At 32.5% G+C, this 144,179-nt stretch overlaps 2 protein-coding genes and 1 long non-coding RNA gene across 4 annotated transcripts; 1 reads left to right on the forward strand and 2 right to left on the reverse strand.

Annotated features, from left to right (window-relative positions):
* The first annotated feature begins 20,514 nt into the window (after nucleotides 1-20,514).
* Nucleotides 20,515-46,945, forward strand: LOC129219661 (four-jointed box protein 1-like). 2 transcript variants are annotated; one of them, XM_054853938.1, is made up of 7 exons: nucleotides 20,515-20,651; nucleotides 29,918-30,038; nucleotides 30,821-31,505; nucleotides 33,971-34,147; nucleotides 36,580-36,769; nucleotides 38,319-38,477; nucleotides 45,022-46,945. In XM_054853938.1, the coding sequence occupies exons 2-7, from the start codon at nucleotides 30,024-30,026 to the stop codon at nucleotides 45,443-45,445; spliced, it is 1,650 nt and encodes a 549-aa protein (XP_054709913.1). In that variant the 5' UTR covers nucleotides 20,515-20,651; nucleotides 29,918-30,023; the 3' UTR covers nucleotides 45,446-46,945. The 2 variants fall into 2 exon arrangements, with proteins under 2 accessions (XP_054709913.1, XP_054709914.1); XM_054853939.1 differs by having other exon boundaries at nucleotides 20,521-20,641.
* Nucleotides 46,946-47,077: 132 nt separating this feature from the next.
* LOC129220926 (N-acetylglucosamine-6-sulfatase-like) lies at nucleotides 47,078-90,355 on the reverse strand. Its single transcript, XM_054855361.1, has 12 exons — nucleotides 90,203-90,355; nucleotides 84,689-84,748; nucleotides 82,359-82,562; nucleotides 82,206-82,271; nucleotides 79,419-79,517; nucleotides 73,884-74,051; nucleotides 67,989-68,071; nucleotides 60,850-60,968; nucleotides 54,218-54,321; nucleotides 51,106-51,312; nucleotides 50,870-50,980; nucleotides 47,078-48,832 (listed from the first exon to the last, which is right to left on the reverse strand). Exons 1-12 carry the CDS (start codon nucleotides 90,353-90,355, stop codon nucleotides 48,728-48,730), a joined length of 1,479 nt encoding a protein of 492 aa, XP_054711336.1. The 3' UTR covers nucleotides 47,078-48,727.
* A 7,461-nt stretch (nucleotides 90,356-97,816) lies between these two features.
* LOC129220356 (uncharacterized) lies at nucleotides 97,817-99,745 on the reverse strand. Its single transcript, XR_008580463.1, has 3 exons — nucleotides 99,667-99,745; nucleotides 98,805-99,003; nucleotides 97,817-97,941 (listed from the first exon to the last, which is right to left on the reverse strand). It is a non-coding gene; the product is annotated as an uncharacterized LOC129220356 (long non-coding RNA).
* Nucleotides 99,746-144,179: the final 44,434 nt, after the last annotated feature.

Raw genomic sequence — 144,179 nt, forward strand, 5'->3', positions numbered from 1 at the left:
TTACTTTGATGTAAGTTTCCCAAATACATAATAACCAGCTTTAGCAGTTTTTGTAGCTGAACTATTAATTCCCACAAACTCATCACAGTTGTCTTGATACAAATATTTAATCATAGTTAATTTTGATTTTAAAATTCTCATTATTATAGAGGGACCCACAAACCCAATAGTAAGGGGACCCACTTACCTCTTATAGGGTAAGTGTGACCCCTCCTCTTAAACACTTACTAATAATATTTTATACAAAAATTCTTGTTGCAGTATGAACTTTAAGTTAAACTATACATGAAAAGTTGATCGTAAAAAAATGATAAAACTAACCTGGAAACAATTCTTTGTAAAATGTTGCTTAAACTCGCAAAAGAAATATTTTTCAGATTTTTTTTTTTTTTTTTTTTTTTTTTTTTTTTGACTAAAAGTTATGACTTAGAAAAAAAAATCCACGAAACCCAAATATATGCAGAAACAATCACTGTGATGAAATTTAACAGGATCAGTGTAAAAAAAGTTTGAAAACTTTATCCATATATCAGTTTTAGAGGGGTGGAAACTCACTCACCCCAGTGACCGACTTCCCCCAACCAACCCCGATAAATGATTTACAAGAAGTTTTCAGGTATTTTAATGTAAACTATTTCACCAACGTGGTACTTTTATTTACAAATAGTGAGACTTTAGTAATCCTTTTAAAAGCTTTTATGAGAGAAAAAAATAGAAAACGTCTTTCCGTTTGATTCAAGATAAAACTTGGACATGGTAACAATTTTATTACAATCATTATTTAAATTCATACTTTCTGAAATGCAATATTTCCTCCTCCTCTTCCTTTTAACCTAAACAGAAAGTGTTTAAAAAAGCTTTTAAAATATTTATAAACTCACTCTTTTTTTCATATCTTAGAAGAAGTATGTCAGTTGATAACAGTCATTTCACATCACACGCTGAAGGAAAAAGCTATTAATTCCCCCAAAAGGTTCCCCATGTGTCTGTTGTTTATTAAACAAGACGCACCACCTGAAAGCTCTTCAGGAGTAATAAGAGCTAGTGAGAACTTTCCTCGTCCGTTCATTTATGACGCATAGAAACAATTTCAGAAAATCTTTTAAAGTCACTTGTTTCTTAAGAACAGTATTTAAACGAATGAAATAAACTACATTTTTAAAAGGAAGTGTAAGTACTGGAGATGTGAGTTTAAAGTTATGATTGAAATTACAACGTCGATGCACGAGGATCAATTACGCAGAGAGCAATTAGTTTTGGTGCTCATTTGTTTCGCTTTGAGAGATTATACAATAAGAATTGAGCAGAAATAATATCTTTTTAAATGGAAACAGAATGATAATAAGAAAAATAAAATATTTAAAAAATATTTTTACATTTTGCATAAAAACATATTGCAATAAAAAACTTCGGAATACTTTAATTTTCACACATTACGGTCTGATTGGTTTACATGAATTAGCCATGAACTAAAAAAAATGAATTGCTTACAAACGATATTGATTTAAATGGGCACATAGTAAATTATCTTATATTTGCCATGAGCCTAATTCAAGAAGAGAAATATCTGACTTAAAGTGTATGCTGTTTCCAAAATATCTGTAACAACATGAAAGCAAGGCGGGATATCATGAAAATATACTGCCCCTCCCCCAAGAGCAATGGGGCACCCTTTCAAAATGCCATGGAACCCCCGAAGAATGAGACTCCCCCCTTTAAAAAAAAGCATAAAACCTCCTTAACCTCACTAAAATTTCAATTGTACACTCTGTGCTATAAACCCCCACCCTCCCGTGCACATCTTCCGATAAAATGGACAACCCTTTTCTGAAAATCATGCAAAATTCTCAAAAGCGTCACAAAACAACGAATATGGAAAGAATATTGAGAATACATTTCCCGTTTTGGTGTTATCATTTCAAAATAAATTTAAATGAATAAATAGTTTTACCTGAAATATCAGTTAAAATTAGATTTTCTGTGAATATCTTCCGCCTCCGCAACTTAACAAAATTATGATTAAGAAAATCAATAAAGAAAGAGTGGCGGTTGAATCCATCAAGAAAAAACATTTAGGGTAATATTACGTTTTTTTTTCTTTTTTTCTTTTTTGAAAAGGACGTTTTAGAGAAATTTTGTCTTGCCGCTTCATTATAGTAAAAGATGCGGGAATAAAATAAGTATTTCTTTGACATATAGTTTGCATTTTCCATTTTCTTTTAATTCTTGTCAGTGCAAAAATGTAGAAAATATAGGACTTTAGTTTAAAAAAAAGAAAAAAAAAGCGAAAATTTGTAATATAAATGAGCATTTTCGTGTTCAAAACGAAATGAATTATCTAATTATCTAACATGTTTCATTAAACATTTTCTGAAATTAATTTTCGCTTTCTTTACGTATTTTATTTTGGCCTTTTTATCGTTTTCTTTTTTTTTTTTTTAGTTTGGGCATTGTCACCAGGGATGGAAAATTCTTTAGAACCATTCCTTTTCGAAATCCTGGTCACGAGCCTGTAATACAACTAAGTTCGTCACAACTTGTACGGTACGTGCATATAGTGCTACGATAATTCGCACAAGTCTGCAAAGTTATGAGTGAGTACTACGCAAATAGTTCTCTGGAAATAAACGAAAAAATTATCATTAAAATGAAAACCAGAACTCCTTTTACTTTCTCAACCGAAGCCGTTCAGCTGAGTTGGAAGGGCCTTTATGATAAGCAAAACGACCCTTCGCGTATATTTTATTTGCCCAGCCCCCATCTCCTTGAATACCACGTTTGATATTGCTCTTCTGCAGCCCCATCTCATGAATATGGAATTGCCCGAGGCGAGGTTCAAGAGTCAAGGCTAGTGGGCGAGAAACGCCGGCGCCTGGGCTTGTCGTTAAACATATTGTTGTTATTAATTGCTCAGGTAAGATTCCGTTTAAAAAAATCTCACGCAATCGCCACACATTTTATGGCTTATGGAAATATCTGCGGGATCGCGTTTGTAAACTACCGCGATTAATGATGCCACCGGGACTGGGAAAAAATAATTTATCATTAGCATGCTTTTATTGTTGTCAGCCAATTTTGTCGGCCTAAACAGTTTAATTGTTTGTATTGATATGGCATTTAATTACTTTTAAAAAAAAGAATTAAAAAAAGATAAAACCCAGAGATTTTCATCTTCTGGGGTGACACTTTTTTCATTCGGACGGCCTTTCTTGTTTTTTTAATTGCGTAATAGTAATGCGTTCAGTGCAAATGGATATCCCAAATCTTAAAACATGATCAAGGACGCGATTCGGAAAATTTAATAAGAGAACAAATATTAAGATTTTGTAAAATATGAACTTTTTTTTTGTTTGATTTAAGCTTACTGTGGTTGACCATAGATATCGACAAGAAATGCACGTCCTATTATAATGGCATCGGTATAATTTCTTCATATTTTTTGGAAAACAAAAGGTAAAATGAGGTAGTGAGAAGCAAAGGAATGTAAGTGCCAAAATTGAAAATTTGGAGACAATCAGCACAAATGGTAGGGGAATGAATCTCTTCTTTATTTTGAGGCAAGAGATAGTACAATAAAACCTGTAAAGTTGACCACCTTTGTAAGTTGGTTTTTCAGGCACAGAATTAGATCTATATCATATACTTCAACCTCTATATAAGTTGACCACCTGTTTAAGTTGACCACTAAAGTAGTACACCGCAAGTGGTCAACTTATACAGGTTTCACTGTAATAGTAGCCTTGGTAAGTAATGCGATACAGAACGATTTAGAAAAAAAATCGATTAAATCCGACCTAGAACCGTAACTTCGAACGCGTTTTGCTCAAAATTTGACAATGTCCACTTACATCCCTTTGCTTCTCACTGTCTCAAATAACTACTTATTTCTCCCAAAATTTCGCAGTTCCGCATAATATATTTTAGAACAACTTTTTCCGAGTAGGAAATAATACCACTAAAATGTATGAAAAAATGTCCAGTTTCAAGTTCCTGCGTAGTGCTACGATCATTTTGCTTTTCCAAAATTGGGAAATACTTTCTAAAGTGTGTTACTTTGAAGCTATTTCAACTCAGTTCAGTTTGATGGAACCAAACTGCCTCAAAATTAGGTCACTATCACCCTTCTAGTGTATGAGCTCGGAAGGAATTAATCAGTTTTATTGTGGTTTAAGAGGCTGTTAGTAATTAAGTCGTTTGCTAATTCGGATTCTACCTTCTCAATAACTCTGAACAATATAACTAAAAATGTCCAATGCAGGACACAAGTAAATGTGTATGGACCATTACATGTCCGTTAAACCGACATCATAAACAGCATAAAATTACATGGAATGAACAGGGGCGCCTCGAACTTTAACTTTTGGGAGGGAGGAAATTCTCAATTTGAAGAGGTTTGGTAAAAGACGATAATTTTGCCGAATAGAACTCAATTTTGACGAATTTGGCCGAATCGTCTGACAAAATTTGCCGAATAAGGAAATTTTTGAAAGGACACAGTGACCTCCCGTGACCTCCCATCAGGGCACCCCTAAAAATGAATTGAATGGCTCACATGGTTTGGAAAAGGTAAGGTAATGAAGCAAAAGAATGTTGCAGTTGAAACAAATCTCCTTGAACTACAAAATGAGGTAGCTTGCTAATAAGATGAGTTCACACAAAAAGAAATCTAATGAACTCAAATGCACTGCTTATAATTGAAATCTATTTTTTCTTTCTTGATTTTTCTCATAACCACGTTTTCAAAGATTTTACGAAGGCCAAGTGCTCTAGCAGAAAATGTATTAATTGAAATTTTGTAAAAATAGAAATCGAATATATTACTGTGATATAAACTTCTAAAAGCTAACGTGCGTGCAATGTGGGATTTTGAAGCAATCGAGTAAAGTTCGGAGACAAAAACCACGTTTTTCAGGAGGAATTTTCAAACATTTACCCATAAAACTTGTTTTTAGGTATCTAGCGAAGAGTTAGACACAAAAAGTTTTTAAAATTATGAAAAAGTAAATGCACTGGAAGTGTTAAAAAAATGGTAGCTTTTTGCTGGAAAAATGGCTTTTTACTAAAATACCCTTTAAATTTTTTTCCAACAAATAAATAGTCAAAATGTGTTATTTATTTAGAAAAGTGCAAGGAATATTTAAGAAAAAATACATTGAGGGTTCGTCTACCTCATTTTTTCTTTTTTTAAGTGCACAACTTTTTGATGACAATATTTCCATGGTAATTTTTTCCCCTTAAAATCTTTCATACAGAGATACAACAGTGGATCCGGTGACTGTAAGAGGTTATAAAAAGAAAATCCAACCTTATAAAAATTCCTGTTTTTACTCCTCAATCTCCTAACAGAGTTTTCGTAACAACCCAATTACGCTTCCTTTGGCGGTCATAAAGAAATGCACTAAATCACTCTTTCCTCACGGCTCTGGAGACAGAAAAAATTGAAAATTGGTAATTCGATTCCTCGTTCTCCGACACCGAGGAAGTTGGGCAGCAATTTCAATCAGCTGCCGCTGAAGCCCACAAGAAACAAGATGCCAGCAAGCAAAGAAGGGGCGGAGAAGGGAACAAAGAATAACGATCTACCAAACGGTCAGGTTCGGAACCGGCTGTTGCCAGATTTAAGGGTGCTCTTCACTGAGAGTCTGAAAGATTCGGATCTAATGTTAACCTACGGGGAAAGTTGGAGCTTGTTTTACAAATTCCTGTAAAGTTTTCGGATCCGTTTTTTTTTTCTGAGTATTTTTCAAGACCATGTCTGTTTCTTTTAGTTTTTACTTTTTTGATGTGTCCATTCTCCGATTTTTTAAAATTCGAGAAAAAATGAATTTCTTCGAAAACGAGGTACTGTTGGACATTTCGCTCTGTAAAACATCTGCAACTCGTGTTATCGAAATTTTAAGAACGCCCTGACATGCAAAATATTTCCAGCTCTCTTTTGAGATCTTGTTTGAAATAATGCGACCATTTTTTAAACAAATATCATGTTCTAACTATTGAAAAAAATTACAAAATACGTTCACTTTTTGCATTCGCTCCGCCTCCTATAAGTTAACTCCCCTTTTTGAGGGGTGAACACTAATGGGGTGTAAGATTTATTACCCTCTCATTAGTCCCCCTCAATGACCTTCGCTGGACGTCCTTTCTTCTTTCCTCTTTTCCTAAGGCTTTCTTGAAGAATCAAGTGCTTTTGAAAGTGAATCGATGTAGATGCGTGCTATTAGCTGTTAAATTAGCAACATCTGCTCTTTTTCAAATTAGTGGTTTGAAAAGAAACAGATTTGAAAGGGATATTTCTAAGTTAAATTGTTTATTAACAATATAATGAACATTGTTACAATGCTTTCGAATGCGAAAAGTTGTCATTTTTCCCTTCCAGTAGAAAAATATTTTTATATATAGATTAAATCGTATTCCAGATACTAGGTATTTTGCATCGTTTTACATGTGTTTTATGTTACTACAAATGTACACACATAAAGTGCTTTCCACAGCTCAACAAACATTTTTGAAAATAATTTGTGTCTTTAAGAGCCAGACTCATCAAATTTCTTTAGAAGGTAGATATACATTGAACATGTAATTCATAATATACAGTAAAATCCATCGAATTTCGGAATCGGGATTGGAAATTTATTTGGTTGAAACAAGTATTTCGTTGCATTAGTATGCGTTGTAATAGGATTTTACTGTATTTCTCTTTAGAAAATTCCTAAGGAGGAAAACGATGTATAATTTGACCCCAAATAGAATCGTGAAACGTTTCTTATGGGGTCGCAATATTACTCCTTCTTTTAAGACATGTACGATATTATACCGTTTTTAAAACATTACGTGAGAAACAAAATAGCATAATTTTTATTTTCCAGCGCAGCAATGCGAACCGTGGTTAATTTTATTTTTATTAAAGACTATTTCCTAGCTTACATTTTGTGTCATAATTCCTGCGTTTTACCCCAAATTTTTATTTATTGCCAGAAACAATGAAAAAAAAAAGTTAAAACACTTATTTTTAATTAGCTGTTTTGGAAATAGCTTAAACATATGGATATTGTGATTAACTGCAGGTTTTGAGTGTTTTAATCAAGCAATCATGTACTTGTGTTATTCCATACTTTTCAGAGCGAATCAAGCTTGTACAAATAGTATTTACAATTTAAAAACATGTTTTATATTTTTTGAAGTACGTTGCTTAAATATTATTTCTCCAACAGTGCTATCATTTTTGGAAAACTACTAAAATTCAGGACAATATTTATTCTTCCAGAAAAAAATAAGTTTCTTTTTTTTTTCTTTTGAGCAATTGCGAATGCTTATTATCCTTACTTGAACAAAGCTGATGTTGCTCTGATTTTTCAGATTGTCATGATGACAAGAATAACTCTAGCTCGTTGTTTTAATATTTACTAAGAAGTCAAATTTTCGTCGCCATGGTTACTAATCGTTTGTGTTCATTCAATGTTTAACTTAAGTAGATTTTACTTTTAAAAGGGGGGGGGGGGGTGTAAAATTACATTTCAGGAAAAAAACATCAATGTGGATGAAATTAAAAAGCAAAATTTCATCCAAATACAAAATTTCCAGATTACTAATACCGACATTCAAGACTGACAAGAAAACAAAAATACAGAAGGCTTTCTGATGTCTTCAGAAAGTTTTCACAATAGAAATAGTTTTTTTTTTTTTTTTTTAAACTTTATAAGAATTTGGAAGCTGTATTTTTGGAGAATAAAAATACTTTTCAAAAACATTTATTCAGTTGCGGAAAACATTCCTTACACCAACATACTCATTAAATACATAGAAAATCATGAAAAACATATTAGCAATTTAATATGATTCGGTTAATATAAAAAAACACACCGTGGTAGAATTATTGAGCATTGTATGTATTAGTTTTAATGACGTTTTCAGCCTTATGTTGCTGACAAAGCTAACTAAGATGTGAACAATATAGAATGAAGGTTACAAGTTTTCACTGTTTTCTATTTTCATTCTCAGAAGCTAGATCAGCATTTTAATACAATGTAGAAAAAATTAATTACAGGCATAAAGGTTTTCAGGTCACATAAGCACCCCCCCCCCCCCCTTCAAAAAACATCATTAAAGATCGTCTTAAATTTCGTTTTTATGGCTTTAATTTCAAAAAATTTCGGGAAGGGAGTTTCTGAAAAGTCCTTCTTTGACCATAAAAAAAAAGTCGTCTAAAATTGCATTTTTGGAACTTTGATTTCAAAAACCTGAATGTCCCCAACGTTACTAAAAATGGCCTACAATCATGTTTATAACACTTTGAAAATTTTGCCTCCCCCCAACATCACACTAAGACTGCGTTTTTCGACTATTTCGAAAAATTCCGGGGAAAGCTTCCGAACTCCCCGTTTCCTAACATAATTGAAGAACCTGAAATTGTGTTTTTGGCGTTTCAAGTTCAAAAATTTGCTGGTGGAAGATCACAGGACCTCTTACTTACTTCCAAATACTACCAGAGTTCGTCTAAAAGTGCATTTTGAAAATTTTATTTTCGTGAAAATTAAAAGGCATAGCCCCCAAACAGAGTGCTTGGGAAAATAGGGAGTATTTCTGAGTAAATAGTATGCTTACGATAAAGATCATGTTAATTAAATATAGAAATGGTTCCCTCTCCTAAACAAGAAGCTAAATCCTTTCTCTCGCTGTATTTACATATTATTAGGAATTAGGAGTCAATAGAATAGAAAATGTGGGATCTCAAAAAAGATTTTTGTTCTATACGAATGAAAGTTACTTGATAATCATTTGATTAGAACATTCATTTTATTCTGTGACTGAAGACACGATACGATAATTTTTCGGCACAGAAGTGCGTAACACAGAACTTAAAAAGAAAAAGTTTGTCTTGATTTTTTTTTTCTTTTTAAATTGTGAACCCTTACTTGTACTTATAATTGCTTTCCTAAATGTAAGCTGTTCATTTTCATTTTTGTTTTAACTTTATGTATTTCCTGCAAATCTGTTTCTTGCCCTTTTTTTATTTTTTATTATTGATTCATTAAATGCAAGATGCATGAAAACGAGGCAGAGCGATAAAAACTTTAAAATCTGGCAGAGGGAGGCGTTGAGATTTTTTTTCACCTAAGTATTTCGAGTTTTTATTATTATTTTTTTTTTTTTTTTTCAGGCAGATATACATGTAGGTAATATTTTCGTGCCTCCTGAGAAAAAGGACAACCCTTAATATTTATTATGACAACTAACGAGGATCAGACACTCACAAGACTTATTAGGAAATTTTAATAAAAACTCAATGTGTTGAAGTAGAAGCACTATATAAACTATATGACCAAAGCATTGGGACACTTTCAAAAATTCACATTTTTAGGGATTTCTCGAGAAATAATAGACCAATTGCTCTATAATTTGTTTCGCATAAAATGTATACTCTAGTTGTCATTTTCCAATAAAAATTAAGTCTGCTATTCATTTAGGGGACCGACAACAAATTGAGGAAAAAAGTTTTTTGATCATTTTTCATTGCAAATTGCTGGGAATAAGCTATAATTTTCAGAAATGAGTTAAAAATCTATCAAAAACTTATTTTTATATTTTTGTGAAAATATCTCTTATACCCATGGAAATATAAGCATTTCTTCCGAAAATGCAAAAAAATTTTGACGGTTTTCGCCTCATATTACGCAGAGTATTTCGTCAAACGTTACTAAACTGTTAGAATATTTGACAGCATTTTAGAGAAACATAATAATAAAATTTGAAGTTAAAATATTGAAAATTTGATGAAATATGAACAATTAAAGCTATTAATTTTTCACTGCGCATGCACGAAAGATAGCAATTTATAACGTTCATAATTCAAAGCTCAGATACATCCTACAATCCATGAAAAAAATTCCACCGCAATTTCTTTTTAAATTTTAAAAAGTTATCAGCGATCTAATGAGCCGAATTTCTATAATTCTAGGATAGGCGACGAATGGTAAGGGATTGTTAGCAAACTGGCAACACTTTCCTGCCACCGTTACAGAGTGATTCATGATAAGAACGGATTATTTGTTGCTGGTCCCCTAAATGAATAGCAGACTTAATTGTTATTGGATTTGACGTCTGGAGTATACTTTTCATGAGAAAAAAAATTACAGAGCAGAGAGCAATTGGTCTTTTATTTCTCGAGAAATCCGTAAAATTGTGAATTTTTGAAAGTGTCCCAATACTTTTGGTCATATAGTGTATGTAATACCTCATGTATTTTGCCGAATTTAGTAAACTGGGAATCTGAAACTCTAAAAGTGCTAGGTTTAGTTTTATTCTAAAATTTCAACGCAAGATAGTTTACAAACATTGAGAGTGGGGGAAGGAATGATTTTTGCCTTTGAGCTTGGAGCAGGGTGAGCACCCCTGCATACAAACAAAGATCACAGAAAAATCTTTAATTTTTCAAATTCAGGAAATCCTTATCCGTAGCCGTCCGCGACTTTGCCGTTGTTATGCTCAATTTGAAAGAACTTTCACCATAACCAACCCCCTTGAGAAATGCTATCGTAGCCTTCTCATCTGCATATAGTACTTAGATAAATAAATAAATATTTTTTTCAAAAAGAAAAGGATTCAAAGATAAAGATTAGGGGAATTTTCTGGTCACCAGTGGTGAGAAAAGGCAATTATAGTAGCCACATTTTTTTCTATTCGCCACTGCATTTGTAAAACAGATAACTAACCAACAAAGTAGTATTTAATTTAGCACTAAAATATAAATATTATCAGTTCAAATAAAGGTTAATGTAACTAATTAGTGGCATTAATGTTTATTGTACAATCAAGTATTAACTATGCAAAGAGGATCTAGTTTCATTTTTAAGGAAGAATGTTTTCTGGCAACTTGGATGGGGTTGGGGAGAGTGGCAAACAGGCAGAGGAAGCGAAAAAATTTCGCCAACCGATAACTAGTTAGTCCCCAGTTTTATTCGGCACTCGATTTTTCAAATATATTAAGTAGGATCATCCATTTTTAAAGAATATTTTTTGGTTAGAATTTGGAGTTCATTTCGTTAAAATTCAGTGTGGTCATGCAGGCTATCTTTTTTTTCCTTCCTTTTTTGAAATCATCAATTTTCAATAACGAACATTTTTCTAAAAATAAAACGAATTTATGAATTTATTTATTGCAAATATTCATTCATTCGTTAATTTTTCCTAGATGAGATCTGAAACCGTATTAATGGGGGAAAAAATCTTTGTTTCAAAATTAATTTTAGCGCGAATACAAATAAATTAATATCACAAGTAGGATTGCAAAATGCGCGGCAATGTAAAATTTCGCGCCTTTTACATTGAGTTATTTTTCTTTTACTTATGTAGTCAAGACTCAAGAGGGAAAGAACTAGAATTTCCTTGGAAGGGTCTGTAAAAAGCTGCGGTTTCATTTCGCCGACAGCTATACCTCCCTTGACTTGCACAGCAGGGGGAGCGTCCGGTCTGTCCCCCTGCAAAATGTGACAGGTCACATGATCCACACTCTCATCGGCCACCGCTCGTTCTATTGGTTGTTGAAGTGTCAATCACTTCACTGATGTACACTGCTTTCGTTTAAAGAAAATGCCCATTTTCAAGCGACATCGTTTTTCTTCCCCACTGAAGAGCAGCCTTAAGGCCTCGTAAAGTGCCTCAGCCCCTTTTTAAGATGGTGGGTTTTATTTTTCGAGGCGCTTCAACTTGCTGCCATTCTTGCTCATCCCCCCTCTGGTTTCAGTAAATCAAACTGAAAGTTCGGAGAAGTTGATGTTGCTTTTGTGGTCGGTCTGTGGGCGAACCAAGTTGGGGTGAAAGACGAGACCTAGTAAACAGAAATGCAAGGCTCAGTCCGACTACATTTTGGAGTACATATTTGTGGGCCATTATTGAGACTACTAATGCTTCTAAAATTAATAGCATTAATAATTAGTTATTAGTATTTGCAGCATCGGAGCTTTACTAATGCTGCAAAAACTAGAATCTTTGTTTTAAGGACCAAAATATTAATAGTGAACACCAGGGCCTGAATACTGAATACTCCCACTAGGCCGTGGCCTGGGGCCTCCGATTTTTAGAGAGCCCTAAATTGCTAAAAATACTTTAGACAATGACTACAACTGTAAGACCCGACTGTACGGCCCCCGACAAAGCATTTGGCCTAAGGCCACCTGAAGTCTTAATCAGGCCCTGGTAAACTCTTAATTTACTGCTTTAATCATAAGTTGTTAATGTATGTAATTTCCTGCTGCAGGTTAAAGTTTGAGCTCCATAAAATAAACAAACATGACTAAAATCTTTATATAAAAAAAATGGAAAAAATTTATTTATAGCGATCCAATTCTTAACACGTAGAATGTACCTGTAGCTCGTTTAGCTGTCACTTATGGAACAAGTGATGACAGACAACGTTTGCATAAATTGGGTTAAATATCTATAAACATGTCCCAGCATGTAAGAAAACTTCATAAATTTCATCGTGAATGCTATAATATTTAATGGGTAAGGTTATTTATTAACCAATTGTGAATTCATTTCACAATAGACGTAACATTTTATTAAAGAAATTTGTATGGATTTTTCTGCACTTAAACTATATTTTGGGTTAGAAACACTTCAAAAATATAGAAATAAATAAACAAGTAAACAACGTATCATTTCATAACCATCACGTTTTTGAGACACGTAATTTCCTTTCAGAGCAGTTAATAGTTAGGAGCTGCCTGATATTCATTAAAATTTCGGTGAGAGATTATTTAGTTTTAATTAATCTCGTATTAAATAATCTACCTCATTTAGGAGTTTAAAAAGGTCACATTCATTTCATGTCAACCAAGTGAGATGGTAAAAAAGTAATAACTCACGCAAAGAGATGGTTTTTAAGTTATGACTCAAACTGGAAACTTAGTTTTGACTTCTAAAAACTAAAAAGCCTTTTCGAAACAATAAAAACCGATTGCTATTTGCCTTTTTTTTTCTACGGGCTAAGCTCAAAAACTCTTTTATTTCACAGCTTTTACTTCGTGCGCACATTAATTGAAGCATTGACTTTCAATACTATGAACTTTCACAGTGTATATCGCCGCCTCAGAGCAACATTAAGATATCTTAGTATTATTTCTGTGATTAGATATCTTAATGTTGCTCTGAGGTGACGATATATACAGTAAACTAATGATAATCCGCAGAATTGGGTGGAACGGCAACGGCGAATGAGTGAATTCTGCGGTTAATCTGTAAAATAGCTGTCAAGGGGCAGAAAACAATGCTCAAACGCAAAAGTCGTCTTCATAATTCCATGCTTACATGTTGCGTTAATTTCTTAATTTTTATTTTGAAATTATAATGATAGTTAAGAAAAAACTATATACATATAATTATAATTATTATTTTTAACCATATAAATGTAGTTGTTTCTTAGTTATTATTAGTATTTCTGTTTTTGATATCTTACATTTCTACAAAAAGATATGTTAATTGTTTTTGTTTTATCCACCATTCGGTTTTTTGTAACAACACCTATATATTTAGTGATTAGTCATCCTGCTCTTCTATATATTATTTACACATAATATATCTACTTTGTAAATCTTAAACAGTGTTTGTAGTGTTGCTCATAATGGAGAGTTTATTGAGTGTTTAAATGGAAATTTAAAGTTTTTTTTTTTTTGCTTTCAGCGTAACTCGTAAAAATTATTTCAAAAGTATTAAAGGGAATATCCCTTTTTCGGTCAGTATTTCAAATACTTCTCACCACTTTACATCAAATTACTTCTTTTAACTACTTATACAAAAAAAAAAAAAAAAAAAAAAACTATTACTCAGAGGGGACAGCTCGTTTTCTTAGTTAAATTAATGAATAGTGGTCTGTTCTTCATATTTTTATAGCCTCACTAATTATTAGTTTTTGAGTTATCTTCGAAAAAATTAATTTCGAATAAAGAAAATCGAATGGGGCGCAAGTTTATCGTTAGCCCCGAGACATTTTACTTATCATAGAATTTTACTCTCCAAAAAACAATTTCAGGTTTTCAATTTTTTTTATTTCTGCTAAATAATAATTTAGTTTGCTTCATTTTTGCCCAGTAGTAAAAATATGTTACAAACTTTCTCAAAATGGTAGTATGAACATCTTAAAAATGTTACTTTCAAAAGTTAATTCTTTAGAAAAGTAGATTTTACCGAAACCATTACATTTAAGAAGCTTTATGTCAGAAATCCCAAAAGCATTTCATTTTAAAAAGGGCACAGTACTATTCATGTCCGCTTCATATAAATATGATGCCCAAACATGGCTGACATAAAATAGTTTGAGAACCTAAGTTTTCTTCGGAATGGATACTGCAGGAATGAAAAGTGAGGGGAAAAGCACAGTAGGAGGGAAGGATTTCAAGATGTTTTGGAGGGAAAAAACATTGTTGAGGGGATCGGAGGTCAAGCTCTTTGAGACGGGATCGTCTGGCACTTCGGGGGTCTCGTGATTATTTAGCTAGTGGAATTCCTTTCGAGTTACTTTAATGGTAAACTTTAACCACATGAAAAGATATAAAAAGTAAGATATCCTGTTTCGTAGGAATGTTTATTTATTTTTTTTTCTAAAATAAATTTCTACAGCAAACTTCAAGACGAATTTATTCATCCTTTATGAAAAGGGAAAATTGCTTTTACGAAATTCTTTAACTAGGGATTAAACATAATTCGTTACATCGTCAAAAAATTTCATTAATTCCGGTTTTGCCTCTTAACGCAGCGAAGATGGTAGACGTAGGATGGAAGACGTAGCATGGTTAACGAAATCAATAGAATTTGTTTGATGGTAACGTAATATGGTTAATTAAATCAATATAATTTGAATTCTTATTGATTTAGTTAATGGTAAGTTTTGCTTAGCAATTGCATGATTCCATTTGAGTTGGTTGCTAACGAGATCTGTGTGTGTGAGATGAAAAAAAAAAGTTTCAAGTATTTTTATCCCTTTCAATTGAGTTATTTATTTAGAGAACAAAATATTCCACGTACATGTACATCCCGCATTTAATTCAACTGTCGCATCTAAGATTTGATGTAGTTACTAAAAAGAAGTACTTTTGACTAGAGAAAAAATGAGAAGGAGAGAAAGAGTAAAGAAATGCATGGTAAATTTGAAGTTACTAAGACATTTAAGCAAATAAGTAATGATTTTTACAATCTAGCGGTAATTATATTGCTATTCAGTTTTATATTTATTTGTTTCTAAGTGTAAGTTGATGCATAGAAGCACCGTGCATAAACGTCAGGAAATTGTTTTTAAAAAAAGAAAAAAAAAAGAATGTTTTAAGAAATTGTTTTTTTTTATGTTTTTTTATGTTAGGAAATTGTTTTTAAAAAAATTAGAAAATGGTTTAAAAAAAAAATAATGTTTGGAATTTACTAATAAAACAAATACGCTTAAGACGATCAAGAGAAAAAATTGAACCTAGTTTTCACATTAAGTTTGCAATTCATATAAGATGAGAAATTACGTGTGATGTATGAGATAACTGATGAAAATATTATTGAAGTAATTTGCAGCGAAGCCTAGTGATAACTTATATTCGAAAAATGGATGTTGATACACGATCTATTTTGTTTTGGATTATTGATTAATTTATTTAGTTTTGAGTTTATTTATTTATTTTTTCCATGCTGCAGCATCCATACCCTTTGCATACGATTGGATTAGAGCTCCAGATAACACATAGTCTAATCATTATTCTTAAGAATAACACGAAACATTTTATTTATTAATTGAATTCATCAGCATTAGTGACGAAAGAAGTGGTAAGAGGTTCATTAAAAGCAGAAGCTGCTTGTGGTTATCTTCCGAATCAAAATCTAGCTTAAGTATTCAATTGAAAAAAAATCGGTAGAGAAAACTATGGTTCGTTCGTTTTTCAATGAAAAAACGTGCAAGACTTTCGACGTACAAAATATCATTGGTATCCGTAAAAGAACGGAAAATATGGTAGGCTCAGTGTAGGATTGCAAATTTTCTATCGAAAAAATAAATATTCACTCGTATTTCTCCGAAAAGCACCAAGTGGCAAAAAATGTGTAAGACTCTTGACATGCAATGTGATTGATAACCGTAAGAGAAAGGAAAGTAGGTGGTATAAATATTCCAGTTAAGTGTACAAAAGCAAATGTTCTATCAAGAAAATTAATATTCACTCGTATTTCTAAGAAAAGCACCAAGTGGAAAAAAAATATGCGAGACTCTTGATGTACTGATATCCATAAAAAAAAATAGTAGGTGGTAGAAATACCCTAGACAAGTGTACAACAGCAAATGTTATTTTGAGAAATTTAATATTTACTTGTATTTCTCCGAAAAGCACCAAGTGGCAAAAAGTGTCAAAGACTCTTGATGTACAATGTGATTGATATCCGTAAAAGAAAGGGAAGTAGGTGGTAGAAATCTTAGCCAAGTGTGCAACAGCAAATGTTCCATAGAGAAAATTAATATTCACTTATATTCTAATTAATATTCTTTCTCCGAAAAGCACCAAGTGGCAAAAAAATGTGCAAGACTCTTTATTTATAATGTGACTGACATCCGTAAAAGAATGAAAAAGTAGTTAAAAATATATCGGTGAAGGAAAAGAAATCCAGCAATGTGGTAATTTTTTTCCCTTCAATTTCTGTTTTGACATCACGTTTCAACCACGTTTCTATAAAAAAAAACGTTCTTCATGTCTCTATTCGTTTCCTCTCTAACAGAATTTCATATAAATAAGAAGATATATTCTTATCTCGTACAGAACAGTTATTGCGTGCATAAAGCAAATGTGAAGATAGGAGCAGGAGCAACTATTCTATCATCACGGGTCCTCAAGCGCTACCTAATGTGGGCCCCTTTTGCAAGTTTGTTCATCTTCACTTAACGAAGCCCATAAACACAAATCTACGTGCAAGTCAGAGGCTATTAAACTATCATAAATGCGGCTTCAAATGCGCAAAACTGGTTTAAAATACGAAAACTAGCCGAAAATGGTAAGAAAGGTATATATAATTGCTGTAGTTCAGAAACTCCCGAACACATTCTTCCAAATTGAAAAGAACAAAGAGACGGAAGTGTGTGGAACACAAGTAAAATGACTTATTATTTGAAATAACTACTTATTATTCGATGATAATTTAGTTTTCGTGTTTTAATAGAAGTATGTATGTATAAGTATCGTCAATAATGTTTTTCGAAATTTTTTGCTTACTTTTCAGTTAGCGGAATGTCAGCTTTATAAAAGCGGAATTTCTTTTTTTTTTTTTGCCTTAAACATTCTTCTTTTGACAAAAAATAAATAAATAAATAAATAAAAATAAAAATAAATAAATAATTTAGTGTTGTTCAAAATATATTGATCTTTGGTAGAATTATAACTGGACTGATTTTAACTGGACTTTGTAACAAAATTACATAGCATTGTTGCCCGCAAACGCTTCATCATTTATTGTTCAACTGCAGTGGTGTCGGACTGACTCTCCAAACACGCCATATTGTTTGTTAGATAACTATAATTTACTGCACGACCTATATGTAAGAGTTGTGTATTTAATCAAAATAAAGAGCGAATATTTTGCACATTTATTGTTCCGTTCTGCTATCATAATTTAGAATTATTATTTTAGAGTATTCTTTTAATTCCAAATTTGATCCGCTTAATCCGGAGAACTAAACGTATTGTGTCAGGAGTTTAATATCAAAACCAGCTTAATCCCATTTTTTTAAATTTACAGTTGAGGCAGAAAGCATTGCCGTGTTAAACTGTTTTTCAAAGAAAACCGACTTTTGCCAGCAGTTTTCGACCGATTGAGCAGGATACTCTTCAAATCACTCTGTAAGTAAGGCTCGGCTATTATACACTTAGATGGGACTTTTCTACCACCTACTTTAGAAAGAATGTCAGGGCTTTCTTTCTAACAAAAGAAGAGCTAGAGCCTGGAGCCCTTTAGTCTTTAGAACTTACGTTCATACATAAATAGCCGAAATTCCATCTAACGAAAGAAAAATTCTAAAAAATTGAAAAATATGCAGGAGCTTAACCAGGATTAAGGTGGGCCTCTTGTCAGTTTGGCCATCAGGCCCCTTTTTCGACAGAAAACTTACATTATTCCGATTCTTAGCTGCCCCCTCCCCCAGTACTGGGCACCTAGTTTCCGACTAGGTTGCCATGACCACCGAGACGCTCTGAACTGAGTCCTAGATGGTATCCAGCGGGAAGTACGGAACTAGTTCTTTTTTTTTTATTGCCAATGGCAAGCTGCGATTAAAACAAAATAAGAACACAAACAATAGAAATAAGAACGAAAAACAAAGAAGGTCACAAAGAAACTTTAAGGGGTACTGGTCTCCCAGTAACGTTGGACTGTACCGAACTATTATATTATGCAATTATTGAAAGTTCATGGATGCAGCAGTTTGATAATTGCCTAAAATAATTTTTTGAAGAAAAGAGAGAAGAGGGAGATAGAATTAAATGGGGGATATGCTGCAGTAAAAAAAGAAACACTGGCAGAAATAGGATCATGATTTTACCCTGCAATCATTCCATTCTTATTCGGAACTTAATTCCGGACAACTAGTTCCTGTGTTGTCCAAAGCTGCAATCCTCCACGTCTGCTCAGAAGTGTTCAAGATGTCAAATTGGAGAGTCGGCACATGTGATGGAGCGGCGTAGACGAAACCATGTGTTGTTCGGAATCTTGTGACAGGAACTATTCATAGTACCCGACTCCCAACAAATGGGAACAAGAAAAACGGGCCCTGTCACTGTCTATCACAGAGAGAAACCTCTTTTAAAACCCGCCTCGCGTGCAAAAAGGGAAGGGAGGGACGGAGCGAAAGAGAAGTTTCTCTCTTTTCTGTTCCGAAATCGTAGTAAAAGTATTCCAAGGGACCAGCTCTCAGTGAAAATGTGGAATTTTCGGGAAGCATTCCATAAAAAATATTTTCAAAATTAAATGGTATATTTGGTGAAAGACTAAAGCATATATATCCTGGTATGGTTTTTAGAAATTTCTTCAAATTTCTTTCAAGTACTCAGCGCAAGTGTCGGTTTCTGATTTCAAAACCTCTATCCAATGGCACCGAGAATGTTGTCATTTTAGAAGCCGCTATTTTAGCTGATGATAGCTCAATTTTTTGTCCATTGATCACATTTTTGAGCAATCGCTAAAACTTGGTAATCTTTTCAGCACAGTGTAGTCAAGTCGCAATTTTATTTAGAGCAGGAAGAAAAAGAAAACAATAATAATAATAATTTAAAAACGAAAATGCAGTATCTGATATGACTTTTTTATTTTTTACATGTGTGCTATTCAAAATATGAAGAGTTAGTTGATCGAGGTTTAGTTTAATTTCCTCTAATTTGATGATAAATATTTGAACCATTTTAACTTCTTGGACATCCTTTACATCAAAATTTAAATTTATATTCATTAAGGAAAATATAAATGTTGATTGTTCTTAGTCAAGTATTCAGATTAACATTGCTTACACGCACTTATAATTTTTACTTTAAAATCGTATTGACGAAATGTTAAAGCATTGAACAAAGCTGGTCGTAGATTTCTCCACTCTCCAGGTGCAAATTGATTAGGTCTTTGTAACCAATTAAATGTGTGTATAAAACATTAAGTTTATGGTGAAAAAAAGCTTTAAAAAACTTTTAAACTGATAACTTGAATGAAGAAAAGCCCCGAAAACTTGTAATATTTGAAAATTTTCAAACTCAAAAACCCAAATCTGCTTGTAATCACACATGTGGGTTTTAAAGTAGGAATTTAAACATGCTTAAGTTTCAGTCTTGAATTTGTTAACTTAATTAAAATTAACTGGTCGCCTTGTCTAGTAGTCAGAGAAGTCTGACTGCGACGGGGAGGTAACGGGTTCAAATCCTGGCCCGGACATTTATGTACTTTCTCTCTATTGTCCTTGTCTTTTCTTTGTGTGCATATGTTGTTGTGTTATGAATGTTTTCCTATCCTATGTATGGGTCTTTAAGGTTTGTGTGTATGTGTGCTGTGGAAATCAAACTTCACACCAGATTACGACACATTTGGAAAAGTGAAGCAGCGCACCCCAAAATTGCCAACCTAGCTGGCACCAATTAACAATTAATTCCTTTATTACCAATAGTATTTTTTTTTTGGCACCGATTAAAAACCCACCCACCAACGACAGAGTAAATTTAATAAAAGTTAATAATAAAAAGAAAAAAGAAAGAAATGAATAAATCAGACGAAAAGCAGACTTTTCCCTCTCTCGGTTCACAATGAAGAAGAAAAAAGGCTTTACCAGACTTTTTTTTTTCAATGGCTATATGCTTCTCCCCAGAAAACAGGGGGCGCATTTTCCATTTTCCGAGTGAGGGGCAAAAGAAAGGGGGGGCAAGCAAAAACAACCCTCCTATCAGGGAGAGCTTTCCACTAAATGGCGGGAGGGGATACGCGGGAGTATCTGTGTTCGGTGGAGTGTTCCTCGTCACGTTCTACGTTATCAGGAAGCAGATAGTTAAGCATCGTGAACACCTCTTCGTAATCGACTGCTTCGGAGGGCCTCTTCGTCACTTGCGTCGAACGAGCAAAGGAACACAGTGATAATGGAACGCTTCCGAGCTCTAGAAGGGTAATGCAGGGTAATGATTGTTTGGTGCTTTTTATTCTAACGACCGTAATAACTGGTTTTAGATAAATTTTATAGTCTGGGAGTTTGTTTCTTTTGTGTTTTAACTGTATGTTCTTTTTTCCGAGTTTCATTCAATACGCATTGTTTTATTTTTGTGACTGTTTTAATTCATTTATTTCTTAGTTTTTTTAATATAAATTATTCATTTTATTTTATTAATTACTAAGCAGATTCAAAAAAAAAAAATAAATAAATAAATAAATAAATAATTTAAATAAGCTAAAATATTTTGCTAATTAATATAATTCTAACAACCGTAATAACTGGTTTTAGATAAGTTTTATAGTCTGGAAGTTTTTTCTTTGGTGATTTAATTGTGTGTTCTCTCCGAGTTTTTTTCACTCTTTTCATTAATTTGTATTATTCCTTAGTTTATTTAAATAATTCATTTCATTTTATTAATTAATAAGTAGATTAATAAAATTAAATTCTTTCAATAATTACTGTGATACGAACGGCCATAATGTGGTTTTAAGTGAATTTTATAATCTAGAAGTTTTTTCTTTGGTTTAACTGTATATTCTCATCTCCGAGTTTGTTTCAATAGGGTTTTCTTTGTTTTATTACTCTTTTTTTTTATCGTTTTGTTCTTTAGTTCAGATAAATTATTTATTTTTGATTAAACGCTTTAACTTTATGTTCTAATTTCCGAGTTTCTTTCAACACACATTTTTATTTTGTCACTCTTTTCATTGTTTTGAAATTGTTATTCAATTTTTAAAATATTAATAAAATAAATAAAAAAATTATGCAAACTGGAATCTTTTATTAATTAATGTGATGGTATCGACCATAATAAGTGGATTTACGTCCGTTTTATATTCTAGGAGTTTTTCTTTAGTGGTGTAACTGCATATTCTCCTCTCTGAGTTTGTTTTACGTTTGTCACTTTAAATTTTTTTGCTCCTTAGCTTACATAAATACACTTTATCTTACTTTAATTATATAAACTAAACTATTTTATTAGTTGATGTAATTCAAATGGCCATAATACCTGGTTTTTGAATAGTCTGGAAATTTTCTTTCTTTCTTTTTTTTATCTTCCAAGTTTCTTTAAAAAATATTGGTTTATTTTTATCGTTATTATGATCATTGTTTCCATTACTTGTTTCCTTATTATATTCTAACGAACAAAGTAACTGATTTTAGATAAACTTTATAGTCTGGGAGTTTTTTTCTTGATTTCTTCAGTTCAGTTTTCAGTGTTTTCGTTTCCGAGTTTCTTCCAATACGCATTGTTTTACTTAATTAATTAATATATGAATTAGTAAAATAAACAATTTATGTGAACTAAAATATTTTACGAATTAAGATTAAAAAATAAATTTAAAAAATATACAAGATCTAAAATATTTTTCAATCAATGCTAAAAAAATTAAATCAATATAATTTATGTGAGTTAAAATATTTCATTTATTAATATTATACAAAAGACCATTGCGCATTGTTCTATTTCATTAATTATTATATAAATTCATAAAATAAATAACTTTTTGTAAACTAAACTATTTTATTAATAAATTTTTAACAATACAAAAAATATTTTATTAACTAATATCATTCAACTGGCCAGAATAATTGGTTTCAAATCAATTTCATGTTATTCCTTATATTTTATTAATTAATGCTGACAAAAATATTTTATTAATTTTTATCAATCTAGTTACCACGATAACTGAGTTCCGATCAATTTTATGTTATTTATTACATTTTATTAATCAATGTTTACAAAAATATTTTATTAATTAAAAACCATTCTAATGATCACAATAAGTGATTTTAGATCAATTCTATATTGCATATTATATTTTATTAGTTAATGATTGCAAAACATATTTTATTATCTGATATCATTCTAATGATTACAATAACTGGTTTTAGATCAAGTTTATGGTTTAGGAGTTTTTTCTTTAGCTTATGTTCTCTTCTCCGAGTTGCATTGTTTTATTTTCATCATGACTGCGTTCACCCTTTTCATTCTTTTGCTCTTCAGTTCACATAAATTATTTATGTTATTTTATTAAGTAATATATAAGTCTTAAGTCTATTAAGTCTTTGTTATTCATTCCTTGATTAGTATTATATTATTTCATTTAAATTATATCAAAGTCATCTTCTTCTAAAATCTTTAGAATTAATGGAAAGAAATAGAGGAATATTTTTGTTCTATGGATTATATAGCAGGACATTGTTGTAGTAATTTGAAATTGAAAAGTTTCTAAAAAGTCATGGACTTGTTAAGAATTTGCAATTAATTCATTTTGTACTTTTACAAGTGTTGTTGTAATCACTAATACTATTGATATTTTATTCTTCGTGAACTTCCACGAAATGACCTTTATCACGGATCGGAAAGACTTTGACTTGTACTTCTAAAATGATAAATGAAATTTATTTCTTTCAAAATAAATTTGCGAACTTTTATTTTAGTAACATCCATAAACTTTCCCTAAATGTAACCCCATTAACTCAAAAATTATTTTTAGTAATACGATATTGTGTACAAATTACACATTATGTTAGTTTCGTAATGCGTCAATCTGTAGTCTTTAGTACTACTCTTAAGTATATATACTTTATTATCATATATCGTACGAGAATACATCTAATTAACTAATTAAGAAAAACTATGAATGACCAATGGGGTTGTTTCCAAAATTTTAAAAGTATTTTTTTTTCTGAAAGAGCATGCTTAACAACATTGCATCTGACCATTTTTTAAATAATTTATTTAAGTTTAATATTTAAAAAAAAATTACTTAAATAGGTGCGTTTTCATTGTTTACACTTCTGTCGTGTGACAACACAAATGATGAAACGCCATTCAATGTTGCCATTCACTGAGAAAAATATTTAATTCGCATCTTTACTCACGTGTATTGGCAACGATATGGTTGGTAGCAAGCGTAGAGCGCAATTTTAATTCGCTGCTTGATTATCATAACGTGCAAACGTAGTAGATGTGCGAAATTGCATCATTTGTGAAGTCATAAAGACCACACCTTGTTTGAAAAACCGGACATTTTAAAAAAATGAATTTAAAAAAAAAAAAAACTGTTGGGAAAATAAAAGTATTTTTTGGGTCCATAGATTTTTTTTTTTTTTTTTTTTGCTCGTTCTATCCATTTTAATGAGTAAAAGTACTACTTTTGACTGAAGGAAACCACCCCATTATGATAAATCCTGGATACAGTACGGTACTTTGTACGGAAAACCGAACTTTTGTGCAATTTTTGAGATCTAAAATTCAAATAGTATGGAACTTTTGGAACCCTCTGGCGACCTTATCTGTGCACCGAAGAACATCCACACCCAATTTATTGAAGATCCGACATAAGCAGATGTAAGTATAAGGAATAAACAAACATACACTCGCACTCTTCTTTATTTGTATTCAGAATCTTCGTGAAATAAATTTAGATACATCGATGATTTTAAAGTAATCATTTTGTTTTTTCGAATTGAGGTTGAAAAACAAGATGATCAGCGCAAATCACTAAAAATAAAAAAGTTAGCTAAAACCAAGAAATTACCTACAGTAGTAAAAGAGAGTTCCTGCGATTAAGGGCCATTTCACAATGTTTTGTCCAAACGTAGAGTACGAAACATGTCAACTTTTTTTGCCATAACTTTATTTAATTTACCGTTCGATTCGCACAAAATGTTATTTTGCGTTAGTCCTACCAACACACAAACTCAAAATAAAGCAGTATGCTAATCAAACAGTAAATTAAATAGTGATGGCAAAAAAAGTCATGTTGCAGACTCTACATTTGGGAAAAATACAGTGAAATGCCTTAGAAAAACACCAAGCGAAGAATCAAGCTCTACTAGACATGGTCAAGCCTGCCTGTGTCTAGAGCTCATTTTTTTTAGCGGGAGAGAGAAATAGAAAAATCCTTGTCGTCGATTTACTGAGGGGGCAAAGAACACGTCATGATTGCGAATCGATAATCCTCAGCTGAGTCATTCTTTGGGGGATGTCCGTTACTGCATCATTTCACACTCATGGGATGGGGTCCGTCGTTATTCCACTGCATTCTACTTAATTAACTAAAGTTAGGTCTCGGGTTATCTCTGAAATTCACTACAGTTGAAATTAGTTTTCAGATGCCAATCGGAACGATTCTTCTGTGGTAAATTAAAACAAGTTAGGTTTCATTTCCATTTTTTGAACTTAGAGAAGAGTAAAGCAAGATAAAGTTATAAGAGTTCTTGCTTCATTAAATCATTACATTGACAGGTGAACAATGTACAATAACAGCTGTTCCATTTTTTTTAAATTAATTTTTTAAATATTTTTTGCACTAATTATAAAAGGCGAGGCAATGAAACTTATATCAGTCCAAATGTACTGCTCCATCATGCATAAAAAAGCAGTCCTTACAAAAATTTGGTTTCGTTCTTTTTTCACTCTTATTTTTAGTGAAACAAATTCATTTAAATTTTGGCATTTACGCAAAAAGGCCTGGCACGCTTGTAATTTTCATACCAATCGAAAGGTCCGATTTTTTTTAACGTAAGATGAATTTCGAACTTTCGAAGTTGATTAAAACGTCTGTTATTTAATGTTTAAGAATGACCAACGCACAGAGGTACTTTTTCTCTCGTTACTTTGTACTTTTTGTTCTATCTTTTTTTAACTTCTGGTTTTCCTTTCGCATTTTTTACTTTTTAAATCAATTTTCTACATCTTTATGTGTATATTTGGTTCATTTTTCATAACTGTTTCCAATTTCATTTAGTTTTTCCATCATTACACTTGAATTCCCGAAATTGTTCGCGAAATTCGTTCAGGTCTCGATGGTGTGAACCTCAGCGATTATTTCTAAAAATTAGATTTCTAATTATAAAAATTTAATTTTTAAGCAAAATTTTTCAGACGCTTCTCTATTTTGAGAAGAAAGGAAATCTCTGTTTGTAAATTTTTTGCAATCGGAAAAAAAAAATCTGATTTTTTCCTTTGTAAGTTTATTTATAGCTATTAAGTCAATCTTCGCGGTCCCCTGATAATTCGTTTATATTTTTGTTATGTAATTAAAAAAAAAAACGTCTTTGATACTCAAAAAAAGTTGGTAAAATTCTACACAGCTTATTGCATCATTCAATAATTCTGAAGTTACAGTTTTGAATCAATTTTTGTAGTTACTGAAATTGTTCCTCCTACATTGTAATATTGAATGCAATATTATGAAGCATAGAAATCTTGTGAAGTTGGGGAATGTGGGGCAAAGTGAAATAGTTAAGGGAACTTTCCTTTTCAGATTTAACAAATAAGAGTTTTGTTTTGGAAATTGCAGTACATTTGGAAAGAACAGTGTATTTTTAGCAAAACTTGCTCTGGATTTTTTTTTTTTTTTTTAGTTTTTAGCAGTAAATTTGCACTTTCAAAAAAAAAAAAAAGTTAAAATTGTTCTTTTTTTTTCATGGGGTAGATTGAAAAATGGAACACTTTTCTAATGAAATATTTTCTACTTCAAGTAATAAGTATTTAAAAGCGAATGAATGAGTAAATGAAATAATTAATGAATAAATGAAACAATAAATGAACAAATTAATTTATTAATTAATACCTGAGAAAAAAATGAGTAAGTGAATAAATAAATTATTAAATGAAGAAATGCAAGTGAATTAATGAATAAATGAATACGCAAGCGATTTAGCACTGTATCGAATAATTAAACGAAATTAACTATTTCTCTTTGCCCCATCCGCTTCGCACCGAATGCACTTGACTAGTTGTACAAAACATTTAAAATAAAAAAAAAGAGTTTAATATTAAATAAATAAACACTGCACTAAATATTAGTATGCCTTACTTTTCATTCAAAATGTTAAAAAAGAAAAAAGAAAAAAAAACTTTAGCATTTTGTAATAACGCAATTTTTTAAACTGATAACAAAATATTGCAACATATGTAGGGATCAATTTTTTAAAAAGGTTTGCATTATCATATGCTTTATAAGTAACTTATATCTTTGAAAGTAAGTTTTCCTCACTAGAACAGATTACTATATATATAAAATATTACCAAATAGTTAGCTCCCATTACGTATCTAGAAGTATATGTTGAATATTTTGTATTGCGAATAAAGCCCACGCACTAGTTTACCAGCGTAGATTTCAAACATGCTTTGAGACACAACTAGTAAGAACAGTTTATAGTTAAATTACAATGAGTATCATCAATAAAAAATAGTATTCCTATTTATTTTTAATTCACGGATGCATTCCTTTATTTTTTACGATATCACTTATTCATGGTAGTTAAGAATAGCAACTATTACGAACAACTTTTAGGAGTTTTGACAGTTCGTTTTAACCGTGTTCTACTGTAGCTATCAGGCACATAAAGTAATCTAAAACGAAACTAAAAAGAAAATGAATTTCTACAATTTATGTAATGTTATCTTTTTACGACTCTTGCCCAATTTTTACTGAGCATTAAATTTTTTCATTCTTTGTTGCAGCGTCCTTATTTTTATTGCTAAGATACTTGTTTTCCTCAACATCAAAACATTATCAGTGACTGAAAATTACTTTCGTAACTTTAAAAATAGCTTCTCCAGCAGAGAAAAAAAGAAAGCACATTCACAGAACAGGACCACCGGTTTCGTGTCTGCCTTTTCCATTTTCTCGCATCAATCAAGTTCTTTTTTTTCCCTTTTTTTGTGGTTACATGATTACAAATTCTCCAAAATGGAATGCTCATTCAAGTTCAATTTCGCTTCTCACTGCAGAGACCTTCATTTGCCAGCGAGTTCTTGACACCCTTGGAAAATTCTTTCGTTCGTAGAACAACTTGATGCTGTCAAGTTCAGGACCTTGCTCGTTTGAAGTGTTCAGCAAATTACAGTTCCAGTTAGAATGCTTTTGACAGAGATGAATGGAAATAGTGCTATCGCGTTGATCGTCTTTTTTAGCCATTAGAAATAGTTTTTTTTTTTCTTCTTAACTTTCGTTTGCACAGTGGAAATGCATTACGAACTACAAAAAGTGGCGGGTTTAACATTTTAAGATATATATATATATATATATATATATATATATATATATATATATATATATATATATATATATATATATATATATATATATATATATATATATATATATATATATATATATATATATATATATATATATATATATATATATAAAAATCGCTTGATAATGTAAGAACATTATACACATTTACCTAAAATAAATAAGGTGCCGACCTGAAATTTTATAAACAATCTAAATAAATTTTATTCATTGTACGTACTGACTTTAATTCAGTGGCGGCGATTGCGGATAAAGGGGAAGATGGCAAAAAAATGGCAACTAAAAGCCTTGGGACTTTTAGCGACAGCAAAAGATGAAAAAAAAGATAAAAAGAGTAAATTTTTGTTTGGGCTTTTTTTGAGAATATTAGAGCAGATAAGTGAAAACTGATGCCTAACAACTTTCTTTCATCGATGTGCTTTATGACAAAGCAAGAATTATGTTTTTTGAATTATTAATATTTCAACGCTTTTTTCATTACATGTATTTTCACCATTGTTCTACCAATGTAGGGAAATCAAGCAATTTTTTCTGATTTTTCCCAACTAGTTTGTTTAATTCTCTGAAGTTATGTAAAAATTTTCAGAACACACTGAACATATTTTCGAAAACTGCAATAAATGACACTTTTTAAGCTAGGGTATGCTATTTACTTGAAATTCTGATCCGCAACTTTTTTATGTGGTTGAAGCGACGTAGTTGTTTTTTAATAGCTGCCAAAAACAATAAAAAAATAATAGTTATCATAAAGTTAATTTTGTTAGTAGATTTAACAAATTAATTTCAAGGTTGAACCTAAAGCAAGCATATAATTTGTGGATTTTGGGAATTTTAAACTTCTCAAACAATGCAGGTTTTCGAAGATTTCTTTGATTTAAGTCAAGTTGATTTAAGTCATATCCACATTGCTTAAGTTCTCCCTTGAAACTTGTTTGTTAACTTTTCTTAACAAAATTAACTTAACAATTACTATTCTAGTTCATTGTTTTTATCATCAGTTAAAAAGCGTATTTCAAGTATTGTTTAGTTTTCTCGTTGTTTAGAATCTATTTACTTCATTAAACGATCTGATGTGTGCATCACATAACTTCCTTTTACTCCTATATTAATGTCATTTTCCCATTATTGGCAATTTTAATGTGATTCAATAGTTTACTCTCTAAATATCACCAACAGTGACCGAATTGAAACAAGATTTTTTGAAAAAAAAATCACCAAACTTGTCGCAAACTTGGCGACCAAAAGACTGGCGGTATATGTCTGCCAAATTATAACACCACTTGAGTATACATCGAAATTAACAATGATTTCCCCCCAAAAAGGGGGAAAAGACTCTTTTAGAAACATCCGAATGCAATCAAAAGAGGAGGTGCACAACTAGACCCCACTAGGAGTCTACGTACCAAATTTCAACTTTCTAGGACATACAGTTCTTGAGTTATGCGACATACATACGCACATCCGCACATACATATATACGGACTTCACGAGAAAAGTCGTTGTAATTAACTCGGGGAATGTCAAAATGGATAATTCGGGTGTTTATACGTTCTAAGGTACTTATAAACGTGTGATCGGGTTGAAAAAAAAAACTCATCATTAATTCGGGGGTGAGAAGAATGGAAATTAAAGCCGAATTTTGAGTGAAAATTTTGTCGCGAATACAGTACTTCCTTTTTTGTAAAAAGAAGAAAAAAAATGTTGAGAATATGCTTTAAAGTCAGGAGCAGAACAGAAGCGTGACGTGAGAGAAATCGTGCGAATGAAGTGATAATCCAGAATGTAAAAAAAAAGAAAGAAAAGTTCTACTTTGATCACAACGATCACTTCGATTACGACGACATTGTTTTTCTTTTTAAAATCTTAAATGCTAAAACCTCAGCAAAACAAGAAAAGATAAAATACAATAGAAGCAAAAAATAGATATGAACATTATAAGAAACAATATTATTAATAGTCACGCAAACTGGTCTTCAACAGCCTTTGCCAATCGCCTTTATAATAGCTTTCACTTTCTTGTTTTATTTTCTTTAACAAGAATATCTTTAAAAGGCTTAATGCCTCTGGCAGACATTTGATTCTGAATAAAACGATTTGAATTATCACCGCCTAATGCATATTGGCACTTCAGTTTTCTTTGTTTTAATAATTATATTCTTATTTCAACAGGTGATTCGTCTTCGTCTTCTGACTGATGATGACAACTTAAAATGAAGAGAGGAGACTTACCTGCTGGAGTTTCGCAGTTTTCGTGCTGCTTTAAGCGAAGGATAAGATGACGGTCTATAAAGTAAGGATTTAATTCACTTTTTTTAAATCAATTTTTCCTCTAAGTTGATGTTACAGTTTGGAGGGGGGATAGGTGATTGTTACTTATTTTTCTGCCATGAAGGCAATTGCTGGACGAATGAGAAAGCTTTATTTTTCTCTTGGGTTTCATTTACTTTTATTCATTTTCTTCAATTTGACTACAAGTGCATTTAACCTTACTGAGGCAAACATTTCAAACATTATGATAAACGAATTGCGTGAAATATATTTTTATTATTTATTGTATTTCATTTTTTTAAACTTTTAAACAAAATACGAGAAAAAAGAAGCGAAGATTGAATATTATTTATTTTTTTTACAATAGCTTGAAATGTAATATTTTATAGAAAGATTGCTAATGGATTAAAATAAAAATGCGTATCAAAAGGATTAACAAAAACAAGCAAATAAAAAAAAATAGCAATTTACTATAAAATCATTCCTGAAACTGATATATACATTTTTGTCTTGCGTACCCAGATTATATCTTACTTATTTCAGTCCCATTGACGACGAAATTTGTCACATTTTGCTTTGATTTACCCTTTTCAAGTCATTGATGTAAGCTTTAATTTTAACCTTTACATAAGCATCATCCAAAATAGCAATAACTTGCAAAAATGTTTTTGCAAATGATATAAGATTGAATGATTTTTTTTGATATAAGCTTGAATGAATTTTTTACATATTTTTCTATGTACTCAAATTTTATCTTACTTACTCAGCAACATTGGCAATAACATTTTTTTATACTTTGCTTAGGTTTACCCTCTTCGAGTCATTGCTGTGAGCTTAACCTTGGTGACTCTCTTAATATTTGTGATATTATTAACTCCGCCCCAAAAGTGCATTCAAGTATCCGTCTCAGTACAACAATGGCCACTTTCTTACCAAGTGAAGACGGGAAGAGTAGTGCAAGCATTGGAAGATGCAGGTGTGACTTCAAAATCCATTTCGAGCTCACTTTTATCCAAGATGGTAAATATCAACAACAATGCGTGGTTCAGGACTCGTCTTGTATCTTCTCCTCAGCAGAACATGCAGAAGTTATCAGATCTCGAAGAAGCAGACGATTATGTCGAATCGGACAACAATTACGATCCAGGCGATGAAGATGACGAGTACTATAACGAATTTCCTGACAACAAAAACTTTGAGGATGGAGATTTCGACTACAACGAGACGGACAAATATGGGCTCAAGTATCTTCAACCAGATTTTTCAATTGTACAGCAGATGTTTAACGACTTCAAAAAAAGTTTGAACAGTACATTATCACACATTTTTCTTCAATCTAGTCCACCAAAATCATTAAAATATGTAAGAATACTAAATAAAAGAAAGAAGGCGAAACGGAAAAACATTTACCTCATCAACGTAGAAGGTGTTCCTATTGTGGAAGATGGAATCTTTTGGTCTGAGGAGCTTGAAAAAAGAACTCCAAAAGGTGAATATATTTGTGATTATCTCATTAGAAACTATATTTTTGTGTAATCTTAAAAAAAAAAAAAAAACAGAAGAGAAAAAAAAAAAAGAAAAAGAAAAACAAGTTCTTTTACTTAGAAAAGTTCGTCGTTTTGAACAGACGTTTCTTGTGGACATTTTTAGGTAATAATCAGTAAAAATAATGTTGAAATAGGTTCTTGATAGACACAAAATATACAGTAAGTCAATAAAATTTGAAAACACAGTATTACTAGAATATGATTAAATTTTAGTAAGAGTAAATTTTAAATCATGTTTCTGTTGCTATACAGCTTGTGCTTATGCAATCTTATTTAAAACCCCACGTTTTAAAAATGGTGCACTTGCTATATTAACCGTGAAATTTAGTACCGAGGGCTTTTAAATGTTACCTGCTGTGATTTTTAAACGTGCATAGTATAATTCACTACATGAGGCTATTAATGCTGAAACATGTTTGCAGCTCTGGCTCAAACTGTCGGGATGAGCGGTTCTATTTATTTATTTATTATTTCAACGAATTAATTTTTAATTGACGACAGTTAAAATTGCAGTGTTGTTTAAGTGGTTCAAATTCACTTTTATAGTTCGCACTTTTAATTAGCTACAATATAAAACCGTAACTTAAAGTAAAAACCATTGAAATTCAAGACTGACTTATGCAAGTTTAAAAGCTCCATTGACCGTTAAATTCGTCAGAAATCATGAGAAAAATACATCCAATTAATTTGCCGAGAAAAATTACAAAAACTGAGAAATTTATTTGCACGATTCTTTCAGCATGAAAGTTGAACCGAGTAGTTTATACGTAGCATAGTTAAATAAACTTCAAATATTATTTTTGAGAAATATTATTTTATCTAAGAGCTGCTAAATCCGAGAATTTCTTTTCAAAATAGTTCAATTTCTACCATGTTCATATCATTTAATATTTCTTGAAACATGTTAAAATTAGTTACAGCGAGAAGGAAAACCATAAATTTTCCAACTTTGTTAGCATTCAAGTCCACAGCTTTCCACATCCTGCCAATAAAATACAGCTACAAGGTAAAGGTGACTGACAAGCCGCCGCTTTAGGGCTTTTGCGAAAATAATTTATTCCTAAGGTTAAAAATTGGTTACCTCCGCGTGAAGTTGCATTTCTTTCTTTAGCGTTCCTGATCCTAAAGCGATAAAATCAACAGGTAGGAATAAATTTATCAACTCCATCCTTTGGTTTTTATCTCTCAAGATTGCATAGTTTATGGTGGTCATTATCTACGAAGTGTAAAATAATTAAGTGTTGGTATTTCGTTAATGGCCATTTTGAGATAGTGAAACATGCATCAAGTACACAAATTAATTAAGCTCTTAGAGTCAGGCTTATAAATGACTTGAATAAGGTGCCTATTAAATGTATAAAGTATTTTATTTTGGGAGATCAATTTCATTGCAGCTTTATGGGGTTATTGCTATCATGTCCGATCTCGAAGAGAGAAGGGTGTAATAATTTGTAGAATCAGATAAATCTAGAAAGAATTTTGAAAATTGTAATTAGAGACTGGAAAAGACGTGGAACTTCAATGAAACATAAAACAAAAACTAGTAATTTGCCATTTTTTAAATAACAATTTAAAAACAAAAAATTGTTTTCAGATATATTTTTTTTTTATTTAAAATAAAAGAAGGTATAGTTTGCATTTTATCTGCTAAAACTGAAGCACAACATGTTTTTTCTCTACAACAATACCTTTAAGGTTCTTGTTCTAAAATATGTACAATCTAGAACAATATCTTTAACGCAACTATGTTTTCAACAACTCGGTACACTATATCTGCAGGAATGGGGAAAATTTTCACCGGATGGCATCTTTCATCATTCGTGTTCCACTTGCCTTTTTCCGTAATAGTTACCTTCAAGATTTCAATAATATTCGATGTTTTTTCAAGTACGTGAGTCAATAAAAATGCCTCTACATTTGTCAGTCAGTGAGCTATTGGACTTATGAAGTGCTAACTGTGTCTTCAATTGCATTGTTTTTGCAGAGTAAAGAGGTTATGAAATTTATACTTAGATATAGCTCAATTGAAGTAGAAGGATATATGTTCATTATGCAAGTCTATAAAAAATTATTATAAAGTTTAAACTGCACATTTCTTTAAAAATTCTTATTACTGGTCAGGGGTTTCCAAAGTGGGTGCCGGAGGCTCTCGGCGGCACTTATGATGTGAGCAAATTTAAACCTTTATTACACTTGTAATTATGTATTTTTATTTATAAAATGTAACTGACAATGGAGGTTAAAACGATTAGAATTACATTGTAGTTCTGTGACGTAATTTCAGACTTTTTTTACCATGACTTCTTCGGCTGTGCCTTTATTAAAATTCGAAACTAGTTAATTAAGAAATGTGTCAAATATTTTCTCCTATTTTACCCTTTCATCATTTCGAACTTTGTTTCTTCAGGTTCTGAAATCGTCGACGCGCAATTTGCGTTGCAAAAGTTGCGCAGTCTACGTGTTTTCAGCGTCGATCCTCCGACTTGGAACAGATGCGGCAGACCCAAAAACCAATTTGTCACCTTTGAAGATGGTTCAAAAGCTTGTGCTCGATACAGGTCTCCTCATCAGTATCTCGTTCAAGGTAACTTCCATGTTGAATTCATGTACGATGTACTTACGTTAAAAATAACTTCGATGGTCAGGCCAGAAAACATAGCCCATTTTTACCCGACTGCGCGTGCGCGACGCAAAGGAGGGTAATGTGTTTATATATTGACATTGAATGAAAGCTAAATTCATCTACTGATGGAAAGACATTTCAACATTCCGTTTTGAATTTCCTCAAAATGCCTCTTGGCCGTGTTCAGTACGAATTCAAATTGAAACTTCTTTAAGTTATTACATTTGTTTCCATAGCGTTACTGTATTTTAACAATTTTCTCATTCCTTTGACCACAACTCCCAAGTTATTTAACATTTAAGGTGTTAAAGAGTTAGATTATTTTACTGTTTTCGCTTATCTAGCTTTGAGACGGTTATGAAAGTTTGATCACTTTCATAAACAAGAAGGGCCCGATTAAAATATCGGGAGGCCATGGGACGGACACTTTTCGCCCCCCCCCCATAGTCAAGTTTTATCCATTGGCTAAAACAAATTTAACCAATCGGGGGAACCTAAAAAGCTACCCTAGGACATTGCCTAATTGACCTGTAATCAGGCGCTGCAAACAAGTGAGTTTTACAGTAAATTAAGAATGAAACGTAAGATTTATAAAATTTGAATTACCAGAAAATTTTAATCTACCTAATTCTACATCACTCCTCTTTTTCTATTCATTAGTGACATTTCGAAACTTTCTCCGCTCTTTTCCCCAAATTCTAGTTCTGTAAAGCACTTATTTTCATGAGCCGTAATTTTCGCGAAAATGAAGATATCTGGGATTTCGGGAATTTTAAATGAACAGGACTAGGACCGATTACATTTTCTAGAGTAAAATTTTCGCGATTACGACGGGCTAGTGAAAATTAAAGCCTCACGAAAAGTCGTGCGTTTACAATACTGTAAAAGCACTTCTTTCCACGAGGCTTCAACTTTCTCTACGTTGGTGAGCCCGTAGTTAGCGCGAAAATTTAAGCCTTGCAAAATATTTTTTCCGGCAGGATTTTTCAACTTTCGTTTCTGTTCATACAAAATTCGCGAAATCACCGACACTTTCATTTTCGCGAAAAGTACATTTACACAGTTAAAAACTTCTCATAATAGCAATTTTGATTTAGATTTTTTTCTTTCAGCCAGGCGCCTTATTGAATTAAGAAATGATTATATTAACAATTACAATCTATTTTATATCGCATCTCTGAAGAGCTGTCATCCTTATTAAATACTTATGAGAACAAAATGTTACAGAAAAGTCGTTTTAAGTTAGAGAAGCGAAAACGAACTTACAGCTCAGCAAAGATAGAAAAATTTCTGAATCTTTCGCACTTTTCAATAAAATAAATCTTATGCGATGACAGTTTCTGTAGTTTTCAACAAAATACCTCATGTTACTTAATTAGCTGAAGCATAGAGAAGTTATCGATTTGTTGAATAATTTAAAAATAATAGTGGTATTATTCTGTGAAAGAATGTGAATTTGCTAGTTACAACTTTATTCAAAATTTAATTTTTTATTCAGTTTGAAATTTGATCATGATTGGTTGATTAGAGCAAAAACCTTATTGAAGTTACAACTTAGTAGTATGGTCATACTTCCAACACAAATAGATAGTTATCTTATAACAAGATAAAAACGTATAAACGACAAATTTTTCGCTTTAGCAGTATCACAAGAACAAAATAGAGAATTTTTGAGGCACAGTGGCTTGGTTTAAGGCTATCATTTTTTAAAAAAAATGTTTTCACTCAATTGACAGTGGCTTTAACAACTGGCTAGAAATAAAAGGGAAAAAAAGGGTGACCCCCTCCCCCCCCCCCCCAAAAAAAAGTAACTGTGACTCAAACGGTTAAAACATTTGAATGCTTACCTAAAGACATTCTCATAAAAAAAAAGTCTTCAATTCAATTTGTTTGGTAAATGAAATTATTCAAAAAAAAAAAAAAAGAAAGAAAGAAAACAGTGACGGTAAGCTCGAAAGATATTTCACGCAAAAATTTTACACGTAGTTTATTAAACACTAGTGGTACACGCATGACTTTACCCGTAGTAGAAATTAAAAGGTCTTTTGGTTCGCCTGTATATTTACAAATAATGGATGATAAATTTCTCCCCAATTTGCTATGTTCATTTGCTCGTCTTTGTTATGGTAATTTGCTCGTCCACGTTATGATAATTTCCTTGGTAAAATGTTTTTAAAATTGGAATAAAAAAAGAACAAAATCGAATTTTCGAAAAATCGCTTCGAGGTGCTCACCCCTAAGCTATGAACTAATTTTGTACCAAATTTCATGAAAATCGTCCGAATGGTCTAAGGGCTATGCGCGTAACAGACATCCAGACTTTCAGCTTTATTAGTAAAGATTTTAACCCTACAGCTTTCTTTCAGTATATCTTATGTTTTTATTCATTTCAGGAGAAGTGATGTCGTTCTATCTCGCGCGTCTTCTTGGCATTCATAACGTCCCGGTGGTGTCCTTAGCAGCAGTGCAACCAGGTTTCGTGGGCATGTGGAGCAATGAAAATGTCAAGAAAAATCTCATCAAGTCCAACTGGGAAACTAACACTACAGTAGCACTTATTCAATGGATTGAAAATCTAGAAAGGTAACTAGAAGTTCTAATTTAAGAATGTTGCTACATTTTTCGTTAGTGTTTATAAACGCGGAATAGTCACGCCCTTCCCCATGCTCTTTTGAAAATGTGAAACCATTCAGCATAGAAGGTTGACTATTAAAATGTCTCCTCAGAACAACCTTAACTTGTCCCGAACGCAGTATAAATGATCAAAATGTTTATTACTATTCAATCGCAAACATAAAATGTAACTGAATTTTAAATTAATTTCTAATTTTATCCGCAGAAGACCACCCCAGAACGCATGGGCGTATCCAGAGGGGAAGGGGTCTTTACCGGAAATTTTTCGAAATCGATGTCTTATTAACGTGATTATAGACCATATTTGCTGACATAATGGGACATAACAGGACTCAGGGACTAAATCCAATCATCTTTCGAATTCATTTATTCTCCTACCGATGTTTCGAAATTGATTTAATGAAAGCCAAATTATAGACAATCTTTCGATGATGTTTAGAGAGCAGGACTGTTCTGTGACTCTATCTGGTCATTTTTCCCGAATTGAAAACCTAAAAATGTTTTTTTCACTATTTTTTAGACGTTCCTTAATGATGTTAAGGAAAAGAGGCTTTCTCCTTTATTATTATTTTTTTTTAAATTGTAGCTTTAAAAACGCTATTTTCGTCATTCGTTAGTGATATGAAAGGGTGCAATGTTGCAGTTGAGAGAGGAGGAGGCACTGTAGCAGGAAATATCTGGTTTTTCACTGCAAAAATAATATGCAAATGCAATATAAAATGGTTTCATACCTCTTTCCTATGGTGAGTCCCCCCTGCTCCCTAATACCAGAGCAAATTCCTCCAAATCTTTTTACCAACTACAGCACTAAAAGAAAGTAAATATGTTTGTCCCTGGAAAAAATTTCAAAATTTATGTCTTAAAAAGGCGATTGTAGTGTGTAGAACATATTTCGTTCCGTTGGAGACCAGCAATTTTTTGAAATTGAAGTTCCAAAAACGCAACTAGGTCGATCTTCCACGTTTTCGGCGAGTGAGGTGTTCAGGGGTTCTCCCCCGGAAATTTTTACGAAACCATGAAAACAACATTTGAGGGACTCTGTAACTTTTCTGGAGGGGATAGGTGCACTTCGGGGTTGTAGCATCTTGAAGACTTAATAAAAGAAATAAGCGGGAGTGGGAACGTAATTGGTGCATAAATAATCTGCACTGTAGGAAATTTTCAATTGTAAGATTTCCTTTCAAAACAATTAAGATTTTTTCCCAACATTTACTTTTCGTTTTCTGAAGATGTGCTCTTCCTTTTCGTTTCTTTAGCAAGAAAGAACATTTTTGAAAAACATTCCACTCCGCATTCTTGGGTGGGCACAAGCCTCCTCTGGTTATGCCACTGATTCAAAGATAATACCCTCTAGAAAAAATTCCTTTAGAATGCGTTTAAGAAACAGCATCTTTCATTAAAAGATTATAATATGATAAATGTCTAAGATTCAACTCCTTACAATTTTAAATAGCAGTATTATTCGATTCACACAATAATAAATTTTTGTACTTTTCAGAGACAAAATGCCATCCATGTTGTTGTCATCTTTGGTGAATAAAACTTGTCTTTCTGCAAATTCTGCTTCACTTCTCACTTTACCAGTAGATAAATTAGAAGAACTGCTACAATGGAGTGATTTGATAATTTTCGACTATATCACAGGAAATTATGATAGGTAAGTTTTGTGCACAAACTATAATTCAAATTTTCAAAAACTATTAGAATGCTGCTGAAGTATAGATCTGCACAATGCTATGAGAAATAAATGCAGGGTATCCGCTACATTTCGAGTTTTGAAATCCATGACTTTCCCCGACTTCTGCTTGACTCACCAGGATGTTATTCCCCCCCCCCCCCACCTCAAAAAAAGACATTAATTTTTCCCAAGAATATCTAAATTAGTGTTTTGTGAAAATTAAATTGCAACCATCTGATCTATGCTTTGAACATATGTTTCGAAAAATTCAAATTTAAGTGAAATGTAACCTACTATTATAACTGAAAAACAATTAATATTAATAGCGATACACATGAAATAATTACAGAGTTTTAGCTTAAATATTTTGATACCAACGACATACATTTATAAATCTAAAATTTTTGAAAACATTTTAGGATAAGCTTTAAATATTTTTAAAAATCCCAATTTTGATTTTCGCAATATTTTCGAACTTTTTAAAAATTTTACCCTTGAAAATTCTCTGTTTTCTGTATTTTATCGATGTCCTAAACGTCCTAAATTAATTTTTTAAGCAAATTTTATTTTCAAAAATCTTCATTAATTTAAGACACTGCTGAAAATTAATAATACTTTTTATGAGTCTCTTGAATCAACACGGATGCGAATGACTTAAAATTTTCGAGTCCAATGAGAGCGACAAAATTAGAAGTCTATAAGTTGTCAACTACACAATTAAGGTAAAAAAATAATGCTCATCACCTAGTTATAAATGTTCAAACGGTAAAACCACATATAGTAAAGAAGATCGAGCAAGAATTACAATCGAATTTCGAAAAGTGTAAAAAATCGGGACTGAAGCGTAAAAGCAAAACGGCAAAGATCCGTAAATTTTGCGACTAATTCGTATAATTCAATAACTATGCATGTTCTCTAACTAAAAATCCATGACCAGTTATAAGTTTCCATGATTTTTGAGCATTTTTTGCCGAAAATCATGATTTTCCATGACCATTTTCGATCATAGTCGAAATCCATGACTTTCTAGGTTGAGCGGACACCCTTTGAAAAGAATAACAAATTAAAATAATTGCATGATTTCTTATTAAAGAAAATATGTATAAAATTTGATCATAAAGGTTATTTATTTCATGTTATTGAAGTAACTAGATGAAATGCAATAAGTCAAGATTAAACTATTGAACTTTGTCAAATACTGAAAGCGAAGGCAAAACTTGTCCCTCTTCCTAAGGTTTTTAAGGTATTTTTGTATAGTAGGTTATTTTGCAACAGCTACAATAGTAGTTGATTATTATTATTGTTATTTTTTAAGAATTGCACCTAAACCATAAGCTCCCACAATCATATTTATACAACAGCCAAGCCTCATTTTTTTAAAAAATAAATTGATCTCAACTAGTTATGTTTTAAAAATCCGGTCAAGAATAGATGCAGTTTATACACTACAATTGGATTGGAATGTCTCCTAACAGGAAGCTTAACTTAGATGCCCTAAATGTAATTTACAAGACATTTTATTAAAATGTATGGTTTGTTAACGACTGCCTATTGGGAGTTGTTCATAAATCATTAATATGATGCATTCAAACTTTTGTAGAAACCTTGAGCCAAGGCAAGCTTGAGCAAAGGGAGCCATTAAAATGCTAGGATAATTCAACCCGCTCACAAAAAAAAAAAAAAAAAATCTTTGCTGCACAATTTGATGTTTTAAACTAGTATGTTGTGGCCATTACGAAACTTTCTTCTATATTTTTCTTTTTTTTCTGATCCTTCCCCATGCTTGACGAGGAAGCAATATTCCCAACAAAAACAAAATTACACATGCAAAAACTTGACGACCATTCCAATGTCTGAATTATTGCAAAAGCAAAGCAAAGAGCGAAAATTGAAAGTTATTTTAAAAGCCTTGCTTGAGTTAAATACAAATATTTTATTTGTTAACAAACATAAAATGGCAACAGTTAAAAATTTTAAATCATTGAGATAATATTTCCGATCATTTCCATACAATTAAAATCACGAGAAATACGCAGACGATAATCTATTACGATTTATCTTTCTTATTCGTAACTCCAACGAACTATAGGGGGCACTGCAGTCACTGTCTAATGGCCGACTTAAAAACTAAAACAAACGCATGTGGTAACGAAGAAAAGGCTAAAAGTGTTGTGATTTTTGTTCGTATGTATGATTTTTTCGCTTTATTCATTTGAAAAGATTTTTCAAAGTCTTTTGGTTATTCTGACCCACATAGAAAGAGATTAGAAACCAAAAAGTATTACGAAAGTAAACAATTAATGCAGAACACACAGTAAGTTGTTCTGAAGCAGCCATTTTCACGATGTTGAATTCGGAATTCATAAATTTTTGGTTCGCTTCGAACGGCATTTTCATTTTGTACCGTTTTTTCTATACATTAGTACATATTAAGTTCAGTTTCGTGACATTTCCGGCATTTGTTGACATTTTTGTCACATAGTGCACATACGTGGCAGACTGTCAAGAGTAACGTTTAACACTAGATAATTTATTTCTATGACTATATGATTGGATCATGCATTTAATTCATTCGTTATGGAAATGATTTAACTGATATGCGAAATCTTGTCAAGATACATTATTCTTTCACACAATTTTAAAACCATAACTCTATAAACAGATTTTTGGCGAACTTTTATTTTTTATTGTTCAAATTCTTAACGTTCTTTCTGGATTTTTCAATCTGTTCTGCGATAAATATTTTCAAGAAAATTTATTTGCATACTGTCTATTTCAGTAGGATACTGTAGTAACAAAGGTTATTTAAATCATTTATGTGGAATTAGGTTAAGGAAAAGTGTCCAATGTTGTTAAGTTCGTTTTTTTTTTCATCGAATTGAAAAACTGATATTTATTCAAATTCACTCAGAACAAAATAAATAAAATGTGAACTCACAGTTTATATATGGTGGTAGTTTTCTTTGCAGTTGATTGACCATTATTTCTTTTTACTTATCGAATTCTGTAATCTTACTATCATTTTATTCCACTCATGATAAAAATTAAAAATGGTTTAACTAAAAACGCGAAATCTCGCCAAGGCTACTTTGCTCGCACAATACTTACACCATAACCCTAAACAACTTTGGCGAAACCTTTCAACTGAGAATAAAAGGAATAAAGTAAATTCTTTCTCGGTTAAACATTTTTCATTTTGTTCTACGATAATAAATTCAAGAAAATATTTTGCATACTGTCCATTCCAACTAAATGCTGCTGTAAAATATGATTAGTTAAATTAATTTAAGATTAAAAAAAACTCATATTCTTACAAATTCATACAAAACAATAAAAAAAATTTATCTGGTATAACGTTATCCAATTTTGTTAATCCAGAGTTTTCTTGTTTATGCTTCCACCATTTAATACTTTTTTGAAAGAAATAAGGAAAACTAACATTATTTTGAGAAGCTCGAGAATACTACTAAGGGACGAATTAATTTCTGTAGCTGAAAGCAAACTAAGACTCATCGATTGCGTTAATAAATACTCAGAACAAACTGCCTGTGTTTTTACGTCAACAGACACACGTGGAACGCAACGTGGCAATGTTTTAGTTTCATTTGCAGTTTTGTAAATCACCGCAAGGTAGCGTATTCGAGCGCTGGAGTTCCGAATTGTTGCATTAATAAAGCTATTTTTGTTCGCAAAAAAAAAAAAAAAAAAAAAAATCAACACCTCTTGGAGCGATTGGCGTCAAAATTGAACCAAAGCCTGTTTACATATGGATTCACATATATTCCAAATTTCAACCAGAACGTAGCAATACTTCATGAGATAGGGCACTCACTATGGAAAAAAGAGAACGGGCGATTTCGCTACCCCCTTTTTAGCTGTTGACACCAAAATGAAATCAGCTTTTATACCCACTAAGGGCTACTTGCCGATAAATTTTTCTTTCATTTCGTTCATTATTTCTTGAGATACAGCAGTCACAATTGACGACAAAAAACGTTCTATAGCTCAACCCCCAATTGAGTTATTGACACCAAAATTGAATCAGCACCTGTTCCTGTTAATGGCAACATATGGACCAAATTTTGTTTAATTCCGCCAGTTACTTTCTGAGGAATAGCAAGCACGCGTAACTCAAAAAACGTCCCATTGCTCCACCCCCCTTGGAGGAATTCGCGCCAAAAACCAATGGGCACAAGTTCACATAGGGGCACATATGTGTACCAAATTTTGTTCGATTTCATGCGGTAGTTTTTGCTGTAGAGCGGCCACAAAAAACTGGTCACACACAGACGTGACACACACACATACACACACACAGACAGACAGACATTTTCCAAAAATAGTCGAAATGGACTCAGCACACCTCAAAACGTTCGAATCCGTCAAAATTCGAAATTCGAAAATTTGCACGAATCCAATACTTTCTTCTATGTATTAGATATAGACAGGGGCGGATCTAGATGGGGGCCATGGCCCCTCCCAGAGCTTTGTGATTGTAGGAATTTTTTTAAGAAAAAAAAAGAAAAAAAATATTATGAGAAGATAACAAAATTTAACACAAGTGTTTTACTGAAAAAGAAGTATAGGCCTCAATTGAGAGATAAATTATATCCCTATCCTCAAAACAAAACTTTTATTTCGAAAATTTTTCTCCATCTTCTCTACATCATTTTTTGATTCCAACTACAGACACTTGGACGATCTCTAAATGCTGCTGTTCTCAGAGTATACCTATTGTTCACAAGACCAAAGAGAGCCTAAATTTTCGTTTTTATGGCTTTAATTTCGAAACTAGGGGTAGAACCCCCCTTTTCCCATGCCCTTTCACAAATGCCCTGATAGGTAACAAAAAATTGCATTTTAAGCCTTTTATTTGGAAAAAATGTCAACGGAAACTAGCTTATCCATCCCTTATCACTTAACTTGCTTAAAAGCAACTTAAATGAAATTTTTGGGGACTTCAATTACAAACGATTTTTGATAGGACCCCCTCCCTCCCTAGTTTATATCGTGATGATAGCTTGAAAAGGATGTTTTTGGAGGAGCTCACGAATATTCTATCACTTTCTAAAATATGTATAAATATAATTAAAAATCGAATTTTTAGAGCCTCAAAGGCAAAATATTACCAGGAAGGAAAGATTCTAAGCACCTTCACACTTCCTTTAAACTAAGCAAAAATTACCTAAAGGTGCATTTTTAGGCTGGACAGCTGAAGAGCTAGAAGAGCACCCCTCCTCTTCTAACTTCTCAATGTGTAATGACATAATATTTTGGTTTCTAAGCTTTGTTTTCAAAAAGTATTTTGGGGCCAGCGCCCGAAACCTGACCTTTCTCCATACATCATTAAAAATAGACAAAATGCGTTTCTAGTTTCCTAATTTTCAAAAATTTCTCGGAAATTTGAATTTTGAAACATTTTCGAGGGATATTCCCCCTCACCTAATACCTCGCTACCCCGAAAATTGAGTTTTTAAAACTTAATTTTAATAAAATTTCTGGGGAGTTATCAGGGCCCGATCTCCCAATAGGCAGAGTAGGCAGTTGCCTAGGGCGGCAAACTTTTCAGGGGCGGCAAATTTGCTATTATAAAACACGTTTTTTGAATTAAATTGTTATTCTTGAAAGTACAATATTAGCATTCTTTCATTTTCCACAGGGACAATTTTTTTCTTTAATAACGATTACTTTCACACATCTTATGAAAGTCAAACGTTTTTTCAATAATGTATTTGCCGAATCGTCTGCAAAATTTGCCGGATAAAAAAATGTTTGGGAGATCACTGTGATCATTTCATCGGGGCGCCTCAGAATGTGAAACGCCATCATTTCTTCATAAGTTTGACAGTTTGAATCTGGGGAACACTTTTTACGTTTTTTTGAGTCAAGGAAATTTTGCTTCTTTTAGGGAGGGGGGGGGGGGGGGGCAGCAGATTTCAAATTTGCCTCGGGGCGGCATGGAGCTAAATTAGGCCCTGGAGAGTTTGTTCAAAAATTTCGGATGGCCCCTCCCAAAACAATCGGCTGGATCCGCCACTGGATATAGAAGAAAGTAAAAATGCTGTACATTTAAGTAGTTCTGGTTTTGATCTTCCTTTTTTTTTTTTGAAATAATCAATGTGTCATTTCTATATATATATATATATATATATATCTATATATATATATATATATATATATATATATATATATATATTTTTTTTTTTTTTTTTTTGTTGTTGAAACATGGGGGGCCAAAAGTAAAACCAGTAACATTTATACAATGGGGAATTGTAAATTGTGTTTTGCCGATTTTTAATGAAAAATACAGATATTCCTGACTAAGGAGTGCAGATTTTTTGATTCAGATTTGCAAGCATTTTTTCATTTGTTAACAGAAAAATTTATTAAACTAAAGATTACTTTCGAGATGTCTTTAGTATTTTATTATTAAAAACCCAACCATGCATAATCTTACCTAGGAATAACAGCTTATTCCACCTGAAATTCAAAAAACATAACTTTTTCAACCTTCTACTTTCAGAGTTGCAAGCATGCAAGATGCTGCAGACAAGGAAGGCAAGCCCTCCATTTTGCACGAGACTATCCATAATTTAGTGAGATCAAAATCAAATGGTGCTCTTTGGCTCATAGATAATGAAAGTGGACTGTTAGACAGTTACTCATTACTCTATGGACCAGCAGGACAAGATGGACGATTTCGAACTTTTCACAAGCAAATGCTCAACACTATTTGCTTGTTTAGGCGAGCAACTGTCGACAGGATAAAGTGGCTGCACCACAGTCATAAAGCAGGTGCAATATTAATGGATGTAATTGAACAATTTGAACCACTTTTTACACCGGTTGAGAAAATGGAACAAGTTTCCAAAAGACTGCAGGAGAGAATCGGTGAAGTAAATGATCATATTGAAAGATGTTTATTAAAATATTCTGAACTGTCTTGATAAAAACTTACAGAAAGCTGATATATTTCCTTGCACATTTTCATTTTTAAAAAGAATGATACATGCTTAGGGGGAGGGAGGGAATTGGGTTCGTCAGTTTCCCAAATTTAAATTTATAAAAATTTATAACTAATAATAGAATAAACTTTTATTTCTCTCATATTTAACTTTAAAATTCCTTCAATATGCATTAAATATGTTGAACATTAAAGCATTAAACAGTTAAATGCGTTTCAAAGATTTGAAAATACTAAAAAAAGGGGGGGGGGGCAAACTAAATATTTTTTATTAGTTCAGTTAACAGTCAGTTCAATTTAGTTAACAGTCAGTTGTGAGACACATTTCTCTATAAATTACGACTCTTTGAGATAGTTAACATAGGCAATGGGAAAGTCAACTGAAAATGGGTCACTTTTGCCTTCAGATACCAGTTTCCACAGACATTTGCATTTAACCTTCAAAGTTTTCGAGTTACTACTAGGTTTTAAAGCACAACCTTTTGTGTCCACCTTTTTTTCGTACTTTGGGGGAAAATGGATTAGCAGGATCCTTTAAGGTGTAGGGTAGATGGTTCAGGCTTTTCGTCAATGAAAATGCTCCTTGTGGAATAATATAAGCTGGAGGAGGGGGGGGGGGCAAATAAAATGTACCCTTTTCCAAATCAAAAGAAAAATTGAAACTTCGAAAGAAATGTGTGAATGTGAAAGTTAATATCATGACTTTACAAAAAATTTAATGCTCATTATTCATAATGTACATATTCATCATTCAAACCTTTTGTTTCATTCATATATATGTAAATAAAAATGTACATATGTATTTATTTAAAACATTTTGATACTGAAGACATATCAGACAAATCATCAAAGCATTTGTAAAAAAAAAAAATGTATGACACAAATGTTATGCTATCTTAATGTAAAGCATTAAATTCATTCAAAACATCCACTGTAAACTAGTAACTTACATTATATTAAACTTTCAATTTTGTGTTGATGGCAAAGGTATGAGTACAACATTTTGATGCACAAAATTGTCAAACATATAGCAGGTACATACTAATGTTTCTACTTTGTCTTGCCTCCCAAAATTTGCAACTTAATTGTTGAAAAAAAAAAAAAAAAAAAGAATCAATTTTGTGTATTATAACTATGTTCTCTTTCCTCTGTTGAAAAAGGTTCAAGCCAATGTACTTTAAAAATACATAACATAAAGAAGACAAGATGAAATTTTGCACTGACAAATGCATTTATTTATTAGTTGAATCAAGAATTCTAGCACTAATTCCATTGATTTTTTTTTTTTTTTCAAAATAAATGAAGTTATGAGATAAAACTTGAAAAAAATTTTATTTTTAGTTATTGCACAAATGAGCTATTTTTGTTATTGTGAAACATGCATTTATTGTAAAAAGAAAAGTCCAAAAAATGTTTAAATCAAGTATTTTTGAAGTATTTTGCATATGTTGTAATATACAAATAAATAAATTTCATGAAGCACCCTTGTTATGTTCTTTTTATATAGAATCTTTAAACTGGAGAACAACTGACTGCTTTTACCAATAATTCCTTTTACAACTTGATTCAAAGAAAGAAAATAATAATGATAAAATGAAAGACAGTGTCAGTTATGTTTTCTTAACAAAGTATTTTATTTAGTTTAACTTATCATATTTACAAAACATTTGAAACAATAAACTTTTTCGACATGATTACAAATATACATTTCACTACTTCACAATAGACTGAACAAAATACAAAGTCAAAGAAATTCATACTGTGATTTAAAATGCACTCAAGATTTATTATATATATATTTCTCAAATACATAAGTACTAAACAGTGAAATAAATTAATGGTGATTTAAAATGCACTCAAGGTTTATTATATATATATTTCTCAAATACATAAATACTAAACAGTGAAATAAATTAATGTTATAAAAGTTTGATTTGATCAAGTTCTCAAATATACTCAAAAAGCAAACTTCTACTCTTTCAACTAATAGTAATTTAATTTATAAATTTGAAACAGCACAAGTAGCATTCTGCACAACAACATGTGGAACTGAATTATTAAAATATGCAGTCCAGCAGAGCTGTATTGTAAAAGACAATGTTGAACAAATTTGGTATTGTTAAAATTTATTTCGATTGAACTTGTTCAAAATTAGTTTACAGCTAAATTGATAAATGTATCTGCAAATTTTGTTTAAAAGTTTTTAAATTTTATGAATCGTTCAAATGAGGTTCTCTTAAATATTTGAAAGGATTGCAAGATATGGAAAATCAATAAAATGTTTGCATCAAAAATGTAAATAAGATTTTTTTATGAAACGCATATAAAAGCTTGAGTACAATGCATGCATTACTTATTTTATGATACAGTTCTTCTTATAATATTTGCAGAGGTACATGTAGCTTTAGTTCAATATCTTATTAGTTATAAGCTTCTTTCTTTCTGAAAAGAAAAAGGAGGTCCTTGCAACCCTGAAATATGCACCTACAATTCTTATATTGCTATTTAGGTAATTTTAACAGAGTTATAATGTTGAAAACAAGCATGCTTTTGTTTTCAGCCAGAGGGAGGAAGTTAGAGGTGTTACAGACTTCAGAATATGAAGTGAATGGCACAGAGTTTTGAGGACAACCTCCTCAAACAATTTGAGTTAAAATTTTCCTGTTTAAGTACCTAACACTTTTTGTGATTCAGGAAAAACACTTATAGTTTTCAGCTCTTGTGCATAGGATATTGTCACTAGTTTCATGAGTCTGCTAAATAACTTATAATCTTCGATCCCTGGGCATCAAATTGAAACTAGTTATTGCAGTGATTGCAAAGGAAGTCTAAGTTCCAAGAATCACAAGAGAAGACCTTACAATAAAAAATTGACAACCTTAGGTAAGTATTATAAGCTGTTCTTCCTGTTAGAAAATTAAGTATTAGAATCAAAGTAAGATCTAGAAAGAATTAACTGAAATATTGTTGGAATTTGTACAAGAAGAAAAGATTGTTGAACAGAATAAAGTACTCCTCTTTAAGATCAGAAAAATGAACTGGTAGAAAATGCAGATGAAAGTTTTGATTCATTTAACAAAAAAACAAAATAATCACAAAAATTTTAACAAAATAAACCAAAAACTGGAGAAAATTTAAAACAAAATCAATTTTCAAACAATACAACTATGTTTTTATCAAAAAAAAAAAAAAAAAAAAAAGCCTGAAAAAAAAAGTGAATAAAATTAAATCAAAAAAATGAAAAAGAAAAAAAAACTAATCTTCCTCAGTTCTTGAGCTTTGGGTAGAAAAACGGTGAATTCTCTTGAGAACAGTACAAATTCTTCATCTGATATGGGTCTTCTGTCAAATTGTATGCTTCAACAAAATTCTGAAATGGAAAAAATGCAACTATAAATGAGGCTCACCAAAATATTTAGACTAAATAAGGCCAGAGTTGTGTCCGTTTACCTACAGTGGAGCTTTGACTTAGGCAATAGACATATTCCAAGACCCCTAGCGTAAGTCAAAACTTCACATAGTGAAAAAGGGCAAGTATATGACTTTTAGGTTAAGATACAATTGTTTTAGAAGAGTGGTTGAAAAGGGTAAACAAAAAGTGGGGGGAAGCAAAACTGTTGGTGGGAGCATCTCCCTTCCCCGATGGAAATTTTTTATTACAAGAAGAAACTAAGGTCGTTGAACATTTTTACATATTTTAATTTAACATAATATTAACTTAAATGAATGTAGTTGATAAAAAATATTTGACAGCATTTCTCAGCAAAAATCTTTTTTTAGCATTTGAAAAATTATATCAGCTGATAAAATTTATAAATGATTTTTTGGAAAAATTTTGATTGATGGATTTCTATAACCTAGAAAAAAAATTACATAATATGAAGTGACTTCTTTAAAACCTTCATGAGTAAACAATTTTGCCAGGAGTCAATTTTGAAAAAAAAAAAAAAAGCTCTTAACAGGTTTTGTAGAATGAATACTGTTAAAATTGAGTCAAATGTATGCATCAAAAAGATGATTTGAATGCATTTTACAACATTTCTTTCTGCTACATGTAAACAATGCCTACAGCTAAAAATAGATCACATTGAAAATCTGTCTATGATGCTACAAGTTAGGTATATCATTATAACTACAACCTGGATTATATGCAAATATATATGTGTATATGCATTTGCATATTTTTTGCTTCTTTCAATGTAACAGATAAATGCCTAAAAACAACAATTTTTAAAATAAAAGGAAATTGCTACATTTTTCACTTGTTTTAAATTACTTTTACTGTGAAAGATATTGAAAGCAAATATTCTGTTCTTCACAAGGAGCAAATAATCGGTTGTCCAATGACAAGTTATTGAAAGGAAATGAATACTGCCTTTCTTGGCAAAAATAAAAAACAAAAGGATTTGTGTGGAGGGTCATTAAATGACTCGAAGTAGAGTCATGCCTAGGTCACATTTAATGAGCCTCATCTGTGATTTTGAGCTGAAAAACAATAATGATAATCTTTGATTTCCAATCATGGAAAAGATTCGACTACAGACAGAAATATTTAAAAAATAATTAAAAAAAATGACTTTTGTTCCTTTTCTTCTTCAACGACTTGAAATAGAATAATATGAATTTATTAACATGTGTAGTTTAAAATGAATGTTAATGTATAGATGAATGAAAAGATACTAAAGCTGAAGCAAGAAAAATAAGTTGCAAACATAAAATAATATACAATGGAGATTTTATGTAGTATTAAAAACTAACTAAAATAAAAGCAAAAAAGCACTTAAAGGGTTCCCACTCCAAAATTTAAAAAACAAACAAACAAAAAAAAAAAAAAAAACACTTGAAAGCACCTTTTTTTTCTTCCAACTAGGGTATTTTCTTAGGATTTTTGATAAACAATAAAATTTTTCTTTACAATAATAATAATAAATAAATAAATAATAATAATAAAGTTTAATAGAATGATATACAAAAATTAGGACTACAGTGTAAAAGCATATTAAGAGCATCAATGCAAAATTTAAGCCTAATGCAGGATTACTAACCTGAAACAAACAATTTAAGAAAAATTAAAGGTGATTTGTAGAAGCATTTTGTGATTTTGCGCAGCATTTCAATCAAAAAGAGATACAGAGACAATGCGAAAAAAAAAAAAAAAAAAAGGAAAGCAAATGTAATTTTTCATTTTTTTAAATCCTTAATTTAAAAAAAACCACTTTGTCAAAATAATTTCAAATTTTTGTTCAAAATTAAGCAGTTTAAAGGGCTCTTTGTGACAGGTCACTGAAATAAAGCATTTTAAAGCACTTTCAAAAACCCATGGGAACCCTGTTCAACTATAAGTACATTTCAAATTAAAAGTTTCATATAAATTTCAAATTATAAATGCCAGAACATTTTCACTCACTTCATCATCTTTAAAATAGCATGTGACAAAATTCCTTTCAACAGATAATTCCCTTAGGCATATGTAAGTGTTATTTCGTGAATCTTCACAGATGCAGTCAACTTCACATGTCTATAATGAAACCTATTAGTTAGAGAATTAGAAAAACAATGATTCATTTAAATGTATACTAATAAATATGGATAAATATGTAATAAATATATATATCATGAAAGCATGATATATATATTTATTACGTCAACTTCCTGAGGTTGATACTGAGGGCATCCAGGAATTGGTCTAGAGCTTGATTCACCTTGATGTTCAATGATGAATTCTGTTCTGCTACTTGTATCAGAACCAAATAACAGCGGCAGAAGCGATTTACCGTCAAAGTTTTCATTGGATGTTAAATTTGCTAAGGCCAAAATTGTAGGAGCTATATCAATATTTAAAACTGATTCCTATATAAAAGACACAAAAAAGAATAATTAGTGCTCACTCAAACAATAAATTATCAAGTAGTCTATTTTGCACATTAAGTAAATATTTACTACCAAAAAAACAAAATATTTTATCATGTAATGATTAGCAAACTCAAACCATGATATCTCAAACAAGAAAAAAATAAGGTAGAGTAAAACCTCTTGTAGAAGAAATTCAAGAAAAGCGTTAATATTCCAAAAATAAACAGTAAAACTATAATTTACAATATTTTGAGGTCACGTGGAAATGTTTTCGGCATTGCCATCTGTTTTTAAAGTTTTTATCAACATATCCCAGTGCATCTGCATTTGCAGCATTAGCAGGCATTGAGTCAAAATATCGATTTAAGATGGACATTAAAAGTGATCTAAAGAGCACTTTTTCAGAAGTTACAACTTAGTATTCAAACGTTTGTCAACAGAAAATGGCAATCTTCCTATTCATGCTATAAAAGTACATGGTGCAGCATGCCAATCTCACCTAACTGAAACTTATTTCTATTTAGTTCTTTGATTTCATGTGTACCAATAAGACATGTTTAAAATAAAGTTATGTATACAAATATTAAGTTTGTTTACAAAATTATCTATACATATTTTTTGATAATTAGGTTCAGCTTTAGTTTCAAATATTTGTTAAACTCTTTTATTGAACACAAATAGTGAACTAATGCAAGGAGGGTAGTTGGAGCTGACATCAGAGTTCAAAGCCCAAAGCACGAAAAGTTGAGAACCTTTGGTACAGTGAACCCCATCAACAGCATGTTCTCTAAACGAGTATACTTTTTTATCCATGGTCTTTTTTTTTTCTTTTTATAGCATTAGCTCTATCTCTCTTGTTCATTCATTTGGCTTGAGCTTCAACTGAGTTCAAATATATCTTTTTCACAACTCATACATAACTAACGTATCTATACATATAATAAAATAAGATGTTTGTGTGTGTGTGTGTGTGGCGTGCATCCCGAGAAAACAGTAAGGCCTAGAAAGATGAAATTTGGTATACAGGTGCAGTTTTTGCTGAAGATGTGCACCTCGGGCTTCGATTTTCGATATTTTAATTAGAAAAAAAGTTATTTAATGTTTTATGTGTTTTTTTGCACTTTTTACCTCACAGAACCCGAACCAATCGCACCACACAAATATTTTTTGCACTATAAGGTAGGAGATTTAATTTTAAATATGAAAAAAAAATTGAAGATAGAGCAGTTTTTGTATTTTTAATGAATTTTTAAATATACCTTTAATTTGCATTTTTCCTGGGTTTTGTTTTTTTTAAATATCATCCTGCGAGAATTATCAAAGCCCCATATCTAAAATTTAAGTTGGTAATAGTAAAACCATTTCGCCCTCTTCGAAAGAAAAAAGTTCTTAAAAATACGCAATAGTTTTTTTAAACAATTTTTTAATGCTGAACACATTATGTCTTTCCACGTCCAGCGTTCTTCAATCTTTTATTACTTTGACGTCACTACTTGTATTTCGATTCGGTATTTACGATGGAATCTTAATCGCAAACAATGTTTATCATTTGTTTTTACTATGCAGCTTACTTCTACATTTTATGACGTGATGACCGCGTGTTTTCCGGCAGAGCTTGCTTTTTTTCTTTCCTTTTTTTTGTTTTATTTAGGGATTGCATTTATTTCTTTTTCCGTTCCCCCCCCCCCCCCAAGCTGCAACGTTTTGCTGCATCTATATTACGTTACATTTCATAGTTATGCACATTTAAATCAATAATAACAGAGATTTTTTTATTCTTACTCAAACGCTACTTTTTGCACACTATGGGGAATTTTGAAGATTTTTTTTTTTTTTTTGCTCTACTTAAATAAAAAAAAGGTGGTTTTTTGTTTTTTTGAGTGATCTTTGTTTTTATCAGGAAATGGGCGGGGAGGTTAAAATAAATAGAGATGGATAAGAAAATTTAGAGATAGATTGTAAAGGTAGATAGCCGCCGAAGGCGGCAATCTTGGCGTAAAAATGTGAATGGCACAACAAAAGATAGAGATATATTGATTAATACTGCTGCCAAATTTATTTAAACAGCCGCCGAAGTCGGCAAACTTGAAGTAAAAATTTAAATGACAAGTTAGCCAAACAGCCGCCGTAGGTGGCTGCTTGCACAGAAAGGCGAATCGCGTAAGAAAGCGGACCGGCTGGTCGCCGCAGGCGGCTAGTTTTAAATAAAAACAAAGGCGCAGCTGTGTACCTTAATACTATGTAAACCTTATAAGTTACAAGAAGATTTATATTTGAGACAAAACTTTCGGTAAACAAGTAAATATAAAGCTACTTGTAGAGAAAGATTAAAATTGGATATCAATTGATCAATAACTTTCAAAAAGTGCACTGTAAAATTTAAAAACATTTTAAAAATTACAAAACTGAACTCTAGCAAGGTTAAAGAAAACTGTTTTTAAAAGGTGGATTTCAAGCATTATAAATGCTTCAATTTAAGAATACATAAAGTGTCCAATTTTTAAATTTGTATTCAATTTTAAAAACACGGAAAACAAACTTCTTTTCAAATAGCATTTTGCATTAAAAACAAAATGCTTCAAGACAAGTCCATGAATGAAAAGAGACACACAGAATGCAGATGGAATGCAAAGCAGGCTTTAGATAAATATTTAAGTATACCTCCCTGCATCGCAATATGTCATAAACATTATGATTTTTCTTAATGCTGGGTGAGTTTAAAAAATTTAAGTCATTAAAATGAAAAAAAAAAGAAAATATTCAAGTGCAGTTCTATATATAACAGATGGTTTCAGAAAAAAATATACAAGGCTAATAATCAATTAACTACAATTCAAGGGAGTGGGATGATCATCAGACTGTCTAAGAAGTTTGCAATGTGTAAAAAATCAAATCTACAAACCTTAACTTTTGTTTTAGGCTTAATACCAGGACCACGGACAAGTAAAGGAACACGAATATCAAACTCATAAGGTTGCCGTTTGTCCCATGGAAGGGAAAACTGTCCTAATAAAAATGCATGGCATTAGATAGATAGGTAAAAAAAACAGTTCAGCACAATTTCAAAATTATGCACTGTATTCAAGTTTGCTTCCCAGCAGCTCACAAAGCAGTGGCCAATAGAATGGCCACGATGAGCTAAAAGGGTTTATTGATGCAGTGTCAGAAAAAGGTTTTAACTGTCAGCAGAATTTGAAAAGTATTAGCTGATAGATGTTCCACAACTAGTAGAATGAATCTGTGAAATCTTTACTAAATCATATGTAATATTATTTTGTTTATTGATCGAAAACACATGTTTTCATAAGAAATAAATACCTTTGGCAGAGTGCATGTCAATTCCAACAGGCAAAGAAATGTAAAGGTTAGGACTCGATGCATCGGCGCCGATGGTTCAACAATTTAACCATCGGTATCGGCGGCCGATGCTATCTTGCAGGAAACATCGGCCCATCGGCCTTAAAAAACATCGAAAAGCTGATGGAATTGGCTGATGTTTTTGAAAAAAAAAGAGGACCTTTGTTGTTTTACTTTTTAATACAAAGTAAAGGGAGTTATCAGGGGTGCCCATCCCCCCCAAGCTCAATGGCGCAAATCCCCCCCCCCCAAAAAATCATCGCTTTCGAATTGGGTTAAAACATAAGTTTTTAGTGTTTAATTTCTAGTTAAATTCGGGGGGGGGGGGGGAGGCTGGGGGTAGCCCTAACAAATACCATTTGAACTGAAATGTTGTTGGATTGTTGAACAGCCTTGCCTTCCCTAATTTTAAAACGTGAACCTTGAGTAAACAAGTTTTGGGTACCCCTGAATTTTGCTACACCTTATTTTTTTTAATTTATTTATATTTTTAAAACGTATGAATAATTACAGGGACAACTTTCTGGCTTGGGATGGATTCATTACTAGATAAATACAATATGAACCGTGAAACGGAAATTTATTGTCACTTAGATAGGGGGTCCGGGGAGTTTCTCCGCCTGAAAATTTTCGAAATTGTAATTTTAAAACCACAGTTTTACACGCTCTCTGGTGATGTTAGGGGAATAAAAGGTTTGGTGGCCCCTTCCCGGTAATTTTTCAATATTGAAACTTTAAAATCGCAGTTGTAAATAATCTACCCTTGTGTTAAGGAGGGCTTTCCTTTGTTTTCAAAATTATAGTGCTAAAAACGCAATTTTAGACTATCTGTGGTAATGTTAAGGAAAGACGAGATCCTAGGGTTCGCCCCTGGAAAATTTTCAAAATTAAAGTCTCAAAAACGCTATCTATGGTTGGGGGACAAGCCTTTTCTGATATTGAAGTTCTAAAATCGCAATTGTAGCCGATTTTTGTGACGTTAAGAAAAAGAGTTTTCGGAAGCTCTCCCAGAATTTTCTCGATATTGAAGCCCTAAAAACCAAATTCAAGACGACTTTTAAATGTTGACGAGAGTGGGGAGGAGGGAGAGGGGCGCTCCACTTAAATTTCCGAACTTGTAGCTTTAGAAACGCAGTTTCGATATATCTTGATAATGTTAGTGGAAGGTGAATTTCGGTGCCCTCCCCTCAGCAATTTTTTGAAATTGATACTCCAAAAACGCAATTCTAGGCTTGTCTTTGATCGTGTTAAGGAAGGAGGGGGGAATCAGGGGCTCTCTCCTATAAATTTTTCAAAATTGCATTACTAGAAACGCAGTTTTAGATGACTCTTGATGATAAAGAGGGTGTCATTCTGGCGTTACAGTGGGTGCGCTCTCCTGGAAGTTTTCCAAAATTGAAGTCGCAAAGCCAAAAAAGATGGATCACACACACCATGACAGATATTATTCGGAAATCCTCAAAAATGGATTCAGCTATTCTGCACGCATCGAAAATCGGAACTCGAGAATTTTAACGAATCAAATATCCTTCTATACATATCAGATATGGAAGAAAGTAAATATGATTCACGAAAAATAATTTAAACACCTTAAGAACAGACTGTTCTACTTCCATCAGCGAAAACCAACATCACTTAAAGTTAATAAAAATCATCTAATGATTAATTGAAACAATCAGTTTAAAAATGGTAGAAAAGATGGGAGTAAAGTGAAATGAAAAATTCTTCATAAGCTTAAGCTAGTTAATGAAGAAAATATATTAATTGTCGATTGGAGGGACTTCAAAACTAGTTCTTAACGATTGTCAAGGTGCACATGAATCAATGCAAGGCTAAAGCATACTGGTCAGAGTTTTTACAAACAATAAAACATTTTTGACCTCCCTCTTATCACTGTCACACGTATTTATCATGCAGAATTGTGCTACTTCCAGAAAATTTGTAAGATATTGAAAAGAAATCTAATCGTCTGATATAGCTTTGAAACGGACACATACTCCATGCCGTCTGTGATGCTCCTTTCATTGAAAAAGAGACACTGTCATTAAATTTTTTAAAGAGTATACCAGGGCCGTCACTATTTCAAAAAACTGTGGGGGAGGGGTGGGGGTACGTTTTGGCGGCCCCTTAATTTTTTCAAACGCATGTTCGAATATGCGGAGAGAGAGAAGATTTGGCTTCTGGTTTAGCAGGGATAGTCATATTACTAGACCTTAGTATTATAGCAATATAAATAATCGTAAGGATAATATTCAGTCAGAATTAGGGAATGTCGGAGGGCTAACTTCTTGCATTATTTCGCAATTTGAAGACATAAAAACGCAGTTTTAAACTATATTTTAAGTTTGGGAGGAAGGGGAGAGGAGATCCAGGATAGTCTCACCCGATAATTTTTCCAAATTTAAGTTCCCAACACAACCGTACGTTATATTTAATTATGTACAGAAGAGGGGGCCCGGGGGCTCACCCTCGGGAATTTTCAAGATTGTTATTTGAAAAACACAGTTTTATACGATCTATTGTGATGTTAACGGAGAAAGAGACTCGGGGTCATCGTTCTGTAATTTTTCAAAATGCAAACTTCAAGCACGCATTCCCAATTGTGAATTTTTTTCTGATTATAACACATAAAGGAGGGACCGGGGGTTCTCCCCCGTGAAAAATTTGAAAATTGTAGTTCGAAAAATGCAGTTTTAGACGATCTATGTTGATATTAAGGGAAAAAGAGATGCGCCCCTCACCGAAATGTTTTGAAATTTTGAAGTCTTAAAAACGTGATTATAGACTTTTTTGTTAAAATTTAGTGCACCGCCAGTTTCTTGAAATCAAAGCTCCAAAAACGTGATTTAAGCCAACCTTCGATGAAGGGGGGGGGGGGGAGTTTTGAAGAGGCTCACGACCAGAAATGTTTCGTAATTGAAGCACTAAAAGCGAAATTTAAGACATTTTTCGATGATGTTGGCGAGAGAGAGAGAGAGAGAGAGAGGCATTCTCTCGAAAAAAATTTCGATCCGTAGAAACCGCAGTTTTAGAAGATTTTTGTTAATGTTAATGGGTGGTGGAGAGATTTGGAGTCCTCCTCTGGCAAATTTTCAAAATTGAAATTCAATTAAAGCAATCGTAGATGATTTATTAATACTGTTAGAGGGGTTTTGGAGATCTCTTCCCCGAAAAATTTTCTAAATTGAAGCCTTAACAATGAAATTTTTGAGGATCTTCGGTAATATTTGGAGGACGACAGTTTCGTGACAACTTAGGGATTTTTTTTTTTTAATTCAAGTCCAAAAGACGAAATTTATTCGATCTTGAATGAGGATGAATGATTAATTGAGAGGGCATTTCTCGGAGGTTACGTTGTGAGCACTCTCATGGTTTTTCAAAATTACAGTCCAAAATACTCAGGTGTAGGCCATCTTTAATGATGTTAGGCTAAAGGATGGGGTTTGAGAACCTTTTTCCGGGATTTTTCCAAAACCTAAATTTTAAAAATTCACTTCCAGGCCAGGTTTGGGGATGTAAAAAGAAGGGTTTGGAGTTTCCCATTCTTCCTTTTAGTTTGGCTACGTCTCTTCTATCTTCATTGTCAATTTTAATTACTGATAAATATATTGTGGTAATATTTTCTTCCAATTTTCCTTCGCCAAACACGATTATTTGCTTAGATTTTCCATAGTAAAACTTTCAATTTCCCCCCTAATATTTTTGCTTTCTTGCAATACAAGCGTTTGCGGCCTCGGAAAAAGGACTTTTAACATTTTAAACTGATGTGGTAATTTTCTGCGATACCTTAGATCTCTATTCCACTTCATTTTATTTTAAATATGCCACCTGCATCTCTTGATCAAGCTGTGATTTACTTACGATTTTTACATTCAAAAATTTAGAACTTCTGGTGTGAGTATTCATTACAATACTTTGAATTTCTCTTTGCATTTAACTGTTATTAATTTATTATTATTTTTTTCTATTTCAAATTTATTTCTGTGACCCATACATTTTTCTCCACTAGCAATGATTTTCAGGACAATATTTTTCATTAAAAAAAATATGGGAATGTTTAGGCGAACCCTATCCTATACGCTGTTCTAATGAAGCTGTCCAATTTATTTATTTATTTTTATTTATTTATTTTTAACTGAAGAACCATGAAGCATAGTTTTGTGTAACCAGGGCCGCCGAGAGACAAGGCGTGTTTCATGTTAGTTTTGTCGCCTTTCCTCCCTCCCATTATGCTTATTTTACTCTATGCACAATACTTCAATTTGAGCCGAGCCCATAGTTTCAGACTAGGCAGGCATACCCACTCTGCGGCCTAGTGAAGCGTGTACTGTACTGAATACTTTTTTTTTGCGTTAATAAAAATGTTTGAAGCGTACATTAGTCACGGCCCTTACTTAGATACTCTTAATAAAAGAGAATCATGGATGTCCCTAAACTGTATTTTAAAAAATTACTATTCAAATTTTACAGAAAAAATATTTTTTGCCACTATTATTTCAATTGTTCATTTATAATTGCTATTTCAATTTTTTAAAACAAAGAAGAGTTTCCCTTTCTCTTCGTTCGTTTTCATCGCTAAAATGAAATTGGCGGCCCCACTTCTGAAAAACTGGGGGGTGTAGCACCCCCCCCCCCAACTCTTGGCGACGGCCCTGAAGAGTACGTGAAAAAAGCATTATTAATGCATCTATTTCTTGTTGAATAAGTTTAAATACTTTTTCTTTCCAAAATTCAAAAATTTCATGTTCGAAAGAAAAAAAAAGTTCTGAAAAAAAAATCCCCCCCAAAAATTTTGATGGCGCAACTTGCGCCATAATCCCCCCCTGTGGGCACCCCTGGGAGTTATTGTTTTTATATAAAATTGTTTACTTAAATTTCAGTATGAATTTCTATTTTAGTCACCCCTGAAAGAGTTTTTAATACAGCATTCTGGTACCAAACAAGTTAATAATTGCGTTGTTTCTTGCGGCTGGATGTACATATGTATCTCTCATAAGTCATAACTCAAAAATGGTAAGCTGCAGAAGGCTAAATTTTCACATGTGGCGTGTGCGTACGTTCCAGTTGTGAAATTCCCTTCTTGTTTTCGATCGGGTGTTCTAAAAAGCCTATTAACTCATTTTTTGTGGTTAACCCTACTACTTGAACATTAGCACAACTTTCTTTATAGTTTGTAAGCTCCGTATGAAAGTTTTTTTAACCCTTCCTGAAATTATTTTCTGGTTACGGCCCTGGCATTTTTCATTACTTAATCAGCATATCAGTATCTCCACTTAGGAAATTTCATCTAACCTGATGTGCATGCCATCATTTTGACAGGTGCATTTATTTTAGACAGCTATTTATTTTAGACAGTTATTTATTTTAGACAGCATTTATTATAGACAGTTGCAAAGATACAAGACATATATAATAACCAAACAGTATATAATGCAGTGATGCCAAACATTTTTTTAATTATCTAAAATTTGAAAAAAGATGTAGATCTTTAGAACCAGAAATCTTTTTACAATATATTTTGAATTTTAATCTTTCATTTAGTTCCATTTGTTTATTTGTTTGGAAAAACATAGCTAATTTTGTCTTTAAGAAAAAAATACAGCACCTAAAAATCTGCAACAAATCTGTAATTATTTTTACTCTTTTCAAGATTTTCACAAAGAATTGATGCTATTTCATAAGAAAAAATAATTAATGAAGGTTCCCCCGCCCCTTGCTTTGTTGTTGTTGCTAAGCTGTCAATTCAGGGTGAGCAGCTTCACTTTTCCAACTGTACCATAATTTAGTGTAAAGTCCGACTTCTAAGTACATGCATGCCATAAGGACCCATTTATAGGGTAGGCAACCATTCCCAGCATAACAACACATTCACACAAAGAAAGGACAATGACAGTAGAGAGAAAGTAGGTCCATATCCGAGCCGGGATTCAAACCCGCACCTTCCTGTCACAGTCAGACTTCTCCGACCACTAGACAAGGCATGCGGCTTTTCTTGCTTTCACTAACTCAAACACAATGGCTGACCTTAACAGCTTTTCATTTTGTTTCCCACATTCCCACACTACAAAAGAATTGTTCATACATAAATTATTTCACAAAACATCTTTTCATTACACTTAACTTTCCCTTTTTTTAAGAATTTTAAGAATGAAAAATGTAAAAATAAAACCTCAGTACCTAAGTGAAAGCCATTATCAGACATTAGAAAGACATAAGTATTCCTGAGCATTTTTTTCTTTTTCAAAACTTGGAAAATATTTTCAACACCCTCATCTACAGATAGTAAAGTCCGCCACCTGAAAATTTTAATAGCAAAATATAGAACTCTGTATCTTTCTCACACATCTTTAATAATATCACTTTTAAAAAGTAAGGTATAGAATACTTCATAAGAATCTGAAGATATTGTACATATTATAATTTTACTCTTATCAAATCAACTAAATAATTTTTTTGTTGCAGTTTATGCAATGAAATATTCAATTCAGTGTTTATTTTAATTGTTGTATTGATTAATTGAGAATTTACTGCATTAAACACAATTAGGGATTGCAATATTGGACGAAAAATTCAATCCTGGTATTCGGTATTTTTAAAACGTGATACCGGAATACTGGTATTAATACCGGAATTTGAAATTTCTCAAAAAATGCTTGAAAACATATAGAATTGTTGATGAAAAATGCTTTTCTTAACAATTCATGTATGAACAATTGTTTATTTAATGCATGCAACACAATGAAAATTTTTGATTTGGTCATTGCATTAGTTTTAGTTAATGTAAAAAAGAAAAAAAGGAAAAAAATAATAATAATAATTTTATAATTATTGAATAATCTTATAACTTATAAAAATGTACATGGGAATACTATGTGATATGGTTGTCTAAAACTAAATGAGCCAACTTTCCCAAGTACCAACGTATTTTTGTATGAGAAGTAAGCTACATCATTTTCTTAATTGGCTAAGGGTTCCAAATAATTAAAACATGATTGTTGATGCTTAAAATATTTCTAAAACAAAATATGTCTTTCTTACATAAAATAAAACTAACAGTTAATGTAAATATATATATATATATACAGTCAGATCTCCATAACTCAAATATTTCATTAATTCGAAGTTTTAGAGTGCTCCAAACTCTTGAGACTGTTGTGGAAACTTCCCATAACTCGAAAGTTTTAGCCAGTCCCTTGGATCCTCGAGTTATGGAGAGTTGACTGTATATATATATATATTAGGGTGTCCCAAAAAAATGAAAGTCATTTTTTTTAAACGCATACCCTCTTATTTTTTTCCTTTTACATCAAAACCGTTGTAAAAAAAGTTTCATGCAATTTGAAGCAGGATAACCCGTGCCGACTTGCGCCTAAAGGCCTAAACGTGCAAATAGCACGTGTATTCATAAGCAAGCGAACGCTGGCGACGCGATACTTTGCGAAGCTCAAAACAGCTGTAAGTAGTACACAGAAAACAAATGAAAACAGAAAAAACATATGTTTGGAGGGGGGGGGGGGCTTATCCGTGGCAATTTTCAAACCGTCAAACGTGTCAGTACGAATACATTCCGGTCAGCGAACGCAATATAGTCGTTCCATAGGGAACGAAACATGGCACTGGAGTTGTGAAGTTCGAAAAAAGAGATATTTTTAATAGGAGTCGTAAAACACCAAATTACAGGTTTGAAACTTCCCTCTAACGGACAAGTTCTGTCTGTTTTGTTTTATAACATTCGAGAAGTAAATTTAACCATCAGTGAAAGTGCAAATTTCGCTATTCCAAAATGCATCATCTTTTGGGGAAGGCACGCATTCCCACCAAATCGTTGCCAAATTGTGTGAATAACCTTAAAAATCTGTATCAAATTTGGAGAGACTTACAAAAAAATACAAAACAAAAAACTGCAAGAAGTATTCAGGCAGAGCTGTCAAAGAAGAAAACAGGCGCATGAAATATGATTCCGCTTCAACATCCTCGGAATTGTATGAACCTGTACAAGAAAATTCCTCTTCGAGCTCTAGTAAAAATATTAATTCAGAAGATTTCCCTGAAACATATAAAGCAGTACCTGGAACAAGTTTATCAGAACCTGGAACTAGTATATTAGAACCTGGAACAAGTATATCAGAACCTGGAACAAGTATTCCAGAACCTGGAACAAGAATTATCAGGACCTGGAACAAGAATTATTAGAACCTGGAACAAGAATTATCAGAACCTGGAACAAGTAAATATGTAATGAGGAACGATTTTATTACTCCGAAGTCAGTTGATGCATTGGACAGGTGTCCAAGTATACGAGATTATGTGTTTATTCTTGAAGCTACTATTGACGCACTTGGGTGTAACATTGATGAATTTCCCATAGGTATCTTTAATTCAAAGAATTTGAACTGAAAAGCGGAAGGAGCACGAGGAAAGAATAAAATTGGTTTTCAGTACGAGGTACCACATGTAGTGAATTTACCTTGGGATATGAAAATGTTGCCTGCTTTGAGCGCTCAAAAATCGAATGAATATCGGTTATCTATAGTTATTTCATAAGGATGTGAGAAACAACTCATTGCTGAGTCTAAACTGGATAATTTTACAAGAAAAGAACAAAAACAGGCTGTTTGAAAGAGTTTTATATTGGAATCTTGAAGACAAAGTTCAAAACTCTTTTGTTGTGATACTGCAGCTTCCAAAACAGGTCCTTTCAGTAGTTCTTGCGCTGTTCTTGAGCAAATATTTGATAGAGAAATGCTTTCCTTTGCTTGCCGCCATCATATATATGAACTGATCTATCCCACTAAAATACAGTGCTATGGAGGAGCTGCGGAGTTGTTCCGAATTGTACATTAACTTGGAAAATTTATTTGACTTTTACCGTGCTGAATTCGCTAATATTACGGTCAGGGATGGCTATAAAGAGTTGATAGAACTGCCTATCATATTTTTAGGTGGAGATACAGAAAATGAATTTAAAATAAGACCACCGGGAGCCATGCTCCAAGCTCGATGGACGGCTCGAGCGATTTACTCCCTTCAACTATTACTATTTAGTTCACAACTAAAATTAGATACGAAGGAAAATGAAACATTGTTATGTCTCCTTTTTTTGTAGTAACAATATACGTGAAACCATGGCTTCAATGCATTTTGGCACTCAAAGCACCCAACAAAGATTTGTGCTTTTTGAAAAAGTATACGAAAATGTGGACCCAATTATTTCAAAAGCTGCTCTACAAAAATTCATCCAGCTTTTATGGTATGGTCAATAATATTTCATTCTTTGATGTGATAAAGACTGTCTCAATGTTAAGAGCAGTAAGCGATGCAGCTGAAAAAGAGGTAAAAAAGATGCAGGACTTTCATGGTTTGCTTACAGCTGATGAGGAACAAAAACAATGTGTGTTACGTTACGTTTAAGAGCACCAGAAGCTCTATCCTGACTGCAAAAAGCAAACATTGAAATAAAAATATGTACAGTAATGTTTCTTGTAGTCTAATATTGTTGTAAATATCTGCCTTAAATAAATTAATGTCACGTGTAGTAAAGAATTATACAGTTAGCAGTATTTTCACTGTAGTCGCTGTACAGGATTTCAGGTTCAACTTTGACCTCAAGTCGGCACGGGTTCCCGTTATTTTACTGCAATAAAACTTTTTTCTCATGTTTCTGATGTGAAAAGGAAAAAATTTGGAGGGTATGCGTATTCGGTTTCACAAATTTTTTTTTCGCCATTATATCTTGGGACACCCTAATATATATTGTAACGGATTCGGTGCGACTTCCACTTTCTTGAAATGAAGACACAGTTCTTGATAAAAACACAGGAGCTTTATTTACACTATGTACAGGAAAGATCGTCAACAGCTGCTAAATTATTCATCAGCAATTAAGCAATTATCACACAACACCGTAAACTCAACGTTTACACACGTATTTACTTCCAAATACGAAAACAACACAGCGAAATGCCTCGCAATAAACAGAGCAAGTACGCTCTCAGTTCGAAATCTCAATCGAAACTCAACTTTTTATCACGCAGGACGCCTTTATAAACATCGAAGAAGTTTCCACAACATTCTTTCTGCTTCCCGAAATGCGTAGACCGTTATCAAATTTTATCAATGAAAAGAAAAGGAAATAGGGGATCGTATACTTTAGCGGAATGAAAAGGGGTTGTAAATTCATTACGGGAAACTATTTACAGGTTACGTTACTACAATAATTACTATTTACAGAATTTGTAACATTATATATATATATATATATATATATATATATATATATATATATATATATATAGCATTGCTTTAGAGCAACAGTAAGATATCCTAAGCATTATTTCTGGGATTGGATATTGTACAGCTGTTTTGAGGTGACAATATATTATTAGCTTCTTTTAAGTCATTAAATGTTATGTTTCATTGAATTGCATTATTATTTTATACTTCCATATTTAAACTATTAATTGTGCTCAATACAGTAAAATTATGGTAAATTAACACTATGTTTAAACAAACATTGACTTAACCCACTGACGGTCTATGGTCATAAGTAAGATGCGTGAAATTCTCCCCATGATTTTTTCTTTGCATAACTTACCGTGCAAATCAAGTGCCCTATCTTCTATCAATGCCTAGCTATCGTCCTGCGCGTTGCATCGTTTGACATTGAACATTTAGCATCCAAAAAATTAGTGGAAAATGCTTTTGAAACGTTCTCAGTAGGGCGTGAGAAGACGTTCAAAACCATCAGAGATTTAAATGGATATCGGTCTACTAAGTTTTCTACATCAACAAATAAAGACACTTATATATAATAACATAAGATTGTTTTTCTGCTTTTCCTTATCACAATTTTCATGTTTTCCAAGGTGGTTTCTCTCTTTGATTTTCAAATTTTGATTTAAAGGATAAAATGCAAAATTTGAGAAGATTCATTATTTTCACTAAAGGGGTTAATGAATGAAAACTGACGAGTCAAACTCCAAGCAACAGTTCTTCCATTATCTGTCTGCTATGTGCCATCTCCCTCTAAGAAATTCTTAAATAAAAAAAGATAGACCTTTAATAAACTATTTTTAACATACAGTGTGTATTCAATCATTAGATTGACCATAGTAAAGATAGGTGCTTAAGTTTGTATTCTTTCCTTTGTAAGGCTACTTCTCTCGCTTACACCAGAACTCCTGGAAATGGTGTCTTATCTGTATTGATTTTTCTCCTCTAGCTTGATTACTTGGGAAAGCAAAAACATGTGACATACACGCAAAGAAAAAAAAAGCCTTTAACTTCTAAATATAGTTTGGTAAAGTGGTGAAGGCTTATGGTCTCAGTATCAAAATACATTGCTGTAACATCAACTGCATATGCAACCTTCTTGCATTCCTATGCGCCAAGTGTCCAGTGTTGAATTTACTATGTCCCAATTGTGAGGAGTCACCACGGCCATTGGGGCACTAAAGCAAATTTAAACAAGAAGTTCCGTCCAGAACTAAATAAGCCTACTTTTCCGTATACCATACGACTTTCTAGTACCTGATCAATATTCTCAAAAATAGCTAAAATCGCAAAATTGTTTCAAACATATTTTTTTTTAATATCTTAAGCTGATTTCTAGGAAGAAAATATTCCTCACTCATCTAAAAAAAAAAAAAAAAAAAAAAAAAAACCAACAAATAAAATAGCAGCACCTTTTAAACAAAGCAGCTAATACACTTTTTTTCATAGGAAAAATTCTTTAACAGCTTTCAAAATGCAAAAATATTAATGAAAATTAGCAAGCTCATTAAAATAAATACATCATATAAAAAAAATCGTTTCTTTTTCCCCTGTTGCCAAAAATAATTTTTTAAATGAATTAATGCACTTACCAAAATAAATAAAACAATAAAATGTCAACTTAAAGAAATACTTTTCATTGTCAAAAAAAAAATCGTCTGCGCTGCAATCTTTATGTAGAAACATAAATGACTTCGAGTTTATTCGCCGAAAACTGAATACCTAAATTAAAAACTTAGAGTGAAAATAAAAACAAATCATATCCACAATAAGTATTTCACAGTTAAAACCATAGCTGCGGAGTCAGAGTCAATCTCATTTTGGGATAAAGGAGTGGGAGTCAAATATCCAAGAATCGGAGTAAGTCATTTGTCCTCCGTGTATAAATTTTTGCCAAAGCTACGAAGTCAGAGTCGAAGTCGGGGAGTCGGAGTTCGATTAATTGTCGGGCACAGGAGTCGGAGTCAGGTGCCCCTTAATTCTCGGAGTCAGAGTCTGGAGTTTGGAGTCAAGAGCTATTTCCAACAAAATTTGTTTAAAGTAAATACGCCTTCAAGTATGGAATCTACATTGACTTTCAGTTTCCCTGTAGGCGTTTGAACTGTTCAAAATTGAACGGAAAATTGTTAAAATCAAAAAGATATTTTATATACAAGTTTTTCATCAAAAGCTTTTTCCTACAAAGTTTGTTTGAAGCAAATTCGCCTCACAGTTCGGAATTGCCTTAATTTTCCCCGTATGTGATAATGTTAAGTTTTTTTGAACTGTTTAAAATTGAACAAAAATAGTTCAAATCAAAAAGTGAAATATGGGAATGAGGTGTCCTTGCCGAGATCTTTCGAACAAAAAAAAGTTTGTTCGAATCGGATTATTCATTCAAAAGTGTTTGGGGGGGGGGGGGGGGGCAGACAGACAGACATTTTCCCCCATCTTGGTACCCTACTTTCCAATTTTTAATTTTTTGATATTTATTTAATTATTTAATTTATTTTTGACTTTTATTTTGTTTTTCGCAATATTTTTAAGATGCATTAAGCCTTTTTTCATGCTTTTTTTTTCTGTTTCTGACTTTTACTAGGAAAGTAGGCTAAAAAGCACATGGTTAGTATTTTACAGTTCTGTGATAGACAAAGAGGCCCTCAAGCCATTTGCTACTGTAAGTTTCTAGAATCTAGCAGAAAAATGTGTACTAAAATATATATTTTCTTATTTAGAGAGTTTTTTCCCTTTGAGTATAAATCATTTTTTGCTTTCATTTAAACATCAGTTATTATTAATCAATATAAATGATTGTCATTTTAATACTTATCTGTATTATTCCTGATAAACTACATCTTAGGCATTAGCATACAAAAAAAAAAAAAAAAAACACATAGGTCTGCTACTTTTTAACATTATTAAGAGAAATGAAAAGTAAATTTGAAACATGAAAATCTTTAAAATGTGTCTAATATATGATACACTGTTAACTTATTTTTAAAACAAATAATTACATTGAGCAGACAACTTCAACTGTGAGGGTATAATAATAAGATTAACAATACCTATTCCTAAAAGTTTCATCAATATCCCGAATGACGTCAGTTGGTAGTGGAGATGGTGGTTGCCTCAATAACCAATGTTTATCCTAAACACATGGAGAATATTGTCTTATTACACTATTCAAACATGACATTCATGGAGAAAACACAGTTAAAATTTAAAGATCATAAATTACTCTATACAGTGCCCCCTCCCCCCCGCTTATATGAATTAAGTTTGTTTTAAACAGTTTTGATTCCATAAAGAGGCTGATTCAATAAAGTCGCTGATTCAAGGAAGCTGGATTTTATTCTGTTTTTGACAGTTTGATTCATTAAAGCGGTTGATTCAAAAAAACCAGATTCAATTAACCGACATCCACTGTATACACAAAATACAGTGAAGCACCGTTTATACGTTTCTCTTTTATACGTTTTTATCAATTATACGTTTTTAAAATTGGTCCCGCAAACTCTAATACACATTAACCTCCTATACCTATTATACGTTTTTTCGTTTGTACGCTTTTTTCATACAGTCCCTTCAAAAACGTATAAAAGGTGCTTCACTGTAGTTTATATGATAAAAAATGCATTTATCATTACAGAATGTTGAGAGTTTATTCTGGCCTCGAACATCTCAAAAAGAAGTAGGATATCTCAATCATTTAAAATACAAAAAAAAAAAATAATAATAATAATAACTATGTGTAAAACAACCCAAACTTAAAGAAAAAAAGCGATACAGTACCACTGCTGGCAGATAAACAAGAGTAAATCAATTGACCTTTCTTCAAACACAGATCCTTACCATTGCTACACACTGTATAAAGTTTTGAAGCAAAAATGAAAATGTATGCAAATTCAACTTAAATGCATGATAAATATAAAAACCTCTACATAAACAATTCTGAAATTCATGATAATCTAAGCAAAAGCTATTGCTGCATCACAAAGAAGAATATAAACCACAAACCAAAGAGCCCCTCAGTATTAAGGTTACTTAAGCTGCCGATATTGAAGCCCTATTGATCACATTCTTTTGACTGTTTAGAGAGTTCAATAACTTACATTTCTATCAAACTGGTGCTTCTCACAAATTTAATTAAACAGAGGTAATTTAATTTTGCCAACATGATATTAAGGATGCCAAATGCAGAACTTGGTGAACTTTTTAACCACACCTTCCTCTTTTATCCCGACAGTCAGTTTTTACCATGCATCCAATAAAATGTGCACTCTATGCTTATTTTAGCTCTGTGATATAAACAAAGCAGGATACTATGCTCAAATTAAAGCAGTAGGTAAAATTATGACAACATTCAATTTTTTTTATAAAACAATAAATATTTAATTTCGTTTGCTGTCAGTAAGACAGGTGTTAATTTAAAACAAGAAAGTTTGCAATTTCCTCATTTTCTCATGCATACATTTTTTTATAGGTAAAAAGCTGGTTTTTATTTCTTTAGTTAGTTATTTTTGCAAACAATTTTTCTAAAAATATGAACATTTTTAGTCAAAAGGTATGAATGGGCAATATTTACAGCTTTCAAGCTTTGATGCAATCCTAGTTGATATAGCAATATTTTTGATAGAGTAACAAATATTTTGAAGCATTTATGCACTGCATTTAATAAAATTAGAACCTAGGATCTTGAAAAATAAGGTCCAACAACTGTCCTAACATTTTTATTATTATTATTATTTATTTATTTATGTTTTTTTGGTTGAAAATCAATAATTGCATGCACGTAAATTGGGTGGAATTTATTTTACATTTTTTTCATGAGTGAAAAGCAAAGAAGCTTAAACCAAAATTGAAATTAATAAGGTGGAGAGAGGGATAATTCATTGGTTTGTTATAACCAAATCAGACTTGAATTGTGGGGTAATCAATTTAGTAATGTACAGAAAAGCCAAAATAAGACATTCATTTTAAAGAATGATTGTAGAACCAAGAAACTTTTTCCTGGATGCAATTTTAAACGTCGTTTAAGTAACGTTGTTGTTTCATGAGAAAATTAGTTAAAGTTAAATTTTTGATAAACAGTTGAGTAAAAAGATTAACTAAAATGTAGTCTGGAAAATATACTTCAAATGCTAGAAGCTTCTAAAAGCGAGGTTTTTAGATTAATTGTTATTACTTTTTAAAAGATGGGAAGTAAAATTAGTCCATGAAAGCATTGTTTCAGTTTCTAAATACTGTGAGATGTCTTCCATTTTTGCTTGGAATTAGTTGATGAGCATTCACTGCAAGGAAGAATTCTTCCCTTTTAATCTCAAACAGTAGGGGGAAGTACACAAAGAGTTGTCACAGTACTAGTTACTTATTTGTGCTACCAGTGCAGTAGTTGGAAAATATCATTTGAAAGGATGCACTTCTTTATAGGATAGGTGCCATGGTTGAAAAATTTTGCTTGGACAAAAAGCTCAGTTTAAACTACTTATGCCACCTTTAATTCAGAAAGTAGGTTCTTTGATACAGAAAAGGAGGTTTGAAACCAATGTACATTAAATTTGTATAAGTTCTGACAAAAAAGAAGTAAATATTTTGAGGGATGTCATAATATTATCCTCCCTCCCCCCGGCCAACTGCAGCATTGGTGTGGAACATAGAATATGTACATTTCAAAAGGGCTATCTGGGAGCAAAAACATGGAATCCCGCCAGCATTCTCCTTTTTTTCATTCATTCCTTCTTTTTCAATGAAAAAAATGCAGAAGATTTTGAACAGACTTCCTTCAACAGAAATGTTTAAAAACAATGCTGACAAAATAATTTAACATTCACACAAACACAAAAAAAAAACATACTTGAAAATGATGTGAAAGACAAGATACACCAATGTTTTAACAACTATCTATAATTATCAAATGAAGAGATTTAGATCCTTTTTTAAACTTTTATGAAAATGATAGCAGTGATAAAAAAAGGAAAATATTCACTTAATCACCAACATACACGTTTATGCAAAAAATGTCTCTGTATGATATAGTCAGACATGTGTCCCAAACACGATGAAAAATACTGAAATTGCATGGCTGTGTGAACTAACACAACACTGTTAGTATATTTTGCTACAGCTAAAAGCTCTCCCACATATTTTTGTATCTACATAACAGATTATTTTAATTGCATGCATGAAATTAACTGGATTGTGTTGAATTTAACTTCCAATTCTCCTTTTTTTTCGGCCTATAATATCTTGGTCTCTCAAAAAGTACTGAATTCAGTAAAAATACTGAAAAATAACATGTCTGTATAGTGAAAAAGAAGAAAATGCATCAAGTATCCAGTCCTAAGCATCCAGCTCTTGACGTTTGAATTTTGACATCTTGAATTTAAATTACATTTTTTGCCCAATCATGAATTATGATAAGACCCAACTTGTTAGGTTTCTGTTTCTACAAATGGCTCCTTTCACAACCATAATTGCGAAAAACATAAATTTGAATTCAAGACATCAAAATTCAAATGAATGCTTCGGACTAGATATTGTGTGTTAAATGCTGTTTTTGTCTTAAAATTGCTGTGCAAAGTCGAGAGGGTTGGATATAAATAAAGTCAATTCTGTAGGACATGGGTGCCACCACCTAGGAAGAGTGATATACCAACACCCTGGAGGAGCTCCCATTCACAGTGGTAAATAGTGCTGCTCACCGAGGCATCAGACTCAAAAGTAACAGGGAACATCAACTTCAACCGAGTAAGGACAATTATAAATTCGGGGCAAACAAAAAGGCGATGGTATAAAATATCCAGGATAAAGGAATGATGTAGATGAGTATGAACTGTTTTATAGTCCATAGACCAAATTCGACCAAATGTGCTGTAATAAAGAAATCACCAAAGCAATTGATGAGTTTTGATGTATTAAAAAAAAAGAGCCCAAACAAAAGATATTTTTAGCATTTCTAATACTTTTGGTCAACTAAAATATTATTTCCACAATCAGGTTGTGATTTGTATTATTTTGATATTTTTCATGATTTTTAAGTGTTTTAAAATTATAGTTTTTTCTATTAATTTAATCTCTTTTTAGATCTCTCAAATTTCATTTTTTTCAGGAAAGAAAAATCCAAAATCCAGACCTTAAAATTGCCTAACGAGTCTGGATTTTTAGGATTGTATTGTCACTATAAACCACTAAAACTATTAAGCTGAACTTATGTACCTTTTATATTAACAACTTGAATCATACAATTCAGAACATTGAAACAAGTTTTCCAAAAAAAAAAAAAAACACCTTTCTGGAAGGGATAACATGTTAAGAATTTGTGTAAATCTGATAATCGCGAGCTAATATACAGCACTGGGCTGTCCAACTGGCAGCCCGCGGGCCGCACGTGGCTTGTCAACAGATTGTGCAGCCCGCCAATTTCTTATTCAGCATATTTCTTTTTTCGAAATTTTATGGTATCAAGAAACATCCGGGACTACCATTTTTGGTCAAGTCAGGTTCCCTGAAATTTCTCTTGATCGCTCTTCTAATTCTTTCATTGTATTGGGAGAAAAAGGTACAGGACATCTACATGTTCAGGTCAAGCAGTCCTACCTTGCACACTGGTGTTCAAACGAATTTCTAGAAATACTATTGGCAAGCGGAGGGAAGAGAGAAACATTTCAGATATGCAAAACCTGCCTGCAATTGGTCAAAAATAAAGATCCTCCTCCCCACTCACTGACTCTATGGCCTGAAAAGGTCTAACAGTTCATTGTTAGACCTTCTTCGGCTGGCAACGACAAACATTGATGTTGACATTCCTGTCCTTGTAAAGAAGATGGATTGGCCTCAGTTTCCCCATTAAAGTGTAAGCACATTGTTTTATAATCCTTCTGTTTCATTGTTTTATAATTAATAATTCAACTAATTATTGTTATTGCATGAGAGGCAGAGGTTATTGTTCAACTCTTTCAAACTGCGGCCCACCAGGTGATCAGTGACCAGAATTATGGCCTGTGGGCTCTTTGCATTTGGACAGACCTGATATAGCACATAATTAGAAGTAACATTTGCAAGTAACACAATATGTATGAAAAATGATCTGAAATTCATTGTACCAAAGTATGAATAAAACTTATAATCAATGCAAATGATTATGCATTGAACTAATTGGGTAAAGCATTGCACATATTTCCCCCCGATTTTTCTTTTATTTACATTGAATATTCATTTTATAAATACAATATATACATACTTTCAAAAAAAATTAACTCAATGAGTTTCTTCGAAAATTTTGCCATACAACATTATTTTTTTTTAATTGAAAGGGTTAATGAATTACATGCCCTCTCTCAAAACATGTGATATAATAAAATATTGAAGATTTTATATTTACTTTGTTTCATTACTAATATTGATTACTTATTTCTAGTTACTTATTTGTCACAAAGAAAAAAAAAAGGTAAATGATCAAGACAATTTAAGAAATTTATGGCTTAATTTTGCAGATTAAGCAGCAGTAGATATTTTAACTCATGGAGAAAAATTTAAGCTTAACTAGAGAAACTAAGCAAGCAGTATGCTAAAATCTACCGAAATTGTCTACCATTATGGGTAGTGATACAAGTTATGACACAAAGTAGTTTAGTCTTCAAGTAGAACATAAACAACTTTACAGAAATATACAGTATAACATTGATTTCCTCAGTTTAATGATACATTTCACTGGTGCAGGTTTGACTGTATTAAGTGTCTATGCTTGTTGATTTAACGATATCCTTGATTTAGTGATAACTTTTTCCAGTCCATTGACAATTGTTAAATCGAGGTTAAACTGTACTTTTCAAAAGCATAATTTGGCACCAGATTAAAGTGTTGCTTTTAGTTAAGTACAATGTAAACAAATCATTTTTAACGTAATGTAACATGCAATTTTTAATGTAACACATTCAACAAAACCATTTTTATATACCTACTTTTCCAGCCTTAAAATTAAAATTTGGTGTTCTAGGAGCTGAAAAATTTCTGAATGCATTCTTGAACTTTGGAGATGGAGTGAAAGGTGAATGTGGAGCTGGTGGAGCTAAGAACATAAAAAATGGTGTTTCACTTTGGTTTTCCAGGAACCTCATAGCCTTTTCCATCTAAGGACAAGTCAAAATGTCATGAAGAGAAAAAAAATCATTTTTCAAAAATAACACATAATTACTATAACAAAATAACAATATTCACAATGTCATACCACAAACAATATTATCATAATCAAAATAATATAACAGTCAGGGATGAATTTAGTTCCATGCCGAATTTAGTTCCATGAAATCTGCCGCCCCCTTCCCCCCAAAAGAAGCAAAATTTCCTTGACTCAAAAACACTCAAAAATGTGTTCATGAAATTTAAACTGTCAAGCTTATGAAGAAATGATGATGTTTCACATTCAGGGGAGCCCCCATGGGAGGTCACAGTGATCTCCCTAAAAAATCCTTATTCCGCAAATTTGAAGATAATATTGCAACATAATCTTTTTTCTTTTTTAAAATTTTTAAAATTATTTTTCAATGATGGCTAACAATCCTTCTCATTAGACAATATGAATGCATGTATGATATGCGTCGTGTAAGCTCGCATTTTATCATTCGGCAAAATTAGAATTTTCCACCTCCCAAAAATTTCATGCACCTCTATATATATTATTTCACTAACAAATCAGAAAGCCCATTTGCCATTGTAAAGGAATGGCTCAAAATTTTCAATGTGAACGTTTTTGGTTGCATGTCACCAATGTTGATATCCTTGTTGGTTCGGTCCTCCTTTGTCACTTCTAAAAGCTCTTCTTCCAGTTAGTTCTGAAAGGAAAGAGCTCTGGAACCAAGTGCATAATCTGTCTTCAGTGTCCTAAGTTTGATTATTAGCACACCAAAATGCAGTTTATTACGTGTAATTTGCAATCTCAGGAGTTTGGATTTTGAAAGAGGGGAAAATATTATCTGTTTGCAATGCTGCGTTTGCGTAAAATCAAAACTCATCCTCGTAATATAAAATAAAGGTCTCAAATCTTAAACCGTATGTAATCAAAACTGCATAAAAAAACCCCAGCATAAAACGATGATCTACTGTACTTATTTGGTGCTCCTGAACATTATTTTGTCTTTTTATGTTTCTCTAAAAAAAATTCAGTCATTAAACAAGATTAACAGCCATATTAAATGCAAAACAACCTGTCAAATAAATAAATTAAGCTAATAAAATGTAAAAAAATGTAAAATAATCTGCCAGAAGAATAAAGCAAGCCATTAAATAAGATGAAAAATTCCATTAAAATGCAAAATAATGCATAAACTAAATTAAGTAACATTAAAAGCGTCATGAAATGTAAGATACAGCTCATACTCAAAATGTTAGAATAATGATATTTTTGTTCAAATTGAAAATATCGTACGGTAATGCAATATCTTTTAATGCAAATATGCAAACTACAATTTTATTAAGAACTTATTGTTGATTCAACTTATTTATCATCTTCAAATTAATATCATATTTGAAGAGATTAATGGAAAAAAAAATCTTTTGAAAAGTCAAAATATTAGAATATTTATTCAAGTGGTTCAAAATATTAGAATATTTCATATTAATGTTTCTCTAATTATTACCAATTCATAACTGGTGGCGTAATTGTTTAAATGCAGACAAATTTCTTCAAAAGTAGTGTTCTTAATATTCTTTTTGCAGATTATTTGCTTATTCGTCTTGAATCGGGCTCTGTGAATGATGTTTCTGAATCTGTTAAACTTGGTATCGTGGATTTGTATAAACACGGTAATAATCAATGTGATATTGCGAATTATTTACATTGTTTGCAATCAAGTATTCGTAAAATACAAACAGAATATTCATATAGTGGAAGTTTTCAAAATACAAGCCAAAATGGCGGCAAAAAACCAAAAAGATCTGCTAGAGATGTGAGGAAATTGAAGCGTATAGTTAAGAAAAACCATTTTGAAACTGATTCTTGTACCGAAAATGGAAAGATGAAAGAATTGAAGTTTCTATATCGACAATATTAAGACGTCTCCATGAATTCAAGATTAAATCTTGCGTACCAAAAACAAGACCTCTCATGACTGTAAAACAAAAACGCATAAGATTGAATTGGTGTAAAACAACATGTTTATGGAGCAAAGAGGATTGGAAAAAAAATATGATTTAGTGATGCAAGTATGTATTGTGCTTCACATGGTTGGAAAGTTATGCATCATCTAGGAAAAGGTTAGCTCTAAGACATATCAAGAAATATTAGAATATTACATGATTCAATCATCAGGAGATTGATTTGAAGATGATTTCATCTTTCAACAAGATTTAATGTTACCGCATACCTCAGTGTCAACTAAGAATTAGTTCTGTGAATGCAACATTAAGGTTCTTTCTTGGCTCCCAAATTCACCAGACATTTTCCCCATTGAAAACTTATGGCATACAATGAAGAAAAAACTCCGAAAAAATCCTCCTTCAAGTAAAACTGAGTTAGTGGCACATATTACAGGGTGGCGACAGGAACTGTGAAAAAAAGTTCCCTGACTTTTCCCTGATTTCCCTGATTAAGTTCACCAAATTTCCCTGATTTACGTTACCAATGATAATGGTTTTCCTTCTTTGCTTTACTTGAAATCCATTGTATGTTTGTTTAAAATGCAGTATTTTAAACGTTTTAAGTTATGTAAAGTTGTTGAACTAAAGATATATTTTTAAAAGATGCTACTTTTTTTAATAAAATGGTTTTAAAAAAAAACAAGACAATTTTTTTTTTTTTTTGGGGGGGGGGGGGGAATGACTTACAAAACAGTACATTAAATTTTTATACAATGGAAAGATTATAGAAAATTAAAAAAAAAAAAAAAAACTTTACTTCCAGAAACCACTTAGCATAAGAATTTAAGAAACTATTAAAATTACTTTTAAAAACATGTGTATTTATGATAGTTCAAAATAATTTCAATTACTTTTCAGTTCTAAGTTTTCAAACAGTATAATAATTGTTGCAAGAATAACAAGTAATAGTGAAAGAATAGAAGTAATGTAGTTATTCTTATATAACTAATTAACATATTTATGCAAAACAGATGAAACCATTTGACAACCATTCATAGGGAGCTTTTCTCTAATCATGAACATAGGTTTTAATGAATGAATACAGCATTTTAACAAAAAAGAACAAAGATATTTTCTTAAGTACACAAGTTAACTCTATTTCAAATGATTTCAGTATGTTATGAGAAAAAATCTTAGATTGCTTTTGTAACAAACAACTTTGAAATGCAAGGGAAAAAGAGGAAAAAAAAAGCAATTAGTTAATTTCAAAATATAAAAAAGAATACAACTTGGTTTTAAAATTAAGGAATCACTAAAGTCTGAAGAAAAGAAAACGTTTATAATCTGCGGTGACAACAAATACATGGTGGTAACAAAATCATGGAAAAAAAGTTCCCTGATAATTCCCTGATTTAGCTCCATAAATTTTCCTGATTTTACAATCGTGGCAAGCAGTAGATTTTAGTTTGAAAAATATGAGGTAAACAGATTTTTATATCAGAAAACAAGAAAGAAAACAGTAAGATGAAACATTCAAAGTACTTGAAGACTAAAGTTTTTAAATTAAATTTTGTCCAGTTCAACATTTAACTTGTGATATTTGAAAACTCGCACTCAAAATTATTAGAGAATTTCAATTAAACGATTCCAAATTGAGGTTTTAAAGAATGTAAACAAATTTTATCTACAAGCCTTCTAACAAAGCTTAAGAATAATCAAAAATTTAAAAAAATAAATAAATAAAATTCCAAACACAGATGCAAAAATATTGAGATCAGCTGTATGAAACAAAATATTAAAATATTAATAATTACAGATACGATCCTCAGAACTTTAAAGTATATTAAGAAAAAATGAAAAGAAGCATATCTGATTTGAGGTAGTTTTACAAATTCTTATAATTTTTTGTTGAGTTCTATCTTGAGGCTTTGCTGGTTTGTAGCAGTTAAAAATAATTTTAGAATGTGTATAAAGTTTGGTGTGGCAAAAAAAAAGAACTTTCGTGTCAAAATGAAAAGAAATATCGGGAAGGAAAACTTCAGAGGTTTGTGGTTAAAAATTATATTTTTCCCTGATATTTTGAGAAATTTTTAAAATACCCTGATAATTCCCTGATTTCCAGGTTTTTCCAGGTGTGTTACCACCCTGAAATAGTATAACGGCAAAAAACAAAGTTTTTTTAATTGAAAGTTCAATTTTAGCAATTAAATTAAAAACGCGAAGTAATAACTCTTAAGCTTTTATAGTATTAATTCAAAAACCAAAGATTTCTTCTTGAAATCGTGATTATAGTACGCTAATTACTTTGAGACAATGGAATAAAGGCAAAGGAGCTAAGGCATAATTGAAGGCTTCCTCTTTGCCTGTATGGTTGTTTATTTTATGTAGCATTGAAAGTGTAAAAGGAAATTTCAAGCTAGGTAAAATAAACAACCTAACAGACACAAAAGCAATCTTAGGAAGTTCATCCTGTGGTTAATAAGTAAGATTCAATACTTTGACAGGAAAAAAGATGCACAAATATGCGGCAGCGTATAATCGGCAGTGTATAATCGCACCTCATTAATTTTACTCTTTTTTTTTGAACAGATAATTGGCGGAAAATGCGTAGGGAATTAAGAGTACTTAATTTTGTAAAGCAAAAAAAAAAAATTTTTCTTCAAAAAAATCAATTTTCCCTGATTTTTTGTTATTTTTTCAAAATTCCCTGATATTTCCCTGACTTTTCCCTGATTAATAAAGTTCCCTGACTTTTCCCTGATCTCCCTGATCTGTCGCCACCCTGTATTAAGTCTATTTTGGCTAATATAGATCGAAATGTTTGCAAATACCTAGTATATAGTATGCCAGATCATTTGTTATATGTTATTAAAGCTAAAGGGAAAATGCTACAAAATATTAACTGCCCTTTACTTTATATTCATCAGGCAATATTGTTGAATAAAATAAAATATTCTAATATTTTGAACCAATCAAAATTTCATTCTAATACTTTAATGTGCTTTAGAAAGCTATTGCAATACCTGATTAATTGTTATTTTATATTTAGTAAATGTTAAAATGTATTTCCAGTTTTCATTTATAAGCCATTTAACTGCATTTACATAGTTTCAAAAATTAAAAAATAATTTCTTGATTAATACTTTTTCCAATTATTCTAATATTTTGAATATGAGCTGTAGTACATTAATAAATGTCATGAAGTTAAAAATCAATAAAAGTACGATTAGAATAAAATGAAGAGCGAACATGGTGGCGACGTAAACAATACTTCTTTGCTTTTGATAAGATACAAAGTTAAAAATATAATCCTTGGTTGCTTATAATGACACAGCTGCTTACATACTTAATATTTTTAACCAACAAAACATAACTATGAACTATGACTGCTATGAAAAATATGAAACAGTTAATATACTTACGATAACATCAGTAAGATAATCTTTTTGCGGGTCATTCCCATGCTTTTCAGGTATTCCATTAACAGACAATGTATAGTTATAATAACAAGAGTTTCCCACCTAGAAACACAATTAAAGACCATAAAAATTATTTTTAAAATTTAAGCATAGTCAGAGTGCTGTTGTAACTATTCAAAATGTTTTTAAATTGGTGTTACTGACTACCAATTAATTTGATTACATGTATAAAGGCCAACTATTAAGAAAACAACTCATTGTGAACACTAGCTGGCTTGATTGTTTATCGAACTTTCTGTAACAGCTACCTATGCTGCAGTCTCCTAGTTTTATATTTTAACTTTTTTTAACTGATAGCAACTGTCAGCAAACAGTTTTGGTGCCTAACATTTTTTAAGTTATCACTTTCATATAAAAATAATAATATTTTTTTACCTTGATATTAGTTATAAAATAGTAAAAGGAATGTATCGCTTGAGCAAGTCGGGAAACTTCTGACGGTGTTTGGTAAATTCAAAAAAGTATTGGCATGAAAGTGTGAACCCAAAAAATACGATAAAGTGTAAATGCTTTTTTAAATCAAAACACTTTGACTAAAAAAGCTTGGTTATAACTAAAAAGCAAAATAAATCAGTACATGATTTATTGGTTACAACACTCAATAGTTGCAGTTAATCCTAAAATCTTCATATTAAGGTCAATTCAAAAGCTGCCAATAAAATTAAAATTAAAATTGAGTCAAGAAATGCAGGTATAGTAAAAGCTATTCGTACAAAGCTGTATACTGCTGCATTTTGTGTAAAATTTGCTTCAGATGTACATATACCCGACCTCTTTCCGCAATACAGTGCAGTATTTTCATTGAAATTTTTAAGAAGAAATTTAAGATTTAGAGGGATATTATTGGGGAAATTTTCCAGAAGTATTTCAATTTTTATAGACTCTGAAATTAAGTTAAGGTGTCCCCCACCAGATGGGTGTCACTGCCCCCTCTCAAAAAAAGTTTTTTGACTTTGCAAAAAAAAAAAAAAATTCTCTCAAGTTACAGCTTTGATAAATTGAAAGCCCAGGATTTGATCAACATCTATTTGTTAAACATTAAAGGGGAGCACATTAATCCTTTTCATTTTTAAAAAAAATGGATTTTTAAGTAATCTCACTTTAGAAATCACAACTTTTAGATAATTTAATTTTCAAATTGAACTGCTAACATTGTATGCATCTTAGGCTTACAATAAAATATAATGCGAAATTTTCAAAAAAAGGCATTAATATTTCAACCTCTGTTTTGGGGATTCCCCCCCCCCCTTCCTATGAGGAGGTAGTTTGAAAAAAACTTGAAAAAATAAATAAAAAGCTGAAGTCGGACATTTCAAAATCCAGGAGTCGGAGTCAGAGTTGGCCATTTTTCTTCCGACTCTGCAGCCGTGGTCGAAAGGACAGTCAAAATTCGAGGCTTCGAGATAACAAGGTCATAACCATAATAAAGTAATATTCTAAAAATTAGTTACAATAGCTAAAAATAAGTGGACACATGTAATGAAAGTAAAAAAAAAAGGCCTTAATACAATTACAAAAATTTTAATTTTTAAAATGAGCCAAAAATAATAGAAGAAAAAAAGAATAAAAAAGAACGCTCTAGTGAAGTAGCAAAATGCAGTGATGTACCACAACTAAACTTATCAAAGATTTGGATTACCAAGTTGCAGAACGGTTTCAAACGAGTTTCGAGCGCCCGAGAATAAAAGAAGTTACACAGAGGATTGTACCATTTCTTGTGTCTCTAAATGGGTTTTCCGTTCATCTCCCCTTTTTATGGAGGTGGAAATAAAGTCAAAAGGGGGGGGGGGCAAAAAGTTTTAGGTAGGTGTTTTGTGATTCTCAAGACTTACATTTTCTGATACCCTCGGGCTCTAGAATGAAAGTGAGAGTAGATAAGCTTCTCCGAATCATTCCTAACCCCTGAGAGAAATAATGAAAGGTGTGAGAAATTTCTGGAAATATTCCTAAGTTGCTACAAGACTGTGTTTAAATGGGTTGGACTGCGTTTTTCCGGAAAAATTATATTAAATTGGATACAGCAAAACACATATACAATAGACATCTTTTTGTCTGAAATTTGCAGGTTTTAAACAAAAATTAAGCATAAGAAAAGAAAACAGAAAATGATGAAGTTAATCGGGATGTTTTGCCAAATGTCCACAGCTATTTAATTTTAGTAAAACGAACTGCACTGAAGCTACAGCATGTGTTTTCATCAAGTGCATTATTGTTTGAGCAAAAATCCTTACTCATTCCATTTCCAAGCAATGCTTTGTACTATTTTAGGGCACACTTTTGCACACCAAACGGTGTACGAAATTCGGAAAAACTACTGATTCAAGTAAGAGAAGCAGTCCTTCCTTAAAAGCACAACTTTTTCTCTTTGACATTGAAATTGAATTTTTAGAAGAATAAAGTCAGCCCCCGTGATCTCGTGGGACTGGCTCCTTACAATCCCAAAATCCCGCGGGACTGAATTCCGAATCTGTCCAAAATAGGCAAGTTTGCAACTGGAATTATTTTTATAAATTCTACAACAATTAAGAGGATGAATAGGATCTTTAAGAGGAGAGAATAGGAGAGAACAACAACTGGAATTGAAAACATTTCATTTTAAATCCTAAAATTGAACACACTTAATATACAAAAGCTTATATACGTTCCTTCTTTGAACCTTAATGTAAAAAGCAAACATATTCACAATTGATATGATATAAAAATAAATATACATTGTATTGCATAAATTACCAAACCTATCCAATTTTCCCATCCAGGAGGAACATGGTGTACACCACCAGCAGCTGATTTGCCATACTAAAATTTATGAAATAAAATCCAATTATAAGTTTATCATGGGAAAGTCAAGCAAATAATTACATATTAATTTCAAAAAAATTAAACCTGATTCAAGTATTTTCCAGCATAAAATGTTGCATAACCATTTTTCTTCAAATTAGTTATGAATGTTTTCTGTTCATGACTGGCTTGCCAACTATAAGAATTGCAATTGCCACTGATAGAGTTATTTACCACTCCGTGGTTATGAGCATACTTTCCAGTAAGAATGGAGGCTCTGCTAGGACAGCATAATGGTGTAGTAACAAACTGTAAGTTGGAAAAATACAGAATAAGAGCAAATACACAATCAAGAAATTTTATAACCAGCAATTAAAATAAACTTAAATACTATATAGAAATACTCCACATTTTGGGGGATTTTCAGCAAAAGTAACATCAAAGAATCAGTTAAGAATCTCAACTAAAAACTGATATCATGTTCAGAAAACTTTTTTTTACACTAAAATTTAAATAATCTAATTATTTTTATATATGTATATATAACCTTAAGATAAAAAGCATTCCAGTTGATTGAACGTGAACTAAAATGTGTTTCGGATTTGCTCCGTTAAAATGAATAAATGTACTCAGGTACTGACATAGTGATCCAAATTTGCTCTGATTATGTCCCGCTTGGGATACTTGTTAAACTTAAGTTGAGAACATATTTAGGCACACTTGTGAAATCACTGCTTTCTTTCATATAAATATATTTTCAGCATCTTTCTTTAAATACCAATCAATGGAATCTCTCAATATCATACTACTGGGCCATTCCACGAAAATGTCAACCTCTAGGCAAAAATTTCAAACTTAATCAATATTAATGTGTTATACATCATTTTAGAGATAGCATTCTTAATTTTCGAATCAGGTTAATCATTTTTCAAGATGGATGCCGTGTGTAGAATAATTACTACTTGAAAATCCTCCACAACAACATGTAAATTTAAACTATAAAACAATCAAGAAACATGACCTGTAATTTTTTAAGAAGATGTTTTATGTAATTTTTTTTTTTTTTTTCAGTTATTGCTTTTAATTTGAGTTTTCAGTTTCTTTAATTTCTTTCATTGAATTTTTATTCTTGTCTCGCTGAGCATAAAGTGATTGTTTTATTTTCTTTATTATTTTTATTTTTAAATATTTTTTTCAGAAGAGAAATGACTGCAAGAGTTACAAAGTATAAATAAAACAAACAGCTTTATATTGAGCATATGTTTTGGTTAACTCCATTCCTTCCCCCTCCTACACACACACTTTTTTAGTATAAATGCAGCAGCAGTATAGGTTAGTCTCTCTTTCCTTTTTAGAGAAAATTTCTTAGGGTCAATGACGTTTATTTCTCTCTAAAATAAATACAGGCATATCATCATGAAAAGCTTAATTTTTAGGTTAAATTTTATTTTTCTGCACAAGTAGGGAATAAAATAATGAAAATTTTAGGAATTTTAGGACAAAACTCAAAATTTTAAGAAAAAATTTTAAATTTTAATTTAAAGGTGAAGGCCTGGGGGGTGGAGAGGAGCATGTTGAAAAAAGTGACAGCATTTATGGACATCCTCCCACTCCCCTCCAAAAGCTTTTTTAAGGGGGTCTGCACTAAATATTCATTTACGAAAGGAGTCCGCTGGCTCTAAAGTTTGGGAAGCCCTGTACTAGAGAGCCAACAACTGGTTATAAAAGAAATGAAATGTGTGATTTTAAAATACTTTCTTTAGGTTAATTCCTCAAAGTTTTCCATGTGGTAGCACATGGAAAATTTTGCATATGGGTGCAAAATTTTAAGGGGGGGGGGGGGGAGTGGCTCAGATATTTTCCCTATAGTTTAGCAGCATATTTTCCCCCATGGAAACCAATTTTAGTACAGATTAGAGTTATTAAAGTGTGACATTTTTAATAACTTATTCATGAATGGCAGGCAAAGAAATATTCTTACTTTTTGCAAGGAAAGAAGTACTAAAAGCCAGAAAGTTCTAATTTCTAGGGGAGGGAGCTTTAGCCCCCACTTGCCCCCCCCCCCTATATGGGCACCCATGGCTCAGTAACCTCCATCTTCTAAACATCCAATCTCCTGCATGGTGGTTACCCCAATTTCAAAGCTCTGTACCTATGCCACTAGCGCAGCCAGAAATACCTTCAGAGGGGTTTTTTTTGATCAAAAACACCTCCTAAAGAGGATTTTTCAACCAAAACTACCTTCAGAAAGGTATTTTTGATCAAAAATACCTTCTGGAGGCGGCATTTTGATCAAAAGAGCCCTTTCATATGGATAAATTACTGTATTATAATTTGCACTTATGTTAAAACCAATGCCTCTGAGGAGTGTTTTCACCCCCAAAACTCCCCCTTCGCTGTGCCACTGATCCATACAAATATTATAAGATACTTACCATATTGGAAAAGGTAATGCCATTATCTCCAATTAAATGTTTGCTCTGAGCCAGTGGAGTCTGGAAGAAAATACAAGTGTTAAGAAAGTGTATGACCCTAATGTAAAAGACAGTAATTACCAAAAATAAGAGTAGTGCATATTTCACCTAGATATAAGAAAGAAAGAAAATGTATGATGAAAGCTAAATACTAACCAAAATTTTAAGTTTGGGTTTTTGGAAATACATTTTGAATAATATCTCAGGCTCCTATAAATCTAATACGTAAGAGGCTTTTCAAAAGGACAACTCCATGATACAATAACTATAGTTGGGGCAAAACTAACTTGGCAGTGTTGTAATGCTGAGAATATGATCTGCTTTGTCTCCACAATGCTGCCAGGTTAGGTTTGCCCCAACTGTAGTGCTTCTTCCAGTTCCAAAACAAGGTAGGGTGCTTCATGATAAATGATAATTGAATATCAAAAAGCTTTTTAATGTATAGTTCATAAATTATCAGGGTTGGCTTTCTGCCGGCAGAAACTAGTTTTTGCCGTGCCAGTGGCAGAAACTGGTTATAACCGGTTAAAACCGGCAGAAACTGGCAAAAATTTAAAATCGTCTTAAAAAACTAAAGTAATTACTAAATGATATTTGTTTAAACTAAAAAAGTAAACTTCATTTCATCATTGTAAAAAATAAAATGTTATGCTAGTGCCCTTGATTTAGTTCAGAAAGGGAACTTTTCAATTGCTGATGCTCGTAACATTTGGATTAATCTAACAAAGGACGAAAATCATATGGGTTCTAAGGATAGAGGAGTGACATACAGAATTAAACTGGCATTACTGTATGTAATTTGCTCGCAAAGAAGCTTCATTTAAGTTGCTTGTGATTGAAATTATCATGTGCTTCAAGAAGAAAGTGTCAAATTTTACTTCCCAATATTAATCTAGATTTTGTACCTAATATCACAGCTTTGCAAAACAAATTGACCCCACTTCTCGAAACTCATTTTTCCAGTCCAATTTTTACCACTACCCTAGTTACTTCATGATTGACCAGTTTAAAAACATATACAATTTGAAAGTTTCATGAATATTGCTTGTTCCTTGATGCATTGTCTTCTAGCTCTTCTGTTGCAAGAATATTCTAAAGTTTCTTATTCGTGCATATTAAATTGAGAAACTATTTAGATTTTTGGAACCACCTTTTCCAAGAAGCAACTGCAGGGTCCAAACAATGTAACATTTGATTCTGAATTGTGATAATATTGTAAATTCAACTGTGCTTTGGTTAACAATTAATTATTTTTTCCATGCATTTTCTACTGTGTCAATATTTTTTTTTTGTTGTCATTTTGAGAGTTTTTGCCAGTTTTTGCCGAGAATGTGGCAGAAAGTGGTTTTTGCCATGCCGGTTTTAACCGGTTTCTACCAGTGGTTTTAACCGCCCCGGCAGAAACTTGCCAGCCCTGTAAATTATATGTTAGAAACTGAGTAAATTTATATTCAAATACAACTTGAATCTACCTATATGAAAATCAATTGTCTTACAGTTGCTTTTCTTTTTGAAAAACTAGTTAAAAAATCTTAAATTTGAATCTAAAATTTAGGTCTTATGAAGAATATATAGAGTAAATACAAATTCAAAAATCAGAAATTATTTAGTTTTGAAAATATAGTGTTACTTATTATTATTAGGATTGTTCCCAATTCTAGTGGAAAGGGAATCAAAAGATACATTTCAACATCAGTTCAAGTACAAATTTTTAAAACTGTAATGAGAAACAGGAAAAGTAGAAATGCTAATGCATGGTACAACATTGTTCTCATTGAAATTTTCTTTTTAAAATCACTTGCAAACTTGCAACATTAGCGACATACAGCATAGCTAGTAACAAAGCCAATAAGATGCTTGGGTTTATCGATAGATCCATTTCAAACAAATCTAAAGAAGTTCTTCTGCTCTTATATAGAAGTTTGGTAAGACCTCATTTGGAGTATGCTGTTCAGTTTTGGTCTCCTTATCTTAAGAAAGATACTAATGTATTGGAATGGGTTCAAAGGCAGGCTACTAGGCTAACAAATGGACTTTCTCATTTATGCAACACTCCCACTGCGTCCGCACTTCCGTCACCGACATATACTTTTCTCCCTAAAACCAGTTTTCGGCCGGCATCGCCATGACAGCAAGCCGCATTGTACGGGACGAGAAGCCAGATATGTGACGGCTCTGATGTTCGTAGAGTTGGGAGTCGCATTTCATTGGTCTCCACGAGATGAGCGCGCTCTCTCTATTGGGTGAGAGACTGACATGTGCCTTATTCGCGTTCGCAAAGTATGAATGACCTACCCAGGCCCGTGTTCAGATTTTCATAAAGGGAGGGGTTTTAATCTTACCAGTAGTGGGGGGGGGGGGGAGAATTCAATCCCCTTACAGCTTTTAGTTTTACGACAAATTGCCGATCCCAGTACGGCGTTTATTCACATGTAAGGACTGCTGTATTCTTGAAGGATACCTGTAGCTGTACAAGTTACCAAAGTATTCCTTCGTTTCACAGATTCGCTTTAATGAAACTTTGCTTGCTTCTTTTTAATTAAATCTGTTTACTATGTAGTATATTGCAATGAGTATTAAAAACTCTTCACAAATTCTTTTATAATGTAGAATGTATATCAGGTTGTTATGTTCTGAAACAATGCTTAATAAACTAAACAAGAAAGAGCTCTTTGCAGGTGCAAATTACACAGCCAAGCACAATCACTAATGCATCTTCATAGATGTAACATATGCCAAATTCACCATAAGCTCCTTACAATAAGCAATATTCTTTCTTTGCATTGGGAGATCATTCAGCGGTTCGTCCGCCATACTTTTTCCGAAATATTACATCAGTGTGTAAGGCTTTAGCAGTTGTAAATCGCAAAAAACTTCAGAGAGAAAATTAAAATAAAATAAAAACGTTGAATGCAAACTTTCTCATTAAAGTAAATTTCAGTTAAATATACATTTTCTTCATTTTGCTCATTTTTCCCCCAAGGGAGGGGTTTAACCCCTAAAACCCTCCCCTTGGACACAGCGCTGGACCTACCTTTTCGGAAAACGTTACTCTGTCCTCTTTATGTGTCGAACGTGATGTGCGGACGCTGTATGAATTACACTTTAGACTACGATTCCAGGCTTAGAATGCTAAAAATTTACAGTCTTGAGCAAAGAAGAAACCAAGGGGACATGATTCAGTTGTTTAAATTCATTAAAATGAAAGATGTTACGGGGCTTAAGGTTAGCACTCAAAACAGGACAAGGGGTCATTGTTTTAAGTATCTTAATCTCAGGCTATCATGGATATTAGGAAAAATCATTATTTTGGCAGGGCAGTGGAATCTTGGAACAGCTTACCGGAAGAGGTGGTAATGAGCAAGGAAGTAGATAGTTTTAAGAGGGCCATTGATCTTCACTGCAAGGTTGGCCGGATTGGACCCAATTGGGTCGGACCCAATGGGTTTTTTTGAAAAAACCCATTTAAAAAAACCCATTATTTAGCCCACTTTTGGGTTTTTTTAATTTCCTGAGAAGTTTAAAAAAAGTTAATTTAAATACTTTCACAATTTAAACTTCTTTTTCATTTCTTCTTCACCACAGACATTGGACATAAAAAATGAATTTTTTGAAATAGTATTTCTCAACCCTTAACAGCATTAAAAAAAATGTTTCAAAGATTTTAAATAAATATATTTAACTTTTTTTTTAAACTGATAAATAAATGGACTCAAATTATTTTGACTAAGTCCTGTCACGTCTGATTTTCCCAATATTTGCAGATTGTACAGAGGAAACTACTCTAGCTAAAAGGCTTTCACGTGAATTATTTCCTGCAAACAAACACCTCGCAAATCTCGAAGAAACACAAGACATATTTTTTTGAAATTAACAGGTTTTTCAAACGGTCGGGCAGAAAACAGAACAGGATGTACAGTATTTTCATTATCTTATGAAAAAGTTTAATATTTCTTAGTTTGTACACAGAAATAGAAAAACTGGCAACATAAAATTGAAAGAAATATCTTGATTAAGCTGGAATTCAGTAAAAAGGGAGTAAAAACTACTTGAGGTTCTACAGTAGTTTTGCATAACAAAATGAAATACAGGAAAGTAAAATGCAAAAAAAAAGTAGTAGTAATTAAAAACGAACAATAGATTTTCTCACGAGAAGTAACTTTGCCTTAACTGTTGGTAATCATGAAAACTAAAAAATCTGAAACTTCACCATTCTTGGGTTTTGTCGTCTTTTATACTTTTCTTCAGAAAACGCTGAATTTTAACTAGTTTTCCAGCTTTTTACCCCCAAGACAATTTTTGCGCTTTGTCCATATACTTACGCTACAAGTACCCCATATTTTCCCTAAAAAAGACAAAAAAACCCACATTTCTTTTAAAAAACCCAGCTTTAGTTGGGTTTTATTAAAAAAAAAAAAAAAAAAAAAACAATGTGTCCATGGGCTTTTTTAAAAAAACACGGGTTTTTGCCAACCCTGCTTCACTGGGGATTGTAAATTGACTAGGACCAGCCTAGCTGAGCCCAGAGCCTGTTGCTGGTCGTTACTTCTGTATTTGTATTTGTAATATGTGAAATTGAGCTACAAGTGATTAAAAACATTTAGCAATAATAAAGTGAATGTCAAGTTCTAGGTCTTTTAAGGGGAAAAAAATCTAAAATCAGTTTGTAAACAATATGCAACTGTGATCGAGGAATGCGATCTTTGGAATTTCATTGCCTGCTTATTTGATTAATGAATATCAATACTAGTGTAAAATCAACAAAGCCACTAATTAAAAAGTTTTCCCAAGAGTAAAGACCTGCTTGGCAATGGACAGTTTGAGTGAAAGTTGTTTGTTGCTACAAAAAGATTTCTGTCAATCATTATGGGGATATTTCGATAATTGGGAATCTGGCGCAGTCATCATATTTTTTGGCATAAATAATTTTATTTTGGTAATCCTGCTGATTTATAGTAACCCTATGTGAATAGATGTTTCCGTTCTCTTTGTTTAGAACGAAAAATACCTCTCGCACAGGCGCTGAAGCCAAAAATTGACGCCAATTAAGAAAGACCGCCAGATTCCCAATTACCAAAATCTTCCCATCATCGTCATCTGGAGCATTCAGGCAGTCATAGTACTTTATTTTTTATGCTAGACATTTTAAACGCATTTGGGGTTGGGCCACTCCATGTAAAAGTCAACCCTTTGCCCCGCATGTGACGGCTTATATATTTCATTAAAAAGCAATTATTTACAGGGTAATAACGAATTTTTTTGCTAAAGAAACCACATATAAGTTTCTAATCTGTTAAGCAGAAAAAAAATGTCCAATAATATTTTAAAGTAATACTTTTAATGAAATATATGAGGCTTCTCGTGCGGGACAAAATGACCGTTTTCAGTGGAATGGTCATTATTCGTACTGGATTACATTTATCGAAAAAATCTGAAATGTAAAAGTAAGTATCCTAAAGTTTATTAAAAATTTACCATGCCTCCTAAAATATTATCTTGGTCATCTGTCAAAATGAACACAAAGTTTGGTTTTAGACAATCACAAAATTTTAAAACAAAAAGGAACTGCAACAATGTTGCACATAATGAAACTTCATTGCGGAAAATCGAGCTAATACAGGAAGACATTTTTTTTTTCTCAAAGCAATCATCACTTTCGCAATCGTAAGTTATTGATGTGTCTCTACTTCAAAACAACGTTTCCAAAGAAGAATGAAATTCGTTCGAGTATACTTTTATCATTGTTTAAAAAAACGCATAACTGAGGTAAAAATCCATGGAGAATCAAAAAGGAACTCTGAAAGTGAACTTATTTTACAAGATGAGAGAACAAAAAACTAAAATAAAACAACAGTTTAAATTCGACCACACTCTCAAAAACGTATCACATGTTAGTTTACTATCGGCAGATAGCTACTTTGTTTACATTTTCAAAATGCCGGGGAGGGGGAAGGGGTGAGTTGTCTCGGTTACGGTTATATAATATGCAGTTATGGAGCTAAAGTATAAGGACGTTGCTACTACTCCTCGAAAATAAGCAGCAATGATTGGCTAACGTAGTCTACTCCAGTAGGGACTACTTATTGGCAAAATAATCGCTCATTTTGGCGAAAAATTTCTAATTCTACAGGAAATAAATTACATGACGAATTATACAGTTGAGTAATATTGTCGGTTGCCATTTTTTTTCTTGCGTGCAGAGAAATACGCTTGGAATCAATGTTACAAAAGCTTTGAGGCTTTGTCGTAAGCGAAAGCAATTTAAATGTTTCCTTTTTGATTATTCTTTAAGAAATGCTGATGTGTATGAGAATTTTGTGGGATCCTTATTGCGGTGTGTGTGGGGGGGGGGGGGGGAGAATGCACTAGTACTAGAGTTCTCATGGGTTTTCGAACTAGTATTATAGAGTCCCTACGGAGATTTTTAGAGGGCGGAAATGGTTAAAAGGAATGTATTGGAAAGGAGATCTCTTAATACTCTAATGGAGACTTTTGGGGAATGTTTTTCTTTTTATAATATAGTTTGAGTTCTTGAGTATTAAATGTCCTCCTTCACAGGGGTACCCACCTAGGGGGAGGATCATGGCGTTTTCAGGGGGATTCTTTTAGGGGTATTTTTTTCATTCGGGGGGACTCTTGCTCGGGTGTTTTTAACGATATTGAGAGGAGATGCGCCCTTGCCCATCGGGGATGAGCACCCCTGTCATTCAAATGAAGCTTTTCAGGGACTACTGTCCTTAATTTGATGCGTCGCTTGAACAGGACCGTTGACGTTATTTATTAGGAAGAAATATACGCGGAGAGAGAGAGTTCATCCCAGTAAGCAAAATATCTTGCCTCAGTATTGCATAAAGGTTGACATGCAAGAAAAATCATCTTGCATTAATGCTGCCTCAATGTTGTTATGTTACTCCATTTATGCTGTCAGCAGGCTGCCACAATATTGACTGACAAGGTGTATGCAGCATAATATCAGGAAAATATCAAGGTAGGCTGCTTTTGTAATATTGCATACGTATTGATATGACAGGATAATATCAAGATGTTGTCATGACAGCATGAAATCAAGGTCTAGGCAAGATGATCTTGCTTTTGTAATCTTGCATACGTATTGATATGACAGGATAATATCAAGATGTTGTCATGACAGCATGAAATCAAGGTCTAGGCAAGATGATCTTGCTTTTGTAATATTGCATACGTATTGATATGACAGGAAAATGTCAGGATGTATTGACATGACAGTATGAAATCAGCACGTTTGCAAGGTGTTTTATCTATTTATTTATTTGTATTATTTTCACTTTAAACTCAAGAATTAAATTTCATTCTTTAATTATTTCTGTTATTCTTCAAGATAGTTTTCTAGCCTAAGAATATTTCCTCAAAGCTGACATCTGATCGGAAATTCATATAAAGGTATTAATAGTACTCGCAATTTAATTTAAAAAATGAAAGTTTCTTCGTTTTGCGTAATATTTGACTTATTTTTTAAATTCATGCTTCTAATTGTATTATAAAGACATAAAATGCCTAGTTAGAAATAATTGCGGAAGTTTTTATAACACATTTAAGAGTAAAGAAAGAAAAATAATAAATAAGTAAATAAATACAATAAAGTACATTTCCAAATGGATGTCAGCATTGAAAATATCCCATGGACAAAACACATGAATTTATCTTAAAGAATAACATAAATAACCATTGAATAAAATTAATCTTACTCATGAGATTGAAGTGATAATACGAAATTCTGGGCTTCATGTCCTTTGTTTCAAAGTCTAGGGACGAAAAAAGTTATTTTCGGCCATTTCTAACATTGATCGCACATCGTCTGCGATATTACTTGTTTAGTACTATATTAATAAACAAATGCAGTTATCAGTCATTCATAAGTTATTCCTAAAACAATACTATTCCACACTAATAACTAAGCAACCAACTTAATGAAGCCTAAAGAACGCAACGCCAACGCCACGTGCAGCTCCTCTGAACCGACTGAATCGTAGGTCGAAGGAGGAACATGTGCCAGCAATGCGAGGGACGATGGGTAGAAAGAACTGTGCGCATGCGCAAGTATCAACGAAGGTCCACCTGTTCTATTGTGTGCTAATTACCTTGACGGCGACAGCATGAAACCAATACATCTTGACGGCGTCAACATGTATGCAATGTTGTTATTGTAAGGTAATATCAATATTGATATTTTAAGATGAATGCAATGTTGCATACGTGTTGTTATTGTAATATTGCTTTTTAATCTTTATGCAAGCTTTATGCAGTATGAAACACGTCAATATTGACGCCGTCAGTATAATATCAAGATCTGTCAAGATTGATGCAAGAAATTTTGCTAGTAGGGATGGTGCACAGGCTGCTTTAATTAGTTTTTAAGGGGGGTAGTTTTAAGTGATATGTTTATCCTCATTTTAGAGGGACTCTCTTTATGGGGGGGGGGGGGGTACTCCGGTCATAGACGCTCATATGGGTGGCAAGTGAGGGCTCTAGCCCTCCCCCCTTAGAAATCACAGAGGCGTCACCCTAAAGGCAAGGGCGCACCCGTCTCAGAGCTCCTTCCCCTAAATGAGAAAAATACCCCTCCCTATAAATATTTTAATGGCGCAGTATGCGCCATGACCCCCCCCCCCCATCCCAGGTGGGCACCCTCGGAAATCAGAACTTCCTTGATTTTAGTATTTTTTCTTCGCAAAAATGTATTAACATTTCTCTAGCTACTAATGAATAAGTTATTAAAAATGTCAAATTTTAATAACTCTAATCTGTACAGAAATCGGTTTCCACGGGGAGAATATATCCTGCTACACATGGGGAAAATATCTGGTCCCCCTCTTCTCAAAATGTTGCATATGGGCGCCCATTTTCCGGGATCAATATGATATATCAAGGGGTTAAATGGAGTTAGGACATCGCTCATGAGAAAGATTTAGGCACTCTTTTGATACTATTAAATTGTTTCTTTATTCCAAGATAGTCACTTTTGGAGATCGGGAGGTGTCGACTGCCCCCCCCCCCGTTATAAAAAAAATTTTTGGACTAATGTCAACTATACTTTATCTTAACGAACATTGGCAAGGTCGATGCTATTCCGAAACTGTTGACTTTTTTTGTTCAGCATCATTTTTAGTATTTCTTCGGGAGAGAAATCCGACACTGCCTCTGTTTCGGTTTCTGACTTTGTATGCATATCGCGCGTCATCAGCATTACGTCAACGTCATATGTTCCTAAGCATGAATCTTGCTTTGTAACCGTGTTTCTGATCTACACAGTCAGCACAGCTTATTTGGACGATATGGTTATGAATCCCCTACTGTATATATGCACAATGGGAGAGGGGAGCATGAGTGTCCTCGGTTCTAGAGCTGGATCTGCATACCTGCAGACCCCGCGTTGCGGGGGGCCCAATGTCCCAAGAAATTGGGGAAAAAATTAAAAAAATAAATAAATAAAAAACTACACAAAGACTTAATTACGTCACAAACATACTACTAGGGGAATGGCCCTACAGATTTTGGGGCACAAAATTTATAGATCCGGTCCTACTCAATTTAAAGTAAAATAAAAAACAGAGCCCCTTCAAGAAAAAAATTGGGCCTACCAATACAGGGCCGCCAGAGCTTGAGTTTTCCTTCAAGATCTTATAGTTTTTTCAATTGGAGACTACCTTTTTTTAAGATCAAACTGTCCAAATAACGAGCCTGAACCTCCCTCCCCACGACCATATGGCCTATTGTGGCAATTGTCCCTGATAAAAAAAAAAAACTTTGTGCTCATTAACTAATACGAATACGACGACCAGCCAGCAGGAGCGGATACAGAAAAATCATTTGGAGGGGGTACGGAAAATTGAATAGCCCCCCCCCGCGTCACCTTTGATGTTTCATAACAAAGCTTTAATGACTTTATTTTTAAAAGTGCATGTTTTTTATTTCTCCTTTAGATCGAGGAATCTACTTCGAAGTACATGAATATTATGCACTAATATACTTTTAATGTAGACCGAAAACATGTGAAATACATGAACCGAAAACATCTTTAACGTTTCAAGCCATTTAAATACTAAACCCAATATAATGTCACCGAGATGCTAGTCAATGAGCAGTTTTACTCAGGAACATTGCCGTTAAGGTTATAACAAAAGGGCAAAGTTATTAAATAAACCCATACCTCACTTGAAGTTTTTTAAATTAATTTTATAAAGAAAATCATAACATATAAGTTTTACTGAAGAATTCAGAAACTATTTTTGTGTGAATTTCAAAACAATTGCTGATTTGTTCTTGAAACCATGATACAGTTGAGATAACATATTGATACTACATGCCGTTTCCATTAAAAATCATGGTTTTTCCAAGAAACTACCATATGATTTCTTTCATTTTGCATTTTTTATAAGCTGAAAAATAATCGCAAATAGGTTCCTGGATCAAAATGACTCTTTTAGGTGCGCCTACAAATTTAAAAAAATAAATAAATAAAATTTAAAAAAAATCAAAATAATTATTGATTCCATCAAAGCAGAATTAGTGGACGAATCGCGATAATACGGTCCCTTGAACTCGAAACTAGTGAGTTAAATGTAGTCTGCAACTCTGAGCCTCTGACTTCAGTAATACTTCCTTAGCAAGCAAATATGCTGTGTGTGTTTTGTGTTCTTTTTAATTAACTACGTAAAAAATGCAAAAGAAAAGCAATTAAAAAGTAATAACTAAAATAGTGAAACTAATTCATCCTTTGGGGGGGGGGGGGGGGCGCAACTCCCAGCCAGTCTAGCATAGATTAGGGTTGGTGACAAAACCTCTCCTGAAACGTTGGTCCAAAAAAAAAAAAAAAAAAAAACTCAAAACCATTTATTTCTACAAAGAAAAAAAAGTGCGATTTTTCCGTTCATGTCATAGTTATGAACAACTGCCTAAGCGCATTACAGAAGTGGGAAAAGCAGATTCTGTAGGTCGAATTTTTAGTTTAGGTTAGGGTAGGGGGGGGGGGGAAGCGGAAAGAATAATCTTTTCACGGATTAATCGGTAAAATAAATTTAAGTGATCGATATGCTAATTTATGGACGTATCTCAACTCCACATCAAGGAAAATTGATATTCCGTTGAGATTCTTGAGTCATTAAATACAAAATTAATCAAAAAATTTATTTTCCTTTTTTCTTCCCATAATAAGAGGAAACAAACATTAAATATGTATACTCAAACCCCAAACAATGAGGGAATTAACCAAATATTTATAAACGAATAAAAATTTTATGTTTTAAATATTTATTTAGCGAGACTTATTTTCGTCGTCATGGTTACAATTCAAGGCTTATCTCAAATAGTTTTTGCATAAAGGGTTTTTTTTTGTGTAAAATCAAATATTTTCAGGAAAAACATCTAAAAATACTTAATTCTGGTAAGGATAAAAGTATAACATTATACGTTGTAAGTTTAATCTTTATGAAAAGTGCACGAGTGCAATTTGGTCATATCTTTATTACCTCATCCTAATTACTAGTTTTTTTTAAGAATATGCCTCCTTTTACCTAACCTAGAAAATCACTGGTCATGATATGATGAGTGTGAATTTGTCCTCTACTTCCATTCTATACATAGAAACAAGAAACTCAACGAGTAGGGTCCTATCGCAATTTGTGATTTCGAAAAACATAATTTGAAATCAAAACGTCAAAATTCAAATGAATGCCAGGGCCTTCTTTTTTTCAAGCTACAACAATTTATACGTTTTGAAGTAAAATTGTGAAATCAAAGTTTGTGTGTGGTCTTTGCATTAATGTGGGGTCTCATGACTAGAATGTGCTACGCTGCAAATGCTTGAAAAAAAATGACAGAATCTTGAAAAAGAGAGGAAAGAAACAAAATTTTGAAATCTAAGAAATCATGGCTAAAACTAAAACAAGTGAAAATGTGTGAGGGCTATCAGCTAAAAACAGATAAATAATTATAAATCATGTATTAATTTGAAAAAGAAATTCATATCCTCTCTAATATGCACACTTGAAGGATCCATGAGCAGTGCATGTCTGAAACAATTTCTTTTACTCATCATTTGTCCTAACATAACTGAACCAACACTTATTTGCAATATTAGCAATCAAACTTCAAATGATTAAAATGTTTTTTTTTTCCACCACACTTCTAAGATTTATATGAAATGGCTAGATGTAGCTGTTAAAAAATATCGTAGCTAATTTGAGAGGTTGCAGAAAATTTATAACAATCTGGTAGAAAACATTAAATATACAGACACAGAGATTTGATACAAGAACTTTATTTATAGCTTCCAAAAATATACGCATAGTAGGTACCAATTCAAATGATCAAATCTTTATTTCTTCATGAATGAAACAGAAATATATCTGTTTAACAAATTGGATTTGATCAAGGGAAATGGAGCAAGCCTCCAAACAATATGGTAAAAATCTTTTAAAAATTAACCAATTCCTCTTAAATGAATTGTTATGAGGCATGTTATGTCTTCAGATACTTCCACCCTTTTTTGATGACAAGCAGACAAATTACACAGAATAATTTCAATATTTTGCCCCAATGTCTCGTTAGTTCTACCATTATCCTGCTTCACACTGTTCCTTCAATGCTCTACGTAGGATGCCTTTAAAGATGTCTTAACAAGCTTCTAGGCAAATATCTAGAAAAAGGAGGATCCAAGCTTTAAATCTTCAAGAATATGCTCCTACTTAGTCTTCCATTGAGCTTAAAAATTTACTTTCTGAATTTTCATTTAAACTATTTTACAAAAATTATGGGTGCTATTAACAAAGATGGGGTAAGAGATATTAAGACATGAAAGAAACAGGTGATCTAAAGAAGCTACAAACATCTCTATATGGAGTAAAATTGCGTAACACTTTTTCATCAGGGGTGTGTAAAGAGGTGTCAGAAGGTATAAAAATTACTTAACAAATACACAGTAAAAATTAATTTAGGTTAGCTATGCCAATCACTGTAAATTCAAGAGATCAATGAGCCTGAGCTGTTATCTTTCGCTAACAGCTCAGTTAGCAAAAGCTAACACAGTTAGCTTTTGCTCCTCAGACGTGTAGACAAAATAATACATAGTACAGTTAACTCTCAATCACTGTACTCAAAGTCCTGAAAAAAACCGGCTGTAACCTTTGAGTTACGGGAAGCAACCACAGCCTTCTCAAGAGTTAGGGACCCAATGAAATCTATGAGATAAAAAAATATTAGAATTAAAATCAACTGCATAACACAAATCAATGAATAATAAAAAGTTAGAACATAAGAAAAAAAATCATGTATACTTGTTATTTGATGATTTTAAAGTTGAATAATTTCCTCCTTGATTACTTATTACAGATTAAAACTCATGAAATATCACACACATTCATACTTCTGTTGAATCAGTTATTACTCTTCAGGCTCCGACTAAATTGAAAAGCATAAGCAGAGGAAATGACAGCAAATGCAGCCAAATCTCTCTACTATGTGCCATTTAGTCAGGAATTTTCAGTTTTTGCATCTGCACATACGAAATACTTCTTGGACTGAGGGGGAAAAAACAACTTAATTTAAAACTTAAATGCACAAATATTGCCATGCATCATAATCATACTGGAATAATACACAATGCATTGTTTTTTCTCCTTTTTCAAATATCAAATTGCAGTTGGTTCTGTTTAACGACATTCTATTGAATGACTTTTCATAGTCCCAGATACTCCACTGCAGTTTTAAAAGCATTCTATTTAAGTACGATTTTTTTGTGGTCCCCTGAAAGTCGTTAGATAGAGTCAACTGTATTATATTTCTCATCTATTTCTAATTAAATCATTTATTTAATAGTTTTAATAGGTTAACATGCTGTTTTTAATAGCTTACTCTGCTTGACTTTTTTTGAACACAAATCAATAAACAATCACAAGTTAGAATACATGGGAAAAAGTTCATGTAGGCTTGTGTCATTTATCAACTTTTAAAAATACTACTAAGATAATAAGTAAAAATACTACTTTATCTACTTTAAAAATACTACATACAACTAAAGTTGTATGATTTTCTACTTGATTACCTCTTACAGATGAAAACCCTTGAAACATCATACAGATCCATACTTCTGTTGATTCAGTTGTTACTCTTCAGGTTCAGGCTAAACTGAAAAGTACAAGCAGAGGAAATGACTGACAGTAAATGAAGCCAAATCTCTCTACCATGTACCATTCAGTAAGGAATTCAGTTTCTGAAGCTGCACGCCCAAAATACTTCTTTAACTATGGGGGGAAAAAACAACTTAATTTAAATCTTAAATGCAACAATTTTAAAATGCATCACAATGAAATAGTACACAATGCATGAGTTTTCACTGTTTTCATAAACAAATTATTATATTTCTGTTGTCTATTACACCACGTTTCTACTTACTCAAATGAACAATATAGAATAGCATCCAAAAGGAGAACAATTATAATAAATTAATATGAATTTATGTCTTCTGTGCATAGAAAAAAAATCAAGAATACCAAATATCAAGCGGGGAAATGCTTTGCACACAATGCATTTTAACCTGGAGTGCTCACAGACATATAAGATAAACACACCAGTTGTGATCTGTGCTTCAGCAGTAGCCACTTCAAGGTTAATACTTGAGAAAATAGGATTCCAGGTCTCCCAATGGATTCAAAAGTGCTTCAAACATCATTTACACCTCAATAGCGAAATATTAAATACATTGTAACATTTTACCCGCATCAAATCATATTATCGACATGCAAGGTCGAGCGAAACAATTTTGTAATAGATTAACTAGGTGCATCAATTTTTAAATAAATATTTTGATTCTTTAAGAATTGAAGTTTTCAATACTGTTTTTTTGGGCACTTATCTAGTTCTTTTGTGAAACATAAATTAAAATTAATTATTAAAATTTGCTTTACCAAATTATCCTTGGGTACTTTTCGTTCGTTCATGCGCGTCAAACCATTGCAGTCGCCTAACGTCATAGTTGCCATAAACTCCAGGTCAAAATCACTAACGATTTAGCTGTTATTTACATGTACTCGACAAGATGCTGTCCATATTTAGATAAAAGTAGCCTCACAAAAACTGGCCCAGTAATGCATTGCCATAAAAAGAAAAAAGAAGCCAGGAATATAATACAAACATTACAGTGCAACAAGAATAACACACAGTAAAAGAGCTGTAAAACACTATTGAAAAGATATTACATGAAGCAATTTGGCATTAAGTATAAAATAATTACCTGTTGCTATTTTAATTGCCTGTTGAGCTGTAGGAGCTCTTAGTATAAAAAATGTCAGTCAATGCAATAAATGTATTATCAAACAGAAAGCTACATTAATGTTGATTAAAAATACAACAAATCGAGGTCTCAAAAACAATAGATATCTTCTTTGGTGACTAAATACGGTTCATAAAACCAATCATCGGCAAACTTAGAGTCATTAATGAATTGCGACACATTTTGAGCAGTGTATTTATTTATAACCTTATAAAACAGCTTATACATGCAACGTAGTATTATTTTTTTAAAGAGGAAGCAACTTGTAAGAAAATTAGATTATATTTCTTATATGTCAGTTCGGTGTACTGGTCAACACACAAAACTTATACTCACTTATAGATTTCCTTTCATTTTTGTTTTCTTTCCTTTTTTTGGCACTCTCGTCCGCCAAAAACATTTGTGTATTTTAATTTGTAATACACCAATTCGACATTTCCATGTTTTTAACGTGTCGAATATGAACATCACTCGTCAATTTAGCAGAATCTTGCACATCAAAATGCACAAAATTCTCTTTTTCCGTAATTTGTCTTGTAAGCTTTCAAATAAGGAAAACTTCGCCCCTACTTCAATAGTCATTCCTCTATAGTTACAATAACTAGATGTTTAAAATACTATCCATATAGGAAAGTATGCCGAAAAAGCACGAGGCGCAGTTGTTTCTCACTGGAATAAACAACGCGAACGTGATCGCCAAATATCGAGGACGTCTGAAACCACGCCAAGTTACTACAAAGGTTGCTAGAAAAATCGAGGAGTAGCAGACACTTCCAAAGTATAAATGACAGAACAGCAAAACGCTCGCAATGATAAAACTGAATCCCTAAAATCGTTCTCAAGCGAATTTTAATTCTTTTCTTCAAATGTTCTCCGCTTATGCTAATCAAATTTTTAAAGCTTCAAGTAGCATCAGCATTTGATGGTGTTTTGGTTCAGCTACAGCAGCTTTTTGAAACCTGCAGATTTTGAAAGGATTTTTTCGTAGTCTTTACGAAAAAAACATAAGATTTCTGTTTCTGCACTGACTGAATGTATATACTTTAATGTAACAGGATTTGTGTTTCATACAGGTTTAAAAAAGAAACATTCTATCAGTGGCGGATCCACAGGGGCGGGGGCGATAGCCCACATCCCAAAGATTTGTGAATTTGAAAACTTCAGGAGGAAGACAACCACCTCGCTCCTCCCCCCCCCAAAAAAAACATCACAAATACCGCCTACAAATGTATTTTTACGACTTAAATTCCAAAAATTCTCCACGGGAGAGTCTCTGAATCCCATCTCTCCATTTTCCAAAGTCATCAAAGATCGACAAAATTTTTGAATTTTTTCCGCAAAAATTTTGAAAAAATCACATGGGAAGATTCCTTGAATCCCATTCCTTTACCTTAATGTTACCAAAGTCATCCTTTAGGTAGATCTGAAATTGAACAAGAGAGTGGGGAAAGGAGTTGAATCGTGCTATTGCGTTTTTAAGGTTCCAGTTTCAAAAATCTTTTGCGGGAAGACTATAATGCCTAACCTCTTCGAAACATCACAATAAAAAATCTTAAATTATGTTTTTTAAACTTTAATTTCAACAAATTTCCAGGGAAGAGCCCCCCGAGCCCTTCCCCTAACATCAATGAAAATCCTCAATGCGTTTGTGAAGCTTCAATATCGAAAAATTGAGGGGCAGCTCCTGATCTCATCTCTTTCTTTTACGCTACCAAAAATGACCTGCCATAGCATTTTCAATCTTCCAAAGCTGAATGAATTTCCGGTAGAAAGTTTCGAATCCTGGTCCTTCCACCAACGTCATAAAAACTCGCCTACAACTACGTTTTCAGGACTTCAATTTCGAAAATTTTCCCGAGAGGAGACCCCCATGTCCTTCTATCCTTATCTTTCAACATCATTCAAAGATAATCTGAAACTGCATTTTTGGAACTTCTACATCGAAATTTTTTTTCTGGGGAACAATTTTCTTAACCCCATTGTGCTTCGTCATCAAAGGTGGCGTACGATTGCGATTTTAGGACTTCGAATCCGAATTTTTTTCTGGGGAAAAGACACCGAACCCCCTAGTGTTTAGCATCATTATGTCTGAAATTGCGTATTTGGAGCTCTAATATCATGAAACAACTGAGGATAATTCCAAAATCTCATCCTTTCCCTTCAAGCCTCCAAACATGGCAAACAATTATGTTTTCGAAAATATACCCTTAAATTTCAGAACATTTTCCGGCGAGGGACCTCCGAACCTCCCTTCCTTTTTTTAAACGTCTGAAAATGCGTTCCTAACAAAACATTGCGGGGGAGAGCCCGCAAACAATTCTACTTATGCGCGAATATTAAACAGCTCAATCAACAAACAAGTCCATAACTATCTTCAAAATTTATTTACAAATGCAATTTTTGTATTTCATGATGAATGGAACGAAAACTGGTAGAAAGAGGTGCCATCTTGATACTGCACCCTTTGTTTTATAAGGAGAAAAGTGCAATTGAGGGCCTAAATGGTTATTGAAAATACTTCACGAGACCTCAAACGAATCAAAAGTTGAAGGGTTTAATTTGGATAATAGTACCAGAATATTAGTAGAAATTCTTTTTTTTTTTTTTTTCAATTTTTTATTCTGGGTACTCGAAACACTTTTAACTTTCATTCAAACTCTTTGAATCATACACATTTTTCGGAAAAAAACCCCACATCATACTTCAGTTTTTAAACTTAAAAAAAAAGTTTTTTGTATTAGTCATCCCCCCCCCATTACTTATTCGCTCCTCCCAAAAGGATCGTATGGATCCTCCACTGCATTCTATAATAGAATTAAACCATCATTTTTGATAAGAATACTACTAAATCGTTAAGTAAAATATAATCTGCCCCTCTCCCCCCCCCCAAAAAAAATCGTCAAAACATTTTGTTAAAATCATCAACCTAATATATATTAGTCAAAAGTATTTTTGAACAGGCATTTTTGTTAATCATCATTGAGATACACAGTTGAACCTAATTTATCCAGATCTGGATCAAATTTGAAGATTAAAACGTGCTGATGTGTGCCTCACGTGACTTCCTTTTACTCCAATTTAATGTCATTTTCCCATTATTGGCAATTTTTATGTGATTCAATAGTTTACTCTCTAAATATCACCAACAGTGACCAAACTAAAACTAGATTTAAAAAAAATTTGTCGCCTAGTTGGCGACAAAACTTGGCGACCAAAAGAATGGCGATATATAGCCAAGTGTCCGCCAAATTGTAACACAACGGGATTTTCAACAATTGTAATTGTTGAAAATCCCGAATGCAACCAAAAGAGGAAGTGCACAACTAGACCCCACTAGGAGTCTACGTACCAAATTTCAATTTTCTAGGACATACCGTTCTTGAGTTATGCGACATACATACGCACATACGCACATCCGCATATACATACATACGTACATACTGTCACGAGAAAACTCGTTGTAATTAACTTGGTAATCGTCAAAGTGGATATTTCGAGTGTCTATGCGTTCTTAGGCACTTATCCACTTGTGGTCGAGTCGGAAAAAAAAAAAAATTAACATTCATACGGGGTTGAGCAAAATGGAAATTAAGGTCAATTTCTTTGTGAAAATTTTTTCGCGAATACATTACTTCCTTTTTTGTAAAAGGAAGTAAAAAGAAAGGTACGTTCACTTTGTTATTATTGATGATAAAAACTTTATTGCAATAACAAGAACATAACTATAAATGCACTAAACATTTATATTTTCTTTCGGAAAAAGTTTAAACTCGTGTTCGTAAGACTAATTTTTTTATTTATATTGAATTTGGAATTCAATCAGGTGATGCTAAGTCCGGTGTAAATTTGATTAAACAAATATATTGCAATTCCCCAAACTGGTAAATAGGTAATTCAATAAATAAGTGAAAAATGTCACACTCTTTATTTACATGTGTATGAAAAGCAAGATTGCGAAGTAGAATAAAAAAAAGGGCAGAGGCGATTTTGGAATGAATTAAATGATTTATTTATGAAGAAATAATACATACTGTCGGCCCCGCTTAATCGAATATTGTCGGTTCCAAGAAATATTATTCGATTAAGCGGGGCTTTTCTTTTAAACATGATGATTGTCCTGTACTTTTTACTCGTGTTCACATATGACCTATATAGGGACACGTGTGAACAATTGAAGACATTTTTTTTAAGTACCATGAAGTAAAGACACACACACATCAAAAGACTATTCAATGAAAGGGATATTTTTGCATTGAGAAATAGATAACATTTTTTTTTTAAATAAAGAAATGAAAAACAAAAATGTTAACACGTGCCTCCCTATCCCCTACTCTATTAGTAACGGACTTGGGTAAATTTGAACAAGAATTGGAGGACAATACTAAGGCCTTTGTTTTGACCAAAAGTTTAAAAATAATGTAGCAAATTTTAAAATAATATTCCAAATAATTTAAAGAGTTTAAAATCTTCAAGTTTTCTTTAAGGGTTTGTTTTTATTTTATGATTCTGTCTTTCGCAGACCTAACGTGGAGAGTTTTAAATTTTTACTTGATTCTGTAAGTATTCCTGCTATTTAATACTAGTTGCATTGACCGGCGTTGCACGGTCTACCTCAAAAATAAAAGTTGTATCAAGTGACGCATGTTAGCAATCAAACAAACAGAAAAAAAAAAAAAACAGTGCAAAATTTCCAATTATTATGTAGACAAGAGCGATTTTCTGACTCAAAATTTAAATTTGGACCTGTTTGAATCTTTTTTTGTTCCCAAAACTTCAATTCTCTTTATGTATAAACCAGCATCAGGCGTGACCTTTCCACGTTGACAGTAGCATGCATTAATGAATTAATTTCTGAAATTTTCAGAAAAACATTTAAAAACTTTGACTAAAAGTAATTCTTAAAGTTTTTGACTCATTCTTAATTTTTTCTTGCAATTTGTTTGTGGAATTTTGATTTTTGTTTGCATATAGAATGTTTCCGACCATCATGTTATAAAAATTCGATTGATCGCAACTTCAAAACTTAAATAGCAAAAATTTAACGCTTAAAACTAGTGCCTAATGAAAAATTTGAGTTATTTTTACGAAAAATCATTTAAGTAGTGGAATAATCAAAGCTTAATTATTTTATTTTAATGCGGTAAGAAAAACGTAAAAAAAGATAAAACACCATATGCTCCCTTTGAAATTATGCTAACCTAAATACATTAAGTCACACAGGGGAAAACGTAGGTAAAGTTAAAGTTTCTTTGGAAATGTTCAATTTTAGACCAAAGTGCTTGTAAAATGTAAAAGTATCAGTAGAAATTTAAAAAAGGTTCTAATAGTGCGAATTATTCATCTAAAGAGAAGAATATTTTTACAAATTGAGGTAGAGAACGCCATACGTCTCATCAGTAATGGATATGTGAAGTTAATTGCATCTGCAGAATTCACAGTTGAGCGGTCGATCGTTGTTTAAAATTCGTACTGTGAGAAAACTGGTGCTTCATTATGTTTCTTAAGTTTTAAAACGCTTTATGGCTTGGAATAAATTAAATTTTATTCCACACTGAAGCGTAAATAATAACAGGTATATTACAAATTAAGCTGCAATTTGCAATTTCTTACATTTTTCTTTAAAATTAAAATAGTCTATGTCATGTTATTATGAATACTTATACTTATTTATTTACTTTTCGTATAATGTTGAAAATTCAAATTCATTTTGAAATGTAGTTGTAGAACTTTGGGAATTTTCTAAATTTCGACAAAATACAATCCTACTTGTATATCATGACGACTATAATATATACAGGGTGACATACTATATACAGGGTGTTCCGTTTTAAAGTGCAATGCCTCTATTTTTGCAACCGTTTGTCCTAGATGCATACTTCCAATTGCAAAAATGTTCAAAATCAGATGCAGAGTTAAGATTTTGATGGTTTGAAGAAAAAATAGGAATCAGTCAAAAAATACAAAATTTAACTTTTTATACGGGCCCTAGGTCTCTTAACTTATATTTAGAGAAATAATCTCCATTGAAAATCATTACTGACATAAAAAAAAATTGACATTTGTGCTACCAAAACTCAAGGAGATATTCCAGTTCAAAGCTATAAGGGACTATGCGGAAGATGAGATTGGAACTTATCGCCCTTTCAGAAGAATGGCTGGTTGTCAGTGTAAAAAATACAAGGTATTTATATTTTTCATTGCTATTCAAACATTCATGCAAATGTAATGTCTTGATACGCAAACACACGCTGCCAAACCTCGAACAATTTGAAAAACCGCAATCTGTACACATATAATTTTAAATACTTTTTAACTGTTATAGGGTAACGACTCCAGTAATTGGCACTTTAAGAGTTTGTCCTTTAATTTACCTCTGTTTTATTACTTAGATAAAAAAGGATTCACTTGCGAATATTTTTGTACTAAAGAATGCACATCTGTGCATCTATTTAGTTCACTAAAATCAAAAATATTTGAATTGATATTTTTATAAAAATATTTTTATAAAAAGTTACCAAAATCACCAGTAATTGGCACCTGATACCCCAGTGTATAACACCTTGTGATCCAGTAATTGGCACATGTTAATAGAACTGGAAAATCACTTTTTTTTTTTTACTTTTAGATTACATACAAATTTTATCATCATAAGAAACATAATTAATGTTTCTTATGATGATAATCACACATCTTGACGTTGACAAAGGATTTTAGAGAAATAAAATTAATTTTTGAGTGTAGCATAGAAAAAAATATCAAGATTATTGCTGTTTCATTAGTCGGTATACAGTTTCGATTTTACGAGTTATAGCTGTTTCCACAAAAAAGGAACATGAGGAACATTGACCCGATGATTATAAGGGACCATAAAAAAATGAACCGATTCTCTACCGTCGCAATATCTGACTGATGGCCAAACATATTTGTTTTTTGTTGTTTCTCTTAAAAATTAAACAGTATGTAGGATTCAAATCAATAGTAGAAACCATACAATATAGTTACTGCAAAAGTATCAGAAATCAAACTAGTGACACATTGCACAACACATTAATATTTTATAGGCACATGTGCCTATTACTGGAGACTAGCAAAACTGAAGCACCACTAAATGGCATCCATCATTATTTCAAAAATCCAAAAGGGGACAAAAATATATTTCTACCCACTCAAAGTAACACCTTTCAACTATACAAAACTTTTGACAACGAAAGTTTGAAATATATTTTAATGGATTGATGCGCATGCTTCCCTTGAGCCAGAGAAGAAGCTTTTACAACAAAAATGACTGATGTGACATAAGCCGCAATTTTTCCTCTTTCCTATGCACTGCTACCATTTAGTAACATGAATTTATAATCTTTAAAGTAAATGTACATTCAGTTGGTATATAGATTTTTACTTTTAAAAGATTGGGTACGAATCTTATTTTAGGACATTTTTGTTGGAAGTGCCAATCACTGGTGAGCTGCCAATTACTGGGGGTGTTACCCTATTCTCTTCCAAAAGGTGTTATTGACGGCGAGTGTAAAGTGGTGTTAGTCACAAAAGGCTGCGTTTCATATCTCGGTGAATATTGGTCGTACTAATTTCAAACTTTAGGTGTTGGAATTGGGTTTCAATGAGGATTATTTCCCTAAATTTAACCTAGGGGACCTGGAACCCGTATAAAAAGTTAAATTTAGTAATTTTTTACAAATTTTTTTTTAACTTCAAAACTTAAATATCTTAACCCTGCATCTAATTTTGAAGTTTTGCAATTGGAAGTATGCATCTAGGACTAACAGTTACGAAAATAGAGGTCTTGCAGGTTAAAACGCAACACCCTTTATATTCTTTCATATGGAAAAAAGCATTCGAGTCATGACAATTTTTGAAGATGGATTTTTCACATTTTGAGGTGTGCTGAATCTATTTTGACTATTTTTGAAAAATGTCTGTCTGTACTACTTGACAGTTTTTTTGTGGCCGCTCTAGAACAAAAACTACCGCATAAAATCCAACGAAATTCCGTACACATATGTACCCCCTCCCTCATGAGTTGTTATCCGTCAGTTTTTGGCGCCAACATCTCCAGAGGGGGAGTAGGCGGAACAATCGAACATTTCCTCAGTTATGCGTGCTTGCTATATTTAAGTAACAGGTGGAATCAAACAAAATTTGGTGCACATGTTGACCTTAGAGGAAAACGCTGCCGATTTAATTTTGATGCCAATATCTTAAAATGGGGTTGAGCAATTGAAATTTTTTTTCTAAACTTGTGACTGCTATATCTCAAAAGAGGTAAGGAACATAATCAAACAAAAATTTATCGACAGGTAGACCTTCGAGGTTACAAGATCTGATTAGATTTTTGTTCCAATAGCTCAAAAGGGGGTGGTGAAACTGAACGTTTTTTCTTGTTCATTGCAATAGTAGTGCTATATCTTAAGAAGTAATGCTACGTTTTAGATGAAATTTGGATTGAATGTGAACCTACACGAAAGAGGAGCTGATTCATTTTTGTCACCATTTGTTCCAAGGGGAACTGATTTTTGTATTTTTTGTACAAATAAAAAAAGCTTAATTAATTCAACAATGTGAAAGATAAATCGCATTAAAAAAACATGTGGTCGAGGGAGGCAGACACGCGATTTAAGTATGGTCAAATGATTGGAAAAATCTCAATGCTTTAAAATTTTTATCTGTTGCTATCTTCTATTTGTTAACAAGTAAAATATTTGTAACAAAAAAAAAAAAAAAAAAAAGCCTTTGGGAAAAGAGCACTATCCGAGGATGGTGATAAATAATGGATCCTTTAATGTTGTTCAATTTAGATGACGGATGAATTTATACTTTAATTGAACTGACAGTGTTATTTAATGGCATATTTAATTTATTCTGTGGTTCCCTTAAAAGTTTAATGGAACTTTCAACGACTTTTGACGACCTAATTTTGTTATTTGACTGAACGTTTATATTTTACTAGAACTTTTGGAATTGTTGTGGTATTAAGATTTTTGAAGCTTGTCACGACCACGTTACCGTAACTTTGCAAGCATGCACAATACATATGAGGTAGTGAAAAGCAAAGTGGTGTAAATGCCAAAATTTAAAGTTTGGAGATAATTGGTGCAAATGGTAGGAGAACCTCTTCTCTGTTTTAGATATAGTACTGAAGTAGCTCGGGTGGATGCTGCTAGCAGGATTAAAAAAAAAAAAATAAATAAATAAAAATAAAACAACGAAAGCTTACCTAGGATCTGAACTTTAAACGTGTTTTTCTCGAAACTTTAAAAAGTACACTCACTTCTTTTTTCTTCTCAATGTCTCATATGTATTTTTTAAATGTTTCTTGAAAAAAAAAATATACACCAGAAAAACTTTGACCCTAAATCAGACGATTCTAATGAAATCAGAACCCACTATGCATATTCATGGCTATACATTTCCTTATCAGTGTATACTAGATTGTTATACGACATTCATTGTTAACCTGAAAATTCTTTTAAGGCGGAGTAAAAATCCAATCCCATTACGAAATCAATTCGCGTCTGGAGGAAAGTCTTTTGGTGACAACTCAAACAATCGAGGCAAGAAAGAAAAAAGTCGTTATCTTGCCTTTCCCCATTTTTTTTTCTCAGTTGCTTCGAATCGTTTCTCAGACAAAACACGGTTTTTTAGGGTATAAAAGTTCCTAGATAAGCATTCCAAGCCCTGCTTAGAGAGGATTAGAATTTCTCTTGTTTATGTAGTCTGGTGGAGTTAGCGCATTTGAATTAGACTTGACCTAACTCTTCACTTCTGTCAGTACGTGATTATACTACTTGATGGAGTTTGAAAGTTTTTATTCAGTAGTAATTGTTTTGATCGATCTAGGACTTACTTTATTTGTGTAATGGGGGTGTTTCCTTCAGTCACAAGTACTACTTTTATGCAATAGAATAAGTAAAAAGAAACAACATGGAGCCGAAAAATACTTTTAATTTCCCAGCATTTAATTTTTAATTAATTTTTTAAGCTGTCAAATTTTTAAAACAAAATGGTTCATCGTGTGATGTCACAAATGAAGAAAGCAATCTTGAATCGGAGCTTGCGTTTATCTTTTCTGGCGAAATATCGCCTTTTCGTGATTTTTCAGTGAGCAGTTATTGGCGAAATGAGATTGTTAGTCAAACAAAATATTCATTTGGCGAAAATTGGCAATGTTCTGAAACTTTATTTTGGTATCTCTAGCGACTTCTTACCTCGTGACGTCAGCAGCGAAAATGAAGACAGCTACTGAACATTATTTAAGATTATTTTTTTAAAGAGAGAAAACAAATCAAAACTACGAAAATAAGAAACTCATCCCTTGTTTTCGATAATGCTCTTAAAAAAAAAAAATAATAATAATAATAATAATAAATGCTTTTTAAAAATGTGAACAAACCTAGTTATCTCAGACTCGGGTAGTCCGACCAATCAATGAACATAACACAGTACTGAACAGTCCGTAATTTGTATTAAAAATTAGACTTCAAAGGTGTTTTTTTCATGAATGAGCAACAGTAAACTTCCGTACAATTCCAAAAAAGGAACTACTAAACAATGTTGTGTTTGTCCATTGGTTAGACAGGAAGGATCATCCCTGTTAGAGTGATCGCGTACCCCCCTCCCCCGAATATTGTAGAGCAACACTCTAAGAACGTGACCTCTTCCCGTAGAGAAAAATACCCATAAAAACACCTTTTATTTAATTATTTATCTATTTTTTTTGCAAAAAAAAATGCTTAACCGATAAATTTTTTAAACTGTTCATCAAATTCGCCAATATATTGAATTTCTTTTGCAATAATTTCAAAGGTTTCTTTGTTCAGGATCCAGTTTTTGTTTAAAAGTTAATTTTCATCTCTACAACTGCAGATATGTATTTTTGTACAAGTCTTGCGAGGGCCGTTTATTTTAAAACGTGACATATCGAACAGACAATCTCATGAAGACATCTTTTTTTTTTTGTAATTCAACTAATAGAAGAAATAGCGAAGAAAAGGTCAACACACTCAACAGTTATTTAAGATCAAAATGGATGAATATAGGGCTTGGAGAGTTAAATATTTGATCCAAGTTCTTACTTAATTGATCAAAAGCCTTACTTCTCACATTATCTGTAACATTTATAGATTCAAAGGGGGTGTAGATGCCAAAATTAAAAATTTAAAGATAACTAGTAAAAATTACATGAGAAACTCTCCATTGTTTCGGGGTAGTATATGGTAATAGTGGGCAGGGGTAGGTATTGCTAAACAGTATGATTTAGAAAAAAAAGTGAGTCACAAAGACGCACGACATCTTTTCTTCTTTTCTACATCCATAACTGTCCCTTCATCCGCACGTTTTCTTACACGCCAAGTTCTTGTTCTTTCTGCGCTTGTCTTCGATATACTCCCAACAAAATTGTGCATTTTAGGGAAAAACATAGATTATAAACAACGAGAAACTAAACAATACTTGAAATCCGCTTTGTAATTATTGCCAACAACAATGAAAAACATTAGTAATTAAAGTTGTTAATAAAAGTTAGCAAACTAATTTCAAGGTTGAACTTAAGTAATTTGGATTACGCTTTAAACTGATGACTTGACTTGAATTATACGAGTGCTTAATTTCCGCCTTGAATTTAATTTGTAAAAACTAGCTTTATAATTCGGGGAATATGGGGCAAAGTGAAATAGCGGGGTAAAGGGAAATGGTGAAATATTTACTATGCTTTTAGCGAAATCTTTCTAGTAATATTTTAACATTGTAGTAACACATACAGTCTATTCCAGTCAAGAAAAAAATGCCTTTGAAAATCAAAGAATATGATAAGACAAGCAATTTTCTAAAATTAAAATTCATGTTCTAATATTTTGACGTAAGTCAAAAATTGTTTTTGTCATTATTAAATGACTAAAAAAACGCGTATGACAAGGTATGACGGGTGGAAATTGATTCTACATTTGAACGAAGCCATTGCATGTTTTGTGTTATTTTGATTGTTGAAATTGTAACCCTAACTGCAGTAGATTAACCCTAAACTCCAGTAGGTAGCGTTCATTGTGCGACCATTTTTTCATTTCTTCATTTCCCTGAAATGACACATACAGTCTGACCAGTCTTAACAGTCTAAGAGCCTTACCAGTAAAACAGTTAAGTTACCGGATCGAGCTCAACCTTGTCACAATAAAATCTTTCCATGCATGTTAAACATTACCAAAACACATTATCAAATTATCATGCCGTGGCGCGAGTTTCATTGTCGAAACTCGCAGGTTACTCGATCATTAGCTATTATATATATATATATATATATATATATATATATATATATATATATATATATATATATATATATATATATATATATATATATAAAGTGCATGTTATAAACATTTTAAATATTAAATGAGGCCTACTAATATTCAGTGTAGTATTTGTTTGTTTAATATTAAGCTTAGTTGTATTTTAAATGCTTTACTGTTAGTCAAGTGCATGTGGGATAAAGTGAATGGGGGAAAAGTTTGAAATGGGTTTCATTTCATTTACTAATTCAATCTTTTATCAAACCACTTACATACTAATTTATTAATTATTTTATTCACGTACCTACATTTATTAGTTCCCTTACATATATTCATTCATTCTTTAACTTATTTTCTTATTTTATCACTATTTTATTCATTCATATATATTTTTTCATACATTAACTCATTTATTTATTCGTTTATTGCTTTATTTCTGTTTTATTTATTCATTAATTCTTTTGCTTATTCATTTACCTGATCAAACATAAAATATTTCATTACAAAAATGTTTTATTTCTCACTCTACCTCATAAAAAAAAGGAAGTGAAAAATTTCCACCTTTCTTTGGAGGTACAAAATTACAGCCAAAAATAAAAAATAATGTTTCAGTGCAAGTTTTATTACAAAATAAATTGTTATCTTTGTCTCTAATTGTTTTTCTTATTTTCAGAACGAATTCCCAACTTTTTCATTTTGAAAAAAGTAAGTTAATTTCACTGTGCCCCACATTCCATTAAAATTATTTTTCATTGTTTTTGGCAACAATTGAAAAACAGCTACGTCATTTCCGTCACACAAATATCTTGTGGATCAAAATTTCAAAGCCCTTGCATAAGATGTTTCACTTGAAAACTTTGCAATGTGAGTTTAAGGGCTTTCCTAGAGTTAAACTTTTCACTCATTTGTCTAATGGCGGATGAAAAAGGTAAAACAAACAAGTGCCGTAACTTATAACTTGCTTTGACGCTTAGCGAATGGAAGTAATTTTTAATCGTGTTTGTGGGAAGTTTTCTTTTCTATTCTTCATAAATACATCACAAACTATCTGAAGCCTGTAATTTACCCCAAAGAAAACACGTGGAATGGACTGTTTTAGGTACCTTTTTCTTTAGTATTGTTAATCACCGCAAGGTAGCGTATTCGAGCTTTGGAGTTGCGAATCCACTTACATTCCTTTGTTTCTCACTACATCATAGGTACAAAACAATTCTTAAATTATTAAGAATAGCTAAAGACTTTAGTTCCAGAACTAAACTTTTTAGAAATGTTACAAAAAAGAAAGTTGAAATCTTCAGGAAATCGGACAACATTGCTTTAAGAGAAATTTTCTTGTTAATAAAGTAAAACAGATGAAAGCAAAATCACAATTTTACATTAACATAACGTTATTTATCAAAGATGAAATCTGAACCGGAATCGATTCCATGGAAGCTAATATTAAATTCCATTACCTACGTACAGTTTCATTTCAAATCGATTGCTTCTTGTTTTCTATGTTATTTTGTTCACCATATTTTTTCCTTCGTCTATTTCTGTAGGTGTCGCGTTTCGAAAGTTAATGGATTTATCTTGCTTTTCTGCGTCCAGCAATACATTGTGCAATTTTTAGATTCAATGGCGATAGCTTTTCGTTATTTTTCAACAGATTTCAAGAACAAGACGTTTGAAATGGATTGAGGGGGTTGTGTAAAAATTCTTTCGCTGTAACGGTGACGGTACTTGCATTTAATGGTTTTGAATAGAGTCTCGGAATTTGAAAAAGAAATGTGTTTGTTTTAATCTCTTATGTTTACAGAAAAATGCATGTACACTGGTGTGCAAAAATTAAGGACGAAGTCGAAAAATTAGCATATCAGCTGAACGAAGATGCAGAGCGGACAGAAAGACCAATCAGGAGATTAAGTAAGGTGATGTACGGTAGCACATGCGCAGATATGCAGGCAGACGTAATGGGGGAGTGTCTGAGTAGTATAAAGCATGTTGTTGGTGTAAGATTAGTATTTCTGGCAAAGAGATTGCACGCCGTATAGCAGTCAAAATCACACCGAGTTGCTGGCTCAGCGAGAAATGGCGAATAATCAATCTGTTAGACGACATCTGCATTCTTTTACCCGAGGTCGAATCATTGGGAAGTTGGAGGAAGGCCGCAGTGTGACAAGTGTGGCTGCAGAGTTCGGAATTGCTCACAGCATCGTTTCACGACTTTGGAGACAATTTCAAACTACAGGAACAGCTATCCGGGGGTTCAGTAGTGGTCGTCCATGAGGAACCACACCCGCAGATGCCCGGTATATTGTCTCACAGGCCAGAAGAAACAGGCGGCAAACAGCGGGAGAAATCGCTAGACACACGACACAGGCGACTGGGCGATCGATATCGCGTTTTACCGTGGCCAGAAGACTGCACGGTGGTGGTCTGTTTGCACGACGCCCTATACGGTGTGTACTTCTAACGCCTGCCCATCGGAGAAGACGTTCTCTGTGGTGCCGGGAACACCGGAATTGGAGAGACAATGAATGGGGACGAGTACTCTTTACAGATGAGAGCAGATTCAGTCTGAGTAGCGATTTTCATCGCATACTCATATGGAGAGACCGGGGAAGCCACAATCATCCCTCGAACATCATTGAAAGGGACAGGTATGGAGGTCGCGGTGTTCTCGTTTGGGAAGGCATCATGCTTGGTAGTCTTACAGACCTTCACATCTTCGACGCAGGTTCAGTCAACGGGACCCGTTATTGTAACGAGATTCTTCTTCCATATGTGCGTCTTTTTAGAGGCGCTATGGGTCCGCAGTTCCTTTTCATGGACGACAATGCACCATGTCATCGCACAGTAGCTGCCGAACAGCTCTTAGAGAGTGAGAATATTGAACGTATGGATTGTCCGGCACGATCTCCGGATCTCAATCCCATCGAGCATGTATGGGATTTTCTAGGCAGACGCTTGGTACACTACCACCAGTAACGATTCGGGAGCTTCGATTGGCGCTGCAAGACGAATGGGCAGCAATGCCTCAACAACTCATTGACACCCTCATTCTCAGCATGGGCAGACGCTGTGAAACCAGCCTAGCAATCGGGGGAGATCATATCCGCTACTAAAGACCGGATGTTTCTTGCTGGACACCCATCACAGGGATGTTTCGGCCTTCAGTCGCATTGCGCTCCATGCTACTTTTTCAATAAAGCTTCTTTTTATCCCTCTGATTTCTCTTTTAGTAAGTGTTGCTTACATTACACATGTCCTTACGTATTGGGGATCTTACGGTATTAAATGTGTTGATTTGGAAAGCTTTTGTACAAAGTTATATTGAAAAAACCGTCTCGTCCTTAATTTTTGCACACCAGCGTATATTTGATGAACGTGGTGTTATTTTGTTAGAAATTATTTTGAATTTGTGAGAAATGAGTAAACGCTATAGGTAAATGAAAAATCGCCGAAAGTTCTTTGTGCTACATTGTAAGCAAAATTAAAATAAATAAAGAAATTAAAAAAAAAATAATTTAAATTTTGACATCTGGAATTCAAATTATGTTTTTCACAATGACTAGTGTGTGTGTGTGTAGGCGCCTGTGTTTGTGTCTGTGTGCTGGCATGAGTGTGTGTGTGTGTGTGTGCGCACGCGCGTGTGTGTGTATGTGTGCGTGTGTGTATGTGTGCGTGTGTGCGTGTGTATGTATGCGTGTGTGTGCATGTGTGTATGTGTGTGTGTAGGTGTGTGTATGTATGCGTGTGGTGTGGAAGATATGGACGCAACCTGGAGACGGTTTTCGTTAGAGGAGTAGCATCATGAGGTCGGTCGACGGTGGTGCTGCAGAGGAAGGCGGGGGAAATAAAATCCTACGGGAATTCAAAACAGTCAAATGAGAACAATAAGCAATGTGATTGCTCAAAAATAAATCACAAGTTTTACAAAACTTGTCGAACTTTGCTTTGTCATGTTGTTGTTTCCCCTTTAACTCAAATTAATATGCTGTTTACCTTTCAGTTTAGATTAGTTTTTTTCGAGGTAGTTTTTTTTTACTTGATCAGTAGCATCACTTTAAAAGATATGATCATTAGCGCAGACAAACTTTTCCGGAGAGAGGTGTCAAAACAGTCTTTTCATGCATATAAATTAACCTATTAGGATTGGTATTATACGGATGCCTCACTTGCCAAATCGATCAACTCCATAAAACAAGAAGTTGAGAAAAGTTATGAAGAAGATGGTGTTATACATAGGAGTAAATAGTACCTCTTGTTACATTTTCTGCCCCATCACATGGTTAGAAATGTACTTAACCAAAATTTTAATATAAATTTACATACTAAGCATCGATTAAGCACTATTAAAGCAGAAATGATGATTTTTTTAAAAAGTGGAGTTAATTGATTTGACAGCTGAGGCATCCATATCTTTAAACCAACTCTTGAGGAGAGGGGGAGAACCTTCATCACTGACACCCTTTTCAGCACCACTCAGTTTTTGTTTCTGAGAGAATTGAAGTAATTAGAACAAACTAGTATAATGATGTGACTCTAGTAGAGTTCAGGAGGAAAAAAACAATAATATTGTTTCAAGTGATGAAAATTTTTACGGATGTGAATTAATATAGCAATATATTAACCCTGGTCATGGCTGTCACTGGAGGTATGATCAATCACAAATTGAATGTTAATATAGTTAGTATTCAATGAAATTACATTTTTTATTAAAAAGGAAATTACGTATTCCAGCTGTCTTATATGTGCTTAATGTTGCTTTGTACAGTTTAATAATATTATGTTAAAGTTGATTATTGACTGTAAACATGTTCTCTATATCATTTTTTTTTTTTTTTAGTAAAAGCGGCACAGAATGAGACGAGTTTAACTAGTTCAGTTGTGGTCCACCGCGCAAGCCACAAATGGGGTTTACCGGCTGGGTGGGGCCCTGGAGGCAGTTCAGCTTCGGCTTTATCTGTCCGATATATCTATTACAGAGGTTGTACATTAAAAATTAGAGTTAGAAAATAATTTTTTACAATGTTTCTTCTTACAAAAATTTAAAAAACATTACTAATACATAAAAGACTAAATTAATAAAAAATGACAGTCGTGGTACTGGTCGACATATGTTACGGTTTTATTGAAGAACATATGCTTATAACGTTGAAGGTACACAATGAAACAACAAATCAAATTAAGTTTCAGTTAATATAGTTGAATTTATCAATTCAACATTATCAACTTCAACATTAGAAGCGTATGTTAGTCAATAAAAATTTAGCCACTGTCGGGCAGTTTTCGACTGCCATTTGTTTAAAAAAAAATGTTTTTTTCTTATGGGTGGACTTGGACCATCAACCTTTCAGGTCACAGCCAAACGCGTTAGCCGACTCTGCCACGGAAGCTTCGTTGAAGATAAATTGTTAAACAATTTTACATAAACAAACCTCTGCTCTTGCGTGACAAAGGTAGTACAGTCTTCCCACGGATGATATGGAACAGACAAACATCTAGTTAAGACGAGTCTATCGTGATGAGAGGGGAAAAATTCAATGCACGTTCTTCGTCAGTTTAATGTGACTCTGCTTAATTTAAAGGCTAACACACATCTGCCAAAGCTGGTACCCCTGAAAACCCTTTTCCGCCTGTAAACCGGATGTTTATCTTTCCATTTCATCCGTGGTCAAATTGCAGGCGGAAATTTTTTTTATGTCGTTTTTTGAATTTCACCCCGGCCCACAATGAGACGAAAACGCCAAAAAGCGCTTAAAACTGTTTTTAAATCTTTCTCACTTGTTTGTTTACACAGGCATGTTATTATGGAGTTTTTTGATTTCTTTGGGCTCGGGGTTCAAAGTTCGCAGGTTTACGCAGCTAATTTCTTTTCAGGGTCTTTCTACAGACCATTTACGACTAATTAATACTAATTTCAAAGAGGACATAAGAGGACATTTTTTGTAGAGCATTTTGAAAAAATAACCTTGAATTCCCAAGTTTTCGTTGCTTATCAAAACCGATTTTCGGTCTGAGAATTCGATTACTCATTTTTTTTGTCCTATTACTAACGTTGGACACGAGAGAAATTAAATATACCCGCCTTTAATAAGAAAAAAAAATTATAGACAACTTAAACGAAATTTTCGTAAATTCCCGCACTCATGGTTTTTTAACTTTCTAAAAGCTCCCTTCAGCTTTGTAGTGAACGCGGGGCTCTAAAATTCCAGTTCTGATTGCCCAAGATGTAAGCCTGTGCAAATTTATTAATCCTCAATTGGTTTAACATAGGAAGAAAAACCCATTTATAAGCGCTTTTTGGCGGTTTCGCCCCACTGTTCTGCCGTCACAATGTTCCATAAGAAACACAGCTTCAGCAATGAATTTCGAAACTGTTAGCAAAAATTAGAACCTGGTGCAGTAAAAAAAGACCTTGAGGGAAAAAAAATGGGGGAGGGAGGATTAGCATTAATGTTTGTGTTAGATTAAAGTGATTGAAAACGCTCCTTGAACTTTTTTTTAGAGGAATTCACTTTGGTGAAGTGAAATTTACTTTAGAGGAGTGAAATATATATATATATATATATATATATATATATATATATATATATATAAACGGATCACAATAACACAAAGAGCACAATAATGATCATCATCATTGGCTTGACAACCCACTGTGGGTCCTGGTCTTTTCCATAAGTTTCTTCCAGTAAGATCAATTTTCCGCTTGACTTCTCCAATTTTGGGAATTAATAACTTCGAAGTCTCTTTCCAAGCAATCCAGCCATCCAATTTTTGGTCTTCCTCTCGGACGTTTGCCAGTTGGTGTTGCATTTATGATCTTAAGTTGGATGGATTCAGGGAACATGCGAATTACATGACCTGCCCATCTCATTCTTTGCAATTTAATGCATTTTACTACGTCTGTATCTTTATCACATCTGTACAGCTCGAAGTTATACTTTTTTCTCCATACTCCATTTATTTCCAATCCCCAAAAATGCCACGTAGAATTTTTCATTCGAAAATTGACAAAAGAGACCTGTGCTTGGTTCATTGCCCATGCTTCTGAACCATAAGTCAGAACTGGCCTAATGATGGTTTTATAAAGCAAGATTTTTGTTTTGGTCTAAACGATAATGATCAATTCCATAAAAAATGTTTTGATCATAAAATGACAGATAGCAGAAAAAGTGTCATTACTGGAAGTTTTCAGAAATTGGAACTGTCCCATTCTTGCACAGAGTAGATGCGTTAAAAATATCTCTAGGTGAAATGTTAGTTTGTTAAACTCGGTTGATAAACAGAGCAAGCGTACTGATGAAATCGAAACAACGAATAGATTCCTATTAATTCCCCGAAATCACGACAATTATACGAAGCGTAAGAATTGGTATTGTAAAATAATAACACTCATTTTAGTCCTGCTTTAATGTGAATAATAGATAAAATTTGCTTCGTAACGAATTTTGCACTGAGCTTTTAAAAAGAAAAAAAAAATGAATCTAATGTAGATTCAACCTGAAAGCTCTAAAGCTTTGAAAAGCCGACGAAAATATTTTTTTTTATCCAATTCGCTGAAGACTTATATCCCTTAAGACCGTTATTTTTGAATATTTGAAAAGTTAGTTCACTTCATTTCCTTTGAAGACTGAAAAAGTGGTTGCCGGCATCATCCCTGAAAAACACAACTCAGAATGAAAAATTACTTAGTTGCTTTTATGAACAGCTTTATTATATTTCATGTGTTATCCAAAGAGGAAAATTCTCCCTTTTTTATTTTAGTAAAAATTGATGCTTGGACATTAAAAGAGAAAAAAGTAGCAAACATTTTTTTTTGTCTTAAGTTTTTGGTTTCCTTTAAAGAAATTCAGACATAAAAATACTTTTGATGGCACTTAGTATAAATTCCTCAGTTTTGGTTATGAATAGTAAGATTGAAAACAAAGCTTGTAAAATCGCGAAGAATTTTGTTTCCCTTTTTTTTGGAATGAAATAAAAAGCAGTATTTTGACGATGGAAAAACTTGATACATTCTAAAAGGAAGATAATAGAAACCAAATTAGAAATTAAAAATGAATTTTTTTTCTAGTGTAAGGTAAAGACGCTTATTTTTGACATTGTAAAGAACTTTTTTGAACTCCCTCAGAACGACTTTCTTTTAAAAAAGTAACCTATCCGTAGGCTTGAAGATTTTTCATACCTGCTCAGTTCTGTTTTACAGTTTCCTTAAAGGTTTGCCAAAGTACCAATATTTTTATTTTTGAACCAAAAATTGATGATCAGTGATTTATTTAGTCAATTATTAAATTTAAAAACTAATTTTTGACAGGGAAAGTTTTGAGTACCAATTTTAAAATCCAGATGTAAAAAAGGGATGTTATAAATTTAACTTGAGTATCTCATTGTCTGCCTGTGGCATATCGTGACTCCTAAACAAATGAACTAATTTTGATTTATTTCTTTTGAAAGGCGACTAATTCATTAAGTCGACGTGTTTTTAAATTTTCAGTTTAAGTTTTAACTTATTCTCAGCGGGAGGAAATAGTACATTACATCGTATTTACGTATTTACCTTCCAAAGAAGTTTATTTTGAACAGAATTTCTTATACTCTCCAAATTTCATTCACACTACACAAAATGTAATTATCGTACTGCAGCATCTTCTCCACTGTAGCTTTTGAATTATTTCTTTGATTTCTTGACTTTGATATTTTCCTTTGATTGCGTTGCCGAATTTTTCACTTCCATTTCTGCTATCGTTTGCAATTTAAAATCTTCTCTTTATTTTGATTTTTTTTCTTTGCTCCCACGCTCTTATTTTTTTTTCTTTTCCTCCTTCCTTTTCAAGCAATTTTTATCCTCAGTGAAGCGAGTACTCTTAGCAAAACTTCTCTGTAATGCTTCTTGACTATGTTTTCAATGATCTCATGTGTAAAGAAGTTAATTTTGACAAAATTCGTCGCCCCTTTTCTGGGTTCTAACTTGATGCATTATGATGAAACAAATATTCTCAGCTAACTGAAGTTGTGTAAAATATCATTAGATCAATAATCCGCAATTGCAGGAAACTACTTTTTAAAGTTCGATTCCTTTTCTAAGTTTTAAAAGCTAACTATTCACTGAAATTTTGAAACCTATGATAGTTGAAGTTCAAAAACATATTTATGCTATATGAAGTTTTAAGAAACTTTAAAAAATATTTTATTTTGAATGTTTTTAAATAACATTTTTTAATTAAAATCATGAAATAAAAAAAACTTTTCATAAATTTTTTAAAAATTGAATACAATTTATAATGTTTTAAAATGACAATCTAAGTTTCGCTGAACTTTTTTTAAAAAGTGAGGGATGAGGGGGAAAATAGAAAACTAACTGCAGAATATCATCTTCAACTGCATGTATATTATAAACTGATTAATAACGCAGCTTCTTTAGTGATACAAGATTTTATTTTTCATAATAGCAATGTTTGCCAAGCGCTCAGTCAAGGGATGATTAAACCTTTAAATTCCTGTTTGTTTTAGGAGAAAAATCTTCTTGAAGAGAAGAGTTTTTTCTCGTAATCAAAAAGAATGTTTATCTTGTTCTTTAAAAGCTTTTTCACTAAAGTTTGCAAGAGGGAGAAAGAGCGAGGTAATAGAAGGTGGGGTGTAGGGTGGTTAAAATAGACATGTTTAAAAAAAGTTTCTCCTAGAAAACAGGACACCCTTCAATATTTTTAGACTTGTGGATAGGATGAAGAGGGAGCATCTTTTGGAGAGGGGGGGGGGGTTAAAATATACATTGAACTGAAAGAACAATGCTACATATTGTAATATACACATCTATTATGCATCTACATTGCAATAAAATAATCATTTACAAAAAAAAAAAAAAAAAAAAACAGCTGGGGAAATTTATGTTTCTAAATTTGTGGCATTTTCTATGCTATGGCTAATGTTAAATTAAGGGGTCATTGAGCACCCTCTTAAAGTTTGAGTACGAAGCTAAAACTTTTACAGCATAATACTATTAGTCAGTCTAAAAAAATTAGGGGTGTAATGGACTCTAGCAGAAAAAAAGTTTTTTTGAACCACCCTAGTGAGGTGCTTACTCGTTTGAACAGCAGCGTACTTAATCCTGTTATATGCTTACTTTGGGAGTTTTGTTTAGTAAGATGTACCACAAGTCAAGGGTGCTTTTCGCTGCCGTATTTCTCGGAGCCAAATAGATTTCGGACACGTGGATTGTATAATCTTTCTGGTAGTATCGTGAGGAATTCCGGATTATTTCTTATCCTCCATAGTCCAAGTTTTTAGCAACTTGGACTAATCTGTCTGTTTTTTTTCCTCTCTCATATCATGTACCTTTTCAACCCCTCTTTCCCGTGCACTTTACCTCCGACATTGTTCTCCCTTTTAACCACCAGGATCAACAAACGGCTACCATTCTTGCCAATAGCAGCCAACGTCTCCCCTCGGGGAAATTCTCCAATAGCAGTCACACCAGAGGATAAAGGGCGGAGTCCCCAGGCGCCCCGAACATGCATCTCATATTTTCGTGGAATTTCTCCACGAATATACAACATTAACCAACTTTCCCAAGAAGCAAGAATGCAACGGTTATTTACACGTATAGCTAAAACTTGAACAACGTGACGCTGTCGATTTATGCTCAAACTCTTCTTTTATGTGTTATCCTCTATCAACTGCGGTCGGCAAAGCATGTTTAACTTTTGCTTCTACTAAGCACTGTTAAAATAACAAGAAGTGCAACTTTTATTCTCATGAAGATGGAACTGATAAATGATTCAGTAAAATGAATATGGTAATTCGCATTTTAAATAAACTATAGGAGGCGCTGCAGTCTCTGGCAAATGACAGTCGAAAAAGATAAAACTAAATTTTACTGTCCGCACATAGTTGCTAAAGAATTGGCAAACGCTCAGTTAAGACGTCATATATATATATATATATATATATATATATATATATATATATATATATATATATATATATATATATATATATAGTATATATATATATATATATATATATTGAAACATGAATAAACATTCAAAATAAATTGGAAAATGCAAAAAGCAAGAACTCAGAAACAACACCAAAATGAAAAAAGGTGAACCAGGGACCGATACTTTCTCAAGAGGAAGACCGGTCCCTAAGTTCACAAGGTCCTTTCTGTTTAGCAAGAGGGAAGGTCCCAATAACTTGCTACCCTCCCCAAGAGCCTTGGAGGAAAATTGGACATGAAAACAAGACTCTTTTATTCCTTAATTTTAAACAAACTTGAAAATTAAGAAACAAAAGTTTTCAGACTAACCTTTGAGAGGAAGCAACAATCAGAATGTAAACCTTGAAAACGAAATGACATGCACGTGCCAGGCAAAAATGCAGTTAAGACACGGCAGCAGCAGAACATGGATTCGAAACACATGGAGTTGAAAAAACCTGGAGTTGAAAAAAACCTGGTTAGGAAATAAAAATAAAAATAAAAAACTGGAACGGGAAATCACATCAGAAATTTTCAGGATAGATCCCATCAGACCTTCATAGCTTAGGTGGTCTTACTGCAATAACACAATTGCGCTATACTTCACTCTGCTGGGAAATTCCTTACTTTTCTAATGAAACTTCATTAAAAAGATTGGGGAACTTTATTGCAGTCTAACGTACTTTTCAATAAATTGAGATTTTTAGAGACAAAATCATTTTTGTTGCAAATAGTTTTAATTCTATTGATTCCATTAACTAAGGTTTTACGAAAAACTTCAACAGAAATGTTTGAATTTCATGGAATCAAACGATTAACATGGAATTGAAAGGAATGTCTTTTATCAAAAAGATCAAAAGGAATTGAATTTCTGAAAGAGAAATATTAAGATCAAGGAAATCAGATTGTTTGATATTATCATTGGTGCGAATAAGTTCTTATTCAGGAGGATAGATACTTTTGAAACCATTTGAATAGTTGTGATAATTGAAAATAATGAAGTCATCAACGTATCTGAAAGTCCTAGGAATGGAAAAGGTAAATTTTTTTTCAAAGTGGTGTAAGTACGTAAAGGTTGGCTAATACAGAAGAAAACTTGGATCCCTGCGGAATACCGTTGACTTGAAGGAAGCAATGTTCACCATTGTAAATGTAGTTGTTAATCAAACAGAAGTTGAGTAAATCTGACGAGCCTCTTTCATTAATATCCGGCGTGTTACCAAAGTCGTAAAAGTATGACATAACGACTTCTTTAAGACTAGAAATAGAAATACTTGTAAACAGGTCTTTGAAATCAAAAGAAAAGATTGAATCGATTGTATTATTTTTCAGAAATTCTAAAACAAGTTTATTATTTTTAATAATCTAAGTTTCAGATATTCTAAAACAGGTTTATTAATTGGGTCCTTACTCTGTTATCTTTGAGATATTTCAAAATACCCCCCCCCCCCCGTTTCGAGTGTTCCTACTGAATTATCTTTGTGAAATAATAAAATATTTTCTTTCCCTTTTTGCACTTTCTAGCGTGTGAAAGATGCGAAACTTTCTCTGCATTAAGACACGTGGTGCTGTGAAACCCGTTTTACAGAAATTTAGTGTTGAAAGCAATATTTTTTCTTGTGTATCATGAAACATGTTTTGAGTTTGGATCACTATATAAAGTGTGCTTTGTAAGCAAGTTAGCAACACTGAATGACACGCTATTAGTTTCACGTTTAAAATTATGTATTTGACATTGGAAATAAATTATTGAAAGAAATATTAATTACCCCTATATGCACCTACAAAGTATTTTTGTTTTTCAGAAATATTTTTTCTTCATTTGACATAAATGTTAAATGAAAGGTAAAAAGTTTGAAACACTTTTCGCTGTTCGGTTCTTTTTTAGTTTTAATCATTTGTGCTCTCCGTAATCGTATTTTTGTTACTTCGTAATCAAGCTAAATAAAAGGATATTTAAAACAATTAAATAGAAGCATTTTATTTTCAATGACTCAAATCTCCTTTTCTTTTTCAATGCTCAAAACTCAGTACAACAAAGAGCAAAACTAAAAGCAAAATCAACACCACGTATGTGAAGTAATGGATATACACTCATGTCCATAAAAATGCAATACAAAGTAACACAAGTTATTATTTTGAAGTATATTAAACTCCATTGAAATTGAACATCATTTGAATATTTTTTGTGTAATAATGCTTTACTTATCTTAAAACTACATAAGTTAATGAAATAAAATATGTCCTTGGAAAATAAATTATTGCCAAGTTACTTTTTGGCATAAAGTATTTTACTATTTGGGAACACATTTTATGCATAAGACACAATAGAAATACGAACAAGAATAGTTCATATTTGTTAAGTGCTATTCTGCTATATATTATGCTACTTATTAAGCACAACTCTTAGCTTCTAGTTAGGCAGTTAAAAATTTGTTTCTTGCATTTTATTCATGTTGAGCAGAATTAAACCATAAATTAAGAAGCGTATATTTCATTACCAAATGTTGAAATAATATTGTTAGGGTGTTCATAATCCTTCAAAAATTTATGTTTCATGTGTAATCTTGAATAGGTTTTGCTGTTTAAGATTAAGAACAGAGCACTTTTTCTGCTTGTTATTTTTTTAAATTGCAAATCGCTTATCTTTATCGAAAACGTTTGAATTTTTGACTCTTTTGTAACGAAAAAATTCCCAAGAAACTCAGTGGCATTTATTTCAATAAATTCCTATGAATAAATGAGCATGGTTTTCGTGATTTCATGAAGAACTAAACATTCAATTGATTACGCGATGTTTTTTTTTTTTTTTTTTTTTTTTTTTTTTTTTTTTTTTTTTTCATTCTGATCACGCATTTTCCTCTGTTTTATTATAATGTTTTAGAATTCGTTCTGCATTGGTGCAAAGGTTCTTGAATTTGATTGTGATCAAGGAATGATTAAATACAAGATGATTAACGGAAAAATGAAGTTTTAGGAACAGAAAACTAATATTGTTTAAAAAAGGCCAAAACAAGTAATTCTAGAAATGTTAATAACCAAAATTTGATTTTTTCGGAATAGCCTTTGTTTTTTACTGGTCCGAAGTGCTAGGTTATAAGTGAAGGGAAAATAATAAGAAAATAAAAGTCTTTTTTACTAAAAGAGAAAAAGGTATAATATTCTTCTACGATTATCTTTTTAAAAAGTCACAATCTTGCTCACAGTCAAATATTATTGTTTTCACTATTGAGTACAACTAGGTTTAAAAGAGGGTGTGATGAATCCAAGTATAAACACTGAAACCGAAGCAACACCACTTGATAATGGTTAAACCTTTTCCTCGCATTACAAGGATCAAAAGATTTGTTTTTTCACTAATTGATAGAAACCTAATACTCTTGTATCGTATTTTTTCTTAGGTCCAATTTAAGTAGTGGTTCGATAGAGCTATCTTTCCTTACTTCGCTACTTCGTAAATGCAAAATAAATTTGAAACTGAAATTCTTGCTCTTATTTAAAAATTTTGGTTTTGATTTAATTATTATTATTGAGTTTAAGTTAATGATTTCTTGTCTTATTTTTATTTACGTTTATTAATTCATTAGTTCCAATTCCTGTCATCTGTTTCTTTAATGAATCTGGCAACTATATACTGTTTGGAAGATTTCATCGGTACTGTGTGTACGAGTTAATTTTGCAGTTGTTCAGTTCATGATTTATTACTTAAGTAAATGCAAGTTACTTAATTAATCTGTGTGATTAATGAACAAATGTAAAAATAATTGTTAATTGAAATGAGAAGTATTTTTTGCATTTGTTTTCAGATAAAAAAGTTGGATGGGAATTGAAAAATCAATTTTTTATCTGTACAATGTTGATTTTAATTTGTTAAGCTTTCGTGTTCAATTACTACGTACAACTGTTTTATGTTTTTACATAATTTGGGATTTTTTGTGATGTGTAGCGATTAAAACTATTTCAAAAGTAAATATTTTAGTCTTATAGTCTGTGAGCATGCCATACTTGAGGCTTGATGTATACGAATTCGAACCAAAATTTCTTATCAAAAATACGCAAATGATGTCGAATGCTAAATAATCTTGAAAGGTGGAATGTTTCTAGTGCTCTTGAGAGCACAAAAATCTTAAGAGCACCTCAAGAAGGCGGAGATTTTTCACCATCTTTTTCGCCCCGCCTGTATACACTTACAGGAAGAAAATTCCATTTTCTTTCTTCCTTTTTTTTTGCTTACTTAAAGGACAAGATTTTAAAAGCGTTAGAGCTTGTTTGTGTCTCCCAGCTTATTTCATCTCGCTTTTCCATAACAAGTGATTTAATTATTATTATTTTTTTTTGCAAAGCTTTTAGTGAGATTTCTTGAACACTTTGACAAAGCGTGAATTTTGAAACTGTTGCTTTAAGTACGTGAATAAGGTATTATTTTTACCCGAGTGCGGCGAAATCAAAATGAAGGATTATGATTTTAGCAGTTTATGTAGGGTAGGGGGGCTCAAAGTGGGTTTTTCGAAGAACGCTTGAAAATTGTAGTTTTTGGATATTTATCACAACAATTTTGGTTTTATTTGCTAGCAGAGTTTTTGAATTTCAAAATAAAAAGTGATTTAAGTATAATTTCAAACCTAATATTTATTTATTATCAAATTTAACAAACATTTGAAAAATCCCCTTTGCCCTACCAGGAAGCCCACAGCGAGTAAGCTTAACTAATTGTGATTTGGTACATTGGCCAATCAAATATGAAGTTATAAATGATTAAAGTAAAGACTTGCTACATGCCATTATAAAAAAAAAACGCAAAAAAGTTGTACTTATCCAATTTAAAGTCAGCCCATTTGTCTATAGAACGTAAAGGAATAACTGATTAAATTAATATACAGATTAATTACCATCCTAAAAATAATTTTTTTACAGTTATACTTACCCTATTGGAATAGAAAAACTAAGCCCACACACGAGTCAAGAAATTATAAATGTATATATGATTAAATCCTGCCCTCTTTGCCCGACGGCTTGTTTTTTATCTCAATAACACTGTGTGGCAAAAAAAAGCCCCTTCAAAATGCTTCTGACATTTCGTCGACTGATTCTTACGTAAAATGACCCCTGAATCCGAATATGACCTCCGTTTTCCCCCATTACGTAACATTTTATTTTTTAAAGGCCCCCCAAGTTTTTTTCAATTTTCCTTAGTTTTAGCGTAATTTATTTTTTTTTGAAGGCGAAAGGAGCTTTATATTAATTGCTAACATAGTTTGGTGAACAAGAGAGGTTCAAAGTTTAAGATCTTGGGCACCGATTGCCAAAAAGGGGACTTGGGGTGTGTACTCCCCAAAATATTAGAAAAATCACGAAAAAGATTTTTTTTTCTGCTTAAAAAAATATTTGTAAAAAAATTTCGGTGCAGAATGGGAGTGTAAAACTTGCTTCTATGACTCATATGTCCAAAAAATTTTCGCGATGTAAAAAAAAAAAAAATGCATAAAAAAAAAAAAACTATCATGTGAATGTCGCACGTTGCATACGAGTTGAATCGCAGGTCTCCGTTCAAAACGACATTCTTCTGGCTGATTCTTATGTAAAATGGCCCATTTTTTCCAAATACGACCACCTATCCCTTATTACGCCCCCTTATTAGAACCTACCCCCTTCCTCAGATTCAGAGCCTTTTTTTATTTGGAGGGGGGAAAAGAGCAATACACAATAACCGTAAACATCATTCTGAATGAGTAGAGATGTTTAAAGCTCAAAATCTTGTGCGCATGTAGCAAAAAGGAAACCATGCTGCACAACGCCTCAATTCAAAGACTGAACATGCGTTTAAGATCTGAAACACAAATGTTATCGTTAAGCTAAAAACGTCTTCTGTTTGCAATTCTTTTTATTCGTAAAACGTATTGTTTTCAAAACAATCGAAAGCGTTCGAAGGAGTTTTGATTATAAGAATCGTTCGCATTGTTCTAAATAAATATTGATTCATGACGTAACGAAAATCAAATCAAATTTCAGCTCAAGAATGTATCAAATTGTCTTTTACGTCTCCAATTTAAGTCACTTCAATTGCGTTCTATCTTTGATCTAGAACTCGGCAACAAAATCCATCAGAGAACATCAAATAACAAAAGATAATAGATTTCCGTTTATTTTAATGCAACAAAAAGAACATGTTTTGGAAGAGTGAGGTAATGTTTCATCCATTGATTTAATTTCATGCAGAAAGTTCGAAACAACATGATATTTTGTATACATGTTATTTTGATTAAAGCAATTTTTATTTCTTCTTAAAAATTTTCAAAATTAAATTGTACTGCTGAAAAATTGTATTTTTTGCAAGTTATTGTAAAATACGTATGAGTTTTATGCTCTGCCTTATATTTTTCTAGATAAAGTAATTAAAATACAGATGATATACTTGATGAAAGTTTTTCTTTTTGAGAAACATTCCACGGTGTTACAAGAACAAATTGTTCATTGCTAGTACAGAGAGATTCTTCAGAAATTTCTTGAGAAGTTAAACTAGGAATTAAAAAAAAAATAAATAAAAAAAAAAATGTTAAAATGTTTCTTAGCCATTCGATGAAGGTGTGTGTGTGGTGTGTGATTAATTTTCATTTAAAACTAATTGTAGTTTCAAAAATTGAAGTTTTATTATTTGTAGATTCAAAATATCAGCTACAGTCTAGTTTTAACATTTATCAACTATGCGAGCATCATTATATACATTTTAGTTGGTCTATTTCTGTTTGTTTACAAAGTAAATACTGATGCAAGTGTAAGAAATATTAGAAAATAAATTCTTAGTTTGTGTTATTCAATTTTCCATGCATAAAAATAACAAACAATACAAATACTGAACTTTCCACACAATCAATTTACTGCATTAACCCTCTCTAGCTGACTTGGCGGAAAAGCCGATTGCCGTGTGATTGACCAGCATGCCGAGAAATTCTAATTTTGAGGCATGCCATATAATTCGGGGTTCATTTCAAAAAAAAAAAAAAAAAAAACAGATGAGGGTGAAGACCGAACTCACAATCGGCAACTTTTTCGATTCTTGAGACTGATGCGCTGCCAATCGAGCCACTGAGCCTCGTAATCTTAACGAAAAAATCGCACGTAAAGGAGCAGAGAGAAGCCGCACATGCGCTGTATTCCGATGTTGGTAAGGTGACGGCTTTTCGGTGTCGTGAAATGGATGATTTTTTTCTACCTTAATAGTGCTCAACGCGCCTAAAGAAGTTTTCACTAGAAAAAATCTCACTGAAACGGGAATAATTCAAAGTGAAATAGTTTTGATGACATCTTTTTCAAAGTGAAAAAATTGGAAATTTTTTTGAAAATTACAATACATAAAGAAGGAACAATGTATTTGACATGGAAGAATTATTTTATTTTTTTTTTCTCACTTAAGCTGTGCCTTAAAAAAAAGTGGAAAAATTTAACTTTTTTTTTTCATGGGGCAAAGTGAAAAATGTTTCATTTTTCTTATGAAATATTGTTTATTCGATTGCAAAATATATTTTTTAGCCAATAGTGAGAAAATAAAAGTATGTCTCAATAACAGAAGCGATAATGAAACAATAAACTAATAAATAAATTAATTAATATACTAGTATATGAGGAAAAATAATTGAGTGGAGAAACTAGGGAATGAATACAAAAATAAATAAATGAATGAGTAAATGAGTGAATAATTAAATGAAGGAATGCAAAATAATGTGTTAATAAATGAATGTGCAAGGTATTTAGTAATTGATTGAATGAGTAAACGAAGTGAATTATTTCACTTTGTCTCGCCTGCACTTGACTAATTGTACAAAATATTAAAAATTAAAATAAACTTAATATTAACTAAATAAATACTGCACCGAGTATTAGTCCGAGTTATTTTGGATTAGAAAATTGACTTAAAGTGTCATTTTGTGATGTAGAATTAGATAAGGAAGGAATGTTTTCACTGTAGCCTTTGTTTATTACTAGTAGAGCAGCTCCTTTTCTATCTGTTTCAGAATATCTCCAAAATAGCTTAACTGACTTCCTTTTTTCCAGGAGTGTTGAAATTTTGAAATGTAGAAAATTTTATTACATTTAGCATATTACAGGGAAACAATAAACAAAAATAACATAGTAAACAGAATGAGTAGGAAATGGAAATATTTCTGTGATATTATATAGCTATAAAAGTTCGAATTCTATTCAAACATCCGTATTTTGTTGATGCATATATTTTAAATTTACTTTATTATTACTTGCACCGATAGGCCAGCTGTAATTAAATTTAATTCAATGTATAATTTTTCCACTTTTAATATAAAAGTGCCTCGAGAGCAGTGCGCATCAAATTAGTGGATTCTCATTTTTCTCTTATTACAAAGTACTAACTCAATGGCTACCATTCTCACACATTTAAAATTAACAACATCATTCTACTGCTAAAATTAATGTTAGTTAATTGGCTAATTTAAGATTAATAACACCAGTCTTCATGGGCACCCTTATAAGGGAGGGGGGGAGTGGAGGCTCGAGCCCTCCCCTAGAAATTAGAACTTCCTCGCTTTTAGTACTTTTTTCTTTGCAAAAATGTAAAAACCTTTTTTTTCCAGCCAATAATAATAAGTTATTAAAAACGTCAACTTTTAATGACTCTAATCCGTCCAGTTTCCACGGGGAAAATATCATGCTAAAACATGAGGAAAATACCTGAGCCCCCCCCCCCCCCCCCCCTACAATTTTGCATATAGGCGCCCATGCCAGTCTGTAAAGCTTATCTAAAAGTTTAGAAAGCAGTGCAACAGACAATGGAGATATACTTCGAGGGGTTCAAACTATGATGACATAGTTGCTTTTCTTACATGATATTTGAAAGCAAACTGCTCCCTATAATATTGCTCACAGTATGTCGACCTTAACAAATTGACTTTTAGTTCACACACTGTGCACAGTTTCAAATATTCACGTTAGATATCCTCATGTTTGTATGATTTGTAATTGTTCATTGTTAGATTGTTGTCAAAGTTCAACAGTTCTATGTTTACCGCATGAAGATTATCCTGCTTACAGTGGTGGAAAAAAAAAATCGCATCACCCGCACCGCAAAGGAGAGGAATATCATCCCGACTGCTTTCAACACACTGTCAAGCATCCCGTATCCCAGATGATTTGAGGATGTATTTCTGATAAAGGAGTTGGTGGGCTTCACTTTGTGCAAGGAACAGTAAACGCTCAGGTGTATATTGGCATTTGTGAGGAGAAATTGCTTCTTACTATCCGGGATCACTTTACTTCAGTTCCAAACGTCATTTTTCCAGGATGATTCTGCTTTGTGCCATAGGGCAAAACTGGTAAGTAACAATTTAAAAACCTTTATCCTGCCATTAGACTTAAATTGACATGGGCTTAAGAATTTTTTTTCTCTAAACTCACACGCAGGTTCAGAAACAGAAAAATGAGCATGGGGTCAGCAGTTTGCCTTGGCCCGAAACAGCCCTGATCTACGTAAACACTTATCGGATTCCTGCTGTTAAATGTTTATTTCATAAGTTTTGCAGAATTTCACATACATTCATCGTTAATCGGTCGACCAAAACTTCTCATATAATCCCATTGTTGCGAAATTGCGAGGGTGATGCAATTTTTTTTTACCAGCACTGTATTTTCAATGAAGTTAAGGCAGTACTTTTCAAACTGGAAACATTAAAAAATAAATACGATATGCGAGGAAAATCGTTAAAGAAAGATCTATATTCACTAAATCTACAATTGAAAAATTCAAAAATACAGAACTTTTTTTTTCGGATTTTAGCATTCTTTGGTAAGTTAGTTAAACAGTTCTAACTAATTTCTAATGTTGTTAGCCATAGTTAAAAGTGTCAAATTATTTTGAAGCGTCAAAAGTCTTTCAACGTCACTGAGAAGAGAATGAAATTGCTTATTGTTTACTCGAGGTCAGTCAATAGTAAGTGCTTTATTATATTTAGAGAAGCTAACTTTGACAACGTGTCGTATTAATAACTAATTTAAAGACAGAACTTTGCACAAAAATACTTCTAAAAGCGGGTACGCCTCAATTTCATTGAAGTAGAAATGCCATTTTCATTATTAATGACTTTTCGATTTTTCTGGTAAATATTTCACGTTTATGTTAGAACATGACCATAATGTTGGTTGTTTAATTTTATTTCACAAATCAATAATAATACTTAATTTATTCGTAGCAAGTTATTTTTCTTGGTTTCTGTATTTCGGCTTAGTTGATTCGAGGTCATTCATCATGGTTTTCTGTCTTCAAACTAATTGTTTTTGTTACTACTCGAGGCCTTAAATGTCGTTGATTGACTCCATCTAGCTTTAAACTTGGAAATAAATCATGTTTCTTTCGTCTTGCTATCTTCTTGTTTGTACAAAATACGTGGTAAGTATAAATGATGCATGCATTCGCTTCGAAACGCTAACAGTCCAAAGTTATTGCACGTAAAATGGTGATAAATATTTAAAATAACTACAAACTCATCAAGATTTTGAATAGTGTTGTGCAAGTGGTAACACGAGTGCAGTATTTTTAAAATGGCGACAAAACAAGAACAGCTTTTTTTACCACTTTTTTTGAGTTACAGTATAGCGTTATATATAGCGTAGGTATATACTGTTTCGAAAACGACATAATGATTTGTAGTAACCATGAATGTAGAAGAAAATACTGAATTCGGGAAAATTTTCATTTTTTGTAATTACCCGTGTAGAAATGAAGTTGAACCATACTTGAACCTTTTTTTCAACGTCTGTACGCATTTAAACACTTTTTTTTTTGTATCTTCCCTATCTCGAAATATAATGCAAGGAATGGGAAGAAATTTCGGGTCATACATAGACTGCGATGAAATTTGGTGCTAATTAGCTTTTAGTGCCAATGGGTCTAGAAGTGTGGTCCATACGAACGTTTTTTTTTTTTTTCGGTAAGCGAGATTTCTATATTTCAACAATTTAAGCAAAGTTCAAGCAAAAAAATATCTCTATATGTACCTTGATGAAATTGGACACTGATTAGTTTTTCTTAAGCTCCAGTTGCTCTCTGAGAGTAGGGCAATCGAACGGTTTTCGTTTCATCGAGAGAATCTGATTAATTTCAAAAAGTGATGCAAGGATTGAAACAAAAATTGATGTATAGATAGAGAAATCGATTTTAAACGAGGATATAATTTTTTTGGAGTGATTTGCTGAATATTTTGAATTAAGAATATTAAAAATATAGTTGCTGTTCTTGGGAGAATTCGCAGTTTGAAGAAAGATACATTTTGACTCTTATTTTTATTTTCCCTCTCCTCAAATTGTCTCAAAATATATTAAATAAATAAATACTCTTACGTGTTTCCAATCATTTTCACAATGTTCTGCAGTAGCAAAATTAAGTAGCAGTAAATGTAAATTTTAGTTAATAATAAAATGTTGGACAATACTAGATTCCGAAGTATGAAGAATGCGCAAATATATTACACTAGTGGTACCCGCACGGCTTTGCCTGTAGTTGAAAAATTAAAAGGTCATTTGCTTCGCCTGTATATTTACAAATAATGGATGATGAATCTCTCGCCAATTGGCTATGTTCATTCACTCTCCCATTCCACGTCATGATAATTTCGTAATTTACTCGCCCATCTTATGATAATTTTGCTCCGGAAAATGTTCTTAAAATTGAAATGGAAAAAGAATAAAATCGAATTTTCGAAAAATCCCTTCGAGGTGAGCACCCCCACGCTACAAACTAACTTTGTTCCAAATTTCATAAAAATCGGCCGAACTATCTAGGCACGATGCGCGTTACAGACATCCTACAGACATCCAGACAGAGAGACTTTCCGCTTTATTATTAGTAAAGAAAAGATTTCATTGATTTGGAAAACTATTTTCTCTTAAAATAGTACAGACATTTAAAATGTAGAGTGTTCGAAAAATGTCTTTACCATTCCAAATAGTAGAAGTAGTACTGATAGGGGAAATTAAGTGCAGTTTTCTACAAAAGAATGAAGTTATCTAAGTGATCTTTTTTAGTTGCTAGAGGTAAATTTAGATGGATGTGAAAACCATTTTAAAAATTCTGAAAAATATACATCCTCATATATATAACAGCCAAAATCACTGATTGAGGAATGCTCTGACGTCACCAACAAAAAAACTCACGTGATATCATGTTTCAATGTTGCATCATTTAAAATTCAATAGTTTATTTATAATTATGTACTGCCCAAAAGCGTAGTGGCAACAGTTGGAAATGACGCAATGGATATAAGGCAGTACGAAAGAGCTAAAGTTTCCTTTTTTTACGCATATCATCTCGCTTTGCGTGCGTGGCTGAAACAGCCTCTCGAGTTTCGTTCAAATAGTGAATGTAAAGATGGCCCTTTGGAAGGTTATAGTAGGGGAGATAGCGACAGTTTTTAATACATTATTTATATAAGGCCAGAATTTTTTTAAATATTAGATTAGTTTACTTAAAAGAAGAAAACGCGAGTCTACCAAAAAGTTATCGTTGCAATAATTAATAAAAATTTTTGCAATATGTTGCAAAAACTTGTGAAATTGTCTTATATATATAAGGCTGAAACTCGGTAATATTATTGATTACGTATAAACATAACGAAAAATATATGTCTACCGCGTCCGAAGCGTTGCCGTGCCGTGTCTACCACTCACGCAAGATGCGAAAAAATCAGTAAATTTTGACTTAAATATATAAGCCTAAAATTTTTTTTAGTAACTGTTTACAATGTATAAAATATAAAAACAAAAGTCTACCAGTTGTGTTATGTTGCAAAGGCATGATAGACGTCACGGAATGTCCGACCTCGTACCTCTATGTACCGTTTATCGGGCCGCTACCGCTAGCTCGAAAAAGTTTACTTGTCGTCGCGAAATTTCAATAAATAAAGCTGATTTTTTTTTTTAATAAATAGTTTAAATCCTGTTTTTATTAAAATTTTTAGTCTACGTGACTAAGAGGTTGCTTAGTCTTTGGTATACGTTGCTTAAATTATAAAGTAGTTGGAAAAGTATGAATGATTTAAGCATATTAAAAAAAAAATTAACATTGAAACGAAATTAAAAAATATTTTATTAAAATTAAAATTATGTACAAAATTATAGTGAAGTTCATTTTTCATTAATAATGTCTTGACCTTTTAAATTATGCCTCTTTTATTTATTTATTTTTTATGATCAAGTACTTATGAAATAAAATTTTTTGCATCGATCTTACATAACAATAAATAATTTAAAAAAATCAAATAAACAGTTCTTTACATATTAATTAATCTTTACTAATAATAAAGCTGAAAGTCTCTCTGTCTGGATGTCCGGAGGATGTCTGGATCTCTGTGGCGCGCATAGTGCCTAGACCGTTCGGCCGATTTTCCTGAAATTTGGCACAAAGTTAGTTCGTAGCATGGGAGAGTGCATCTCGAAGCGATGTTTCGAAAATTCGACGTGGTGAGGCAGAAGGCTATGCTTCGAATGTAACATCTTTTATTGCTTGCGGTAATTGTTTTCAGTAAACCATTTAAAAACTTTTCAGTTGTCCTCAATTTTCCACCCACAATCAAGAAGTGATAAGCTTGTCAGATTTTTTAAATGAAAATTTGTCCAAATTTGCGAAATGCAAGCTGTTCTGAGGAAATGTTCACGAAGTACAGACTAACATAGGGTTAAGGATGACGGATCAAAACTCTTCACCTTTTCGAGAATTACTTTATCTTTTTTCAAAATTTTTATAAACTTCTAAAAACGTCATGGTTCTTGCATCATTAATTCTTTCCATTTTATTTTGTCTGTACATTCGGCGCACAACTCTTCCGAAATTTCGAGTTGTATTCGAATTTGCGACATGCATTTTACATTGTGCGATGGCTTACTCAAATTTGTTAACGCTCCTGTGTATTCTTCCGACTTTGTAAATAGAACGTAAGGTCGAACTTTTCCTTTTCGGAAAAAAGCCGGATTTTGATCGCAACCAGTCATTGCGTGTAAAGCAACCAAGGCGGAACAAACGGTTTCTCCTAAATTCTTGTAAAGTTCATAGACATTGATACCTCTTAATGATTTTCCAACGCCAACTTCCATCCAGACCTTTATTTAAGAATTCAAAAACTTCATGTTAGCCAATATTATAACTAATACATCAGTATCTGAACATCGTAGGTGGACGTCATATGGAGGCTGCAGCTCTTCAAAAATTACAAAGATGGTAAATCATTTTTGTGTCGGATTCTTCGCGGTCTGGGGTACGATTGAGTATGATCGACTATTTTTACAACTTTTCTGTTGATGGTTTCAAATCTATAACACTGTTTGTAGTTAATATACACAAATTTATCTTCAAAATAAATCGCTTTGTTATCTCGTTCCCAGTTTGTTAGTAAATATTCTAGCAAATCTTCTTTAAAAGTAATATTTTTTGATTGATTCAAAAAGTCAGAGGGACGTGTTGCAGAGTCTCCTATCTGAATTTTTTGACCTCTGTGAGTTCCGCTTAATATATCGTCGCCGCAGAACAACAGTAAGATATCTTAGTGTTATTTCTGGGATTAGATATCTTACTGTTGCTCTGAGGCGACGATATGTTCGTTATCTTTTATGGAAGGAAACGGGGTACGTGTCGAAAACAATTACTACGAATACTGCTGAACATACTTAATAATTTTCTCAATATCATTAGATGATGGAATTTCTTTCATTAGATATAATAAAAAGAATCCATCATAGATGAGAAATTTTGGTTGTTCAGAATTGATGTTTTTTAAGCACTTTTATTACACTTGGCCTGATTGTCATGGAGTAATCTGAGGCGTACTTTTGCTTATATTTCAGCAACTAGATCACTAAGAGACTTCTGGATTTTACTAAATGATTTGTTTAATCTTAAGGTACAACTTAAGGCTGAAAATTTAAAATTCGGAAGTAACATCATTATTTCGGTTAGGATGGAAAATAGCAAATTTGATGTAATTTCCCCATTAAATGTTTAAATATAAAATCCATTGTTACAACTTTTGTTGCCTTGCAAATGTAATGTTAATAGTAATCATAATGAAAATTTTGAATCAAGTCCTCTCTGGAGCAAGAATGAAATTTATTCACTGACGTTGCTTTCTTAGGGTTTTTATCCTCATCTATGCATGTATGCCCATAATCGATAACGGGGCTAAGTAAAAAGACGTATTAGGATCTTTATCCCAAGTTACTTATATGTTGTGAACCATTCTTTTGCGTATACTCAGCTACTAGACCACTTACAGACTTCAGAATTTTATTAAATGATTTGTTTAACCTCAAGGTACAACGTAACGCTAAAAAATCAAATTCTAAAATTTTGTTTGAAAACGAAAAACTTTAAAACAACAGATTTTTTTTAAAAAAATAACAAGCACTTTTCATAATGCATTCAAAAGGACAAAATAACTTTTCTGGGTCAGAAAGGACAATTTAAGTGTTCCTGTAGTTTTTAATTCTTTGAAGAAAAAGATTTCACAAACGAAGAAAAGTGCGCTCAAGTCATTTTAAACCAAACTTTCCCATTAAGGAAAAAAAAATGCGTGTTTCAACACTCAAATTTATGATTGAAAGCTAGATAATGGTAAAACATTCTCTACATGACTAGAACCGCACTTTTCTTCGTTTGTGGTGTCATTTTCTTGGAAATTTTTGAAAACTACAGGAATTCTTAAATTGTCCTTTCTGACCCAGAAAAGTTATTTTGTACTTTTGAGTGCATTATGAAAAGTGCTTATTATTTTTTAAAAAATCTGTTATTTTCCAGTAAATGCAGTAAGACAGATTTTTCAGTTCTGCAGATGGCTATTATCTGTTGACCCAATTTAACATATGCTAAAGAAATATAAACATCAGCAGCAATGCTATCGCCGCGAAGCACTGGATCAAGTTTGCTCCAAAATGGCGGATGCGTCGGCTCCTCCACTACAGGGGCCTTACTCAGGCCCAGGCCCCAGACCCAAGGTTATTAAAGGAGTGTCCTTCCCTTCTCCTTTCTTCGCAGTAGATGAATAAACAGCTTTACTTCCCCATTTACGAAATGTATTTGAAAAGGTGGTGATTAAAAATATTTTTGAAGAAGTTAATATATATATATATATATATATATATATATATATATATATATATATATATATATATATATATATATATATATATATATATATATATATATATATATATATATATATATATATATATATATATATATATATATATATATATATATATATATATATATATGAATAATGTAACAAAAGTATGAATATCAATTTAAATATGACAGAAAATTGTAATCATGAAAAAAAATAATAATTGAAAAATTTCCATTTATAAAGAATGAAAAGATAAAATAATCATACTTTTCCAACTACTTTATAATTTAAGCAACGTCTACTAAAGACTAAGCAACCTCTTAGTCACGGTAGACTAAAAATTTTAATAAAAACAGGATTTAAACTATTTATTAAAAAATAAATCAGTTTTATTTATTGAAATTTCGCGACGACAAGCAAACTTTTTCGAGCTAGCGCTAGCGGCCCGATAAACGGTACATAGAGGTACGAGGTCGGACATTTCGTGACGTCTATCATGCCTTTGCAACATAACACAACTGGTAGACTTTTGTTTTTATATTTTATACATTGTAAACAGTTACTGAAAAAAATTTTAGGCTTATATATTTAAGTCAAAATTTACTGATTTTTTCGCACCTTGCGTGGGTGGTAGACACGGCACGGCAACGCTTCGAACGCGGTAGACATATATTTTTCGTTATGTTTATACGTAATCAATAATATTACCGAGTTTCCGCCTTATATATATATAAGACAATTTCACAAGTTTTTGCAACATATTGCAAAATTTTTTATTAATTATTGCAACGATAACTTTTTGGTAGACTCGCGTTTTCTTCTTTTAAGTAAACTAATCTAATATTTAAAAAAATTCTGGCCTTATATATATTGTCGTAAAATTTCGGTCGCTACCTCCCCTACTATTAAGTGCAGATAAATGTTCCTCGCTAAGATGTGAAATCTCGGCATCACATAAGTGAACCAAGAAACTATCCGAGTCTTCTGCCAGACTAAATTCATCGCTGTGTCGGAAGTAGAGGCCCCATGGACCAGAAATGGGAGCTAATGAACGCATCGGATGGTTGGAAATTGTGAGTCTTGTGGCACGTGAAAATAGTAGCAGGAATTGGAGTTGGAGCTACCGGCAGCGGGCAAATCCTCAAATCATTCAGCCTACGCTAGATCTTTGAAGCAAGATCGAATTGGTGTCTTTTGTACAGCGTGTGAGATTTTTAGTGTTTGATGCCTCGTCGTAGAATTCAACCCCTGTGAAGTAATGTTTTAATGTATTACATAAGAACTTTTTAATTTGTGCAAATTGTGGTATTATGTTGTCATAGGTTGATGTTATTTTAATGTGTGTGAAATGCAAATTTCATATTAGTTAATTTTAAGCAGAGAGTTATTTGGGCTTGGTGCTTTTGTAAATATGTATAGGCGGAAACTCTGGCCGTGTGATAACTAATGTATTTTAACTTTTATTGGGGGCTATTTTTAGAGTTAGTATTTGATCAAGGAGAAGTTTTAAATTCTTTTAAAAGCACTATTCTTGCAATTGTATTTATGTTATAATGCTGCATCTTAACCATGCCACCTAATAAGAATAAAGCTGTTTCTTTCTTTAAAGAATTGTAATTAATGTGATCTTGGGTATGTGTTTTGGTGTTTCGCGTACTGTACGTTTCGACAGTACATAATTTTTTTTAGCAACGTTTCAGAACAAGAGAATTGCTTTGTTTTGACAAGGCAGAACTAGATCCAACGTGATTCTTTTTCCTGCAAACGCGAAGTAACTGGTTTCAGCTTGTTTCATCTGTCAATTGGAAGGTAACTAACAGCATTTTGTTATGAATTTCAACTTCTTATCTGTTTTTGATGTGCAGTATAGTTGATTCTATTTCCCCATACATACTGTACTCTGGTGTAAATGGAAAGAACTAAGTTAGCCATTCATCATATTCTTTATAGGATTAAATTTTGATGTCAAAATGAAAGGCTTAATTTAACTTTTTGCATACTTTTTCCTATTAAATATTTTCCCTTAATAGTTGGAGAATTCAGCTGATCGCATGTGCCCTATGGGCAATTGCGTATCATTGCTGTAGTACTTCTTAAGCTTCTGAACAGACTGTGTATTTTACTTTTTTCTGCTTACATCAATCTCATAAAGAAGGAAATAAGTGTTTGCATTTACTCCAGAGACGGAATGTAACCAGGATTACGTTTACTAACAAATAGCCATGAACTACATGCAATACAACGACAACCCGGTTATTCCATCCAGAGACTGCAGTTTCGTCCTTGTTATGGGCTCATTAGTCTGGAAAAAGGAAGCTAGAGACAGAGATGTCATCTCCTTGAAGCTGAGAAAAGGATGAGCAGAAATAGTCATGGAATCAAACTTTTTCCTAGTTGTTCTCAGAAAGCTCTTAAATGCAATGTAAAAAGTTTTATCTCTCGATTCGAGCTAAAGGATGGGGAAAATCTTAAAGTAAACCATTGAAGTTAAAAAAAAAATTGATTTTTGACATCTTGAATTCAAATTATGTTTTTCGCAATCACGAGTGTGTGTATGTAGACGTGTGTGCTTGTGTGTGGGGGTATGTGTGTTTGTGTGTAGGGGTATGTGTATGTGTGTGTAGGCATATGTGTTTGTGTCTGTGTGCTGGCATAAGTGTTTGGGTAGTTGTGTGTATGAATGTGCGTGTGTGTGGGGGGGGGTATGTGTATATGTGTGTAGGCATATGTGTTTGTGTCTGTGGGCAGGCCTGAATGTGTGGGTAGTTGTGTGTATGTTTTTGTGTGTGTGTGTGTGTGTGTAGCTGTGTATGTATGCGCGTGTGTGTAGGACATGGATGCAACCTGGAGAAGGCTTTCGCTATAAAGGCAGCATCGTGAGGAGCCGGTCGACGGTGATGGTGCGGAAGGTGGCGGTGTGAAAATAAGATGATAGCACGCCAAAAACAGGCAAGTGAAAGCAATAAGCAATTGTGATTGCTCAAAAGAAGAAATGACAATGTCAAATAGCACAAATTGCAGATTACTGCAGACACGTGTACTGCAGATGTCCTACAAACGAATTTTTCCTTTTGTCGGAAGCCTTTTCATCCGTAAGCTCATTTCTTTTGCATTGAAAAAGGCGTTCCTTGTAACGCCGAAGCACATGTCTGCAGTAATCTACAGTTTGTTCTATTTGACGTTGTTATTTCATTTTTTACTTTTCATGCACAAAGGTATTTATTAACTTATCGATGTTTTGGTTTCATGTTTCTTAATGGACCATTTACAAAATCTTTATGCAGTATGCTACTTTAAGGTTTTCTAGCTCAATAATAATAATAATAAAACTTGGTATAAATTTTCATTACATCGAAATTACTTTTTTGCTATTTGAATTTTATTTCATAATTATGATAATTTTACAGGATACACAAAGTTTTAGCTCGTATTTAAATGCTGTGTTGCAATACATAGAACTATTGTTGTCCACCTAACTCTTTTTTTTTTCTCCAGATGACGTATTATTGAGTTTTCTTTGAGAACTATTGTTGTCAACAAAACTCTTTTTTTCTTCAGGTAAAGTATTATTGAGTTTTCGTTGAGAACTATTGTTGTCAACAAAATTCTTTTTTTTCTTCAGTTGCCGCATTATTGATGTTTTATTTGTTATTTTTCTCTACTGTTCAATACACTATGAAATAACGCACAATATGTTAAAACAGACCCGAGAATGGTAAGAGTAACACTTCTTTGAACTCGAACTATTTTCCATAACGTCAAATAATGCCGATTCTGAATGCAGGAAGAGATTTTTTTAAAAATCGAAGTTTGGTCGCCACTTTGGTATGAATCCTCACCACGAGACTTTATTTCATATAAGGTTTCATTCAACAACGCAGCGTTGCCTGTCATGAATAAAATAGCTGCAACATCAACAGCGCAGTGCCCCGTAATTACTATTTGCTTTAGAGGCGAACTTCGATTAAAATGAGAATGTATAAAAGCGTCAATAACGTAGTACAATGACACTGAATGATACGAAATAGATGCAAACGCTACAAAGGACATTTTTTTTTCAAGTACCAACACTAAATCTAAAGCACACTGAATACCTCGGTAGTAGTCTACGCGATTCAAAAAATGCCCGGTGCTTCGAAAGCGTAGGATTGAATAACGGAGTTCATGGCAAACAAACGCATACAATATTGAAAATGCGTTGACGGGAAGCGTGAGGCAAACAAATTCAGAAAGGAGAAACAATGCAACCATACATTTAATAACATATCCATCATTCTTCATACCAAGTGAGGATGAAGAGTTAGTTGACGTTAAATAAGTATTTACTACTGTCTCAAAAACACAAAGAACTGTACTTAAGACTCCCCAAAGTTTGAAAAGAAGATCATTATTGTCATTTCTCCAGTTAATCAGTCGGAGTTTGGAGCACAAGACTGCTATGTTGCTGAAATTAGAGCAAATATTAATCCTTAGCGCCATTGATAATGAAGTTAATGCTACACAGGAAAACAGGTATGGATAACTTGTAGAACGTAAAAAATTATGCACATAATAACATAAAGAGACTAGAAGAAGAACCATATTCAATGCATTCCTTATAAAGCGTTTAATGGCATGTTTGTTGTTGATGGAGGTTATTAAGCTGAGGCGGAATAACATGAATATGTGCTTGTAAGGAGATTTTAATTTATAATTTTGGAGGAGCATCTTTTCCGTCAAGTGTATTAAACTGTTATGAGTAGGTCATCATTGA

Source organism: Uloborus diversus, chromosome 4, assembly GCF_026930045.1.
Source record: "Uloborus diversus isolate 005 chromosome 4, Udiv.v.3.1, whole genome shotgun sequence".
Taxonomy (NCBI): domain Eukaryota; kingdom Metazoa; phylum Arthropoda; class Arachnida; order Araneae; family Uloboridae; genus Uloborus; species Uloborus diversus.

Coding starts and splice junctions, on each gene's coding strand:
- LOC129219661 (XM_054853938.1), top strand. Junction 31,506..33,970: donor TGAAAAAAGAACTCCAAAAG/GTGAATATATTT, acceptor TTGTTTCTTCAG/GTTCTGAAATCGTCGACGCG. Junction 34,148..36,579: donor TCATCAGTATCTCGTTCAAG/GTAACTTCCATG, acceptor TATTCATTTCAG/GAGAAGTGATGTCGTTCTAT.
- LOC129220926 (XM_054855361.1), bottom strand. CDS start 90,355: ATGTCTTCCTGTATTAGCTCGATTTTCCGCAATGAAGTTTCATTATGT. Junction 82,563..84,688: donor GCATTACCTTTTCCAATATG/GTAAGTATCTTA, acceptor TCCAACTTACAG/TTTGTTACTACACCATTATG. Junction 54,322..60,849: donor TGATAATGGCTTTCACTTAG/GTACTGAGGTTT, acceptor CATTTTTATTAG/GACAGTTTTCCCTTCCATGG.